The 144,179-nt window shown below is 38.4% G+C and overlaps 3 protein-coding genes and 1 long non-coding RNA gene across 4 annotated transcripts; all 4 read right to left on the bottom strand.

The window, feature by feature from the left end:
- Positions 1-423: 423 nt before the first annotated feature.
- LOC140157738 (uncharacterized) lies at positions 424-47,372 on the bottom strand. Its single transcript, XM_072180985.1, has 4 exons — positions 47,357-47,372; positions 46,794-46,946; positions 45,567-46,150; positions 424-2,026 (listed from the first exon to the last, which is right to left on the bottom strand). The coding sequence occupies exons 1-4, from the start codon at positions 47,370-47,372 to the stop codon at positions 1,523-1,525; spliced, it is 1,257 nt and encodes a 418-aa protein (XP_072037086.1). The 3' UTR covers positions 424-1,522.
- Positions 47,373-50,157: 2,785 nt separating this feature from the next.
- LOC140156322 (uncharacterized) lies at positions 50,158-66,788 on the bottom strand. Its single transcript, XR_011859523.1, has 3 exons — positions 66,663-66,788; positions 64,492-64,662; positions 50,158-50,251 (listed from the first exon to the last, which is right to left on the bottom strand). It is a non-coding gene; the product is annotated as an uncharacterized lncRNA (long non-coding RNA).
- Positions 66,789-67,036: 248 nt separating this feature from the next.
- On the bottom strand, positions 67,037-121,377 carry LOC140157737 (uncharacterized). The gene is made up of 30 exons (XM_072180984.1): positions 121,322-121,377; positions 116,754-116,913; positions 116,269-116,369; positions 114,113-114,265; positions 112,022-112,159; positions 110,984-111,120; positions 109,769-109,855; positions 108,506-108,703; positions 107,669-107,785; positions 107,321-107,464; positions 106,528-106,899; positions 105,899-106,102; positions 104,882-105,043; positions 104,504-104,633; positions 99,363-99,520; positions 98,516-98,590; positions 97,078-97,327; positions 96,225-96,402; positions 90,386-90,710; positions 88,335-88,465; positions 87,618-87,670; positions 86,471-86,626; positions 85,419-85,510; positions 82,517-82,606; positions 81,922-81,994; positions 80,577-80,690; positions 75,838-76,086; positions 74,273-74,499; positions 69,111-69,272; positions 67,037-67,312 (listed from the first exon to the last, which is right to left on the bottom strand). Exons 1-30 carry the CDS (start codon positions 121,353-121,355, stop codon positions 67,037-67,039), a joined length of 4,746 nt encoding a protein of 1,581 aa, XP_072037085.1. The 5' UTR covers positions 121,356-121,377.
- A 15,099-nt stretch (positions 121,378-136,476) lies between these two features.
- LOC140157736 (uncharacterized) lies at positions 136,477-143,230 on the bottom strand. The gene is made up of 5 exons (XM_072180983.1): positions 143,102-143,230; positions 141,337-141,675; positions 140,076-140,417; positions 137,203-138,030; positions 136,477-136,607 (listed from the first exon to the last, which is right to left on the bottom strand). The coding sequence occupies exons 1-5, from the start codon at positions 143,103-143,105 to the stop codon at positions 136,477-136,479; spliced, it is 1,644 nt and encodes a 547-aa protein (XP_072037084.1). The 5' UTR covers positions 143,106-143,230.
- Positions 143,231-144,179: the final 949 nt, after the last annotated feature.

Genomic DNA, 144,179 nt, shown 5'->3' with positions numbered 1-144,179 from the left:
CTCGAGATATGGTCTGTCAAAATGACATAAAACCAAGAAATTGGCAAGAACTTTCTTTTCATTATTTATGACAGGTCCCGTTGCCGGGTAATTTCTAATTATATATGCATGAATTATGCGAAAAAAAGTTTTCAGATACAATAGAGGCCGTCAGCCTTTCGCCATCTTGTGGGTACACATTATATGCGTGTTCATGCGTCGGACACTACGCGTAAGACGCAGCTTGCCACGCAGGTGTTTATCACGCATCGACACAGTGATTTTGCTGTTCACACATGGAGATCGAACGACCATCGCAGCGTGTATACCCACAAGATGGCGGCATATGACGTCACGCTGACGGCCTCTATTAAAACAGCTATTTGAATTTGCATAATTAGGGCCACTAATTAGAAAAGTTGATCAGGGCCCTAATTTATTATGCAAATGGAAATTTGCCAAATGCAACCATAGGTTTGTTGTATTTTATATGTACTACCCATATACCAAGTTTCAGTACCATACCTCTTTTAATTGTATCTGAAAACTTTACATTGCATAATTCATGCATATATAATTAGAAAATTACCCAAGCAACAGCACATGCCAGAAATAAAGAAAATAAAAAGAAAGCTGTTGTCAAATTCTTGGTTTCGCTCCCATTTTGACAGGCCATATTTTGGTAACCGAATGTCCGATTAAAATAAATTTTCAGTCTTGTAATCAGAAGAGCATAATTTAAATTAGAAAAAAATCTATACCCAATAGTGCTACCTTCAGTGAATAAGTTTGCAACTGGATATGGTGAAGGACTTGTTTGGACTTTCGGCAACCTGTCAAGATCAGGACTTAAACAGAGAGCTGAGAAGTACCCAGAGTGAAGCACTAGTGCTTTAGTAATATAACGTTGATAATTATCTGCACTGTGATTATTATGTCAAAGCATTGTCCAACCATACTATACTCATGACTGTAAATAATTAACACATGTGTTAAATTTTAAACTAGTGCATTGAACTCGGCCTTGGTCATAACACTATTACATTTTAATCTACCTCTAACAACACATCCATATGTCAAAAGAATGCTTATTTGGGTGTGCATATAGATTCAGTGCATATAGATTCAGTGTTACAACGTAGAGGGTTAAAGTTTTCTGGTTGTGATTTAGGGTGAGGCTCTAGAGACTAGAGTGGGAGTTAGAGTTAGGTTAAAGTCAGGTTAAGAATCGATCCTGAATTCAACAATAAGGCGATATGACAGCGGTGCTGAAAATATATTGTAATACAATGTCTCCCGAGGTACTTATCAAAAGTGCATCAAAAGTACCAAGATATCATTTTCAAAGGCAAAATATAAAATTATACATATTATTTAGGCATATCACCCATTTAAAATAGAACTTACTATATTAGTTTACTTTTTGTAGCCATCAAAATACTTTCTTGTTTAAGTTTTTCTCGTAACCTGACACCTACAAAAAGTGTTCATCCTTTCCTATCCCGTCACCAGTTGTTTCAGTTAAACGTTTAAAACTCACTCTTTAGTGAGGTATTTCCACCGTGTTGAGTTCACTTTTGAAATCCATGCCATTGACCCCTATATAGATCCCCTTTTCTCTACATGTATATCCACCATGGGTGATAGATGCTGTATAAGGTACCTCTACAATACCTTCCTCAACGACGAGATTGAACGTTAGCTCTGTGTACGGGGGTATTTCAATAGGGGCGTGCCACTCCCATTGCTTTTCTTCTGTTTTTGAAATCGTTTTGGTTTGACCTATTTCAAAGGTGTTATTTATGCCCACTTTTATATTGACTTTCCCAAACACAGGTACTCCAGCTTCGAACTTGGCTTCAGCGTTGATATTTAGCTTATTATTCCACTTGAATTCCTTCTTGTCGGTAGTTGTCTTGATTTGATTCTGCTTGATGTTGATAGTACTTTTGATGAGTGCGTTGTTCTTCCCTTCATAGGAGAAAACATTGGTTGCTTCCATTTTTTTCTTTGCAGCTTCCAAATCATACTCGATGTTAATCTTAACCTGAAAATATATATAAAAAAGGATATGAAATTATAGTATGGTGATTTATTATACACCAAACCCGTTCTTATTTAGCTCCATTACCAACTTGAGTGCAAAACACACAAGGCCCTGCCATCCGTGGGTCCATGGGGATGTAAAACCACATCGACCTGGACATCTGTTTGTTTGATTTCATTTCGATTTTACTGAACCCTTGTAAAAGTTTTCTGAATAAATTTAGACAATTATCCACCGGAACACCTTTATATAACCATAGGCTTTATATGACCCCACATTTAATGTTATTAAAACGTTTTGACCAAAACCAAAACCTTTTTATAACTTAAAATTATTGTTGTGCTTACAGGCAGATCACGAAATATCAAGAAAGCATATGTCATCAAAATTAATCTTCTTAAAGGGAGTCTCCAGCACTCATAACATTATGCCATGTTAGAAAAATAATTATCAAGCACGAATCATTGTATTGAAATGGGAACAATTTAAGAAACCATAACCAAAATTTTAACAATGACTCCTAGTTGACCTTTGACCACATTTCCCTTGTACCTCTGAGGAACCTTCACCTAAGAATCACTCTACTGAAGGTACATCAAAATACATTGGATTATGTGAACGAAGGAGCATTTTTAATAATTTTGAAAACTGACATCAAATTACCTTTGACCTGTGACCTAAAAATAACTTCCCTATAAATACCTCTTTACTTATAGACACTTTCAATGACATTTGTTGACCTTTGACCCCATCACCCAAGAATAAATCCACTGAAGTTAAAATTAAAATACACTGGATTATGTGGACAAAGGAACATTTTGAACAATTTTGGAAAATGACCTCAAATGACCTTGGACATGTGACCTTTGACCTACAACATAGCTTATACCTCTTTACTCATGGACACTTGTGTTTGACTTTGACTGTATACTTCACAACACTTCTGCAGAAGCAAAGCGCGAAGGGATGTGAGGGCGCAGGTGGTTGATTAATCGCAGCGATGTTTTGTTCTTAGGTGGCTTGTTACTTGTTCTTTGAAGCTTGAAGTTGAAGTAAGATTAACAATGTGTTCCGGTAGAGTATTCTATTCGCTGATGGTCTTGGGGATAAATGACTCTTTATGACAGTTCTTGGTTGCTTGTGGTCTATTGAAAGCCTTTGTGTTGTTTCTGCGGGTATGGCGGGCAACTGGTGTGAGAATTTTTTGCGCCGGTATGGCGACCTGACCGGTGATTACTTTCTGCATCAATGTGACGTAGCTGAAGCGTGTCCCATTGTAGATTTGTTAGCACACTACTGTATCTTTCATAATGTCTAGACAAGCAAATCTGGCCATCTTACGCTGTACCGGGCGCTGTACTCAACTCCAACTCAATGTATGAGTTCTTTTGTTGCTGGGTCCCAGACCGCACTACAATATTCGAGGTGCGAATGCACCAAGTATTTATAAGCAGTGGCTTTGAGCTCTGTGGAGCAGGGGGGTGAGTTCCTGCGGACGACACCCAGAACTTTGTTGGCTTTTGAGATGGTGTGGCTTATTTGAGTATCCCATTTCAGGTCTTTATTTATGTGAATTCCTAGATAAGAGTGTGAGTCTGTTTCTTGAAGTATGGACTGTTCTAATTTGTAATTGTGTGTAGATTTCCTCCTGGAGTGTGAGAGCGTAAGTGTAAAGCATTTATCAGCGTTGAATCTCATCTGCCAGCAAATAAACGGACCTCAGACGTGATGTTATCGGGGAGATTGTTTAGGTATGATAAAACAGAAGGGGCAGAGGACGGTGCCTTGAGGGATGCCAGATCTTACCTGCACCCACTGTGAATACTCGGCATCCACGACAACTCTCTGTCTACGTTTAGTTAGAAAATTTGAGACCCAATTATGCGTTATACCTGTGATACCAAAATTGTGAAGCTTATGAAGCAATCTCTCGTCAGGTACCGTGTGAAACGCCTTGCTAAAGTCCATGATGATCATATCAATTGATGTTTTGATATCAAGGGTTTAGCAAGGTTGTTGATCGTGAGTATTAACTGGGACTCACAAGAGTGATGCTGGCGAAATCCATGCTGTCTATTTGTAATGATTATGGTGTATGTTAAAATGCTGCATGATTCTACTGTGGAGAATAATTATGTTCAAAAACTTTACAGCATATAGGGGTCAATGACAGAGGCTGAGGCTTGGTACCCTTTTTTAAATATGGGGGAGATGTTGGCTGTGAGCCAGTCAGAAGGTAATGATCCTATAGTCAGAGATTTTTTTTAAATACATGTATGAGTAAACACCGGTGTGATTTCTGTAGCAAAAGATTTTAAATATTTTGCTGGGATCCCGTCTGGCCCCGGGGCCTTAGTTGTTTTCATCCACTTCACTCAGCAACTTGCACCTATACTTTGGCAGTTAACGAACCATTACTAACCTGCATTAGCATTGTTATTCTTGACATTTACGGCATATGGTTTACTAACATTCTTAACAGGGGAAGACGTTGCCTTTGGTGAACCAAGGGACAGAGAACCATCGTTGTTCAACGATCCCAAGCTACTAAAAGTATTTGAGCACTCAAAGCTGGAATTGCTAAACAAGTGACTCCCTGAATAGTTTGGCACACCACAAGCGTTGCAGATCCATATAATCTGACTCCCATCTAAGTTCTCATAAGTGTGGGTAGACATTACCATACAGTTAGTATGGTACCAGCATTTACAGCTGTCGCATCGTATTCCTTTCTGACCCCACTTAACGGCTAACGAACACACCTGAAATGGGAATTTAGGCTTATGGTCCAGGATTCAATTCTATGTCATGGGCATTAATCATTAGTAACAAATGCAAATACAACACAAGTTTTTCATTTGAATTGATGTAGTAAGGAGCACTCTTGACAATGCTCAAGTTACGAGGAATGTGTGCCGCTCGTAACACAGTCTGTTTAGCTAACACCATTGACACAGCACTTTCATTGAAGGAGACCCTGTGTCATGAATTAGACATTGGTAAGGCATACTGAATGTGATGAGTTGGGTAGTGACCAAACCCTGCTTTTTGATATCGGAAGTTAAAGAAGATACGAACAAGGAGAGAAGATGAACAAAGAAATCACTTGGCACCTCCGGGATTCGAACCTTAGACCCCCCCCCCCGCATGTCAAGCTCACGATCACGGACCGGTAGCTACACACGTAACGCTGCCCCGGGCAGCAATTCCGTGAGCATTTAACACTTAGTGTGATTGCGTCATCGCAGACCCTGGGATTCACGCATGCGCAATGGTTTTCATCGTGGTATTTTGTGGTAATTTCGGGTGTTAGGGTTAACATAGGCTTTAACCGGGAAAAATACATCTTATTTAACCCTAACACCAAACCCTGCTTTTTGATATCGGAAGTTAAAGAGGATACGAAAAAGGAGAGAAGAGTGGTATTTTGTGGTAATTTCGGGTGTTAGGGTTAAACGAACGTAGCAAGAATTCAGCCACTGCAACATGCCAAGGCCAGGTGCCACACCAGCGCTACTTATATACTCACAGCCAGCCGCACCGCTACCAATCTAACACGTCGCAGCAAGCAAGCGAAATAATAGACCAGTTTCTCCTACGACTTGGTCAATTGGCAACCCCATGCAAGTTTGAGACCTTAGAAGAGCAAATGATACTAACAAGACTGGTATTAGGATGCAGAGATCAAGCAGCAAGAGCAAGATTGTTCAGACAGACTAAGATAGACTTGAAGAAGATCACAGAGGCATTGCAAATCAGCGAAAGCCCTAATCGTCAACTAAAAGTAGTTGCCGGAAGTGAGGATAAGGAAATCAATTTTGCACGAAAGAAGAAAACGCAACACCAGTCAAGAAAAGGCAAGAAGAATTATTCAAGCAACACTCAACGAAAGACTGGTAGTAATGCTAGGAAGAAAGCAGAAGAACCTCACAAAAAGCTTATGCTTCTTTTGCGGCGGTCACCACGCAAGAGGACGAGATAATTGTCCAGCATACGGTAAGAAATGCAGCAACTGCAAGAGATTGCATCATTTCGCCAAAGTTTGCCTGTAGTAGGGCAGCCAAGACCCCATATGGACCGTCAGGTATACACGGCGTGGTAGAAAAAAGCCACTACCACCAGGAACACCCATGGGGGTCAACGACTGGGTGGATGTAGAATTCCAAAGTGGTGCAATTTTTGTTACATTCTAAAATGTGTAAAATATTGCCAAATGTACGGAGGGGAGTTTCTGCGCACGTGCGCCGAAAATCCGTCAGTGGATTCCCTGCGAATTAGATGTGATATGTGATAAAATATTGCCAAATGTGAGTTATGTACGTTATCCACCAGTGGATCTTCTGTGACCCCTACGCGGAACTTCCGATAGTGGATTAACTGCGCACGGCGGACGCAGGGAATCCACGGACGGATTCATTGTTTTGAGTTATTCCAATTTGGTACTTTGTTACTTAATTCACGTAATTGGATCATTTTCTGCACAATTAGCAGTATTCAAATATTTATTTTTGTAATCAGTGCAAAATATTGTATACTATAGCACACCTCTAGAAAATTATGCTAACCTAGTTTCATTTTCTGAGTTGTAACAACTCAATAAAGTAAGTGCAAATGAGTGTGACCAACATAATGATATCGAGTCAGCGTTACTCAAACTTGTACGCGTTGGCATTACTCGGAAAGTTAACGCAACGACTTACATCAACTTACTGAGTAATGCCAACGAACAATTTCTATGAGTGTACGGAGGGGAGTTTCAGCGCACATGCGCCAAAAATCCGTCAGTGGATTCTCTGCGACCGTGCGCAGAAATCCTCCACCGGCGACTATGTACGGGATGGACGTTTCTGCGCACGTGCGCCGAAAATCCGTCCGTGGATTCCCTGCGACCGTGCGCAGAAAGACTCCACCGGCACCTATATCACGGAGGTGAGTTTCAGCGCCGTCGTCAAAAATCCGTCAGTGGATTCGCTGCGACCGTGCTCAGAATTTCTCCACCGGATCTATATACGGAGGGGAGTTTCAGCGCACGTGCGCCGAAAATCCGTCAGTGGATTCCCTACGAATTAGATGTGATATTTATCTGTACACTTGTTTGTTTTTGTTAAGGTAGTTCATATTTTTCACAGTGTAAAATGTGTACAAATTCACGTAATTTGGGTAACATACAAACTATTTTACACAAAAAGACATTTACACACCTTTGACCTACTCTGAAATATTCATGTTTTATGAACATGAACGTCGATCAAGACTCTTCATCTGGCGCCCGATCGCCAGATCAACCCATATTCAGCTTCGCTAGCCGTCATCGCAGAGTTACTTATATACCGTTTTGTTTGTTGCACAGCTGTGAAAGCGAATATGGGCTGATCTGATGCCCCTGATGACATCAGTTGAATTTCCTCCTGAGGCTGTGGTACGGTTGAGGGACGCCCTGCCTTACCATCCAGGGAAACCAGTACAGTGGCGGCGGAAGCATTAACAGGAAGGGAACGAGCATATTTTGTCCCTATTTTGTGCCTGTTTTACTGGAACATCTGGAAGCCTTCAAAAAAAAAATTAAATTTCAAAAATGAAGGTGAATTTTGGTATTTGATGGACGAGTTCATGCAAAGCACACACAATTTAGAAATTTTACCCTATTTTGGCCCAAAATACAGTGTTTTAGAGTTAAAAGGAAACATGCACAGGACAATTACTTGCTTTAAATAGTCTTCTATTAGGATTCATAGGTGGGACGTCACCTATGGACAAATTTGGGAGGACATGCCCCTCCCCCGCTTCCATGGCCTATGAGTGAGGCAGTTTGTTGAGAAAGTCCTAGTGTATAAGAACTTGATAAAAGTGGCCAAGCAGTGATGAAGAGTCTTGATCGACGTTCATGCTCATAAAACATGAAGATTTCAGGCTAGGTCAAAGGTGTGTAAATGGGAATTTCCATAACCTGACCACCTTTTCTGACTACCTTTTCTGACCACCTTTTCTGACCATCTTTTTTGACAATCTTATTTGACATTATTTTGATGTTTGCTTCATTGTTATTATCTTTACACTTTGCACAATAATGTTGTACCATTCTGGATGTTAAGTGACATAAAATTGAAATTATTAAGTGAAATTTGTTTTGTTTTTCCATACTTCCATGGTTTTTCACAGGGCAGTTAACTTCTCAGTTTAGCGAGGAGACAGTTATCATTTCAGGTGCTGGGTCAATAATCAATAGAGCTATGAGTAAACACAATTACCACTTCACAAGGTCACATTCAGGCCTATGGTCAAACATGCCCTGATATATTAAGGGTGAGGCATGAATGTGAATATGGGTTTAAGGGTATACGAGGTATTGTTGGTCGAAGCAGATTTTCATTTATCTGAATCAATATATTATTGAAAAATAACACTTTGGTGTTTTGCAGAAGTTCATTATACAAATCATATACTTTGGAAAACTTGCTTAATTTATTGTTTATGAGTTATGTACGTTTTACAAAAGTGTTGTTGTTTCAGCCCTAGCTCTCTACAACATAACTCAAGAACCACAGGACCTACAAAAGTATATAGATCTGTGATATTTGAATTTTAATATTCTACACGCTCGCTATGAATAAGCCCAATCGCCATAACTTTCAGGTTTTTTGGGACACTTTCCCGGGGACACTTTGACCTCTGACATATCTGGAAAATTGCTGTAATCATTAATTTATTATTGTAATAATGTTATCATAATAAATAATAAAATAATTAATTTATACAATAATCAAATTTTTGGGTTTGTTTTTATTCTAGTAACACGTTTTAAGTTATATTTTGTACGCTCAAAACCCCAATTTTTCTGTATTTTCCCGATAGGTCAAAGGACAAAGTGTCCCAAAACTGCAAAATGTGTCCCACAATGCATTGCAAACTTCCAATGCCGATTGGGCTTATTGAGCAATGCAATTTTTGCTAAAGCCCACTACCATTTGCAAGGTGCTGTGAACTACTTTGTTTTCTGCTGCTTCGACCAACAATACAGGGTGTATCAAAATTAAGTATACAGTTTGAAATGTGCCGCTAGATTAAAAAGCATGAGGTCGTTGGTCAAAATTCTCTAGTTGATAACTTAATCAGCATCTTGTCCTCCTATAGCTGAAAAATCACTGGTGTGTGACCAATAGTAAGGATTTGGCGGCTACTTTTGTGAACCGAGTACAAAAAGCAGTTGCGCGAAGTCAATTAAAACAAAACAACATACAAATCACAAAAAAAGTCTCACGACTTTCTTTACTGTTTACAGTTATTGACAGTTTTAGTCTTAGTCTTCCACATGCCCACAATTCTTCTCTATGCAGATTTCGGCTTTTCTCAACATGGCATTCACACCACGTCTAATGAGAGGTCTGTCCTGCCTGAGAATATCAACTTGTGCAATTATGCGTCCCTAAAGTTCATCAAGGTCTGCAGGAAAACATTTAATGCAAACTCTGCTTCATCGCCAATGGAGAAATCTTCCAGGAAGCGTAGAGGACGGACAAGAAGCCACTGACAAAACACAATGCGACATTGGTGATCTGCTTGCTGAAGTTGATGTTTCCTTATCGTCTGATAGGGATGAAATCGCAAGTCATAAACAGTTAGTTATTCTGTTAAAGGTTGCAGAGGGTATTCCAAGTTCATTTCGACGGTAGCTAATTTGACCTCCTGCTTGGCCCGCCTGCAGAGTGTTACGGACTGCTGGGATATTAACAGCAGATCTTCCAGTTCAGGGGCGACCACAATGTTCTCTGTTCAGATTACGACTCGTTCCAATTATCTGATACTTTGCAACATTTCTGTAAATAGCGCCATGTGAAGGGGGACGTGCATTTGGGTACTGCTGACGGAATCTTCAAAGCACTTCTGCTGGACTCAGGGTGCAATGGTACACTGCAACAAAGAAGGCCCTTTGCTCTGGCGTGTGCTGTGGAGTATCCATTTTAATGTTGCTATTCTCCTTGTCAAGTAAAACCTAGCATATGTAAGGAGATAGTTGCCCAGATTTACCAAAAGTCAAGTGTTATGTAACTCACACATGCACAGAATTGGAACCCTAACAATGCGGACAAATGAACTGTACATCTGCATGTTTCTTTTGGCTGTAAAAAATAACAAGCACCGGGCATTTAAACCCAATTGACTTCGCGCAACTACTTTTTGTACTCGGCTCACAAAAGTAGCCACCAAATCCTTATTAATGTTCACACGGCAGTGATTTTTCAGCTGTAGGAGGACAAGATGTTGATTAAGTTATCAACTAGAGAATTTTAACCAAAGACTTCATACTTTTTAATCTAGCGGCATTTTTCAAACTGTATTCTTAATTTTGATACACCCTGTACATCGTATACCTTTAATTGTCCATCAGACAGACAAAGTCTGAACAGGGAAGTGCTGAGGGTAACACTAGGGAGCACTCGTTCGAATGAAGTCAGGAAAATTGGATGTGTGTGCAAAATGTTATTTTATTTGTTTTAAATAATTTCATTTACCATGAAAGTGTTGTAGTTTTTAAGTTTCAAGTTTTTATTTGGAAATTGCTTTTTACATCAGTGGCACTTTCGATCCGATGGTGCATCCAAGACATTAAATATACAAACAAAACTGTATTAAACAAAACAAAATCAAAGGATACTCGACAAGCAAAAGGTACAAATAAATAATCTAAAGTGAGAAAGAAATAACAACCATGTACCCTTAAAATGTTGTTTATCTATTAACAAGTCCCAGAGAAAAGCTTGCTAATTATCACCCAGCATGACTGTCTATGATTATGGTGTAAAACACTAGGATCCAAAACATTCTCATCTATTAGTGCACAGTTCTTTAACTCCAATACATTTGTACATTCATTGAATGACCTTTGAAAATTGGGGGTACAAAAACCTCATACTCTGCAACTTGAGGTCAAATTTTGCACTATGATTGTTTAGTTAATGTTATTGGACTGTGGCATTGGGATAAGGCCAATCAAATATCACAGGGCTCACTGTAAAAGCTGGTCAGAAAAGGTAGTCAGAAAAGGTGGTCAGGTTATGGAAACACCCTGTGTAAATGCCATTTTGTGTAAAATAGCTTGTAAGTTACCAAAATTACGTGCAATTTTAAACATTTTACACTGTGAAAAATATGCACTTACCTTAACAAACAAATAGTTATTTAGCCCCGTATTTGTAAACATTGCATAGTATTGTCATTTTTCTGAAAATTTTGAAAATTTACATAAATCAGGCAACATCTTGCACATTTCTGAGTGTACAGTTAAATATTACATTTAATTTAAAATAGTATAATATTGTCATTTTTCTGACAAATTTACAATTTACGCACATTTGGCAATATTTTACACATTTTAGAATGTAACAAAAATTGCACCACTTTGGAATTCTACATCCACCCAGTCGTTGACCCCCATGGGTGTACCTATCACCTGGTGGTAGTGTTTTTTTCTACCACGCCGTGTATACCCGCACCTTATCTAGTGCCCTTTTTCAATTTAGCTGCCCTACTACTGCAAAAGAAAGTTAGACAAATTGAGTAAGTACGGAAAGAAGGTGATCAGGGTACAACAAGTTTGTCAGATGAAGACTGCTTCATGATCCGTGAAGTTAAGCAAGTAGGAAAGGTAAATAGCACAGGCAGAAAACCAAGACGGTGGTTGGTCCGTAACACTGCAATTGGATGGAGAAGACACCAGTTGTAGATTGGATTGCGGAACAGATTGCAACACTATAAGCTACGATACCTGCTGTCAAATCCTACAACTAGATGGAGAGCCAAAGTTGAAGACATCAAATTCGCAGCTTGTCTTCTATGATGGATCATGCATAATCCCGATAGGAAAGCGCACATTTAGTTGTAAATACAAGGAGCATCAGCTAAAGTTAGACTTTGAAATAGTTGAAGCGCACCAGCAGCCACTACTATCAGCAGATACCTGTGATTTGTTGGGACTAATAAAGTTTATTGTATCTATACAATAAACTAATTTACCCCCTGTGAAATAGACTAACCCTGGTCCAAGCTTGTGCTTGGACAAATCAATATGATTGATTTATTGATTGGTTGCATAGTAATGGCTTTATGCAAGAGCCAATGGGTTTAGTGACTATTGTTTGAAGTAGCCAATGGGAAGTGGTCAATAGCCTTGTGATACTGCCCAGTTGGTCAGGGATTAGGCACATTTGCTATCTGTCATGGAAAGGAGTAGGTTTGGTCTCCAATGCGAAGAAAATTTTTCTAACACAGAATTATTTCCATGGAAGGGAAAACTTATTCTTTTCAAGGAAATAGTATTTGCTTTTATAATGATATAATCAGAGGTGGTTAGAAATAGCTATAAATTATTCCGAACGAAGGAAGCATAATCGCAAAATATGTCAGCAACTAGTATCTAGAAACACTGATGATAGGAATACGGCAGCCATCATGGGAACACAAAATATTTAGCACCTTGATGGATTTTTGAAATTTAGGGGTGCAGAATTTTGAACCGATCGGGAAGGCAAGACATCGCTCATCCAGCAAAATCTGCAGCAATCAAGGCTGTTAATTACGAATGCTGAATCTTTCAGCAGAAATGGAATTATATGGAGGTGTAAATGAAACCCCAGTCGAGCATCCATGCAGCAGCTAGCAGCGAGTCACAGCAATGAGTGGGATCGATTTGTTGATCACTGTCGGATGATGGCGAAATCTGCGTGTTGGGATCAAGTATTGCAATTTGGGAAGGCCAGCTGGGCAAACACCGGTTACAACTGTGATTATGTACATGGATACTTGCTTGGACATGGACGTCAAAACGGGGTGAGCAAATTTTAAGTAAAGTTAAAATTAATTATAAACATGGACTCTATCGAGTTCTGAAACTCCACTACTTGAGAAGTTTCTGGAGTAAATAGGCTCTACTCTTGATCAATTTCAAATTCATGAGTGATTAATTTAGTTGCGGTCATGTGATCATAACATCTTTTTACTTTGTGTACGAGAGATAAAAATTATCATGAATGGAAAAAATAAATAAATAAATAAAAATCAACAAATAAATAAAATAAAATTGGAAGATAAGTATCCTGTATAATTCGGACGGTTTAGGTAGGGAAATTGGTTGGGTAAACGAACTGGCTAGGGAGGGGCCTTGGAAAACATGGGCGTGGCAAAAATAAAAAAGGTGCAGGTGCCATCGCTGTTGCGATAATTGTTTTGTCAGAATTCAGGAATAATTAATTAGTTGCTCATGTGATCCACTGGATCAAAAAATTGAATGAGATCTCAAATAAAATAATGGACAAATTATTGGGGGCATGAATAAGTCATGGTGTGTGTCAGGTAGGGAGAATTGGTCAGACAATCAACCCGGGATGGGCTCATGTGAGTCGGATAACGTACAAATAAATATTGGGCAAATTATTTGTGCCATGAATAATTCATACTGTCAGGTAGAAAGAATATATCAGACAATGAAGTACTTGACTAGGTAAGAAGTGAGGGCACCCAGACCATATATAGTAAATAAAAATTTTATATTGGTTTGGTAATCAAACATTTTGGCTAGGTGAGGTTTGTGCCTTCAATAAAAGGGGTGCCTTGGAGCCAGGGTTTTGGAGAACTGGGCAAGGAAAAATTTAAAAGGGGTGCCACTGCCACATTACCAGATTAGTTAATACACCGGTATTTAAAATCTATGGTGAATGTATAGGTAATTATATGCATTTATAAGATTGACAGGGTGCATGTGATCATATAAATATCCTTTTTTTTTTTTTTTTATATTTTTCCTTTGTTGAATGAATTCAAAATAAATTTGCAGAGCGATCACCCAACAGGGCAAAAAGAGGTCAGAGGTAGAGGGTCGGTGGTTCATGAAATTTGGGGGTGACCACGGAAACTGGACAAAAAGCGTCATGGTAAATCCGGGTTCATCAGGGTTCAAACTGGTAGGGCCTATAGATTTTGTAGGTTCATGAAATTTGGTTAGGGTTAGTTTTGGATTATTCGGGGTCAGATCGCCATAGGTTGTCGCAGGATCATGAAATAGATTATATTGGTAATCCAACTGTTGGATTTCAGTTGTGCAATACTGGATAACAATTGCAGGGTATTTCATTTTATGACTTTTGAAGCTTGTGGTGCGTCACTCCTCCCTAATGATTATGTTCAGTCAGGGTGAAGCATGATGAGCCTAATTTCTTTTCTCAGCATTCATGGTTCATAAGTTCAAGGTCATAATGTAGGTTAGAAGGTACAGATTGTTGGAAAATATGGGATTGCAATTTGAGGTAATTGGAGAGCAAATAAGATATAAGGCTCAAGGAGTTTGCATGGAACTTGGGGAAATAGAGGAGCAGTCAAAGTCATAATTTCTTGGGTCAGGCTTATCAGGGTCACCTGAAGACATTGTATAAAGGTCAGATGGTCATGCAACTCGATAAAAGGGGTTCCAGCAGATTCAGGCAATAGATAATAGTATCAGGTGTTTACGGAGCTTGGTAAAAAGAGGCACGTAGCATAGGAGGTTAAAAATGTTCAAGATGTTGGCTTTACTCATGGTCATCCGGGTCCAGTACGTAAGACAGGGAAATGGGGAAAGCGACAGGATTTGGGTAGTAACATCAAGTGAAGTAGTCATTTGGGGGATCAATGGGAGGTCATTCAGTGTTGGTATTCATGAGGCTTGGAGAATGATCCCATTGAAACTTAACAATTCACCGGGAATTCACAAGATTTCGGGAAGTTGGAAGCATATCAGCATTTCATCAGGAAATTCCTGTCCCTCTCGTTAGTAGGATAAGGAATTTTGTGTAGCAACAGCTGAAATGAAATAGGAATTTTGCATAGCGGTAAGGTTGACCGGCAAGTTGCTTCCCAGTTTCTGTTTTCTTTTTCTGATTTATTTCAGGTTGAATCAACATATTGATGCTCGTGAGTTAATAATGGAGGCTATGTGACATGGATGATATAAAGAATGATATAATACGTTCTGGACATTATTTGGACCATTTATACCACATCTAATGATATATCCGAAGCAAGATTCTGGCAGGACAAGACGAAGTGGGACGGGTACACTTTCAGTGTACAATGCGGACATTATGTATTTTAAGGGCACGTCTATTGCACAAACACGTTCATCTCTATTCGAGGAGAATAATTATTAAATTACAAGTTGACACTTGTTGCAACTTTTTATGCATGTTTCTCCTGAAAAAGAGAAATTGTGTGGGTGAAGTGCGTACGTGTTCGTCCCCCGTTTGAAGCGAAATTAATTTTCAAGGTAGCCGGCTGACGACGTAAGTAAATGAAGCGGACACTATATCATGCTCTCATTTAATACTTGTGTAACACAATCACAATCACTTTGACAAGTTTGACATTAGCAACATGGTTGCTGCAACAATGAGTTGTACTAATATTTACCATAACAATGCTGCATAATAATATGCAGACTATTTTGTTCTCATTTCGGAAACAAAGCCTCACACAGTATTGTTACTATGCGTTTGCTTTGTAATATTTCATCCAACTGAAACTATAATAACTATAGCATTGCAATATTGCACAGGGAAATCAGGTACACGAGTTTGTGGACTTAACACGATTTATATGCTAGGTTTTGTCTGTGAACAACAGTATACATTATGTGCATTGAGAATGTTTATAGTCCCTTTTGGCAAAGCAGGCACAGTCATTTCATGACGTCAACCTCTTTCTAGGTCAAATCTGTCTCGTTCGAATGAACTCATCACTTAAGTTGGGTTTTTTGCAGAATATAAATTTTAAGTCTTATTTTCATTCTCAAAATATTAGCTTGCCAATGATATGATGTTGTCTGAGCAATATATATGACCATTGAATGCCATTAATTATATCGTTACAATGGCCGATAATCTCATTCTCTGGGAACAAATGATAGATAATATATAGATACTGGTACATGCAAAATGCATTGGCTTGGCAGCCAAAGCAAAGTTGCCATATTGTGTGTAATTATTGAGTTAGGCACGCGCAGGTAGCCTAACTTCGCTAGTATGTTCATGTCATTTCTATCGTTTATTATATGACTATTATACATTGAGTGCTCTCTGAGCTTCTACGCCCTTACAACGATCACTGTTATGGAGTCAATTTACTTTACTTCATTTCCTGGGCAGTAGTACTGGGCATAGATACTGGTATGCAAAATGGGTTGGCTTGGCACGAAGTTGGCAGCCAAAGCAAAGTTGCCATATTGGTTTTTAATTATTGAGTTAGGCACTGCAAGTAGCAATCTCGCTAGTATGTTCTTGCCGTTTCTATCGTTTATTATATACATTGAGCACGCCCGTACAACGATCACTGTGTTATGGAGTTAATTTACTTCACTGCACTTCCTGGGCAGTAGTAGTACTGGGCACATTTGGAAATATTTGCCCAGCTAATTAATTAGTGAATAAAAATATATCCATTTGAGTGCCTTCTGCGAATTGACGAAAACAGCATTTGCTTGTTATGTCATCAGGAGTGGATCGCACTGGCTCAGGTCGGGGCGTCAGTGGAAGCTTAGGATAAGCTGTTGCGCAAGCCTTTAAGTCACCAGCATGTTTCAATGTTCAAGGGTGGGAAATTGCATGGGTGTTGTTTCATAATAGGAGGAATTCAATCACCAGGGTGCCATGGGGTAGTAAGCCAGGGTCATCCTCGTTCTCAATTTTCTCCCAAAAATACTATTAAATAGAGGAGTTTTCGAGTTTTAAGTAGCCGCTGCTACCAAGATTGTTTTCTTAGGCCCAAGGCCTTAATAAGTAAGCCTATGTACAAGTATAGTACATGTTGTACATAGGGGGAGGATAAACTCGGGCACAAACAAAAATAGGCACAGGTTTGGCTATTATTCGGCAATATATATACTGTGTGCAGCTTGTACCTCTTCCTTATACACAAAAGGTGTCTTGTTTAAAGGTGTCTTGTAAAATTTGAGATACATTAAATCTCAAATATCCTTGTGTTTGTCAATGACATCAAGGGTGCACATTTTCAAGTGATTTCTGTAAGGGTTTTTACCGGTGTTAATAAGCCTGGGGAATTAAGCTGTCAAAAGGGATAGCTAGGGTTCATAAATCACAATTGAAAAAAAAAAAAAAAAAAAAAAAAAAAAAGGGGGGGGGGTTGGGCAAATTTCTGTGCCATAAATTTGTTTGGTGGTAAAAAGGACAGGGCCACAAATTTTATCTTGAATCCAATTATATGAAAATAATTGGATCACCATAAATAATTGCATAAGTGTTTACAAATAGTAATAATTAAGTAACTAATAAATTTGAGAAATAGTGCATGAGAAGTTGAACGAAATATGTCAAATATCAGATTACTTTCCTGAATGTTTCCGGCTTCAGGAAAGTAGGATTAATGTATATGCACTTTTCTAAGGAATTTATATTAAAGGATTGACTCAATAAATGTATGTAAACTTCTCTTGAGAAATTTTCTCTTGAAAAGTTAAGCCAAGTTTGATGTATTGGAACGGTACCCTTTAGGTCCGTATTTTATTGGATGTTAAATCCAAGTCTGGTTTACAAATAAATGGAGATACTCCTGACGGATATGCCAGCAAAAACTTTTTGAGTAAAATGTGCCTTATTTCATTTGGGGGTAATAAAGTTTATTGTATCTATACAATAAACAAATTTACCCCCTGTGAAATAGACTAACCCTGGTCCAAGCTTGTGCTTGGACAAATCAATATGATTGATTTATTGATTGGTTGCATAGTAATGGCTTTATGCAAGAGCCAATGGGTTTAGTGACTATTGTTTGAAGTAGCCAATGGGAAGTGGTCAATAGCCTTGTGATACTGCCCAGTTGGTCAGGGATTAGGCACATTTGCTATCTGTCATGGAAAGGAGTAGGTTTGGTCTCCAATGCTGAAGAAAATTTTCCCACCACCACACCCAAAAATTAGGTCATATCCCAGTATTCAATACCTTTGTGGACAGTTACTTAGGAGCAGTAGTTGGCTAGGAAGGCTTCCATATCGGACGGGATATAGAGGTACATAGACCTAAGGGGTATTGCAGTCTGCATTTTAATGGTAGCTACTGGGCATGGGCAAATTACCAGGAAGAGGGCGGTAGCTGACCAAGGGAGAGGATTCAAGAAGTGCACATTTTAACTTCTCTTGGAGAGGTTAGGCGATTTGGGTATACAGATCTAGGCGTTCAGGAAATCCCTTTAAAAAGGGCTCTGTCGCTAGCCGGTCAATACATTGCTGTTAACTTCTTTTTAAGAAGTAGAGCCACACTCGCCGAGTGTGGAAAGGGCTCGAGAATACCCTGGAGGGCCCTGTATCTTACAAGAAATTAATTTGGGTTAACTTCTGTGCAAGAAGAAGAGTTGGGCCACACTTGTGTGTGTGTGCAAAAGGGCCAAGGAAATTCCTGGAGGGCCCGTATCTTCGAGGAATTAATTTGGGTTAACTTCTGCAAAAAAGAGAAGTTGGGCTACACTTGCATGTGGGCAAAAGGGCCAAGGAAATTCCGGAGGGCCCCGTATCTTCGAGGAATTTGTGTTAACTTCTTTTGCGACACAAGAAGTGGGGCCACACTTATGCGTGTGTGCAAAAGGGCTCGGGGTAATACCCTGGAGGGCCCCATATTCATTCATTAATTCATTTTCATTCATTCATTTCTTTCATGCATTTATGTATTGTACAAGGAATTAACTCATATTCAACTCATTCATTTTCATTCATTCATTCATTTCTTCATTGCATTCATTTATGTAACTTTCAAGGAATTAATTTTGGTTAACTTCTCTATGATAAGAGAAGATTGGGCCACACTTGTGTGTGCAAAAGGGCCCGGGAAATTCCTGGAGGGCCCGTATCTTATACTAAGGAATTAAGTTGGGTTAACTTCTCTGTGAGAAGTTGGGCCACACTTTGTTCCGGAGAGGCTCCGTACTTTACGGATAAGTAATGTAGGCATGGGCTCGGGAATTTCCCGGGAGGGTCCCGTATCTTACGGGTGAGCGGACACTGTGTGTAGATGGGAACAGACTCTGTATTTATGGGGAAAGTAAGACTATCCAGTTCAAAAATTGTGGCGGTAAAAAAGGGACAGGGCCACAAATTTTATCTTGAATCCAATTATATGAAAATAATTGGATCACCATAGGTAATTGCATAAGTGTTTACAAATAGTAATAATTAGTAACTAATAAATTTGAGAAATAGTGCATGAGAAGTTGAGCGAAATATGTCAAATATCAGATTACTTTCCTGAATGTTTCCGGCTTCAGGAAAGTAGGATTAATGTATATGCACTTTTCTAAGGAATTTATATTAAAGGATTGACTCAATAAATGTATGTAAACTTCTCTTGAGAAATTTTCTCTTGAAAAGTTAAGCCAAGTTTGATGTATTGGAACGGTACCCTTTGGGTCCGTATTTTATTGGATGTTAAATCCAAGTCTGGTTTACAAATAAATGGAGATACTCCTGACGGATATGCCAGCAAAAACTTTTGAGTAAAATGTGCCTTATTTCATTTGGGGGTAATTACAATGAATGTAGACAACATTAAAAGCAATGAAATGACAGTAGAAAACGTAGTAGAAAACTACAAAGAAAGATGTGCTTGAGGGCCTAGGAGTAATACCACATAGCTATAGACAAGACAGTACCGCCTACAAAGAATGAACCAGGGAAAGTAGTTGTCGCAATTAAGCCAGAACTCAAGTCCGAACTACAAGATCTTGAAGAAAGACAGATCATAGCTAAAGTGACTGAACCGACAGACTGGATCAGCAATATGGTCATTGCCAGGAAGCCGGTAAAATCGCGGATATGCCTAGATCCGAACAAAACACTTAAACGCCCTCACTAAATAATGCCTACAGTTGAGGATGTATTACCCAAGTTAGCGAAAGCAAGAGTCTTCAGTTTCGTGGACGCCAAGGTGGCTAGCTGGCAAGTCAATTTAGACAAAAAGAGTAGTCTACTAACCACATTTGGAACGCCCTTCGGAAGATATCGGTGGATGCGTATGCCATTTGGAATTACAACAGCCCCCGAGGAATTTCAGCGCAGACAGCACGAGATAGCTGAAGATCTTCCTGGATTGCTGATGCTTACCTGATATACGGAAGTGGAAGCACAGACCAAGAGGCAGAACAAGATCATGACAGAAATCTCATCAAGTTCTTGGAAAGAGCCAGAAAGGTCAACCTGAATACCAACTGAAATAAACTAAGACTCCGCATGAAATCGGTGTCCTATATGGGACATTTGATCACTGCTGAAGGCTTGAAGCCTAGTCCAGAGAAGATACAAGTAATCCTGGATTTGCCACGTCCATAACAAGCTATCAGTACAAAGGCTGATTGGAAGTGTAACATATATCTCCAAATTTCTGCCAAGATTGTCACAGATAGCAGAGCCTTTGTGAAGATTGACAGACAAAGATGCACATTGGGAATGGCTAGATCATCATGAGAAAGCACTAGAAGAAATCAAGCAGCTTCTTACACAAGCTCCGGTACTGAAGTACTACAATGCTAATGAGGAAGTCACTATACATCAGAAGGTGGCCTTGGCGCAGCACTGCTTTAGCAGGGCCAGCCTGTGGCTTTCGCATCCCGAACATTAAGAGCAGCGGAATGCAATTACGCACAGATTGAGAAAGAGTGCTTAGCCATTTTGTTCGCATGTGAGAGATTTGATCAGTACCTGCATGGCAGAGATCTCATAACTGTCCATTCTGATCACAAACCACTTGTCCCAATCTTTAGAAAGCCTATGCACAAAGCACCTAAGCGACTGCAAAGAATGTTGCTGAGACTGCAGCGATACGCCGTACAAGTAGAGTACCTGCGAGGACCTGAAATGCACATAGCTGACTGGCTGAGTCGAGCGTGCCCAACAACAGAGTCTCAGGAGAAGATTCCAGAGTACCAGATTTTCAAGATACGGCAAGAGCAGCACCTGTATGAAGAAATTGAAGCAATCAACTAGATGGAGTACCTGAGAGTTTCTGACGCTACCAGTTTACAGATGCAGAAAGAAACACAGACAGACACAACGCTGCAGACATTGAATACTGTTGTGCTCCAAGGATGGCTAGAAGATAGAAACAATGTGCCGGCAAATGCCAGAGAACACTACAGCTGCAAAGAAGATATATCACATTGCAAATTACTATACAGAGGGATGCAAGTCATAGTCCCCAAAGCAGCCAAATATGCTGAGAAAGCTACACACCAGCCACTTAGGAATTGAAGCAACACTGCGAAGAGCCAGAGATATTCTGGCAAGGAATGGCAGGACAAATCAAAGACATGATAGCCAAATGCAGTGCTTGTAACACCTACCAAGATATACAGAAATCAGAACCAATGATGTCATATGAGATACCCTGTAGACCATGGTGTCTTATATCACAGGACCTTTTCTCATACAGAGGAGCAGAGTATCTGATTACCATAGACCACTTTAGCGACTTTTCGGAACTCGACCGTGTAGAAGAATCCAGATCAGAAGTAATCATAGAAGCAAGCAAAGTACATGTAGTGCGACATGGGGTCCCGGACAAGGTAATTACTGAGAACGGCCCACAGTTTGTGTCACAAGAATATGAGGATTTCGCACGGGCATGGGAATTCGACCATATCACATCGCACAGCGTCATCATCCCTATATCTTCGTGTCAGAAATTGCCATGATAGTAGTGCGAATCCACTTGTTCTTGTATTAGAGTCACGCGGTAGCATGACCAGCAAGTTTAAAAAAACCGACTGATAAAGAAGAATAAACAGATGCACCGCGATACTATATTTACACGGAACAAACGCTATTGTTCAATGATATATTTCGCTGGTACAAAATATATCTCAAACCATGCTAAATCTTATTTACTGTCCAAAGTGTCATATTTTAATAACTCATTATTTCAAAAAGTTACACCAATCTTACAGTCAATCCGATTGTTTGATAATAAACAAACATTCTTGCTTTATTTCACGCGGTATTTCATAGCCAAAATTAGTGGCAAATCATAGCTAATCATACTGATATCCACAATCTTTCGACACTGCTAGAGCCAAAAATGGCTGTCACTGTCGCACTGCTTTTTCAGATTCACTTTCAAATATACCCTAGCATTTTCCTGGATACCCTACATACAAATTCTGGATCCCATTCGCCAACAAATCAAGTTTTTCACAATTTTATTCTTTCCGGACCACAGCATACATTCATATTAATAAATACTCCACTTTCACACCTCGTTATATCGGGACGTCACTGTGGCGAAGCGGTTAAGGCCATGGACTTCTAATCCATTTATGAATTTTTGCTCAAGTTCGAAACTTCCCACCACTTTTTAAAAAAAATGTTTTATTACCAATTTATTGTCATAAATCAAGAATAACACCATTTCGAACATCCATTGCTATTGTGATATTATATTTTTTTCATCAAACAAACATGTTTGATTTTTTATTCACATTTAGGCCTAGGCCTAGGGCCTACTTTCACCATCCAGATGCTGCCACCATGCCTGACTATCATGACATTTTCGTCATTTAAAACACATTTATCAGTGTCTCTGTTCACAGCTCAGACTGAAATTATATTTGGAATAAATATTATAAATTGTCACAAATTAAAATCACAAACCGCGAAAGATCGCCAACAACTGCCGCTGAATATTGATATTTAGAACCACAAACCGCGAAAGAATCACACACCACGGAATATGGATATCCAACAAGCTTAAACAATAAATTAAGCTCCCGATAGAGGGCAGGGCTTGCAGGGAAATTAAAATCACAAACCGCGAAAGATCGCCGACAACCGCCGCAATAGGATATCCAACTAGATTGCCCTACAGGGCTACAAAGAACCACAAACCGCGAAATTTGGATATCCAAAGGCGATTGCCCCACAGGGCTTCAAAGAACCACAAACCACGAAATATGGATATCCAACAAGCTTAAACTATAAATTAGCTCCCGATAGAGGGCAGGGCTTGATGAGGGAAATTAAAACCACAAACCACGAAAGATCGTCGATAACCACCGCTTAATAGGGATATCCAACTAGATTGCCCCGCAGGGCCACAAAGAACCACAAACCGCGAAATTTGGATATCCAACTAGATTGCCTGCAGGCCTATCGATTATAAAGAACCACAAACCGCGAAATATGGATATCCAACAAATTAACACCACAAACCGCGTAAGATCAACAACAACTGCCGCTCAATATTGATATACAACTAGATTGCCCCGCAGGGCTATAAAGAACCACAAACCGCGAAATTTGGATCTGCAACTAGATTGCCCCACAGAGCTATAAAGAACCACAAATCACGAAATATGGATATCCAACAAGCTTAAACTATAAATTAGCTCCCGATAGATGGCAAGGCTTGATGAAAACCACAAACCACGAAAGATCGCAGACAACCGCCGCATAATAGGCAAATCCAACTAGGTTGGTCCGAAGGGCTACAAAGAACCACAAACCGCGAAATTGGAATAGCCAAGTAGATTGCCCCGCAGGGCTACAAAGAACCACACACATTAAAACACGATTATCTTGCCTAGTCGGGCATTTAGGCGCTTATGCGCATTTACCAGTTCCGACTTGAAGTAGGCCTAAATCGGACTTACTCTCTGTGTCTCTCTGGCATTGTCAACATTGGGTGTGCGTTGTTCATATTTACATTTTCTTTACATATTTACGTTGCCTTGAATAATTAAAGTATATTAAAATGTATATTGATCATTGTGTACGCCTCTATTTTTCGTTTTATGGAGCACTTCGTAACCTGATGACTTTCAAAGCTTGGAGCTGCTTGGCTACATTCATAAAAAGAAAGAAATCTACCAAAAAAAACGTTGACAACGTAAAGAAATCAGCAAGTTTAAAAAAACCCACCTCGGCTCACTTTTTGAAACTTGGTCCCATTTTGAACACCAACAGCAAATCAGTGTTTTTATTTTATTTCAACAGAATACAGCGTTTCCAACAAGATTACAAGCCTACTTGTTATTCGTTTAATTCAATAATTAATCATGATTATTATAAAACAAAACACAATAGGATATTGGCTTACCATGCAAGAACAAGATAATAACCTTTCAGGTCGTTCCAGAAAGCTTACAAATTAATATCGCATCTGCACATTAAAGATACATAACACTTCTGGAAATGTTTTAGATGTATAAAATATGATAAAGTTTAAATCAGTACCTTTTACAAATGGGACCAAGTTTCAAAAAGTGAGCCGAGGTGGGTTTTTTAAACTGGCTGATTTCTTTACGTTGTCAACGTTTTTTGGTAGATAAGATACCACAGCGTTTCCATTCATTAGCTGAAATGACACGTTTTTTCTCCAGTCTTTGTTTTCACGACGCAGCGTGGAATTTCAATACGCACAGTAACGCTTATCGTATTCTTTCAACACATATATTTAACTGCAAGTCTTGCAAATTTTTTGTTCCAAAAGCAAAAAAAAAAGGTATCTATTAAAGGGTTTGAGAATATAATCGCATCAAAAGAATCTACACCACCATATTGCACAACATGTAGTCTATTTTAGGAATAAAATCAATTCATCTAATATGCAACGAAGGAACGTGGTCTCTTTGTCCCTGAGTTTACTATTATATAGAGACCATTGAAAGATTCGACCTTCAACAATATTATGACAATATATTTAGGTTGTTTATTTTGAAAGAAAACTCATAGCTGGATCGCTGAACTATTAGGGATTGGCATGATTCGTTTTTAGCCAATGATTGGTTTTAAACCAATCGCTCACCGAGCGAGGAGTACAAGTATAAGCTAATTTTGTAATAAAGGCGACTCTCAGCAGCAGGCGGGCAGTTTATAAAAACACGTGCTTTGATGCCTATAGAAAATAATTCTTTACCAGGCGAAGACAATGTCCATCGTCGCCCTATCGCAGCAGAGCGAATGGATAGGCAGAATCTGCAGTTAAGATAGCGAAGTAAATAATAAAGAAAACACAAACAACTGGACAAGATCTATACCTTGCAATGTTGGACTGGCGCAACACCCACGGCGACAGCGAAACGCATAGCAGTCCAGTGCAAAAGCTCATGTCGCGAAGGACAAATACCTTACTTCCAACACCACAAGGGTTACTCTACCCACAGGTTGTAAAAGGAGTTCCGACAGAGATCAGACACAGAAAGCAACAAGCGAATCCATTATGACAAAGGAACGCAGCTGCTCCCAGAACTAGAAATAGGGCAACAAGTCAGAAGGCAACCAAACAAGCACCACAGTGAATGGAGTTTGGCAAAATGCATAGCAAAAGTTGGACCGAGATACTACCTCGCAGAAAACGAAGAAGGGCAAAGGTATCATAGAAACAGAACATTTCTGCGCAGCAAGCGCAAGAGCAAGATAGTCAACCAGTTATTCCATAAGATTTGTCACCACCACCACCTGCAGTTAAAGTCAACACAACACCAGCAGAGAAATGCACAAAGAAAATGCAAGAATCACCTGTTGCAAATAGACCAATACCACCAACTGCAGAAGAGGGTCCAGATAAAACACCATCAGCAATTGTTAGCAGACCCAGAACAGACAACAAAGCACCAACTCCAACCAAGTTTCCAGAAAAAAACCAGCATCACCAAGAAAATCAACCAGAACCAGAAGAGACAGTAAACCACCTATAAGATACAAGGATTAAGAAAGAAGAAACTGAGAACTTGACACGGACAATTGATTTTTGACCACAAGTTGTTTCATGCTAGTTGAGAATTTAGAGCTTTTATAGTTCATTGTTAAGCATACAAATCAAGGAAGTTTTCCAAACTGCCTAGTTATGTTCTTGCTCAAAAGTTAAAGTTTTGGACAATTTCATGATTTGAATGTTTTCAGCGCATTAACTTGCAGTTCGCTGTTAAGAAACCAAAACAAACCAAAAGTTCCAAAGTTAATGTTTGGCTTAAGAAAATGGCAACATTTATTGTTGTAATTACATCACAACATATATTCCGGGTGAATGTGAATATTGCACCTATACACACACAAAGTACATCACACAGATGGTCAGTCTGACTCCCAAGTATTAATCTTGGATTGTGAGAATTTTGGTGTAGTTTCAATTTTGGCTGAAATTTTTAGTTTTCTTAAAAGATTTGAACTTTTAACAAAATTGCACAAAAGCAAATGTTATCTTGTTTGTTAATATAAAACGGCCAGCGATTGAATTGATATTGGACAATAATCATCAGAAAAGACTTATCAGAGCATTACTAATTTGTAGAGTTTTTAAAGCGCAAAATTCATGTTTCAAACGTTATTCTGATTTGCTCCCGGAATTTGGTATGCTGAGAAAAAGCACTCATGAAAGATGTAGGCCTATATCATATAATGATCACATTTTGTGAAAAAGCTTCACCACAACCATTAACAAACACTCTCCCCTCATCACTATCCCTATTCATATAAGACCGAAAAAAAATGCTGTTATCATGGAGCGCGAGATTTAAATGTTAACCAACAAACCGTCACATGCGCGAGATTTAAATATTAACCAAAGGCAAAATTGTGCGGTGAGTAAAGGTTAAAAAAATATAGAGGCACTGGGCAGGGGTGAAAACCGTCCATATCATTACATCTGTATGGGGAGCATCGACTAATCGTGGTAGGCGTTGTCCATATTCAAGATGTTATGAGCTACCCTTTATCTCACCCTTTCTGCTTAATTACACACACTTCCAACTACAATAGGAGATCTCGGATTCACCATCTCTAATTATTCCACACAATAATTGCCATTTCAAACTCTAATGCCCCTGTCAGACTTTCCAAAATTAGTGGCAAATCATAGCTAATCATACTGATATCCACAATCTTTCGACACTGCTAGAGCCAAAAATGGCTGTCACTGTCGCACTGCTTTTTCAGATTCACTTTCAAATATACCCTAGCATTTTCCTGGATACCCTACATACAAATTCTGGATCCCATTCGCCAACAAATCAAGTTTTTCACAATTTTATTCTTTCCGGACCACAGCATACATTCATATTAATAAATACTCCACTTTCACACCTCGTTATATCGGGACGTCACTGTGGCGAAGCGGTTAAGGCCATGGACTTCTAATCCATTTATGAATTTTTGCTCAAGTTCGAAACTTCCCACCACTTTTAAAAAAAATGTTTTATTACCAATTTATTGTCATAAATCAAGAATAACACCATTTCGAACATCCATTGCTATTGTGATATTATATTTTTTTCATCAAACAAACATGTTTGATTTTTTATTCACATTTAGGCCTAGGCCCTACTTTCACCATCCAGATGCTGCCACCATGCCTGACTATCATGACATTTTCGTCATTTAAAACACATTTATCAGTGTCTCTGTTCACAGCTCAGACTGAAATTATATTTGGAATAAATATTATAAATTGTCACAAATTAAAATCACAAACCGCGAAAGATCGCCAACAACTGCCGCTGAATATTGATATTTAGAACCACAAACCGCGAAAGAATCACACACCACGGAATATGGATATCCAACAAGCTTAAACAATAAATTAAGCTCCCGATAGAGGGCAGGGCTTGAAGGAAATTAAAATCACAAACCATGAAAGATCGCCGACAACCGCCGCTAATAGGGATATCCAACTAGATTGCCCACAGGGCTACAAAGAACCACAAACCGCGAAATTTGGATATCCAAGGCGATTGCCCCACAGGGCTTCAAAGAACCACAAACCACGAAATATGGATATCCAACAAGCTTAAACTATAAATTAGCTCCCGATAGAGGGCAGGGCTTGATGAGGGAAATTAAAACCACAAACCACGAAAGATCGCCGATAACCACCGCTTAATAGGGATATCCAACTAGATTGCCCCGCAGGGCCACAAAGAACCACAAACCGCGAAATTTGGATATCCAACTAGATTGCCTGCAGGCCTATCGATTATAAAGAACCACAAACCGCGAAATATGGATATCCAACAAATTAACACCACAAACCGCGTAAGATCAACAACAACTGCCGCTCAATATTGATATACAACTAGATTGCCCCGCAGGGCTATAAAGAACCACAAACCGCGAAATTTGGATCTGCAACTAGATTGCCCCACAGAGCTATAAAGAACCACAAATCACGAAATATGGATATCCAACAAGCTTAAACTATAAATTAGCTCCCGATAGATGGCAAGGCTTGATGAAAACCACAAACCACGAAAGATCGCAGACAACCGCCGCTTAATAGGAATATCCAACTAGATTGCCCCGAAGGGCTACAAAGAACCACAAACCGCGAAATTGGAATAGCTAAGTAGATTGCCCAAGAGGGCTACAAAGAACCACACACATTAAAACACGATTATCTTGCCTAGTCGGGCATTTAGACGCTTATGCGCATTTACCAGTTCCGACTTGAAGTAGGCCTAAATCGGACTTACTCTCTGTGTCTCTCTGGCATTGTCAACATTGGGTGTGCGTTGTTCATATTTACATTTTCTTTACATATTTACGTTGCCTTGAATAATTAAAGTATATTAAAATGTATATTGATCATTGTGTACGCCTCTATTTTTCGTTTTATGGAGCACTTCGTAACCTGATGACTTTCCAAGCTTGGAGCTGCTTGGCTACATTCATAAAAAGAAAAGAAATCTACCAAAAAACGTTGACAACGTAAAGAAATCAGCAAGTTTAAAAAACCCACCTCGGCTCACTTTTTGAAACTTGGTCCCATTTTGAACACCAACAGCAAATCAGTGTTTTTATTTTATTTCAACAGAATACAGCGTTTCCAACAAGATTACAAGCCTACTTGTTATTCGTTTAATTCAATAATTAATCATGATTATTATAAAACAAAACACAATAGGATATTGGCTTACCATGCAAGAACAAGATAATAACCTTTCAGGTCGTTCCAGAAAGCTTACAAATTAATATCGCATCTGCACATTAAAGATACATAACACTTCTGGAAATGTTTTAGATGTATATAAATATGATAAAGTTTAAATCAGTACCTTTTACAAATGGGACCAAGTTTCAAAAAGTGAGCCGAGGTGGGTTTTTTTAATCTTGCTGCTTTCTTTACGTTGTCAACGTTTTTTGGTAGATAAGATACCACAGCGTTTCCATTCATTAGCTGAAATGACACGTTTTTTCTCCAGTCTTTGTTTTCACGACGCAGCGTGGAATTTCAATACGCACAGTAACGCTTATCGTATTCTTTCAACACATATATTTAACTGCAAGTCTTGCAAATTTTTTGTTCCATTAAGGTATCTATTAAAGGGTTTGAGAATATAATCGCATCAAAAGAATCTACACCACCATATTGCACAACATGTAGTCTATTTTAGGAATAAAATCAATTCATCTAATATGCAACGAAGGAACGTGGTCTCTTTGTCCCTGAGTTTACTATTATATAGAGACCATTGAAAGATTCGACCTTCAACAATATTATGACAATATATTTAGGTTGTTTATTTTGAAAGAAAACTCATAGCTGGATCGCTGAACTATTAGGGATTGGCATGATTCGCTTTTAGCCAATGATTGGTTTTAAACCAATCGCTCACCGAGCGAGGAGTACAAGTATAAGCTAATTTTGTAATAAAGGCGACTCTCAGCAGCAGGCGGGCAGTTTATAAAAACACGTGCTTTGATGCCTATAGAAAATAATTCTTTACCAGGCGAAGACAATGTCCATCGTCGCCCTATCGCAGCAGAGCGAATGGATAGGCAGAATCTGCAGTTAAGATAGCGAAGTAAATAATAAAGAAAACACAAACAACTGGACAAGATCTATACCTTGCAATGTTGGACTGGCGCAACACCCACGGCGACAGCGAAAAACGCATAGCAGTCCAGTGCAAAAGCTCATGTCGCGAAGGACAAATACCTTACTTCCAACACCACAAGGGTTACTCTACCCACAGGTTGTAAAAGGAGTTCCGACAGAGATCAGACACAGAAAGCAACAAGCGAATCCATTATGACAAAGGAACGCAGCTGCTCCCAGAACTAGAAATAGGGCAACAAGTCAGAAGGCAACCAAACAAGCACCACAGTGAATGGAGTTTGGCAAAATGCATAGCAAAAGTTGGACCGAGATACTACCTCGTAGAAAACGAAGAAGGGCAAAGGTATCATAGAAACAGAACATTTCTGCGCGCAACGCAAGAGCAAGATAGTCAACCAGTTATTCCGCAAGATTTGTCACCACCACCACCTGCAGTTAAAGTCAACACAACACCAGCAGAGAAATGCACAAAGAAAATGCAAGAATCACCTGTTGCAAATAGACTAATACCACCAACTGCAGAAGAGGGTCCAGATAAAACACCATCAGCAATTGTTAGCAGACCCAGAACAGACAACAAAGCACCAACTCCAACCAAGTTTCCAGAAAAAAACCAGCATCACCAAGAAAATCAACCAGAACCAGAAGAGACAGTAAACCACCTACATGTATAAGATACAAGGATTAAGAAAGAAGAAACTGAGAACTTGACACGGACAATTGATTTTTGACCACAAGTTGTTTCATGCTAGTTGAGAATTTAGAGCTTTTATAGTTCATTGTTAAGCATACAAATCAAGGAAGTTTTCCAAACTGCCTAGTTATGTTCTTGCTCAAAAGTTAAAGTTTTGGACAATTTCATGATTTGAATGTTTTCAGCGCATTAACTTGCAGTTCGCTGTTAAGAAACCAAAACAAACCAAAAGTTCCAAAGTTAATGTTTGGCTTAAGAAAATGGCAACATTTATTGTTGTAATTACATCACAACATATATTCCGGTGAATGTGAATATTGCACCTATACACACACAAAGTACATCACACAGATGGTCAGTCTGACTCCCAAGTATTAATCTTGGATTGTGAGAATTTTGGTGTAGTTTCAATTTTTGGCTGAAATTTTTTAGTTTTCTTAAAAGATTTGAACTTTTAACAAAATTGCACAAAAGCAAATGTTATCTTGTTTGTTAATATAAAACGGCCAGCGATTGAATTGATATTGGACAATAATCATCAGAAAAGACTTATCAGAGCATTACTAATTTGTAGAGTTTTTAAAGCGCAAAATTCATGTTTCAAACGTTATTCTGATTTGCTCCCGAATTTGGTATGCTGAGAAAAAAGCACTCATGAAAGATGTAGGCCTATATCATATAATGATCACATTTTGTGAAAAAGCTTCACCACAACCATTAACAAACACTCTCCCCTCATCACTATCCCTATTCATATAAGACCGAAAAAAAATGCTGTTATCATGGAGCGCGAGATTTAAATGTTAACCAACAAACCGTCACATGCGCGAGATTTAAATATTAACCAAAGGCAAAATTGTGCGGTGAGTAAAGGTTAAAAAAATATAGAGGCACTGGGCAGGGGTGAAAACCGTCTATATCATTACATCTGTATGGGGAGCATCGACTAATCGTGGTAGGCGTTGTCCATATTCAAGATGTTATGAGCTACCCTTTATCTCACCCTTTCTGCTTAATTACACACACTTCCAACTACAATAGGAGATCTCGGATTCACCATCTCTAATTATTCCACACAATAATTGCCATTTCAAACTCTAATGCCCCTGTCAGACTTTCCTGTCGCTTGCCGCTGCGGCAAGTAGCATGACGTATCAACCAATGACAGGTAAGCGTGTCTGCAATGCGTGTGCGTCACGCCGCTCAGCGGCAAGCGGCATGATAGTATAAAACCAGCATTAAACTTCCATCACGTCTTTACTTAACCCATGAAGACAAATCATTCAATAGATGTGGACTGATTTGTCTTCATGGGTTAAGAAAAAAGATGTGGTTGAACTTGGGACTTCCGATTGCAATTGGAAGTGTTTGTATTGACTGTATATGACCTTGTTGTATTTGTGTGAGTTTACTGCAAGGAGGTTTATGAACAGTATAGAGGTTATCCACTTTACTCATGTGTGACTTCTAACAAAAGGCGCTGGTTACCGTAGTATTCCTCATTCAAACCAATTCAATGCACGACCTTGGACTTATCTGCATGACTTTGGCGGCTATTTGACACATGCAGGTACTTCTTTTGAAAGTTCTAAACAAGGTATAGCAGTCGCTAATAGGATGTTTAGCTTATAGAACACGGATAACCTCTATTGGAAAGAAGGGTGAGAGAAAGAGTAGCACTACTTTTCGCTCTGTTGCTTTAATATGCTATCCAGAGAGGTTGATCGGGTTCGTCTTTGGTTGCGCGGCGCTTGCTAAGTCTGCGAGGGCCACAACTGCGGCTAGAGAAAGGGTAGCTTAAAGGGCATATCTATTGCAAAAATAAGTTTAACTCCATTCAAAGAGAATAATTATTACATTACAAGTTGACACTTGTTGCAATTTTCTGATTTGTATTTCTCCCGAAAAAAGACAAAACGTGTTGGTAAAATGCTGGCGTTCGAAGCGAAATTGATTTCCAATGCAGCAGACTGATGACGTACAATACATGAAGAGTAGTCTCCTCCGATCCAGTTTGGTTACGCGTAACCAAACTGGCTGTGTAGGACACTATAATGTTCACGAACAGTACATAACACATGAGCCCTCGGAGAGCTCTTTTGATGTTCATTCATGTATATAATGCGCGACCTTCATCATGAGAAATTGGGAATGGACAGCAAAAGGTCATTGAAATTGTTTATTTGCATAATAAATACAATATTGATATGTCGCGCTCAAATTCTAAGCTCGTATGGTAACATTGATCTAAAATATTTTTTTATTTTTTAGTCCAAATATTTCTCATCAAGTTGTAATATCACAATTTACTATAAATATATAATAAAGAAGCGGCCTGATTTTATCCATATGTGTAAAAACCATTAAATTCTGTGCATTGAGAGTGTTGACAGTACATTCTCTCAAAGCTGGCAATATTCATTTCATGACATCACTGTAGTTTTTATGTCAAATCTGTCTCGTTTGAAGGAACTCACCGCTTGCAGTTGGTTTTTGCGGAATATCAATTTTAAACGACTTATTTTCTTAAAAAAAAGGAGTCATTTTCATTATCCTCATAATATTAGCTTGCCAATGATATGATGTTGTCCGAGCAATATATATGCCCTTTAATTTAAAATGAAAATGTAATATCTTTACTTTAATTTTCATTGGGTTAAATTTTATACTTCCCTTATTGTTTTTGATAATATGGTTATAATAATAATAATAATAATAATAATAATAATAATAATAATAATAATAATAATAATAATAACTAGAGCGGTTCTCGGCTTTCGCGGTTCTCCTTACCCTTATAGGCCTATCCCACTCTAATACCCTACCACCATACCCACCCAGAGATGCCACTGAGTAGGCCTACTTGCAAAACAAACTGAAAATCGTGAGGGTCTACGGTATCTTCCTTCAAAATACAGAGTATCCCAGAATTATATACACCGGGAAAGTTAAAATTTTTAGGTATAAAGAGCATTTCTATTGGTGGTATTGTTCTAAATTCTCAAATTTACATATATTTAGCTGTCTTAGGAATGTTATATTTTAGAAATTTGACGTTTAATATAAGTTACAGGATATTGCGTAAAAATGTTGAATTCCAAGTTTTGATGAAACTACCTATTTTGAATTAACGGGAAACAAGTTTATTTAACTAATTAGATGAAAAAAATAAATTCTTTTTTAGGCCTATGATATATAAAATAAATAATTTTTAATATGTTATTGACTGCTAGCTTTATATATTATAATTATAAACCCTCGGTGGTCTTGAAGCAATGTCATTGCATGGTTTTGAAGTTATCTTGGGCCTATAATTTTAACAGCCCTCCTTCTGGTCCTAGCAGTCAATATTCGTTATTCCCGGAAAAACTTGATAAGAGTTAAAATACTTGTAGTATAAAGTTTTCTTTTTTTCTTTGTCAATACAAAGTTTCTGTGTGGCCTTTTTTTTGTTACTAAATTTCATTTTATTTTACAAATTCGGCTGTAGGCCTACAAAAGAAAACATCGAATATTAAAATAATTGTTCTTATGCACATGTATACGCAGATGTAAATACAAAATCAAAGGTGAGAAACCATACTACTTTGTTTCTTAATAAATGTACATCAGGCAACTATGATAGCCAATAAATGTACATCAGGCAACTATGATAGCCAAAAGGCCTCAAATCGAGCAAAGAAAGGTACTACTTTTTTATGTATATTTCAAAGGGATGCTTAATTAGTGGTGTGCGCCCTTAAGGTCACATTATCATGGTCATGTATTTCTTTATTTTTGTTTCAAGTGTATTATCATGATACACATTTGTTCATATTCTTCATTATTGCACTTTCACTTGAGTACGGTATAACTTTATTTACAAATGTATCATATTCATTTCACGTTATATGATTTTTTCATTGTTTTACCTAATTTTAAGTAATTCTTTATTGGGGTGCATGCTCTTATATAGGCCTATTTTGTTTGTTTGTTTGTTTGTTTTCATCATCAATTATCTCATCATTCATGATAGATGCATGGTTGTGTTAAATATTGCTTTATTTTTTGTTCTAAGTGTATAATTATTCAGACACATTTTCAAATTTTATACAGGCCTAATATGACTTATCATTCTTGACAAGATAGCACATGCTGTATAGATGTGAGTTATGTACGTGATCCACCAGTGGAGCTCCTGCGCCCCTCCGCAGAACTTCCGGTAGTGGATGTTCTGCGCTCGGGGGCGCAGAGAATCCACTGTCGGAGTTGCTGCGCTCGGAAGCAAAAGAATAGATTTTCTTATTATAATACTGGTGGATCATTTCTGCGCTCGAGCGCAGAGAATCCTCTGTCGGAGTTGATGCGCCCGCGGGCGCAGTCCCTTATATGTAACGGTGGATCATTGCTGCGCTCGGGCGCAGAACTTCCACTGTCGGAGTTGCTGCGCTCGGAAGCAAAATAATAGATTTTCTTATTATAATACTGGTGGATCATTTCTGCGCCGAGCGAGAGAATCCACTGTCGGAGTTGATGCGCCGGCGCAGTCCCTTATATGTAACGGTGGATCATTGCTGCGCTGGCGCAGAACATCCACTGTCGGAGTTGCTGCGCCGGAAGCAAAATAATAGATTTTCTTATTATAATACTGGTGGATCATTTCTCGCGCCGTGCATTATTTATTAATATAGGCCTAATAAGAAAATGTATTATATTGCTTCCGGCGCAGTTACTCCAACAGTGGATGTTCTGCGCCTCGAGCGCAGCAATGATCCACCGTTACATATGGGACTGCGCCCGGCGATCAACTCCGACAGTGGATGTTCTGCGCCCGAGCGCAGAAATGATCCACCGTTATTATAATAAGAAAATGTATTATTTTGCTTCCGAGCGCAGTTACTCCAACAGTGATGTTCTGCGCCAGCGCAGCAATGATCCACCGTTATTATAATAAGAAAATCTATTATTTTGCTTCCGGGCGCAGTTACTCCAACAGTGGATGTTCTGCGCCCGAGCGCAGCAATGATCCACCGTTACATATAAGGGACTGCGCCTGTGCGCATACACTGCGCACCCTCTACTTACCTCCCACGACCTGATCTATGCACAAAACGAAGTTTGGGACCACAAGAAACCCCTGTACCACAGAAAAGGTTTTGGCACCCCGAAGAACGGGGATGACAACGCCCAGGTGTTGGTGTCGCCCAACACTAACGAGATATCGCCTCACCAATTCGCTTTCTTTACGACCAACAAGGACGTGTTTGAAAAGGCTCCAATTTCTGTTGAGAAATTTCGTAAGCAGCGTGAGGCTCATCCCGAGTAACGGTTACGCTAAGTATCAGTAATCACTTCGGTGATATTTTCTGTAACTTTAGCAAGATTTTTTTTCCATTTGTGATGTTTTTCTTGCTAGTTTCTCGTAGTCTCTGTGGCCGAAGTGAGACCGCCCAAGTAAAATATTCATAGGTTTTCACTCGGCTCCCCCCTGGTAATTCCACTGGGAGGGCGCCGGGATTTTTTCTTGGCGATCTCCCCTTCTGTCCCGCTACTTTGGCTTTCGTAATCGGTGTTTTGATTCATTTTTCCCTCGCACATGTGGTAAGCTTAAAATTCGCGGTTTTTTCGCTTAATAGTGCGGGGGCCTATGTCAAAACTGTTCCCATGCGCACCTCTCAATAGTAGGGGATCTCGTGTTCACTTTTTTGGATCCCGTGCGCTTTTTCATGTTTTGGGTTCTCTGGCGGTAGAGGAGGGGTTCTCCCCTTGGGGAGTCTGTGGCCCCTTACAGGTTGACACTCTTGCTTATCCCCCTCCTCTTACGCCGGGGTCCCTCCTCCGAGACGAGAGGGAGTTTACATGTTTTCTTACCCTTTCTCCATTACAGGTAGTTATCAAAATGTCTAAAGAGAGTACTCCCTCCAAGGCGTTGGGGACCAGAAGCAAACCTCGGCAGTGTGTTGCGTGCAAGGCATTCCTTGGGAAAGACGATGCGCATGAGGCATGCCTGCTTTGTAGGTCGTGCTCACCGGACCAACCGTGCACCATTGACCGTGACTGGTCCAAGGAGGCCTGGGCTAGGTCCCTGGCCCATAAGGGGAAACTACAGAAGTCTCACCAACGTAAGGTGGAGGGGCTTAGGGACAGGAACCGCAAACGCCGTTCTTCTTCGCAGGAGTCGCCTGGCTCTGAAGAAAGTGTCCCTAGCCCCGCCAGCCAGGGAGTTTGTCCTCCGTCCCCTGGGTCCTCTAGCTCCAGGAGACCAGGTATGAGAGAGTCAATCTCTCTATCTGTCCCTCGGTCGGGCAGCCCCCAAGCCTTTTTGGCTCCGCCCGCCCTTATGCTAGGAGGCTAGTACCCTCACGGCGGCTCCCCGAGCGCTTCGGGCGTCCGGGTCGAGTGCCGTGGTGGGTATGCGGCCCCGCATCCTCTGAGCAATGGGCTGGCTCGCGCCCGAGCGGCCACTCTCGACGGCACCAGTTGCGGTCGGGTTGAGTGCCCCGGCGAGGCGCTGCTCAGGCGTCCTCCCCTGTGCGGTCGACCTCAATGGTTCCACGGCTCGACCGTCGGAAGGCCTCCCGTCCGTCCAGGACGGTAGAGCGACCCCCGGAGGCAGCCATGGTACACCGGTCAACCACTCGATCCCTTACGCCGCCCCTGGCCAGAGCGTGTTTCGGATCCCTCCTCTGCCCTAGCTGCTCCCTCGATGGTTGAGCATCCGAGATCCCAGAGCAGTCAATGCTCGGCATCTCAGGCTGAGGCACTGTCAACGCTCATCTCATCACTTTCGGAGCCGTCGGCGTTAGACCGCATGAACCAACTCATTGGTTTGTTAGGCAAAGATCCCGGTCAGGTGCCCTCGGCGTAACCCGACCAGTGGGTCCAGGTTTGCCTTCAACAGGTCCGGATCCGCAGTCCGATGCGATTAGCATAGAGGCTAGCTATGATGAGCTTTCAGATGGCTCTCAGAGTCAGACGGAGGTAGAGTCTTTTTCGGATTTTTCGACTTCCCCAGGGCTGACAGAGGGGCTCTGATATCCCTGTTGGGGTTCATCGCGACACCGTCAGTCATTCAGCGCCCGTCTCGGTCTCCCTCGGAGCTTCCCAACAACCCTCTTCGGTCGGTATACCCTTGCAGAGCCAAGCACTTTGGCCAGACACGTTCACCGTGGGCCGACCAACAGGGTCGACCCTACTCTCTCTCGCTTGGTCCCAGGCCCCTCGTCGCTTCCTCCGCCAGTGAGTATGACCCAGTCCTTCCTTCCGTCAGGCTCACAGGCTCAGATTCCACACCTTCCCCGAGCTTAGCTGGCTCGACGTTCGCTGCAGAAACTCAAGGTTTCTCCTTACATTCGACCGCAGAGCGGTCGGGCCGCCTCGGTCCAGAGCGTGGCCCCAATCAGGAGCGATCTCGGTGGGGAGGGGTTCCTCACCCCGACCCGGCTCCACCTGGATGGTACCAGTGGAGTTATGATCAGTGTCGAGGCTGGGGGGACCCTTATTCATTCCCAGCACCGACTCAAGGCTCCGAGGAGCACCAGTTGTGGGAGAGGCTCCTTACTCCTAAGGTCTCGGCTCCCTTTTTCGCTTCCGCCCTATCGGACGCTAAGATGCGACTGGAGTTCGAGACGCCTCCGCAACTGGCTTCCGACTTAGGATATGCGGCAAAGCCAGCTAAGCCCCCCAAGTCAATGCCCTTCATCCCCTTATCACGTGACATCAAGGCACTCACCACGGCCGTACAGGATACGGGTGAGGTAGACCGCCTCCCGTGGCTGGCACGGGCGTTCCCCCACGTTACAGAGGATGTGGCGTTCTTAGAAACCCCCCTCTGTCCGGAGGCGGCCTATCGCCAGATGGAGCGGGATAAGGGGACCAAGTGTCGCCTGAGAGCTCCCTCCCTCAGGAGTTGAGGGAGCCCCCAGGCAGGCTGGACCAAAGGCGCCCCACAAGGTGCCTCCCTGGGATAAAGCCCGGGATGAGGAGCTACGGTCCCTGGAGTCTCTCGCCAGAGACGGGCTCCGCATTTCCAATGTCCAACAGCTCGTCAGCGCTCATCTAGCACGGAGCTTGCTGGACAAGGAAAGGTCCTTGTCTCCTGTGGCGACACTGAGGGCGGTACATGTGCTGGCTGACCTCAATCATCTCTCAGCGGAGCATTTCGCTCGGATTTCAACTCGGTCTGTCCTGGCGCGCCGAGCCTTGGTCGCCCAGGCGCCAACTTCTCGGACAAAAGAGAGTTGAGGTCTGCTCCGTTTGGTACTGATCTATTCGGCGGGGCCTTTCCCAGGCTGGTCGAAGATGAACGTACCAGACGGAAGGCGGCTAAGGAGGCCAGCCACCCATGCCCCCTCTGGCCCCGTGCGAGGTGCAAGAGGCGGCAGGCGGAATCACAACCGCAATCGCAGTCGCAAGGGAGGGCGAGGCAAGAGTGACGGTGCCGGTCGTGACGACCCGTCCGCCTATGGCGGACGCGGTCGGGACGCCGGTTCTGACTCCTTCCGGGACCCGACCGCCCGCCTCCCAGTGGGTGGTCGCCTCCTGGCATTTGCCAGGGCTTGGCGGGGTGACCTCAGACCGATGGGTCCTAGAGACAGTGTCTCTAGGCTACCAGATCGAGTTCACCTCCCGCCTCCTCGGTTCCGGGGTTCGAGTCACCCCGTCACCGCTGGATCCCTTACAGAGGGAGGCCTTGGTGGGGAGATCGGCTCTCCTAACAAAGAGCCATCACACCTCTCCCCAGGGCCTTCCAGTACAGGCCATTACTCCACGTTCTTCCTTACCACAAAGAAATCCGGGAGTGGCGCCCAATCCTCAACTTGAAGCCCCTGAATGCCTACATCAAGGCCCCACGCTTCCGGATGGAGACGCTGCGGGCGGTGTTATCTGTCCTTCAGCCAGGCTGGTGGGGAGTCACCCTAGATCTGAAAGATGCATACCTCCACGTACTCAATCTGCGAGTCAGACCAGAAATGGCTTCGCTTCGTGTTCGACGGTACCGCCTTTCAGTTCCGGGTCCTCCCATTTGGCCTCTCCACGGCCCCCCGGACATTTACTCGACTGGTCAAGTCGGTGGCAGAGTTTCTCCGGAGGAAGGGGATCACGATCTTCGTCTACCTAGCCGACTGGTTGTTGGTAGCCCCCTCTCCGAAGTGTCTGCGCCAGGATGTTCAGGGGGTGTGCAGGCTGGTCGAGTCCCTGGGGTTTATCATAAACCACCAGAAGTCTTTTCTCTCCCCATCTCAGTCGCCTCAGTTCCTAGGGGCGACTATAGACTTCGCCAGGGGCCGGGTTTCTCCTATAGACTCGAGGATCGCCGACGCCCGGCCCTGCGCTCTGCAGATCAGGCAGGCAGCATCGGTCCAGGCTCGGTCGTGGCTTCGCCTTTCTAGGGCTGATGGCCAGCCTCATAGATCTGGTTCCGGGCTGCCGGGTACGAACGTGGAAGATACAGTTGTACTTCCTCGGACGGTATCGAGCGTGGCGCCCTTCTTTGAGCCTCAGGATTCCGGGTCCTCGGCATCTCCTCCCCTGCCTCTCCTGGTGGATAGGTCAGCCGAGTGTTCAGGCGCCCATTCCCGAAACCCCGTCCTTCCCACGCCCTTACCACGGATGCATCCAAGTCAGGGTGGGGAGCCCACTTTGAGGGCGTCAGGCTCTCCGGGCGTTGGTCGAGGACTCAAGCTCGGAGACACATCAATCTCCTCGAGCTGTGGGCCATTTTCCTCGCCCTCCGCCAGTTGGGTCTCCACGGATTCACGGCCTGTTCATCCTGGTCAGATGCGACAGCATGACAGTTGTGTCCTACATCAACAGGGAGGGGGGCACCAGAAGTCCCAGCCTTTGCAAGGAGACGGTGTCCCTCCTCCTGTGGTGTCTACGGAGGGATATTTCCCTCGGTGCGGAGCATCTGGCCGGGGTAGACAACACCCTGGCCGATTCACTGTCCCGAGGAGGGCTTCAGTCATCCACGCGCCTGGCCCAGAGGGGAGCGTCAGTAGAGTGGCATCTTCATCCAGCAGTCTGCCGTTCCATCTTCCAGAGGTTAGATCGCCCGCATGTCGACCTGTTCGCGCCTCATCGGAACCACCAACTTCCGACCTCCGTCTCCTGGGGCCAAGACCCCCAGGCGATAGGCAGAGACGCCATGCGGGAGAGCTGGGAGGCGATTCGGCCACGCCTTCCCTCCCATTGCTCTGATCCCTCGGGTGCTGGAGAAGGTAGCCCGCTCTCCAGGCTGTATTCTCCTTCTAGTCGCTCCTCTCTGGCCCAAGCAGTGGTGGTTCCCCCGCCTCCTGGACCTCCTAGTGGGGGAGCCAGTCAGCCTTCCTCGCCGTGGGGATCTTCTGTCCGTTCACACGCCAGCAGGTTCAGATGGGAGTGATCAACAACCTCCATCTGACTGTTTGGCGTATTTCCGCCAGTCCTACCAGGCGGCGGGACTTTCTGAGTCGGCTGCACGCTGCAAAGGCAAGGCGACAGTCGACTCGACAGACTTACGATTCGCGACTTCGCCGGTTCTACAGGTGGTGTGCTGGTCGAGAAATCGACCCCCATTTTGCCCCTGTAGGCGAAGTCGCGGACTTCCTTACAGAAGTTTTCCACGGCGGCTGTATGCCTCGGACCGCCCAAGCGTACAGGACGGCCATAGCAGCGGTCCATCATGGCTTTGGGGAGGCATGACTGTCTCCTCTAGTCCAGCCCTCTCCGCCCTCACTAAGGGCATGTTCTCGGAGAGCCCCCCAGTCCCTTCCCTGGTTCCGGAGTGGGACCTCCCGCTGGTGTTGCGATATCTAGCAAATCCTTCGAGCCCATGGAGGACCTCTCGCTGCAGGACCTGACACTAAAGACAGTGTTCTTAGTGGCAGTGGCCTGCGGTCGGCGCTGTTCTGATATTCATGCTCTGTCGATCGACGAGCACCATCTACGCTTTACCAACCGGGGTGTCTCCATCCTGCCTAGGACCGGTTTCTTGGCCAAGAACCAGACCATGTCATTTACTCCTTCCCCGGTGTTCCTCCCTGATCTGGTCCTGGTCGCAGGACAGGCGGAGAAACCGTCATGTCCCGTTAGGGCCCTTAGATCGCACTTCAAAGCGTGCCGAGAAGATCAGGGGGACATCAGGCAGCTTTTCATCGGATCGAGGACGTTAGGTGAGTCTTGGGTTGGGTGGTTTTTTGTTGTGGTTGAGCGGAGTTTGCACTGTGTGCCCTCCTTACCTCTCACGACTTTCTTCCGCCTCCTTGCTCTCAGTGGTATTCTGTGCATAGATCAGGTCGTGGGAGGTAAGTAGAGGGTGCGCAGTGTATTCCCCTCTCAGAAGTGAGAGGGACATACACAAGCGCATGATACTTACCTCCCACGTCCTGAGCCCTTCCCGCGTTTTATGCGTTCCACCCCTCAAGAAAGTCATACGTTCTCACACGTGAGGGTCGCAAGAAACGTGTGTTGGTGAGGGCGATATCTCGTTAGTGTTGGGCGACACCAACACCTGGGCGTTGTCATCCCCGTTCTTCCGGGGTGCCAAAACCTTTTCTGTGGTACAGGGGTTTCTTGTGGTCCCAAACTTCGTTTTGTGCATAGATCAGGTCGTGGGAGGTAAGTATCGTGCGCTTGTGTATGTCCCTCTCACTTCTGAGAGGGGAATCAACTCCGACAGTGGATGTTCTGCGCCCCCGAGCGCAAAACATCCACTACCGGAAGTTTTGCGGAGGGGCGCAGGAGCTCCACTGGTGGATGACGTACATACATGTGTATAGGCTGTATATTTAGATATCATCTGCTGTATGCTGTTTATTTATTTGGGCCTAAATTATTTCTTTACTTCAAGATGGTCAATCCTCAACTTGAAGCCCCTGAATGCCTACATCAAGGCCCCACGTTTCCGGATGGAGACGCTGCGGGCGGTGTTATCTGTCCTTCAGCCAGGCTGGTGGGGAGTCACCCTAGATCTGAAAGATGCATACCTCCACGTACCAATCTGCGAGTCAGACCAGAAATGGCTTCGCTTCGTGTTCGACGGTACCGCCTTTCAGTTCCGGGTCCTCCCATTTGGCCTCTCCACGGCCCCCTGGACATTTACTCGACTGGTCAAGTCGGTGGCAGAGTTTCTCCGGAGGAAGGGGATCACGATCTTCGTCTACCTAGCCGACTGGTTGTTGGTAGCCCCCTCTCCGAAGTGTCTGCGCCAGGATGTTCAGGGGGTGTGCAGGCTGGTCGAGTCCCTGGGGTTTATCATAAACCACCAGAAGTCTTTTCTCTCCCCATCTCAGTCGCCTCAGTTCCTAGGGGCGACTATAGACTTCGCCAGGGGCCGGGTTTCTCCTATAGACTCGAGGATCGCCGACGTTCGGCTCTGCGCTCTGCAGATCAGGCAGGCAGCATCGGTCCAGGCTCGGTCGTGGCTTCGCCTTCTAGGGCTGATGGCCAGCCTCATAGATCTGGTTCCAGGCTGCCGGCTACGCACGAGGAAGATACAGTTGTACTTCCTCTAGTCCAGCCCTCTCCGCCCTCATTAAGGGCATGTTCTCGGAGAGGCCCCCAGTCCGTTCCCTGGTTCCGGAGTGGGACCTCCCGTTGGTGTTATGACGATATCTGGCCGAATCCTTCGAGCCCATGGAGGACCTCTCGCTGCAGGACCTGACACTAAAGGCAGTGTTCTTAGTGGCAGTGGCCTGCGGTCGGCGCTGTTCTGATATTCATGCTCTGTCGATCGACGAGCACCATCTACGCTTTACCAACCGGGGTGTCTCCATCCTGCCTAGGACCGGTTTCTTGGCCAAGAACCAGACCATGTCATTTACTCCTTCCCGGTGTTCCTCCCCTGATCTGGTCCTGGTCGCAGGACAGGCGGAGAAACCGTCATGTCCCGTTAGGGCCCTTAGATCGCACTTAAAAGCGTGCCGAGAAGATCAGGGGGACATCAGGCAGCTTTTCATCGGATCGAGGACGTTAGGTGAGTCTTGGGTTGGGTGGTTTTTTGTTGTGGTTGAGCGGAGTTTGCACTGTGTGCCCTCCTTACCTCTCACGACTTTCTTCCACCTCCTTGCTCTCAGTGGTATTCTGTGCATAGATCAGGTCGTGGGAGGTAAGTAGAGGTGCGCAGTGTATTCCCTCTCAGAAGTGAGAGGGACATACACAAGCGCATGATACTTACCTCCCACGACCTGAGCCCTTCCAGCGTTTTATCGTTCCACCCTCAAGAAAGTCATACGTTCTCACACGTGAGGGTCGCAAGAAACGTGTGTTGGTGAGGGCGATATCTCGTTAGTGTTGGGCGACACCAACACCTGGGCGTTATCATCCCGTTCTTCCGGGGTGCCAAAACCTTTTCTGTGGTACAGGGGTTTCTTGTGGTCCCAAACTTCGTTTTGTGCATAGATCAGGTCGTGGGAGGTAAGTATCGTGCGCTTGTGTATGTCCCTCTCACTTCTGAGAGGGAATCAACTCCGACAGTGGATGTTCTGCCTTGAGCGCCAAAACATCCACTACCGAAGTTTTATGGAGGGGCGCAGGAGCTCCACTGGTGGATGACGTACATACATGTGTATAGGCTGTATATTTAGATATCATCTGCTGTATGCTGTTTATTTATTTGGGCCTAAATTATTTCTTTACTTTTGTTTTAAGTGAACATGTATATCATGATAGCGCATTCTATGTTTTTATATCAACCGTGTTGTCTTTTTAAAGACAGTTCTTGTTTCACCGCTGATCGCTTAACACAATGTCAACATATTTGCTTTGTTATGTAACTATAGTTTGGTTCGCTCAGGTCAGTATAGGGTTGCCAATTAAACCCGCGATTTAATAGACCAATATAGGTCGACTTTGAAGATTTTCTACGCGACAATATCCTGTCCTATAATCACCAATAATATAATTATTGATGGCTAAGAAAAAAGGGCTACTTTCCGATATTGGCTAAAGCGAATTCTGGTAGTTTCTTATCCCATAGGAACCAATGGTAAATAATAAAAAAATATTGGGCGACTTTTCACTTATTTAACCAACCATTTGGGCTGGAATTTTTGGCAACCCTGGCATGTGATGCTCACATACCAATTTCCGGTTACACGATGTTTTGTCATGTAAAACCAGTTTATTAATTGCAAATTTTAAACACTAAATAAAAGTACAAAATGCGAAGCCTGGTACTATTTAATATTATTGCAATGTAAAACCAGAAAAATTAGACCTTGACACACGCAATTTTCCTTAAAGTAAATTTATTATTATAGAATATAAATATCAATGTTAAATAATCTCTCCCAATAAACAACCCAATAGCCTAAACCCCTTTGAATAATTGGTTGTTAAAGCCGCGTTTTCCCAACCCAATAACGATGCGTAAATAGCAAATCGTTCATGAACTGATCTTGCTATAGGCTAAAGCGCGGCATGCAGGTAATGCACCAACTAGAGAGAGATATCGGCAACTATAGAACAATAGTCCAAGGTGCCAAAGTGTTGCTTGAATATGCTTCTATAGGTGTATTTGGTCTATAATAATGTACGTTGTGCTCATTAAAAGCCAGTTTGCCGAACCTCGAAATTCTCATTAATTAGATACCCGTTCAAGTTCAAAATAAACTGGTGTCTAGCTTTAATGACAGTTAACACACCAGGAAAATTTCAGATCATGAATCTACCGAATTACACGTGCAGCTTGCGAACAACATGGTACCTAGCCGTATCCCTTTGTATTGCGCTTTGGGCTTATACAATAATAATAATAAACACATCTTTTTTAAAGCGCTCTATGCGGCAGCCTCAGAGCACTGAACAGCACACCAAAATTCTCAAAATACAGTTTAACACAATATACTTTGATAACAGATGGTGCATGATATCAAGTAAAGTTGACAGTCCATGATTATATACCATTCAAGAGGAGAATTAGCATTATGACATGAGAACTGATTGAAGAAATATAGAGAAATCATCATTAAACACAGCTTGGGGAAAGGGCCACATTACACAATTGAGTTACTGTTGTTGTTGTTGTTGTTGTTCTTACCTGTTTCAAGGCAGTTGAAACCATGTGGAAGACTTGCTTTTCTCCACGGGCTACATCTTTCATATATACCAGTGATCCTTCTTCCAGCTCCTTACAGTGGAGGTAGTGTAGTTTCTTAGTCACGTTGACCATCCACTTGTTTGTCTCCTGGTTGTAGATGAATTTTTGACCATAATCCTCTGCATCCTCATCTGCCATGCATAGATTCTCGTTCTTTTTGGTACCTTTCTCAGGTTTCTTGAATGTCAACACCTTCTTCGGATCCTTCTCCCACCTCAGGCGACCAGCATCAAACAGGAATCTTTGCTCCTTACTGTTAGTCTGCTTTCCCAGAACACATTCCTTTCCATCATGATTGACCGTGACGGCCATGCCCTTGTGTGTTATCATTATCCATGTGCCTTTTGAATCGAGTTCAATGTCCTCACATTTTGCATCTTTGATGGAGTAGCCATATATTATACGTTCATCATCTGTATTTCTGATGTTAACTAGACAATCACAACCCTGTTGACTCTTGGTGATCTCATCGCTGTAACGGTCAGGTATTCTGATGCGAGATGCCACGTTGTTTGTTTGGACAGCTGCATGGGAGAAAAGAATGGCATCATATATGACATCATATATGAAACAAACACATAGCATACATAAACATAGTAAAAAGGAGATAAACATATATTGCATATCACAGAAAAAGTGATTCAATCACATGGTCGCCATATTTAGTGATGATGCCATTGGTTGTTCAATATTGTAGGACACCTCTGCTTTTCTTTTAAACTTAAGGCACATAAGGCAGGGCCTATTGATATGATCTGCTATCTTACGCAATATATTTACACAAAAGAAATTGTTACTGAAAACAAGCCAAGTTTGATATAAAATATGATTGGGCCATTGGACAAGATATGAGTTTTAAAATATTTGACGAGACGTTTATAGCAGTCGAATCCAATATTTTAAACCTCATAGCGAGACCAATAGGACTGTTATATATCAAAAATGTGAAAAATATCACATTTTAATAATTTGTCATAAAATTTGTATTATATCGTGAATTTCAAAAATAAAAATTATTTGATATCTGAAAGACATTCTTCGTATTCAGAATGCAATTTGATATGTCTGATGTGCTCTAATGTCCCACAAAAATACTGTCGAAACGCTCATTCCAGATCCCTTAACCTGTACTTTCATATTTTCATGCTACTCATATACCAAGCTTACCATCATCTGGGGGACTTTCAACGGCAGTGTTCTGATCCCCTGAGATGTTTGCAGAAGTTGACGGTCTGTCAGTGACATCATTGTTTGCGGTATCTTCTGTAGCAGCTGTCGTAGATATATTGGATGAATCTTGAGGTGCTGAAGCACTTGCCACTGAAAATGTAATATTTATTTCATTTATTATAGGTTAGACCAAACAGCTACTCTATCCAAATCCCTAAGCATGGGACATTTTTCTGTTTGTTTTCTGTTTGTCGATACTGCTATAAGCACTATGCAAGATTTTTATTTAAAAAAAAGTTCCTGATTGTGCTTAAAAAAGTGCTTAATTTAATATGAATTTGTGGGATGCTAAGGAAACACATGATGGTTAGAGGGGAGCATGACCTAGTGGTTCCAAGTTTGCACTCAAATATTGAGGCAGATAAAACTGACACACAAGAGAAATGGCATGGGTTCTATAAAGGAGAAGGCTTCAAGTAAGAGGTGTTTATGCCCCATGTGCATGAAGGCTTTCTATCCATTTTAAGCTGAAATATCACGGTAAAGTGAAACTTCCCCACTGGTTATTTTGGCCATTTAACATGGAGTTCTATGGGGACTTAAATTCATAATATGACTTTATGTTGAAATTGATCTGTTGACCTAAAATCAGGTTTTAAAAACATTAATCAATTTCATATCATAAGATCGTACATTATGGCTTTAATTATCCTTTGACATTATTGAGTGTTAAGACTTCAGGCACACTGCATGTATTTTAATGTGTATGTGTGTAAATTTTCTCATTCTGATTAATTTCATCATTTCTTCCGAAGGTGACTGATTTTAGTGCCCGGGTGCTAATACTATATGCATGCTGGTCTTAAGGTTATAATAGGGATGACCAATGAACCATCAACTTGATTAGAACACTCCCATAGACATGCAGGGAGCTCAACTGTGCACTGCTTGCACAGACATTTCTAAATTGAGCTCATTCTTTTATTTTTCATAATTTTTCTGTAAAAATTGGAGATGTTAATGCCAATTATGTTTTGTAACTATCCTGCAAAATACAGCATCATAACTTATTTGGTTTTTCTGTAAGTGTGAGTCAAAATTGGTCCATCGCCACAGTGCGCTTAATTGCCAGTGGCCCAGTGCAGCACTGCTCAGAATGGCACAAAATATTCAGATGAATAAGATCAGGTGAACACCTTGACCTACTGAGCTGTAATTTGGCAGAGTTGTTGTTATTACCTCTATCATACCCTCTGTAAAAAGGAAAAAAACCGGACAAGTAGATCTCGAGTTAAAAATTAAATCACCAGCTTCCCTTTGGAATTTCCAAACACCTTTCGAATCATGTTAAATAGACACCTTTCTGAACATAAATGTGAAGTTTCATGCTCATTTGTTGTATTATTCACCTGATCTCAACCCTAAACATTTTCTTATATTTATACCATCTGCACTGACTTGCTGCTATACACGCACAGGAGCTGTACTTTTAAAATACGCGCCTAATCAATAATGAGTCTTTCACTCCATTGTTAAAGTACTGTGCTCCCTGTAGCATATGGACTGACCAGGCCCGGTGTGATGGTTTTGTAGCACATGACAGTATTCATTCAAGCCTATCAAGGTCAGTTATTAGCCACTTGCTGAATGGCTGGGCATTATCAGCTATCAAAGAGATACCTTATGCTGCTGCCAATCACAATAGAGGTTAAACATTTTGTTAAAACCCCAGAAGTGATATCAGGACAAAGCTGTGCATGTTGGTACTTGATTGTTTGGATTCCTATGTTGAAAATCCCTTGTAGTACATTAGTATTTTTCTTATGTGTAGTGTATATTGTTGTGGAAAAAAAGTTCACCTGGACTTTTGATTTTGTGCCACTTTGGCCATTATGGATGATTTTTGGCAAATGTTTTCTAAAAGCATGATTTCAGTGCCTCGGTTTGAAGAAATACTTCATGCTATTGACTAGTAAAGTGCCATTTCATAAGAAACCCCTTTGATACTTTCACAATATGCTTGTTTCATGTTTGCATATATATTAAAAATAAAGAAATATAAAAAGGTAAATATATGCTTATACCAATTTTGCTCACATTGCTATATTTAGACTTTGTCAATTTATTTTGTTCCAATGACCGGTCAGAATGGGAAACTTTGAAAATTCATAATTCAAAAAGTTTTTGACCGATTTTGACCATTTAACCACCAAAATACTTCTGTTGATGAGTTCTTTCCAGAAAACAATCTTTTGTAGCAAAAGGGCAACATGAAATTATGATGGTCATCCCTAGTTATAAAAAGGAGCATACATACCACTACATGTGTAAAGATTGCATCCACCATCCAAATTTGTATTTATTTTTAATCAGGTTGGTCAGTGTTAAAAGGGCAAGTAATTTACACAACAATTTATCGTATGTATAGCAAATTATACAATAATTATTAATCCTGTGTCATGATATAGACAATTTTTTAGTTGAAATCGGAGCATGCTGAAAATTTGACACCGAAAAGTTTGAGTTACATTACAGCTTGATCAGAGCATTTTGATTTTTGTAACAATAAAATACTAGGGCGCATAACCTATGATGTCATTAACAACTCCGAATTTTTGGGCATCCCTTATCTAATTGTTCTATACAACCCATGGAAGGTTCATGCTTTTAAAAATTCCTTGTTTTATCCAGAAGTGCAAGATGGCGACAATTAATACGCATTGCAAGTATTTAGACTTTCAAGAAATGGCGTCCCATCCCCATTATACAAACCCTGATGACTGTTTTACTAACATCCAAAGTAGAATCCCTTTGAGGTTTTGAGAAAAAAAAAACTCCCTTTTTTTCGAAAAAATAGTCCAGTTTGCCTCAATCTAGCCAAAATGTTTGAAATTTTCCAAACAATTTGGGAAAATTGGTAAAAACTAAGACATTTCGGGTTAAATTTGGCCGAACATTTTGACTTTTGGTTAATGGGTCCAGATTTCTTGAAAAATTGGTATATTGATTGGTCCACTTACAAATTCTCAGCGGCACACCCCTACAAAAACCAAACTTGAGCACCCCCCGGCCACAATATGTTGCCACACAATTTATTTTGTGGTTTAAGCACAGAGGTTAGTCTCGGAAGAGTCTGGAGTTTATATTGATGATTCAGTGGTACACTGATGTATGTCCAGTATAATTTATAGCCACATTCATTTTGGGGTCAGTGGCATCAAGACTTATGTAAACATATTAACCTGTATTATCACATTTTCATGCTACTCATAAATCAAGCTTACAATCATCTGAGGGACTTTCAAAAGCAGTGTTTGAAGCAGCGCTTTGGTTTTGATCCCCTGAGTTGTTTGCAGAAGTTGACGGTCTGTCAGTGTCATCATTGTTTGCGGTATCTTCTTCAGCAGCTGTCGTAGATGTATTGGGTGAATCTTGGGGTGCTGAAGCACTTGCCACTGAAAATGTAATATTTATTTCATTTAGAATAGGTTAGAACAAATAGATCAAAGAATGTTTGCACAGCTACTTTGTCCAAATCCCTAAGCATGGTACATTTTTCTGTTTGTTTTCTGTTTGTCGATACTGCTATAAGCACTATGCAGGATTTTTGTTTAATCCTGATTGTGCTTAAAAAAGTGAATTTGTGGGATAGTAGTATATCAGGTCACCATACATTAGTATTCAGGAGTAATTCGTCAGGAGTAAACCTCATGACGTCATAGTAAAGATTAGGTATTTAAGTATGTGTCATCTTGGATGACCTATTTTTAGCTCAGTGACGTCAGATGGGATTTCCCGGTATATTACGTAATATTTGTGTATTTTGTATCGTAAACGGTACTTTACGGGTAGCAGGTCTTAAATGTAAGTTATAGTATTATATCCCCAACACACGTGACAAAAGAATGAAGAAAAGGAAACAACGATATCAGTATTACGCATGGTGTTTTATTATATACAACTTAAATCCCGCAGAAGCAGTTTATTTGTATAGTACAAGAGCATCATTTTATTACATAGTGTAAAACATACATTACATACATTACTAGTATAAGGTACGACATAATTATATAAACTGTGAAACAGGTGTAAACTTTTTTTTTTTTTTTTTTTAGTTCTTTGGTATAAGTTTGTTTTTTTTTTTTTTTTTTGCAACGGCATGATAAAGAGAAATCGATCCTCAAAGTATTCTTTTTAAATGTACTTAGTATTTAGTTTTATTAACTTTTTCCGAACATCATATTTCCAATATGGATCAGGTTGGTATTAATTAATAATTGTCATTGCCCAAAAGAAACAACTCTCTAATCAATATAACACTTTCTAAATACATTGTATGAAGTTTAAATATCTAAATATGTTGTCGAAATACCGTCTTCTGCCACTTTTCGTTTTGGGTAGAAGTAAGAAAATGCGCTTCTCTCTTGTTTGTATGTGAGGACTTGATTGTTCACTACCCGAAAGCCTCTGTTGACAGCAGATTCGGCACTTTTCTGCACTAGCACACGTTTGTATTTCTCATAGGTAATGTCATTATACCCGCATGCGAAGCATGGACGGGTATATTCCCATTCTGTGGTTTCATTATACCTGCATGCAATAGCATGCAGGGTATCTTCCCATCCTGTGGTTTCTTCTCCTTCATCAAACACATCATTCTGTCAAGGCTAGCGCTAAAACTACAAAGGCCCTGGGGCCCATATGTGGTACACTTATAGGCCCTACCTCGTAGAAGTGCCTTTTGCCCATCTTGGCCCCAGGGGTAAAAGGTCACGGGCCCCAGGGGCGCAAATGTGAAAATATAAAGCACGCCATTTCTCATCAAATGAAGCAGCCTCAGGACCCTGAGTTGGTACACTGATAGCCCTAGGGGTACTCTATATATACAAATATACAAGAGCCCCATATGTTATATATTATGGGCCCCAGGGGCCCATATGTTAAAATATGGTGCAACAAATTGACAAGCCTAGCTCTATAAGTATAAGATGACTAGGGCTCATATATGGGCCCTAAGATGTAGATGTGCCTTTTGCCCATTTTGGCCCCATATGTACAAGGCTAGGGGCCCCAGGGGCCTAAATGTTAAAACAAAGGGCCGGCCGTTTCTCAGCAAATAAAGTAGCTACAGGGTTCAGATTTGGTACACAGATAGGTCTTTAGTATTATATTGTCATATGTATATATAACCCCATATGTCACATAATATGGGCCCCAGGGCCCCAAAAGCTAAAACATAGGGCGGTCGTTACTCAGTAAATAAAGCAGCTACAGTGCCCAGCTTGAGTTTTCTGATAGTACTTGAGAATTATACTTCAACATATGTACATGAGCCCCATAAGTCAAATATTACCCCAGGGCCCCAAATGTTAAAACAAAGGGTCGGCCGTTTCTCATCAAATAAAGTAGCTACAGGGTTCAGATTTGGTACACAGATAGGTCTTTAGTATTATATTGTCATATGTATATATAACCCCATATGTCACATAATATGGGCCCCAGGGCCCCAAAAGCTAAAACATAGGGCCGGTCGTTACTCAGTAAATAAAGCAGCTACAGTGCCAAGCTTGAGTTTTCTGATAGTACTTGAGAATTATACTTCAACATATGTACATGAGCCCCATAAGTCAAATATTATGGGCCCCAGGGCCCCAAATGTTAAAACAAAGGGCCGGCCGTTTCTCATCAAATAAAGCAGCTTCAGGGCTCAGAGTTTGTACACAGATTGCACCTGAGAATTATATAGTTATATGTGCATATGAGCCCCATATGTCACATAATATGGGCCCAGGGCCCCAAACGCTAAAACATAGGGCCGGCCGTTACTCAGTAAATAAAGCAGCTACACTGTCCAGCTTGAGTCTACTGATAGCACTTGAGAATTATACTTCAACATAATTATGTACATGGGCCTCATAAGTCAAATATTATGGGCCCCAGGGCCCCAAATGTTAAAACAAAGGGCGGGCCGTTTCTCATCAAAGAAATCAGCTTCCGGGCTCAGAATTTGTACACAGATAGCACCTGAGAATTATATTTTTACTAACACCCACACACCCATCCACCCTACACACGTAGGACTAAACAGACAGATCATACGTATTATCATTATTGGAAATACCAGCGTGAAGCGTTAAGCCTGTTCCAGTTAAATTACATACCCATTGGCTGTTCCATTTAATTTACATACTCCTCTGAAATGTCCCCCAAAAGGCTGTTCCGTTTAATTTACATACTCCCTCTGAAATGGCTGTTCCATTTAATTTACATACTCCCTCTGGAATAGTTTCCCCTTAATCATATTGCATAGCCTCACTGTGAGTAAGAGAGACTGACAACAGCAACTTATGGAGAGTAAGAGAGACGACTCCCCTGGGAGGGGACTTTATACAATTTCTTTATTTTCACAGTGCAACCTACATCCAATTAAAGCCTGTGACTTGGACTTTCACTTTTTACACATTTTCTGCCCAATTAGACGACTTTTTACAATTTCTTTATTTTAAGTCCTCAGAAATAAGGACTATAAGTTTGGCTACACCGATAACATGCGGGTATAGCCGTATTTGTGTACAAATATATAGCCTTCTAGTCTTCTTCTTCTCCTCCTCCTCCTCCTTCTTTTCCTATCAAACACATCATTCTGTCAAGGCTAGCGCTAAAACTACAAAGGCCCCAGGGCCCATATGTGGTACACTTATTGGCCCTACCCCGTAGAAGTGCCTTTTGCCCATCTTGGCCCCAGAGGTCAAAGGTCACGGGCCCCAGGGGCCCAAATGTAAAAATACAAAGCATGCTGTTTCTCGTCAAATGAAACAGCCTCAGAGCCCTGAGTTGGTACACTGATAGCCCCAGGGGTATTCTATATACACAAGTTTACATGAGCCCCATATGTCATATATTATGGGCCCCAGGGCCCCAAATGTTAAAATAAGAGGCAACAGATTGACAAGGCTAGCTGTAAAACTATAAGGGCACTAGGGCTCATATGTGGTACATGTATGAGCCCTAAGTTGTAAATGTGCCTTTTGCCCATTTTGGCCCCTGATGTTCAAGGCTAGGGGCCCCAGAGGCCCAAATGTTAAAATAAAGGGCCGGCCATTTCTTAGCAAATAAAATGACTACAGGGTTCAGATTTGGTACACTAATAGGTCTTCAGCATTATACTGTTATATGTATATATATGAGCCCCATGTATCACATAATATGGGCCCCAGGGCCCCAAACGCTAAAAACATAGGGCGGCCCGTTACTCAGTGAATAAAGCAGCTACAATGCCCAGCTTGAGTCTACTGATAGCACTTGAGAATTATATTTCAACATATGTACATGAGACCCATACGTCAAATATTATGGGCCCCAGGGCCTCAAATGTTAAAACAAAGGGCCTGCCGTTTCTCATCAAAGAAAGCAACTTCCGGGATCAGAATTTGTACACAGATAGCACCTGAGAATTATATTGTTACTAACACCCACACACCCATCCATCCCACACACGTAGGACTAAACAGACAGATCGTATTATTTTGGAAATACCAGCGTGAAGCGTTAAGGCTGTTCAGTTAAATTACATACCCATTGGCTGTTCCATTTAATTTACATACTCCCTCTGAAATGGCCACAAAAAGGCTGTTCCGTTTAATTTACATACTCCCTCTGAAATGGCTGTTCCATGTAATTTACATGCTCCCTCTGGAATAGTTTCCCCATTCATATTGCATAATCTCACTGTAAGTAAGAGAGACTGACAACAGCAACCTATGGAGAGTAAGAGAGACGACTCCCTTGGGAGGGGACTTTTTACAATTTCTTTATTTTAAGTGCTACGACAGTGCAACCTACATTCAATTAAAGCTTGTGACTTGGACTTTCACTGTTTACACATTTTCTGCCCAATTGGGCGACTTTTTACAATTTCTTTATTTTAAGTCCACAGCAAATAAGGACTGTAAGTTTGGGTACACCGATAACATGCGGGTATAGCCGTATTTGTGTACAAATATATAGCCTTCTAGTTATTCTTCTTATTGGCTCCTTTGCAACTAAATTTGTCATTTGAACCAAAACCGTACCAGGTTTTACTACATAATGCTACAATACCCTCTCCTTCCCATTCTAACTTGAAGAGACCGGGTGTTCGTTTATCATAACGACGGTGCTCTTCTGTGTAAGTCTGAGGAAGCCAGTTATGTTTTTCTTCCTCGAACCTTTGTCGAAGTTCAGGTTTGACTAGACTTTCAATACTTGTCCCAGATAATGCAAAGTATGCTGAATCTGTGTCCATTTGTACATATTCAAAGTCTGATCTATGCATGAACACATCCAGAAAATCAAAGTAGAATTGTAACATTCTTAGTTTCGCGTTTTGGTAAACGAAAAAACCTATCTGTACTGGTAGATCGTGCTTTATTTTAGATTTAGCCATTTCTACTTCATAGCATTCATCTGTGATAGAGTTGAGGTCACGGAATAGGAAATCATTGACAAGTGTATTTGCTTTGGAAAAATCTGTTATTTTGCAATTCGTGTGCTTGTATTTGTTTGTGATCGTTTTCCCGTAGGAGGAGTTGCCCATTAATTTCATTGTGTCAGCAATGACGGACTTGAGGGGTCACTGTCTCCATCTCTGCGAGCATCAGAGACAGCATCGGCAAATTGAGCAAAACACGCTACCGGTGTATATTCGACCACTTGGTATACACGTGTTATTTCTAGACCGTGTTCCAGGTACCACTTCAGAAGGGGCGTAGCCATCAACACTTTCTTGCCAAACATGCTTCCGATCAAGCTTCTCCTTGGTGTGTTCATAATGTCATGGCTTTCTCCGTAAGTTTTCATGTGGTGGCCGATATCATCCCTAGAAATATCTATGTTTTTGAAGATGGGTGTCATTTCTTCAAAGTATTTCTTTAAATGGTCTGGGACATGGAGGTCACACTCGACACACCCAAACAATATACCAGATTTGATTGAATCGATGATTTCATTCATTGTAAGTTGGAATTTGTGGTCTAAGGGGTGTTTGCGATGTCTTAGGAATTGCTTCAAGTCAGCATTTGTTCTTTTCAACTCATAAAATTTGCACTCCCACATTTCTACAAATTTGTATCCCAAGTTTTCTACATACTCCCTCTTTTCCAATGTTTTCTTGTACCTAGCCTTCATCTCCTCTTGTTCATGGTGTGGATTCATCTGACATTCATGACCGTGGTACCTACAACCCTGGAACTCAAAGACCTGTTTGGTTTCCGAGCACCAACCATCGACTGGTAACATTCGAGGGCCTAGTCTTTTTTCGGAATTGTTGCCTTCGTGTCTTATCTTTACACCACGCGTGTGTGCCTCCCAATCTAGCCAATCTTGTGCAATGGCCGAGAAAGGTTTTCTTTCTTTTTTGAACCCGTTTTCTTCCTTCCTTCGCGTTGGGTAACCAGTGGGCATTTCTTGTATTAAGGCCCAGAGATACAATGCATTAGCGTCATAACCATGTATCTTTTCGCAGAGTTTACCACCTTTGTATCCGTGTTTTACCAGCTTCATGGTGTCGCGTGAACACGATAGAAGGCCCTCCCACCAGGTTGTTTCTGTAGGTTTCATACAGATCACTGTCATGATTGCCAAAAAGAGCAAAATTTGCATCGGGACTAATATTGAAAAGATATTTCAAAGTCAAACCAGGCACGGATATACCGTCTTTGAATAGATCAACTCCTTTGTCCTTATATGTTTGTGCCATTTTTTCAATGGCTTCTACAAATGGTTTTACATCTAGATTGTTGTACCACACTAAATAATCCCGCATGGTTTTCATACCCTCCCGTTTCCAAACATCTTGACAAAAGGCGTAATCTGCCTCTGTAAGGGTGGAACCTTTGAGCGTGCTATCAAAAGCCTCTCTAGGTGGAAGAGAAGTTTGGTCCAGGTTATTCAAATGAATCCACTCATAAGGGAATATCCCCTTGTACATAGAGCAGTCATAAGCACGGATGAATTGGTCGTATGAAAAACCAGGAGCGAGGAAATTGGTAACGTCCAAAAAGCCCAGATGTGCGGTGTTGATTGACATATAGTTGTTGCTTCTTTTGACTAGATATTTGATTGGTTCATTCTCTGTCAGGAAGGGTAGCAAGTATTTCTTGATTAAGTTGACATCGTATTTGCCACTGTTGAATCCAAACACGGGTAGTTGTTTCAAATGACTAAGTAGTTTTGATAGGAGATATTCTAAATAAGTGTCTGTTTTTTACTATCCTCCATCTCCTTGATTTTCTGAATCTTTTCGGTGAGATCTGAAATAACCCCGTGGAAACATTCCCTCATCAAACTGTCACTACGCTTACTTATTTCAATCAGGTATTGAACCATATCGCTCACTATTTCTTTCGGATCCCCATTGCTTACAAAGCAAACAGGTTCCTGATACCCGGTACATTGCTACACACGCTTACACTGAGTGGGATATGATCGTGTGTCCAAGACAGTTTGTCCCCACCAGATTCAACAGTTGTCTTCTCCATATAGGACTCAAAGTCAAAGACTGCAAAGTGTGGAAAGTAGTCCCATTCCCGCGGTATGTCGATGCCCTCCTCTCGAAGTTCGTCAAACACAGACGGTGAATTTACATAGATGCCTCTTGGAAATACGTCAGTTGTACCTGCATGAAAAGAAAGTGAAAAAAAAAAATAATTAAAAAATTTAAGTGACATAATAAGCACGCTTGATGAAAAAACAAAAAAAACAACAACAACAACAACAACAACAACAACAACAACAACAACAACAACAACAACAACAACAACAACAACAACAACAACAACAACAACAACAACAACAACAACAGAGGGTTGTATTTTATGTATTTTATAAACGTCGGAAGGTTCAGGATTATTAAGTAGAGGTTGATTCTAAGATGGTTATTATTTTAAAGTTTACAAGATAATGATATGCTTCCAGTTTTCAACAAAAGGACTTATATAATTATACAAAATGCGTTACACATTTAGAAATTGTCATTAGCTTGACCTGAATATAATTATTATATATTGTAAACATTCTTACCTTTACATTCGCACGTCGCTTCATGGCGTGTAGCTGCCTACTGGTCTTCCACATCTTGTGACACGTGCGGCATGAGTAGGAATGAGTGTATCTCTCAGGTTGGTAATGTAACTAAAGTGATTGTCGTGAGGTTGATGTACATGTTGGTTTCGTGTTTTCCCAAACTTCTACGGACAAGTCGTGCCCCAACAGTCGTTTCTGCAACTTCTTGCTCTATTTCTTCTTGGCAATGATTTTCAAAATCGTCTTCCAGCTCTACAAGTTCATAAACAACTATGTTAAGTTGAAACAAGTCTTCAAGTTCATGCAGCTGGTCAAGTTTAACACCCGGAAAATCGTTCACATTCTGATTTGTATACTCCTTCAACATTGCCTTGGTTTTCTTTTCCAACATACACTGGTGACTCCCCTTATGTAATGCGATACACCTAAACAGGCATAGATTGTCTTTATAAGGTTTGTTACTCGCTGGATTGGTTGTGAGGGACACGATAGCTCGATTCTGTGAGATATACTCTGGTAGATCAGCACACGCACCGATTGGATGGTCGCGAATCTTATACACAAACAATGTCAAACTGCATACGGCTTCCACTATCCATTTTGAATTTGGGCGCTGTAAGCGTGCATATTCAAGAGCATCGATTTCTTCTAAAGCCTTGTAAAATGTTTCAAATGAAGAACGGTCCTTGACTAGAAATGGTGACTCAAAAATCTTCGTATTCCCAGATGAATAGTAGTATCTACGCTCATTGGTTTCACTGATTACGAGAATAAAACCGAATGCTGCATTGATCTTAAATGCATTAGTCTGCATCGCAAATACTCCTTCGGCACAGTTTGCTAAGTTCACTCTTTCCAATGTTGGAAGAAAGCAATTGTACTTGGAAAGTATCTTGCCTTTCTTGACGGACGGTCTGATCTGTCTCCAATTCGTGCGGTACACTTTAAGCAGTTCAGGATTGTCTCTCAGTTCGTTCACTATATCAAGAGGAACATCATTTTCGAGGGATATTGCAAACTTCTTGCATGGGGATGTTTTTTCAACATCGTGATCCTGGCGTTTTCTTTTTCCAGCCTGAGAAGAATCATGCGCATTTTCTCGATCATGTCCAGTATTTTCCTGATCCGAGTGGGTAGTAGATATTTCTGGTTGTACGCGACATGTACCCTGATGCTGACGCATGTTATCCATACGGGAAAACATTTTACCACAAATATCACATACTGCAAGTACTCGTTCATTCTTCCAATGCTTTGTGCGTTGATGCCTTTGGAGATTGTACAGACGTTTGAAATCCCAATCCACATGAATCACATTTATAGGTTTTGTCCACAGGCTTATCCATGATAATATCAGCTGTTATACACAATAGTGAACGCTGATAGAGAATATCTGTTGAGATGTTACTTTACTTGAAGTTGGAGAAGAAATGAGAACATGTTTGAGTCCCTCCGACTTTATAAGGTATTAGATATTTTGAAAACAAGACAGAACTGAATCTAAAAATAGACTATCGGTCATAGGGAATCTCCATTAACAACACAGGTCAGTTAGGCCTGCCCAGACATGTCCACCAAGTTGTTTACATGAAAGAACTTTACAAAAGATCAGTATCAATAGCTTATTGATTACTAGCAAATAGTTGGAGAGGATAATTCAAATACCAATATTGATCGTTTCAACACTTTATTGGTTTGATGATAAAGTTTCTTTCCAGTCCTCTATATGTGGCCTCTGATATGTGGCCATGTTGTAATTCTGCATTTGTAAATTTGGGTTAATAGCAAAAACATTGTCTAAAATGATGTCTACACAGTCCTCATATTTCCTTCTATATAGCCATGCTGAAAAATTTATTACAACTTATATTTATTATTAAATATTATGTCCACTTCCTCTCTGAGTGTTTATCTTTACCATTATACATGGTTCATTACACTTGACCAAAACAAACATCTGAGGAGGCTGTGACGTCATACCTGACAAGTTATGACATGTAGACCTAGTGAATAACATTTAGAGAAGTCCGTTACGTCATACCTGACAAGTTATGGCATGTAGGCCTAGTGAACATTAAAATTGGGACTGGAGGGTGATTTCTTTTACCATTCACAACACCAGCAGAGTAAAAAATCTGAGGTGATTTATTTCAAAGTAAAGTTTGAGTTACTAGTATCTTAAAATATAACCTCTGGGGTGTACACCTGGGTAAAATTGCGGCAATGGGGGAGGGGGAGGCTTCTGACTCATCAGACAGTAGAGTCCTTAATGTTTAGGGATGTGCAGGAATGTGCAGGAATGTGCAGAAATGTGCAAGAAAGTGCAGAAATGTGCAGGAAATGTGCAAGAAAGTGCAAGTATATCCAGAAAAAATGTATAGACAATGTCCAAGAATGTGCTAAAATGTGCAAGAATGTGCAGAAATGTGCAAGAATGTGCAGAAAATGTGCAGGAAATGTGCAAGACTGTGCAAAAAAATGTGCAAGAATGTGCAAGAATGTGCAGAAAATGTGCAAGAATGTGCAGAAATGTGCAAGAATGTGCAGAAAATGTGCAAGAATGTGCAGAAATGTGCAAAAAAAGTGCAGAAATGTGCAGGAATGTGTAAGGAAGTGCAAGTATGCGCAGAAAATGTGCAAGAATGTGCAGAAATGTGCAAAAATGTGCAAGAATGTGCAGTAAATGTGTAATGTGTAAGATTTGTGTAACCTAATTTTCAAGGATTACAAACACAACTATATTAATAGATGTTTCTACCCATTTTCGTCATTTAGTGAAAAGATCTCAAACTGTTAACATGAATTCGCTCTCTATCATCAAACCTCACGCTTGCCACATAAGGAAAATATGCACACTGAAGAACAATCAACGGATAATGAAGAAAGCACTGACATGGAGCATAGTACAAGCTCTGAATATGATGAACCACTTCATAAAAAGAGCAGATGTATTTCCCCTAATGACTCGGGTGAAAGTTCAGAAGAGGATGATTCACAATCAGAATCTGAAGATAATGAGTCAGCGGACGACGACGATGAGGAAGTGGAATCAAGCTCTGACTTGGAAGATAATACAGCCTATCAAGACTGGCTAGCAGAAGCTAAAGAAACAACTGGAGATTTGTGGAATATGAAGTATGGCAAATACACAAGCGAAGGGCTGAGTGAAGATCAAGCTACCGAAAAGGCCAACATGAAAACACAGTGGGCTGTCAAACGGAACTTCTTTGCCAGGTTCAAAGACTTTCTGTCAATTTTTTTGCATTTGAAAGACGACGAGTCGTACCAAGACATTATGTGGGACATAGAGGAGAAAATGGAGAAAGGCATGGACATGAATAAAGCAATCAATCGAATAATGGTTAAACATGAAGCTAAATTTAACGCGCTGTTTCAAGCAGATGAGGAGGAAGATGATGAAGAATCATCCGAAGAAAATGACTAGTAAATAAACGGAATGTTCTTTGCAGTATTAATGAACTGTTAAATAATACTGAATTTTGGATAAATCAATCTAGAAACCCCGTAAGTCTTGCTGTGACTAGTATCACATGCTTAACACAATCTCATACTGGTTTCACAGTTTATATAATTATGTCGTACCTTATACTAGTAATGTATGTAATGTATGTTTTACACTATGTAATAAAATGATGCTCTTGTACTATACAAATAAACTGCTTCTGCGGGATTTTAAGTTGTATATAATAAAACACCATGCGTAATACTGATATCGTTGTTTCCTTTTCTTCATTCTTTTGTCACGTGTGTTGGGGATATAATACTATAACTTACATTTAAGACCTGCTACCCGTAAAGTACCGTTTACGATACAAAATACACAAATATTACGTAATATACCGGGAAATCCCATCTGACGTCACTGAGCTAAAAATAGGTCATCCAAGATGACACATACTTAAATACCTAATCTTTACTATGACGTCATGAGGTTTACTCCTGACGAATTACTCCTGAATACTAATGTATGGTGACCTGATATACTACTTGGGATGCTGAGAAAACACATGATGGTTAGAGGGGAGAATGACTAGCGGTGCCAAGTTTGCACTCAAATATTGAGACAGATAAAACTGACGTATGACACACAAGAGAAATGGCCTGGGTTCTATAAAGGAGAAGGCTTCAAGTAAGAGGTGTTTATGCCCCATGTGCATGAAGGCTTTCTATCCATTTTAAGCTGAAATACCACGGTAAAGTGAAACTTCCCCACTGGCTATTTTTGTCATTTAACATGGACTTCTATGGGGACTTAAAGTCATAATATGACTTAATGTCGAAATTGCTCTGTCGACCTAAAATCAGGTTTTAAAAATATTAACCAATTTCATATTATAAGATCGTACATTATGGCTTTAATTACCCTTTGATATTATTGAGTGTTAAGACTTCAGGCACACTGCATGTATTTTAATGTGTATGTGTGTAAATTTTCTCATTCTGACTTTAATTTCATTTCTTCCGAAGGTGACTGATTTAAGTGCCCGGGGTGCTAATACTCTATACATGTTGGTTTTAAGGTCTAAAAAGGGAGCACACATACCACCTGCATGTAGAGATTGCATTGATTTTTAATCAGGTTGTCGGGTATAAAAAGGTCAAGTAATTGACACAAAAATGTATCGTGTGTATGGCAAATTATACAATTATATATTAATCTTGTGTCATGATATAGACAATTTTTAGTTGAAATTGGAGCATGCTGAAAATTCGACACCGGTAGAAAGGTTTGAGTTACATTACAGCTTGATCAGTGCAATTTGATTTTTGTACCCCTAAACACGAGTTTTTGGGCACCCCCTTTAAACTCGGTCTATACACCCCAAAGAATCTTCATGCTTAATTCCTTGATTTTATCTAGAAGTGCAAGATGGCGACAATTAATACGCATTGCAAGTATTCCGACTTTCAAGAAATGGTGTCGTATTATACAAATATTTGGGAACCCTGATGACTGTTTCAATAACATGTAGAAACCCTTATGAGGTTTTGAGGGAAAAATTGAAATGTGAGTGAAGTTCAATGAATTAAAGGAGGACATTCTTTAACTCAAAGGCTGACAAAAACATTGTTCACTTCATTCATTTGGAGTGGCTTTCTTTTCACTGATCTTTATCGTCAATAAAACCTGTTTCTCTATTTTCCTTTCCAAATATGCCAGCATGCTTTTTAGCTAGGCTGGCCTTCTGTTGAGCCTGGTCCCATCAGAATCCAAGCATGGTGGAGGGACATAAAAAGGAGGGTCAGTTTAAAACAGATACAGCAAAAGAAGAAAATAGAGGTAACTAAGTTAATGAGTGACCTATACAAGGTGTCCCAGAATGATTTATACCGTGTTTGAAAAAAATATCAAAAACATTTAGTCAACAGTGTATCCAATTTTAATAAGTTCAATACAATAGCAGACATATCTTCTACTTATTCTGTGACTTTCATATAAATAGCTTGATTCGTTTTGGCGTGACAGTGATATTACTGAAAATGGATGAAAACGGTGTCTAATTTACAGTGCAAAGGCATCATAACACATGGATCCTTTATCACCATCGTCCTGCCGTACTTAGCAATATATTGGAGAAATCCTACATCAAATTTGGCACAGATATAGAGCTTACAGCGCTGAATAATTTTTGATATGAGATTAAGTGAAACATTTCAATATGACTTCAGATATTTAGGTTGAAAACATAGTTTTTATGCGATTTTGACCCCAATTTTTATCCAAAAATGTCATTATTACAGAGGATATAACTTCCTCAAGGATCCTTCGCAGCAAATTTTAATCTTCTCCGTTACGTAGCTGTGGGTTTGCTAATACACTGTGGCCATAAATACATGCTGTGAGACGAAGGACGAACATACTTTTATGACAAATCTATCTCTGCCGGCATTTCAAATGTTGAAACTCACACACCGCAATGATTGATTATTTAACCTGGGGTGATCAATCAATGCACCGGCACTCTTCTCCCTTGGTTCCCAGATGATTATCAAGTTGAGCCTATCATCGCCCAGCAATTTATTATAATTCATTCTATCATTCATTTATAATTTGAAAATGATTTTCCATGGTGAATGAGCATATGAGTGTTTAGGTAAGGGAAACTAAAAAACATTAATTTGAAGATAACTTGACACATAGCTATATCACCATGATATGTTATTCTCTATGTCACTCTGCTAACTTTGTAAAGTTCATTAGCTGGTAGATAGAAGAGAGGATCAATTTGATATTGTAGTGTAGGCAAATAAAAACAATTAACATACATACATGGCACTAATTGTATGAGAATTGGTCATTCTGGATTTCTAGAAATCATTTGTTTGCAGCTAAAAATTCTACATCTGCAACAGCAATACAGCATGATGGATACTGATAAATGTGTTGCCACATAATTTATTTTGAGGTTTAAGCACAGAGGTTAGATTTGGAAGAGTCTGAACTTCATATTGATGATACAGTGGCACAGAGATGTATGTCCTGTACATAGCCACATTCATTTTGGGGTCAGTGGCATAAAGACTATGTAAAGGAATTATTATACTTTGTATTACCATGTGTTATCACATTTTCATGCTACTCATTTTCATGCTACTCATATACCAAGCTTACCATTATCTGAGGGACTTTCAGTGGCAGTGTTTGGAGCAGCACTTTGGTTTTGATCCCCAGAGTTGTTTGCAGAAGTTGATGGGCTGTCAGTGACATCATAGTTTGCGGTATCTTCTGTAGCAGATGCCGTAGATGTATTGGATGAATCTTGAGGTGCTGCAGCATTTGCCACTGAAAATGTAATATTCATTACATTTATAATAGGTTAGACCAAATAGATCAAAGAATGCCTGCACTGCTACTTTGTCCAAAGCATGGGACATTTTTCTGTTTGTTTTCTCTTTGTCGATACTGCTATAAGCACTATGTAGGATTTTTGTTTAATTAAAAAAAATGGCTCCTGATTGTTCTTAAGAAAATGAATTTGTGGGATGCTGAGAAAACATATGATGGTTGGAGGGGAGCATGACCTAGTGGTTCCAAGTTTGCACTCAAATATATATTGAGACAAATAAAACCGACACACAAGAGAAATGGTCTGGGTTATTGGATATCCCAAGGCTTCATGTAAGAGGTGTTTATATTTCTACCCCATGTGCATGAAGGCTTTCTATCCATTTTAAGCTGAAATACCATGGTAACGTGAAACTTCCCCACTGGCTATTTTGGCCATTTAACATGGACTTCTATGGGGACTTAAAGTCATAATATGACTTAATGTCGAAATTGATCTGTTGACCTAAAATCAGGTTTTAAAAACATTAACCAATTTCATATTATAAGATCGTACATTATGGCTTTAATTACCCTTTGACATTATTGAGTGTTAAATTATACAATTATTAATCCTGTGCCATGATATAGACAATTTTTTAGCTGAAATCAGAGCATGCTGAAAATTTGACACCGGTAGAAAAGTTTGAGTTACATTACAGCTTGATCAGTGCAATTTGATTTTTGTACCCCTAAAAACGAGTTTTTGGGCACCCTTATAAAATTGCTCTATACACCCCAAAGCATCTATGGCACGATTTAGGATGACACAAAACTATATGGTGATCCGAGGCTACCATAGCCAATCACCATACCGTAAACGTTCGCCTAATGGCGCTATGGGCTCCCTTGACATAACTGAAATTTTAGACACAAACTAGAAGTGCCCTCCCATGAAATTTCCACCAGCAAATAGGGGCACATGCCCTTAATTCTTGTTGGGATTTTTAGAGGAGGAAGCTCTCTATTTGTACATGAAATTTATCCCAAGGGAAAGGAGCCCAGGTGCGCCATTAGGCGAACGTTTACGGTACCAAGTTTGAAGTTGTTCAGTAGTTGCATTTCAGTTGCAGAGTGGTTTATTGGAATTTCAGTCAAAATATGCAAATAAGCTTATTAATATCCACAAAGCCTCCATACCCTAAGTTTGAAGTTGATCGGTTCTTGCGTTGAAGCTGTACCATGGATTAATAAGTTTCCTTCCGCACGCCCACCCACCCGCCCGGCCATCTATATAATTAAACACAAACAGAGCAGCCCAATACAATAGTGTTGTTGGGGCCACAAAATTAAACTTGTAGTGAAAATCATTACCTAAGATATCCATTATTAATAGCTTCAATACCTATAAAGATATTGACTGACAATATGGTTGTAAGTTATATTCAATTATCATAATTATTATCCATCCATGTCATGTGCACATTATTATGTATTTATTCACTACACTCACCAGTTTCACTTGAGTAAGAGATGTGTTGAGGCATTAACACATTCATACAAACTGTATTATCGCATACATATTTACGCTACTCATAAATCAGAGGATGATTAAAGTACTTCCCATCATGCACTGTAAAAGTGTTATCACTAGAGTTTCAAATGCCACTTTACTTTTCAAATTCCATTGAATTCTGTACAAAAGATCTTGTTTTAAAATAATGTCATTATTACTTGGTCGATTTTAGAACAAAAATGATGCGTGTATAAAGGATAATTCACACCTTCTGTAGATGACATTAAATGTAAAATTGACCAGCATATTGACAGTGTTTTTATTGTAAATATAATTGTCCAAATTCAAATTTAACCATGTACTTATATTCAGTAGCAGAGGAATGGTGTCATGTTTACTCACAATGCTAATAGTTAACCCAGTGGGGTGTTGGGTAGTACTTAAATCATCCTCTGGGTAGTACTTATACTTAAATCATCCTCTGCTCATAAATCAAGCTTACCATCATCAGAAGGACTTTCAGTGGCAATGTTTGAAGCAGCACTTTGGTTTTGATCCCCTGAGTTGTTTGAAGAACTTGCAGCTGGTCTGTTGCTGTCATCACCTGGGAGGGAGCTGTTTGCGGCATCTTGTGTAGATGTAATGGATGAATCTTTAGGTGCTATCACTCCCACTAAAAATATAAATTTATATTTCATTATAATAAGTCATTGTTTTTAATAAAGTATAATAAAGTATTGTTTTTATTGTCAATGAATATAACATATCTAGTTAGTCAGAAGTAAGAATTTTCAGCATAATACTTTTCATATAAGCATAAATAATGAATAAAAACTTTACATTGTTTCACAGATAAATTATTTTGCATGAATGTTATCACCTACCGGTTCCAGTAATATAAGCATTGCTGGCATCTGTGCTTGTTACCGTAGTACCTGTAGCCCCACTTGTTGCTTGGTCTTGTCTGATGTCGTCATCTTGATCAGATGATGAAGTATGTTCAATATACACTTCAAGATCATGATCATTGCTTTCCTTCTTGAATTTGAGAGTTGCCATGATGCTATCCACATTTTCATTGTCTTTTTTTATCAAATAAAACTTGCAACTTGCAGTTCCCAGACCCGTATTGATCGCCTCTCTGGTTATGTACTGAAAAGAGTAATCAAAACAACATTTCATGCTGCAAACATACTTAAATTCATGGACTAAGAGATACAGACAACTCCAAACAGTCGAAGTCTCAGACTGTAAAGTGTGTTGAGGCTTGTGGATCAACGTCTAGCCGTTGTGCTTGTGCGTAGCGCACTATAAATCACTGCGCTTTTTTTTCAGCATCACCCGATAATGAGGGTCGATCGTTCCATGAAATGCGACAGACAAAACTGCTTCGCACTTCACGCATATTTTTAAATAACGCTAGCGTGATTGTTAGACAAGGCACAATCGACCGATCGGCCCTCATGAATATGCGAGAATTCACAGCATACAATGCACAGGGACTCTGGCTGTTGGAAAATAGTCTGTATAAGTTTTAATCTTAAATTACACAATAGTACAATAATATGCTATAATATGCTATAATTGCTTTCACCCATGATTTGGAAACTACCCCTTCAATATTGTTGCCCTTCTCAATTTTGCATGGTTAAGACCATACCTTATAAATATGTATATGAGTAAATATGTAAAGTTTAGAAGGTTGAGTTAAGTACCACATGGATAGAGGCATGCAGACTTGAATGAATGTTGATGCATTACGTATCTTTATGGATGATTGTGTCCCATGGATAAGCTTTAAATTAAAATAGTTGTACTATATTTGGCATGTATCATCTTCATTGTATAATCATTGTTTATTCTTTGCTTTTTGCGCCTAGTTGTATGGCGCCTTAGTGCAACTTCTTTTTGGTTTTTGGCACTCTATATAATCAGTGATTGATTGATTGATGTGTGATGAACATACACAGTGTGTGTAATTCGGGTGTATACGGTATAGGTTCTTGGCGGGCCTTTTCACACAATCAATCTAAAGCCATCCTAATTCAAAGTTAGCCACACATATTGCACCCATAATCATCAATAAACACCCAACATAACCCTCATGCATCCACCTGCCCTGGATTAGAAAAAGGGGAGAGATGAGGGGGATAGAGAGAAACAGACTGAGTGAGAAGAGAGAGTGAAAACAAAGTACAAGGATGGACTACCTAATGGATTTAATATCATTATATTTTTTTTTTATGACAAGGCATGTCTACAATCAAGGAAATATATATATAGTTGGCACACTTTGAAAATATGTTGGAACTCTTCATTGCCGCTCTGAGAGTTCAGTGAAACAAGTATAACAATGTTTGATGAGATGTTCAAACCTACCCCTTTCCCCTTCCCTCCCCATTCCCCCTCAACCAATGTTTGGGAGACTAGAGAACCCAGTGGGAAAAGTGCTTTCATCAACATTGAACTGGGGGAGAGGGGTGGCGATTTACATTTAGTATGCCAGAGTGTACCAACATTAATTTCCTTCATTGTAGGTATTAACAGAATGAAACTATCATCTTGTAGGTTCACGCTAAAAGCTGAAGCTGGCCCGATATGCGCAGGGAGAGCATTCTGAAGTAAACCTGCCCATTTTTTTTTCTTCTCATATTTGCCGCGGCTCTGGTGAAGCCTAAAACCAAGCAGGCCAAATGGTAGACTATGGCATTGATAAATAACTCAAAAATGTACAAATGTTTATCACAAGTAAAGTATTCAATAAATGGCCATAAAAAAAGGTTTATATAATTAGTGACAGTAAAAGTTAAGTATATTTATGTTATCGCATGCTGACATAATTATAAAAAATAGTGAGGGCTCTCTTATTAAACAATTCCGATTTTGGGATCTTTTTAGTACCAGTTTATTGATCGCAAAACCCCGATTAAAAAATCAACTATGAACTTACCTGAGGGCTGTTTAGAATGCTCCACACACGTGCATTATTTTTGTCTGTGACATCTTCAAGTTGAATTTTGATCAGCTGCTGCTGCCTACGAACAACGTATGCCTTCACAATAGTATCATAACAAAGTTTGTAGCGAAGTTTTCTCATCGTGTCTTGAACAGTCTGCAACAAGAATTAAGAATTTGTTGCGTTAGTGCAAGAAAGCCATATGAGCCATTGTGTAATGATGTCAAGATGGTTCATACAACTTTCTTGCACTAACCAAGAACAAACAATATTTAATAATTGAAAATGCATCATCAGCTGTCGGATGTAAAGTAGTTAGTCATAAGCTGTCTCTAATAACAACTGTCCTGAGCAGTGGCGTAGCATCATACAGGTACAAATCGATTGCAAAATTTAGTAAATCCCATAGGAAAATGGTCAAAAAACGGCTTGTGCCCCCCAATTAGACCCGGTGGTCCCCCCATCATGGTCGGTGCCCCCACCCCAATATGATGACCCACGCTATACCACTGGTCCTGAGCTGCATTTCTAATCTCAGATGTGGAAGAAAGCTAGGTCGGGTTATATTATTTGTTTATTCAATTACAGATATATGCTGGAGGCCCTTACCAAACATGAATGCCTATTTGGCATTCTGTAGCTATTCGCCAAGCCCTCGAGTGCTAAGGATAGCGGTACTAGGTGGTCAATAGCACTCAGCAGCTAATGAATGCCTATAGAGCTGGTTCACAGGCATTCCGAATGCCTCACAAGAATGCTACCGAATGCCTATTTACTCATTAAGCCCTCATTAAAGCTCAATACTATTAGCTTAGGCATTCCTAAGCATTTGTAACTTAGGCATTCCTAAGTGGTTCTAGGATTAGGCGGTTTGCTATAGGCACTCAGTGGCATTCGGATAAGTTATAGGATAATTGGATAAATTAGGCATTCGGTTAAAAAATTTGTAAAGTAATAAGCATTCCACTGAAAAATGTCTAAGTATTAGGCATTCGGTTTAAAAATTTCTAAGTAATAGGCATTCCATTCAATTAGGCATTCTGCCTTGACTAGCATTCCTTAGTGGTTGACCCAAGGGTCAAACAGGTGCATGATGGGAATATATTTCTAACTGCCATTTTAAACTGGTGTGAATGCAGAGATTATGGAAACTTTATCCTTTCATGTTTCCAGCTTTATTATAGGCCTTATTTGTCCACTTTTTACATTTGGGATGTTACATGACAATGCATATTATGTGGACAACATCATACATGTATGTGATCCATGTAGTTATCTTTGTGTGCAATAATATGCCACAATATGGATGGTGTATGTATAGGTAAGCTTAAATATGACTAGATGTAATGTAGGCAGTTTCTTGAAATATGAAATGGTCTAGTGCTAGGAAGGAGGAGCTAGTTAGTATATTGGGACATTATTATTGATAATAATAATAATAGTGTACATTTATACCACGCACAAATACACTAAAAAGCACTCATATGGCGCAAGAAGAGCTCAAGCAGAGCAATGAAACCTCAATGAAACCAAACAACAACGACAAATTATATCATTATGTAGCTATAATTATTTTGTATACATTATTTATGAAACACACTGATCCCAGTGGGCGCACCAAACGTTGAAATCACGTTGAAATTTCGATGGTGACTGGTTGAAATCAGGTTGAAATCAGGTTGTATTTGCAAATGAACTTCATAGTTAGGGGAAAAAGTTCACTTTGGTGACCACTCTCTGGCTATTAAGGTTTGACGATTGATTCGACTTCTATGGACCATTTAGAAAAAAATAGCCACCATGTCCCTCGCGAAAAATCCCGGCATTTTTCGCTAGAGGCCAAAATCCAAAATGGCCGCCACCACCATTTTGAAAATTTAAGTTTTGAACCAGAGCACCTATAATCATGCACAAAGACACTTTTTCGGGTATGTCGAGTACAAGGATTCCGATTCTGACATTAGTTTGACATTACGGCATCATTTTCACCCAGAAATCCAAGATGGTGGCCGGCACCATCATGAAAAATTTAGTTTTGAACAAGAGGACCTTAAATCGTGTACAAAGACCTCGCGAAAATCCACGGCAATTTTTCGCTAGAGGCCAAAATCCAAAATGGCCGCCACCACCATTTTGAAAATTTAAGTTTTGAACCAGAGCACCTATAATCATGCACAAAGACACTTTTTCGGGTATGTCGAATACAAGGATTCCGATTCTGACATTAGTTTGACATTACGGCATCATTTTCACCCAGAAATCCAAGATGGTGGCCGGCACCATCATGAAAAATTTAGTTTTGAACAAGAGGACCTTAAATCGTGTACAAAGACACTTTTTTAGATAAGTCGACCACAAGGATTTCAAATTTGACATTACTTTGACATTACGAACTCATATTTACCAGAAATCAAAGATGGTGGCCGCCGACGCCATCTTGAAAAAAATAAGTTTTGAACCAAATTACCTAAAATCGTGTACAAAGACACTTTTTCCGGTAAGTCGACCCCAAGAAATCCGAATCTGACATTAATTTGACATTAAAAGCGCCTAATTTGGGGTTTGGACTGCTTTATCGGCGGTCTACGTCCCTTATCTGGGGTTACGGCGCATTATCTGGGGTTTATATGCCTTATCTGGGTTTAGACTGCGATATGCTAAGGTTAAGGCATCTTAGCCACAGGTAAGGAACGTAAACCCAGGATAAGGCCGTCTAAACCACATGTAAGGCGCCTTATCCCTAGATAAGGGATGTAAACCCAAGATAAGGCAGTTTAAACCCCATATAAGGGACATGAACCCCAGATAAGGCGGAAATGACACACTTATGCTTCTGCTCTCATTCAAAAATCACATTTACGCTCTACCAAATGGGGGCCATCTTGGATTTCTGGTCAAAAATTATTTTGTAACGTCAAATTAATGTCAGATTCGGATTTCTTGGGGTCGATTTACCGGAAAAAGTGTCTTTGTACACGATTTTAGGTAATTTGGTTCAAAACTTATTTTTTTCAAGATGGCGCCGGCGGCCCCCATCTTGGATTTCTGGTAAATATGAGTTCGTAATGTCAAAGTAATGTCAAATTTGAAATCCTTGTGGTCGACTTATCTAAAAAAGTGTCTTTGTACACGATTTAAGGTCCTCTTGTTCAAAACTAAATTTTTCATGATGGTGCCGCCACCATCTTGGATTTCTGGGTGAAAATGATGCCGTAATGTCAAACTAATGTCAGAATCGAATCCTTGTATTCATATACCCAAAAAGTGTCTTTGTGCATGATTATAGGTGCTCTGGTTCAAAACTTAAATTTTCAAAATGGTGGTGGCGGCCATTTTGGATTTTGGCCTCTAGCGAAAAATGCCGGGATTTTCGCGAGGGACATGGTGGCTATTTTTTTTCTAAATGGTCCACAGAAGTCGAATCAATCGTCAAACCTTACTAGCCAGAGAGTGGTCACCAAAGTGAACTTTTTCCCCTAACTATCAACCTGATTTCAACCTCCTTAATTTTTGCATTGAAAGTTGGTTGAAATCAGAGTGAAATTTCAATGTTGTATCAATTAACGTTGAAATTTCGACATGATATCAACTAACCGTTAGGTTGAAATCAGGTTAGGTTGAAACTTCGACGTTGTTTCAATGTTGAAACATCAAAATCCTAACCTGTGCCCACTGGGACATGTTACTCAATTTATCAGTTATGAATTTGATGCAATTTAGCTCTTGCTGATGCACATGGCTATATACTTGCTGATATATTCAAGTTCAATTTGTGCATATTCTTAATCCTTACTCTCCTAGAATTCCTATAGCAACCCCTATAAGATAGGGGTTTAAGTGCTATTTTTTGAAAAAAATATGGGAAATCATATGGAAAAGTATTATCATGAGCCTCATTTGATCTGAAAAAGCATTAGGAAATTGTCTTTTTCACTTTTGACTTCATTTATTATGAAGGAATAGTTTGGACCTCCACAGTTGTTGATAAGAATTGGACAATTATATCGCTCAACCAGAAGAACTTGGAGTCACATCTCCGCCGACAAAGACAGAGGACAGACACTGTACTGAACTAAAATGCCTCTGCGCCTGTCACAATGGATAAAAAATGGAGTATATTCTGGGCTTACCGTGTGCGATTTTCTGCAGTGCATTCTATTACTATTCCTCACTCTCGATGAATTGCTTAGCCAACATAGCTATATAATTATAGAATTGTTCGAGTGCCTCACCTGTAGGTGGTTGGAATACCTACATGTATAAGTGGTTGCATGAATACCTATAGGTGGTTGGAATGCCTATAGGCGGTTGGAATGCTTCCTAGGCGATTGGAAATTTCTTTGGCGGTTGGAGTGCTTCATAGGCGGTTGGAATGCCACTAAGTGGTTCGAGGGCCTAGCTCATTTACATATTTCGCCTCTGAGGAGGGCTTAAGAACCACTTACGAACCACTTATAGCGGTTGAGGGCTAATTAAGTGGTTTGAGTGCTAACCTGTAGGCGGTTGGAATGCTTCTGAGGCGGTTGGTATGCTTCCAAGTGGTTGGAATGCTTCCTAGGCGGTTGGAATGCTTCCCAAGCGGTTCGAATGCTTCCTAGGTGGTTTAAATGCTAGGCGGTTTGAATGCCTCCTTAGTGGTTCGAATGCCTCCTTAGTGGTTTGAGTGCTTAGCTCATTTACATATTTCGCCTCTGAGGAGGGCTTATGAACCGCTTATGAACCACTATAAGCGGTTGAGGGCTAGCAAACAGGCGGTTGAGTGCTAACAACCGCCTATTAACCCAATGTTACAGTATTGGAGGCATTCACCATTTAGGCATTCATTACTGGTTCTTTACCATTCAATGGAATGCCTAGTGAGTGCTAGGGAATGCTAGTTTTTTAGGTAAGGGGGTACAGAACTGTCTTTCCTGACCCCTTGTACCGTGTTGAGGATCATAAAGTATAAAATGTTCATCTGTAATGATGCTGTTTATACTTGCACCCAAGTTCATTTTCATGTACCGTACTTGATCCTACCCATGCACACAAACAGTGTGTTTTTCCACTTGATGAAGGGAGCCTACTATGAGCGTGGGGGCACCTTTAATCTAGGCCTTTAAAAGAGCATATTATTGATTTACGTATTAATCCTATCGAGGCAATAAAACCATTACCTTTACATCACAGCTCTTCAATGCATATACTGTCAATCCAATCTTTCTTGATCTTTGTAAGTCGGCAGGAATAAACGGCAGGATTTGCAATTGTACTTTTCCACGTCCCAAGAACGAACGTAAGCTGAAATGTTCACAACGAATCTGTACAACAGCCTTTGTTAAGTGTGTGCTTTGGTTGCTCTCAGTCTGTGCACCATAGTAGAGCTCCCATTTCTCATTACCTTCTGTAAATGATGTGGTATATATAAATATATATTAGTAGGTTCCAAGTAGAGTTTTTGGGGCCAAACAAACTGTATATATATTTTCATATAATACACATCAAAGTTATCTTTTTATTTATTTATAACATTCGGCGAAATGCCAGGCAAACCCAATATTGACAAACAATAAATTGAAGGGATGCCTATATGTGAATAACACCAAAATCAAACATAGAGAATAAATAAATAACATAAGAAGGTACCAAAACATGCCAAACAGACAAAAGAAACAAAAGGATTTAGCAGGGAAAATACACAAAGATACTGGCTAAATGAGGTGGGATTGGACAGCCAATTTGAACGCCTGAAGGGAAGTGGACTTAACGATGGCTTCCGGTAAGTAATTCCAAAGCAAAGGAGCGTATGGATAGAATGATCTCTTAAAAAGAGTCAGGCGGCAAAAACAGGGATCAACAGAACAGGAATTTAGGTGACGCAGGTTAGGACGGAGATGGGGTTTGAAAGGGTTTGGAGATGAACACAGAAGATTTTATACAGATAACAAAGAATGGCAACGTCACGGCGCTTAGAGAGGGTTGTAAATCAGACTCCTGGATAAGCTCATCATGGGATAACTTCCATTGCTGAAGAAGAACATGGCAGGCAAACCTCTGCGTGGACTCAAACCGATTTGTCAGTGTCTTGTTGAGAGGGTGCCAGGTTGTACAGCCGTATTCGAGGATGGGACGAACCAAATCAAGGTTTAAAGTGCGGCGAGTGTTGATAGGAGCCGAGTGGAAGGACCTGTGGATGAAGCCCAAGTAACTGATAGACAAGTCATTTAGTTCAGGGGAGCTGGTAATCCTACCACAACACAATACAAGGATGATCCACCTAAATGGGTAAACTCATTGCCGATATTGATGAGTGGTCATCTTGAGTCAATTGGTGTAGATAATTACCAGGATTAAATTGATTCTTGCAGGGTTATCTGACCTTGTTCAGAGTACTGACCAGAAGCATTGGTCACATACTATATTAGTAGTCCACACAGATGTCAATAGTCCACAAAAGTAGTAGAAAATCATCAAATTGGCTGGATTATAGATGATAAGAAGTCTCCAAATAGTTCCCAATATTGTCTAGATGACAATACAGATGTTTAGCAGGCAAATGAATGGGAAAAATGTCCAAATCACCACCAAAAATGAGGGAGTTGTAGGAGGGTGTCTAGCAGACACCCTCACCATGCCAGTAATCTCTGCCAGAGGTTATCACCAAAAACATTCCATTGAATTTCCCCCCTGACACTTTGAGCTGACACTTACCACCACAAACAGGTCAATATACCTAACCTACCTGTTGTCTTTGTCCAAACTTCAAGGTCACGCAGTGCTAAATCCACTGCAGCATGTTTCACATTCAATGTCACAGGTCTCAAGAACCGAAGCCTATCAGGTTCTAATCGCACTATAGGCCCAATGATGAACTTGTCGTCGCCGAGTGGTGGATGGTCTGTTTCTGGTGAGACAGTTGATAATGTAATACTTTTTGCCTTGCCTAAGGCTCCAGATGGAATCTCCAACCATGCAATGCCATCAGCAAGTTCTAGGGTGCCCCCATCAGGTCCAATAGTTTTTGAAATTTGTGCCAAAGTTTCAAAATCTAAAAAAACAAAAGAAAATATACATGGTTGTGGTTTGTTTCTATAACTTGTTCTTAACTGGACACAGTTTATCTTTGTTATAAATATTAGATCTATTTATAGACATTGAACTTAAATGTTATAGTGATACTGTGATCTCTTTGAAAAGATTGTGGAATTTATGTACAGGTACTTGGTACTAATCATGCAGGCCTTTGCAGTTAAGATTAAACCGTTGCATAGACTAAGTTGAGTGTATATAACAAGTTTTCTTTCCTACCTCAACTGCATTAGTGAGTGTGTATCCCTGAATTAATTTATTACACAGCCGTGACGTTAGTCACGGCTGTGTCTTTTTTCTTACAGGTTCTTAGTCTAGCCGAGCGGCGGCTAGACTCTTGAATCCCAGTAGTTTCTTTCTTCTTGCACAGCCGCTATCGGCGCTGTGCATTGTTTTTACCGCGTTCTTCTTTCTTCTTCTTTCTGTCAACATCATAATCAGCCATCGTAGCCACATGCTTTCAGGCATGATGACCATACTTGGTCAGTAGAACTGCTTGGTGGTGCCACAGATGTCACATGATCAACTTCCGGTCAAATGTCATCCACTTCCGGTCAATGGCCAAAACTTGGATTTTCACTAAAAATGCTACTCCTCCCACATATTACATAGCACCGTGGCGCCACTTACACACATGCATCACCTAAAGCCAGTGTCTAAAAGTCCTTCACAGAATTGGGATCAAAGGTCATTAAGGGGTCACTTCCTGTTTTTAGCTAAATAACTTTAAGAATTTTTATCTCGACAACTAAACATAGTAGAATTTTTTAATTAAAATTGGAACAATGCATTTTGTCAGTGTACATAAGGTTTTTTTTCATTGAGGTCAAAGGTCATTAAGGGGGCCAAAAGGTCAATCATAAATTTAAAAAAAATCAAAATCCATGTATAAGTTCCGATTAAGCTGAAATTCACCAGGAATATTCCTTATGACATCCTAAGCACTATGTAATATTTTTGGGGTCAAAGGTAATTAAGGGATCACTTCCGGTTCTCACAGATTCGGAGTCATAACTCATTTGTCACTGCTGGCTGTGCATCCTCATGATCGCAGGCTAACGCAATCAGATCTCGTTCTTCTTCTTTCTGTCAACATTTGATATAATTTGCTATAGCTCCTTCATTATTTGACCGATTATGACCAAACTTGCGCACAAGCTCAACTACCCCAGCCTTTACATATGACATGACCCATTTGGGGTCAAACGTCACGCATGAGTAATTTTGGCTAAAAATGTGATTTTTACCAAAATGCTTCTTCTCCTACAGATTACATGGTAGAGTATCGAGATTTGGACATTTACCTTGGCTATAGCCGGGGCCTATGGGGTCCTCACAGATTTGGGGTCAAAGGTCATTAAGGGGGTATTTCCGACACATAACAAAATACCTTCAAAATGCTTCTTTTCCTACAGATTCTATGGTACAGAGATGCGACTGACACATATGCATTGACATTAGTTGGTGTCTATGGGGTCCTCACAGATTTTGAGTTCAAGGTCAAACAGGGGACAAAATGGTTGATTACTGAAAATCACTTTAAAATTCAATATTTTCTGCATATTACGTGCTGTGATCATCAGAATAATGCCAAAAGGGCTCTAGCATTATGTTCATATACGATTGTAATCAGATTTGGCTTAAACATGGAGGAGGGGTCTGTTTTGGGGTCAAAAGGGGTAAAATTCTAAAGTTTGTCCAATTTAAATGAAAATTAGTATATGTGATCTTGATATGATTCAAAATATATTGGAGGTCATTTCAAGGTCACCAGAGGTCAACGAAAGGTCAAAGGGTCAAATTCTAATATTTGTCCAATTTAGATGAAAATTAGTATATGTGATCTTGATATGATTCAAAATATATTGGAGGTCATTTCAAGGTCACCAGAGGTCAACTAAAGGTCAAAAGGGGTCAAATTACAAAGTTTATTCAATTTGAATGAAAATTAGTATATGTTATGTGGATATGATGCAAAATGTGGTGAAGGTCATTTCAAGGTCATCAGATGTCATTTCAAGGTCACGGCTAGACTTCGCAGCCTTACTAAGGATGCAATATATCTAGTTCTTCTTCTTCTGTCAACGTTTAACATAATTTGCTCTAGCTCCTTTATTATTTGACCGATTATGACCAAACTTGGGCACAAGCTCCACTACCCCAGCCTTTACATTTGACATGACCCATTTGGGGTCAAACGTCATGCATGAGTAATTTTGGGTAAAATGTGAATTTTACCAAAATGCTTCTTCTCCTACAGATTACATGGTACAGTAATGAGATTTATACATTGACCTTGGCTATAGCCGGGGCCTATGGGGTCCTCACAGATTTGGGGTCAAAGGTCATTAAGGTGGTATTTCCAGCACATAACCAAATACCTTCAAAATGCTTCTTTTCCTACAGATTCTATGGTACAGAGATGCGACTGACACATATGCATTGACATTAGTTGGTGTCTATGGGGTCCTCACAGATTTTGAGTTCAAGGTCAAACAGGGGACAAAAATGGTTGATTACTGAAAATCACTTTAAAATTCAATATTTTCTGCATATTACGTGCTGTGATCATCAGAATAATGCCAAAAGGGCTCTAGCATTATGTTCATGTACGATTGTAATCAGATTTGGCTTAAACATGGAGGAGGGGTCTGTTTTGGGGTCAAAAGGGGTAAAATTCTAAAGTTTGTCCAATTTCAATGAAAATTAGTATATGTGATCTTGATATGATTCAAAATATATTGGAGGTCATTTAAAGGTCACCAGAGGTCAACGAAAGGTCAAAAGGGGTCAAATTCTAATATTTGTCCAATTTAGATGAAAATTAGTATATGTGATCTTGATATGATTCAAAATATATTGGAGGTCATTTCAAGGTCACCAGAGGTCAACTAAATGTCAAAAGGGGTCAAATTACAAAGTTTATTCAATTTGAATGAAAATTAGTATATGTTATGTGGATATGATGCAAAATGTGGTGAAGGTCATTTCAAGGTCATCAGATGTCATTTCAAGGTCACGGCTAGACTTCGCAGCCTTACTAAGGATGCAATATATCTAGTTTCTTCTTCTTCTTCTGCCGACCATTACATTTGCTCTAGCACTCACATGCGTACACCGATTTTGACCTAACTTGGTCACAACCATCATTGACCATGCCCCTACATATCATATGAAACTCGTGGGGTCAAAGGTCACGCAGGGGTCATAGGGGTCAAAAACGTGATTTCAATTCAAAATGCTTCTTCTCTCACAGATTACGTAGGACAGTGACACCACTTGCACAGATGCATTGTTATTATCTTGTGTCTATGGGGTCCTCACGGAGTTTGGGTCATGGGTTCGTAAGGGGGCCGTTCCGGGATAGAGTGTAATTCTTGTAGAATGCTGTTTCTCCCACAAATTAAGTAGGACAGTAACACCACTTGCACACATGCATTGTTATTACCCAGTGTCTATGGGGTCCTCACAGATTTGGGGTCAAAGGTCATTAAGGGGTCACTTCCGGTATAAAACGAAAAACCTTCAAATGTTTTTATTTGCTAAGAAAAACATAGGACAGTAACGGTATGTTCACACATGAATTGTGGGTACCCAATTCATATGTGGTATTTTTTATTTGGGGTCAAATGTCATTAAGGGGTCACTTCCGGTATAAAACGAAAAACCGTCAAAATTTTTTATTTGCTAAGAAAAACATAGGACAGTAACGGTATGTTCACACATGAGTTGTGGGTACCCAATTCATATGTGGTATTTTTCTATTTGGGGTCAAATGTCATTAAGGGGTCACTTCCGGTCTGAGACGAAAAACCTTCAAAATGCCCCTTCTGCCACAAGTAACATAGCAAAATGGTGCCACATGCACCCATGCATTGACATTAGCCAATGTCTATGGCTGTTTTCATATATTTTGGGGTCAAAGGTCATTAGGGGTAACAACACGGCTGTGTTCGTGGGTTAGACCACAGCTTAGTCTAGTTATAATTGTGATTTAATAAAACAAAAATGACTTAGAAACTTAGACTATATGTTGACATTTAAAATTTGAATGTATAATGTACATGCCTGATAAATGTACGACCAGGCAGGATGCCTTTGCATGTAGAGGAGTGCTTGGATTGCCTCAAGGCACAATTTAAACTTTAAGATTGATTGATTTTAAGAGAGATATTTCTGAACCAAGCACAGTGCAAGAAAAATACTTCCTTGACTGTTTAAATCAAGTCATATCAAATTGTGCAGAACAAATATACCCGTGCATTACGAGTCCAAAAATGTAATGAAACATAATAACACCCTCAGCTCATACATAATCTAAAGATGAACAATTCCAAACTGTCCCAATCTAATATCATCAGGTCTACACAAAATGTTCTCATCTTTATTCACCTTCTTCCATGTTGTCAGTTGCATCTGATGGAGTAGCATCTACAATTACTTTTTCACTTCTTGTAGTATCCTTAGAAGTCTTTAAATGACTACTTGGTACATCCTCTTGAGTTCCTGCAGAACCAAATTAAAAATATTTGACTAACATGTATTTATATATGTGACATGATCTGATCCATGGGGGTCAAAGGAGGCATTTAAAAAAATTGAGTTACTGTAATTATTACATTATACAATAGGCTATCATTTACTAAAAACACCAAAGGTCTAGTTTACTTGGTTCTAAAGTTATGAAGATTTTTGATGTCTATTTTCTTATGTATTTTATTGTTTTTTGCTCCATATTTTGACCTTTATCTCAGTTTCAAATTTGCCGCCTTTTGGCCCCCATGGACCAGATCGTGTCACATATTAACAAGGCAGTTCTCAAACCATGAGTTTTGCGACCACCTGCTTTCGCAATTACTTTTGGTAACAGAAGTAAAACAATTAATAGGGATGGCAGACCCTATTGAAGACATGGGACGTGAACACCACGCATAGTAAATATTCATTAGAGACATTTTTAGCCTATTTTACAGGTTGACCTCAGTGTGCCTTGAACACCACCATTACATTAAAGTTCCCATAGTGCAGCTTGGCCCAAGTTTGGAATTTCTGGCAAAAAATGTAAATAAGCTCATTAAATTCATAAATATGCAAATAACATGATACAAAAACTATAGAGCACATGAGGTCACTATACTCTATCACCTTAGATTAATGGATTTTCAGGCAAATTATGCAAATAAGGTCATTAATATTCATAAATATGCCAAGCAGCATGACATAGAACTATAAAGCACATCCCGGTTCATGAAACTTGGTCATAAACTTACAACAGTTGTATGTCCTTCGCAATGGTCATATCAAGCGATGCACATATTAAAATAAGATTACTAGTTTATTCTATTCATGCATGATATATGATAATGATTGTCATAGGTTTATGACAGTTTCGCGAACCAGGCCCTGACCACCATGCCCTAGTATCAAGTATGAAGTTGGGTAGTTATTGTCTTGCTGCAGAGAGAGTATTGTGGGGCAATAATGAACCTGGCAAACCGTATATTTACCATCATATTTCGTTGTTTCTTTTTTTTTGTATTTGGCAAAAGTTATATTTAAAAAAAGTAAACCAACCGACTAACCCTCACTTCTGAGCTTAAGGGCAATACATTTTAGGTCAAAACAATTATGATGCAAATGCAGCTAAAATTAATTACAAAATATAGTTAAAACAAAACCAATTACAAAATTGTATTGGGCATTAATGACATCATGTTTACCTTAATTTTAAACAAACCTTTTTCATCACTACTTAATCCACTATCAGCTGCAGAAGAATGGACTTGTTGTAATCCGTGTTTATCTGCCTCCTAAAAGTAAACAAAAATATATAGGTGTACATGCACGAGAATATATCGTTTTTTCGGCAGAGTGACGAATCACAAATTTTGAGCAAATTGAGTTACAGCGATAATTAAGAACAGCATTAACAATAGATTTTTATTTTTTCACCAATTATTGTTGGCTTAATTTCACTACAAGATGTCTTCTTCAATTTTGGACCAAACAAATGAGGTAAAACAGAAAATTGCTACTTCATTCCAGCACCTATATTATAGTCCACTGTGTGTATCAATGTATTGGCGAATAAAACCAATATGCCGATTTTATTATAAAAACTCATAATTTTACTGTAACTAAAGTATTTAAGGCTTAGTCTTTAAGTCTCAGTATTTAAGTACATGTACATCATTGGGGATGACAATCATGCAAATAGTAGAAATTCAAAAAAAAAAAAAAAAAAAAAAAAAATGAGGCGTTGCAGTGATGAGCAAATTGCATATTATGGGTTTAATGTATACTTTCGAGCCAAATTTAATGGTGAAACTTACTCCCTGACGTAGATTTCCCCGTAAATCACTACTAATTCCACTATCAGCTGCAGAAGAGTTACCATGTTGTACTCTGGGTTTATCTGCCTCCTAAAATAAAACCAAATATAACAAGGTATTTCTTCAAAATAGAGTTTAAATAGTCTATTTTTTTTCATTTGAGCATAATCTGGCAGTTGATGTTGTTGCAAACTGTGCGCGCAGTAATAAAACAATAATTTGTTTTAATTTTTTTTATGAGTTGCCGTTAATATATGATTTCTGTTGGTGTGGTTGTAGTGGTAATGATGATGACAATAATAATGATGTTGATGATAAAGACGATGATGATGATGATGGATAACACTGATGATGTAAGATGAGAGACTTTAAATAGTTTAAATAGTCTATTTTTTCATTTGAGCATAATCTGGCAGTTGATGTTAATGTTGTTTTGGTAATGAGACAGCAACAGATAATTAGTCTAGTGATGGCTCCAACATTGATTGGGGAGGATGGGGTTACAAACAATATGGAACATTAATGTTTGCCACTCATGTAACTTGTTATGTTTAAATAAAGCGCACGTAGTCAACTATACACCCTGCTCACTTTTCATGTATGTTTTTGCTTAACACATTATGTTATGAGCTAAAAAATACATATCTCCAAAGACACAGTTCAGTGACCTCGAGGCCTCCATTCAACAAGAAAGTTAACCTGAAGTTGTGGAGTATGATGTGTTTATATACACAATACGTTCAGAGGTCAATTTATGAGTGCACAAACATTATAAGGTCAACCAACTATGTCTTTATAATGCGAACAGCATGTAATATATTTTCTTCAAGGCCAAACTAGGTCATGAACCCGACTTTTACAATAAAGAGATACAATGTATACGGCTAACTCCACAGAAATGGTACATTTTCATAAATTTTAAAAGTTCATTCAATGCTTCCAAGTTATTGTTTCCTGGAAAGTAGACTAACAAAGCTTTCAGAAACCACTTTTGTTTTTTGCCTTGCACAATTTAATATATTTTTATGACAATTTGAAGTAGTGGGAACTGGAACAGGTTTGTGTATCCCTAATTTTGCAGGAAATTGCTGTTCTTATGAGTATTGCTGATCCCAGTGTACATGCACAAAAGATATGTATTAGTGGTTTAATATTAGCTTTGATATCTCTACTGCAATTCCAGAACAAAATTTAAACCCATCAGTAACATTATAAATGTATACTACGGCCTTATGGGTATTGAAATGTCCCGTCTGTCACAGAAAAACATCAAAAAGTTGTTTATTTTCCATATTTTAATATATTTTTTGTTCAAAACTTAATTCCTATCTCATATCAAGTAGGCCTCATATAAAAAACAAAGTAAAATTGTTCACTGACATTTAGTATAGAAGATATTCCATCTCAAAATGTGTCTGTCTGTCACATTTTAGCATTCTTACCATGTACAATCAAATGGGGGGAAATTTTCAAGTCAGAAATGTTTGGGTTTTTACTTCAGATTCATATTCTGCACTAAATTTTGGCAAATAAAAAATGATTTAATGCTCATTTTGACAATTAAAATCCATCTGGCAGTCAAACCATTGTAAACACTAAAATTTGATCATTTTTATGGGTACTGGCTGTTTGAGGTTGACTCCCTTCGCATGAGAGGCCTCAAATGATGTTTAAGGTAATATTTTATCATGATTAGATGTTGTTTGTAATTTCTGTGTGAAAATAAATCCCACAAAGTATATTTGAGCAACTCACCATTGCTCTAAAGATCACTGTAAAAAATGTTCAAAAATGGTCCCGTCTGTCACGTCCCGTCTGTCACGACTTTGGCGAGCCCAGGTATAAAAATGTCAGCTTTGTATTTTTTGAGTATGTTTACTGAGAGTTTATGTACCAATGTTTAATTTTGACAGCATTTTTCAATAAATCTCACTTGAGAACAGATAGAGTTTTGCAAGAATGTACTTTTTTTTTTTTTAAATGGGTGCTTTTTCCGTCCGTCTGTCACGCTGTATTTCAATTTGCAACCATACAGCCATTGAATCACTTGGTTTCATCTTGTGTGTTTTAAATTAAATTATAACATGTTCTCTTTGACTTGGAGTATAACAATTTGGGATATGTCTTGTAGATTTTGTTGTTGAGGCATTTGAAAAAAAAGAGCCTATCTAAATGTCCCGTCTGTCACGCTGGAGTTAGCCATACATAATCTGCAAGAAGACAGGTCACATTTTTCCATGTAAAAAATAGAATTATATGCTAGGCATGTTAGTTCCTCTTTGTACTTTGTGTAATAATTATCATCATCATCATCATCACCATCATCATCTGTCATCGTCATCGTTGTGGTCATCATCATCATTACCTGATTTCTAGCCACACCACAACACAAACAAAAACATATCAGATCAATCTATTTGCTGCAAGTCCTCAGAGAAAATTAACATACAAATATATAAAATCATGTTTCTAATTGTAATTACAAACACAACTGCTAAATTGAGCTGAAATGAAAGAAAATAGTCTATTTTGAAAATAAATATTGTTAAATGTAGGAGTGCATGCATGAGAACATATCATTATGAATTTGGCTGAGTGCTGAATCGCTTATTTTAAGCAAATTGAGTTTATGATTATGTTTCAGGTGATTTAATTTCCATCCAAAATTAATAAATAGTAAGCCTTACTCCCTGACGTAAATTTATTACTGATCTAAAAATGTGTCAAATACACTTGGTATTATCAGTTGCTAAGAACTTTATCAAAAGCAAACCCTAGTGTCGAACTATTGACTGAATCTTTAAAACTGATGACTAAATCTATTTACAAACAAATTCATGAAACGTGTCCGCCCTAGTATTAACAATAAAAGTTTGATAAGCAGAAATGATATACAACTCACAGCATCAATCCTCTCTCTGATAGCTTGATCTGCTTGTTTTAGCCCCGTTTCATAACGTGACATGTATAACTCACTGAAGCTTTGTTGTATGTCTGTGAAAAATAAATATTGGGTAACAAGATTATTATAATGCGGAGGTGTGGGAAATTACTAGTAAGTTAAAGGCCTATTCAGTGATTTGCTCATCCGGATGATCCTAAAAATCAGCTTTTGGCACTGTTCTTAGTGTATAACATAGCCTGCTAGTGGTTAAGCTGAAAGCTGTGTATTAAAGACAAAATAAGATATTTTGCATGAATCTGTAATTTCTCTACTTAATGTTTTGAATGGAGCTTCAACTTTGTCAATATTGCTGTTTTAAAAAATTCGTTTCAAAAATACCTAATGACAATTTTAATGACTTATCCTTCACTTAAATTTAAAGACAAGATTTTTTACACATTTGCTGGGATCACTGAATAAGCCTATAATTGACAAAAGTAGTATAAATATATCACAGGCAAGATGAAGTCTATTGTATGCTACAAGTTTTGCTCAATATGTTAAAAGTTTTTGAAGAAACTTTCTCACTGCCCCCCCAAAAAAAAAAAAAAAAAGAAGTTTGCTTGCCCTCCACCGACCAACTCAAATTTGGCCAAATTTAGGGTTGGCCCTTTTAAAAGAATTGGTTTTTAGTTTTTAGTTTATAATTTCAATGGTTTTTTATTACTTTTTCTGTGCCTAAATTTCATTTCAAAGCAAAATTTGGCCAACAAAACATCATCAAGTTCCATCAATCAACCCAAACAAAAATTTACCACCCATTTAAATGTGAGTAGTAAAAGAACAATACTAATAAAGAAATGTTGCAATAACAACAACCATGCTCATATAGTGCTTTACACCAAAGTCCCTAAGCGCTTTCCAAAAATGTACATATATAAAGAAAAAAAAATCACAGTACACTAGTATATGCAATTTGTATGCAATATCAGTAGGAGTGTCAATATGAATGAGAAAATATTTATAAACCATGAAGAATATTACTCTTTGAATGTGTTGTTGCTATTTACCTAGTGAAGTGGGTCGAGATTCTGGATCTTGATGCCAGCATCTTTTCATCATTGTCACAACTTCAGGTGGTGTGCCAGGTTTTATCAGGGATATGGCTGCCACATTTGGTCTCTTCCCACTGATGACTAATTCTCGTATCTTGTCTCGTTTTACAGCTTTAAAAACAAAACACATTCAACAATTAACGCTGCTGTAAGGCAATGGACTATAAGGTGAAAGGCAAGGTAAAGGTCGTACCAAAGCAATGCCCAAAGGCCAAAGGGCACATCCCTTTTTCCTGGGCATTTAGGCCAGGCTCCCCTGATTGACATGTTGTGTGGAGAGTTAACCCCTCTTCCCACACAAGTGTGTTTTACCTTCCCAAAACTATGAATGCCAGGGTGGAGAGAGTGCCTTGTCACAATGGCACTGTTGGCTTTCGAACCCACAACCTTCTGATCCTTGTCAGCCAGTGTCCTTAACATATTGTTGAGTGGATAAGGCGCCCGACTCGATTATAATCCATAGGTTGCGAGTTCGAGCCCTGCTCGTGCCAACGTGTTGTGTCCTTGGGCAAGGCACTTTATCCTCATTGCCTACTGGGGGATGGGGTTGGGTTGGATTGGATGTTTGTATAGTTGTTTGATTCAATGTTGCAATATTGGCGCTGATTAAGCTGCTGCCTGCAAATTGCATTGTCTGTTTAGGTGTGTTTAATGTACAATTCTAGCAATATGACCTGCAGGTCACCATTAGAGTTTGAAATAAAACCTTCCTTCTTTCCTTTTAACTCTTTCATAAAGCACACTGAATATCTAATACATGTATGTAAAACAACTTAACCCTAACTGAACAGAAGGATTTTTTGCTATCGGAAGGGAAAGAAGAAACGAAAAAGGAGAGAAGATAAACAAAGTCATTTGGTACCCCGGGATTCGGACCTTGGACCCCTTGCCCGGCCAGCGATTCCCTGGGTATATATGACTTAGGCTAATTGCATCATCACATCACGTGCAAAGCATGCATGAGCAGTGGTTTTAATAGAGAGATTTAGTGAGACCTGGTTCAGTTAGGGTTAACATGTGAAGCAGATATAATATGGTGAAATTCTTTCACATCATGCAATTAATGTTGTATTGCAATGTTGTTATTGTTTGATATACTCACTTGCAGGCCATGGACTTTGGCCAGTGACAAATTCGTACATAGAAATCCCAAACCTGCAAGGAAGCATTCAATATAAAATTTTAACAATACAAATATTGGTTCATTTTACAACTGCAACAATACAAATTCAAATTACCAACTCTTTCTTAATATTCCTATTTGATTTTAAAAATACAACAAGATTATTTTAAAAGCAACATAGACTTGGAAGATCTTTCATTAAATTTCAAAAATATATCTGGTTTTCCTGCAGTTTTACTTCGCCACGGCCGGATTTACCATTGGGCCAGATGGGTCCGGGCCCAGGGCCCCCAAATTGCCATTTGCATCTTTCTTTTAAGCCCAAGAAACATCATATTTTGGGCCTAAATAGGGTAAAATTGCACAATTTTGCATGGTTCGCGTGCACTGGCCCTTTATATATAGCAAAATTCAGCTCATTTTGGGCTGAAATAGTCTAAAGTGTTTTTTTTTTCGCGAGCTTCAAACGCAAATGTCCTAATGAAATCTTAACAAAATATGCTCATCTCCCTCTAATGCTTCCTCCTCCACGCACTGTCAATCGATCTTAATTATATTATCAATACATAAACCAACACTTGGCCACTTCAGTTCACATAAAATGCCTTCCACACGGTGAGTTTGGGGGCCTCCAAATTTTGCCCTGGCCCAGGGCGCCCAAAAAGATAAATCCGCCCTGCACTTCAGAAACCTTACCCGTATATGTCTCTTGAAGGTCTCAAATCTTCACCTATTCCAGCCAACACCTCTGGTGCCATATGAGAAGAGGTGCCCACTTTTGGCTTGGTTATTGATGTTCCACTTGAAGATAATCCAAGATCACCAATCTAGTAAATAAATCAATGTTTGACACTATCAATATTAATTGAACCTTCTGATGAATTTATATTCAGCAGGGCAATGAAAACTGCAAGTTGCTAATTTTATGGTGACTGGCAATGGTACATTTAAAACAATTTATCCTAAAAGGCTAGAAAGGAGGAAAAACTGGTGTTTAATGCTTAAAAGTTATGCAGGGGCTGTGCAATAATTATGTGTACCCCATATCAAAATTGGAAATAGCGTAAGATTAAACCAAAGTATAAAGTACTTCAGATAAGATGTCTTCCAGTCTATCCTTGGTGTACACTATTTGATGCATAAGATATATGGACAAAGTAGACAGATGCAGACTTGAATAGGTGTAGGCTTAATGTAACAACCATGGTGAAGATAAGAAGTATCCCAACAATGACGGATAAAAATGGTATGGTCAAGTATACAAATATTGACTGCTATGAGGGGCATGGTCAAAATTATAGGCCCAAGGTGATCTCAAAACCATGACTATGCCCCGAGGTGTAGCCGAGGGGCATAGTCATGGTTTTGAGATCACCGCGGCCCTATAATTTTAACCATGACTTGAATAAAGCAGTCAATATTTGTTTTATATACCGCATTAATATAGATTTTTGTCATCTGATTGGTTAAAAGGCCTATATTATTGTTCTTCTAGGCCATGGTAAAATTTACCAAGAAAGTTTTTTGTTATGAACCAATCGCATCACCGCAACTGGCAGGCAGTACGTCAGTGCCATGTGCGTAACATGAACACGCCATCGCACGTATAGAGTTTGATCGGGACGCACACTGATGAAGTGACTATTCCCGGGGAATAGTCTTTTTAAAAGACTATTGACCGGGGAATAGTTCAGTTTCTACATAAAGGAGGGCATAGCTAATTCAATGACTGCACTTTTAACCAATCAGATGACAGGAATCTATATATGAGGTATATAATTGTCAATATACCACACCTTCACCTCAAAGCATACACAAGCGACTTCACTATCTCTAGGCAACCAGGACGTCTTAGAACAAATAGTTGGAAAGATCAAGTACATCACAGCATTATGCCACTACAGGATGTTGAACATCAGGCACAAGGCAGGAGATGACTTATAGGAGAGCGCAGGTATACATGCCACCCTGTGCATTTATTGTAAATTTAAAACCTAAAAAAGCGAGCAGGAATTTTGCACATTTGAACATTTTCCTATAGATTCTCACACATCTTTATTTTAGGAGGGTGTCAATGCCAAAACTTGTTTGCTTCCCCACCTTTCTGACCTGCAAAAAATGCTTGCCCCTGGCCTTGCAGCTTGTCAAAAATCTTTGGCCCAATGTCAGATTTTGGGGAACCCAAATGCAAAACCTTAATACATTAATAATGTGATGCAAGCACAGGGTGTAGGAAATGTTCCATATTTGAATGTTTTCCTACAATTTTTCTATACCGATATAGAGTATGCTAGCAATATCAAAACAGTGCCACCCCCCCCCCCATTGCTTATTCCTCCCACCTGTTTTTGACCTGCCAAAAGACGCTTGCCCTGCTCCTATAATTTACCTCCATAATTATTTCACCACCTCTAACAATAAACCATTTTATTTATTACAGAAGACAATGAAAAAAGGTTGTACATAACCACATGCTCTATATATACAAGGTGTCCCAAAAGTCTTGATTCCATTTTGAACTCTTTCACAAGGATTGGCCGAGGGGAAATCAAATTACATATTTGTAAAGAATAAAGTCATGCAATTATTTAGATACCAAACATAATACGTTGTCCTTCCCTATTACAACATACATGAAAAAACAAATGCAACATATCAATACCAGTATGAAAAAATGTGTTGAAGATGGTATCAAGACTTTTGGGACACCCTGTACATTTCACTGAATATGAAAATTGAACAATTACCTTGACAGTGAAGCCATGATCAACAAACATGTTTGATAGTTTGACATCGCAGTGAACTATAGGGGGCACTAGCCTGTGAAGATGGTGGATTCCACTAGCAATATCACAGAGCATACGAACACGTCTTGGCCAGCAATCACAGTCCAAATATTTAAGAAATGACTTCAAGCTGCCATACTTGAAGTAATCCATGACTATCCCTTGAACTCTGCCTCGATCTGAAGGTTCATCAATGAGACCAACAAGGCGAACTATGTACGGAGAGAATATAGCTTGTCGCATCTTGACTATCTCTTTCAGAAGTGGGTGGCTATCGCATTTTTTCCTAGGGAATAATCAAAATTTCATATCATTGTGATCATTGCACATTTACGAATATAGCTAACAGTAAACAGATATACGAATAATATCAAGGAAGTTTTGTAACATTTTGCTACATTTAATTAAATTTTCACACAAATATACAGCTTGTAGAATAACAAGAGCACCACTGGTGCTGTAGCTCATTTGTTATGGGTTATGGTCAGGAATACCATGCATAGCTATGTATAGCCATGCATAGCTATATAGCCATGCATAGCTATGTATAGCCATGCATAGCTATGTATAGCTATGTATAGCCATGCATAGCTATGTATAGCCATGCATAGCTATGTATAGCCATGCATAGCTATGTATAGCCATGCATAGCTATGTATAGCCATGCATAGCTATGTATAGCCATGCAAAGTTATGTATAGCCATGCATAGCTATGTATAGCCATGCATAGTTATGTATAGCCATGCATAGTTATGTATAGCCATGCATAGTTATGTATAGCCATGCATAGCTATGTATAGCCATGCATAGCTATGTATAGCCATGGATAGCTATGTATGGCCATGTATAGCCATATGTAACCATGTCATAGCCATGTATAGCTATGTATACAGGGCTGCCAACTTTGAAAAACACATTTCAGTATTCTCAAACCTCAAAATCACCATAGTACTGTGATCAAGCACAAATCAGCATTTTGAAAATATACTTACGGTTCTCAAGATATTTATTTATTCAAGGCATTTATTTATTTGTACCTTTTGCTTGTCGAGTATCCTTTGATTTTATTTTGTTTAATACAGTTTTGTTTGTATATTTAATGTCTTGGATGCACCATCAGATAGATGAGTACCACTGATGTAAAAGCAATTTCCAAATAAAAACTTGAAAGTTAAAAACTACAACACTTTCATGGTAAATACCATGCATAGCTATGTATAGCCATGCATAGTTAATATGTATAGCCATGCATAGCTATGTATAGCCATGCATAGCTATGTATAGCCTTTCATAGCTAAGTAAAGCCATGCATAGCTATGTATAGCCATGCATAGCTATGTATAGTCATGCATAGCTATGTATAGCCATGCATAGCTATGTATGGCCATGTATAGCCATGCATAGCTATGTATAGCCATATGTAACCATGTCATAGCCATGTATAGCCATGTATAGCTATGTATAGCCATGTATAGCCATGTATAGCTATGTATACAGGGCTGCCAACTTTGAAAAACACATTTCAGATGATTCTCAAACCTCAAAATCACCATAGTGCTGTGATCAAGCACAAATCAGCATTTTGAAAATATACTTACGGTTCTCAAGATATTTATTTATTCAAGGCATTTATTTATTTGTACCTTTTGCTTGTCGAGTATCCTTTGATTTTATTTTGTTTAATACAGTTTTGTTTGTATATTGAATGTCTTGGATGCACCATCAGATAGATGAGTGCCACTGATGTAAAAGCAATTTCCAAATAAAAACTTAAAATTTAAAAACTACAACACTTTCATGGTAAATAAAATGATTTAAAACAAATAAAATAAAATTTTGCACACACATCTAATTTTCCCGACTTCATATTTCAAACGAGGGCTCCCTTCAATCTTCAGAACAGGGAAAGGCCACTAGCCTAGTGTTTACCCCCAGCACTTCCCTGTTCAGACTTTCTGTTTGTCTGTTTTGTAATGTCAGAGAGGGGTTGTCATGGTCCCATATATACTAGGCACTGAAAAAGTGCTAGTCAAAAGGACATTTAACCTTGAGTAAATGTTTACATAACTGATTGGGTTTAGTGACTGGTCAGGATGTTTGATAGGTGTAAATGAGTGAGATGTTTGTTCATAGTCAGGGTTGCCAACCAACAATTTGGTAGTCCAATTAGTTCTGAATATGCACTAATTGGGAGAATTTGAGACACTATTTGCTCATGGCTCGTGCACAGAAGTTAGGGCCTATGGACAGCACAAGCTCAATTGGTGCTTTATCTATTGACTTGCCGAATGTAAGGCAAAGCAACACTGAAAAGCAAACATTGTAGCCGCACTGAAGCAGTAAAGTTCAACATCTCTTTTACAAAATCGCCAGATCAAGGAGTTTGTACAGTGTTTGTAATATGAAAAGCACCACAAACAGTCTGCATAGGAGACTATTCCATGAAATTTGGTAAAAATTTTCGTAACAAAATGCTCCAAAAATGACACTTTCCATCCGAATTTTCCTTGCTAAATAAGTAACAATCATGAACAATCATGCAAAGATCGCCGCCTCAAATTACCACATCCATTGCTCAAACGATGTAGCAAGAGAAAGAAAAAAACATACAGAAATCTGGACCATGCCTATAGTGCATTGCGTTATGCAATGAGCTAAAAATTACCCCCCAAAAACCACACACACACCCCCTCCCCCACAAAACACCAACAACTGAATAATTTTACAAAGAAAGGAAAATCAATGTTAAAAATAGCTAAAAATGTCTGTGTATAAAAACAGTATAATAGTGTGAAAGCTGAAAATCATGTTGTGTAAATAAATGATCACAACAACCATCCAAGACTTACTTATTTCCAATTTAATGTACTTTTTAACATGTTTTTTATATTAATTATGTAACTTATGTGTAGTCCATACAGGACCAACGCAATATGTAGCACTATTATCAACGCCGTCAGGCGTTGGTCCTTATAGATTGGTGCTCTACCCCCAGCAGCGCAATCGAATTACCATAAGCAGTGACCAGAACCAACCCAGTTAATGACAACGTAATAACTCCAAATATGGTTGGTAACCCGCCCATTATTTAACCGCATCTGTTATGTAACTGGGACGAGTACGCTAGTCATCTCAATCGATTGATTATGAGATTGCATGGATCAAAACACTTCACACTTTTGAAGTAGCTGGGTTTCACCAGTGTAGGCCTAAATCGTGATATCATATTGATTTATTTTGTAAAATCAGTGTTGTTATTTTAGTCTGGCTCTATTTTGGAAATGTGCTTATTTAAGCATCAAGCGGCAAGTTCACAGTAAAAGTTGGCAACCAAATTGTTTTGTTTAATTCGGGTATGCTGAATTCAAAACTTTGGTCTACCAAGCTATATATATATTGGAACTCCGTGACCCTCCAAAAAGACCCTCAAACACCCTACATGCTCATGTCATATGGGGGGGGGGGCAAAAATGCTCCAAATTCACTAAAAACGTGTCAAATTATTTGTCTGGGTCTAAGGAACACAAAAGTGCAACATTATTGCGCACGTAGGACATATTGAGTTTTGAGGTTCGACAGGTCCAAGGTCAATTTGCACGCTAGGGGTGAAAAATTAAAAGTTGCTCCGATTTTCAAAAATGGATGCAAACTGTTCTTCAAGTTCAAGGGATTCTTTGATTAATCACTCAATCGTTGGTTCATTCAACCAACGATCCGTCCCAATAAGTATTCAACAAACAATCAAGAAAACAAGAAAAATCATTATTGAATTGATTGATTAATCAATTAATTGATATGGTCATCCAATCAATCAATATAATAATATAATATAATAGAATCACAATAACTTATTAGATTGATATATCGATAATAGTCAGTCAATTATTGAACTACTCATCAAGTATCAATCAATAATCATTCGCTCGATCAATCGATCAATTATTAACAAATTACATTGTAGTCTCGCAATTAATGTACCGTATCTTGGTGTTAAAATATCAATCAATTAAGTAATCGAGTAGTCAAGCAACCACTCAATTTATAATCAGTCTCTCAATTGTCTCTTCATGGTCTTACACTAGGATCCACAACATGCTCATCTATAATTAATAAGGGCACAATTCTTTAACCCCAATGCATTTGTATAGTCATTGAATGACCTTTGAAAATTTGGATACAAAACTCATACTCTGAAACTTGAGGTCAAATTTGCACTATTGAGTATTTAATTGAGGTTATTGAACTATGTCATTAGGATGAGGCCATTGTGGTCCATAGTGTTAGATCTGGCAATCTCAATCAGTCAGCCAAATAGTTATTGACCGCTCATAACTTCATCAATCTCAAATTAATCAGTCTCTCAATCAACCAATCTACCAATCATTCATTCTATAATTCAATTACAAATTGCATTCCTTTATAATTCATATGCATGATAATCATTCATTAGTGACTGATTAAGCATCAATAATCATTAATACTCTGGTTCTGATATGATTAGTCTTTGATCTAAAAATCTCTAAACAAAAAAGTAAGCAAGCAAAAATGAAAGAAATCATAATTTCACGATATAAGCTATAGAAGCCTGATCAATGGCAATATATAAATCAATCAACGAAAATAAAATAAATAAATGAATAATTAATGAACACACATTAATAATAAAACATAAATGATGATACATGAAATAAATGTAATTATAGGCCCGTATTAAATAATGAAAGAAAGAAAGAGAGAAGGAAAGAAAGAAAGAACTTGCTGAACTTCTTTTTTTTTCAAGAAAAGGAATTAAAGTAAATAAATGAGTGAAACCCAAAGTTTTTATGAAGCGTGTGTCCTCCAATTCTATATTTTTCTTAAACATGTTAAACGAATAGGTCAACTATCCCAATTAATAGGGGTTGCGCATATGACGTATCATACCGTAAATATGGCGGTATACTCAAATCCATTCAACAAAAGCATGATTGCAATCTACCGAGACAGTTCGTCTCACACACATAACAAATGCACTACGATCAAATAGGTTTATGACAACATTTGATTGAATGGACTGCACTGCAATCAATAATTTCAAGCACAACCTCTATACAAAAATAGTAAGGAATCGAGGTTAACCAGGACAATATTAAATGTAGTGATGACAAAAGGAATTGATTGTGTGCAACCTACAGGTCAGTGAACTGAGGGTAAGAAGAAAACCGAGTATTATAACAGGATTAACACATGCAACTGAAGAGGGTTAATAATCAATTTTGTTACGCAATACTGGTGTCAATTCCAAGCTGGAAGCTAGTGTTCTGGTAGCAGGTAGTTACCACACCTACTGACAGCTATTGATGATATTTAGTCAATCGGATTGGCTGAATATCGTTAGTCGCTGTCTGTAGGCATGGTTAATCAGTTTGAGATTTCCCTCGACTTTCCAGGTCAGGATATGTCTAATCTAGAAGGACCCACGCCTGACGGCGTGGACTATCGTACTAAATGGAGCGTGGTCCTCCTTGAAGGACTACTTATGTGTTACTGTGCCTTAATAGCATTTCCGGCACTAGTAGCACTATTATAAGTCAGTGATGAAAGTCAACTTTTGACAAAAAGCCGGAATAAGTCTGAAAAACAGGGCGAAAATTACCAGAATTGCAGTAAAATGGGCTGAAAATATAAGAAATTGTGTAAATGTGGACTACAAAAAAGCCTGAAAACTTACATCCCTGATAAAAACACTATATTGAAGTACCATACATCGCACTAGCAGTGGAATATGCTGGTGCTTACATGCTGGAAATTTAAGCCAACCACCCACCACCCTTCACTATCACTATTCTTAGCACATACTCTGTGTCTAATATCTTAACTGCCACCTGCTCTCCCTGTCTGTGTGCCAGCCAAACATTGCCAAATCCTCCTTTTCCAAGGTCTTTTATCAAGTCCAAGTCATTAAATGCGATTGTGGGGATATCATCTGGTAGACAATCTGTGTGTTAAAACAACATAATACAAATTACACTAATCTATATAAAATTATAAGCAATAATTGATATCGATTGAGCTCCTTTGCTAGGACAAATAAAGAATTTTCAAGAAAATCAGGGTAGTTTTGGCAGGGCCAAACTTAATTTCTACCCTTTTGCACATACAAAATATACTTTGTCAGTATGAATCCTTATGGCTACAAGGTGTGGGTTCAACAAGTTTGAGAAATTTTGATCTTGATCTTATTTGCAAAGTTCAAGGACCTTTTTCCACCAAATAGGGGTGCCATTGAAGTGGTTTCATAGCCCACAGAATGTTCAGCTCGTACAGTACAACATGTATTATGGGGTATTACTCTTCCAAATATGGCAAATTTAACATTATTTACACAATTGTAGTACATTAGTGAACCCAAATCTCTTCAAACTAATGCCCCCAGGTGTTTAGTTGGAATAACTCTAACTGTGACATAATCTGACCCAATCAGGCCAAAGGAAGCAAGCTTGTCTCGTATAAATTCCATTGTTGCACGTTACAAGATTTATATCAACTTTCCCACTATTGTGGTTTATTTTGTTTACTATATCTGCTTGTTGGACATATAGTGTCACAATTGAAAAGTTCTTCAATTTGACCTATATTTTTTAGACAACATTATAGCCACTTAATTACTTACCTTGTTTTGTGGTCTCTTCTCTTGGAAACCACAAGCTACAGAATTCTGTCTTTACCAACTTCTGTGTCTCATTGCATCGGATCTTTGCCTTCATGAGACAGTCTTTCAGTGGAAGCAGATGGTAACATCTGGAGACTTCTGATGGAGCACGCGTGTCATTACAGGGGCAAGCTATGGAAAACTCATACGTGATCCGACGAATCCAAGTGGTGGTCAGCTCATTGAGAGCATTAGCAAGAAATGCTTTCACCTGAAGATACAATACTATTTGTATGAGTTTACAAATGCAGTTGATATGAAGGCTTAATATCTCAAACCTGAACTTTGAGATAAATATTGAAAGATGCAAACAGTTACAAGCACCTGCACATCAAGAAACATTTCTAGGGTGTTTTAAAACCCTAGAAATATTTTGTGACAGAAATAAAAATTTAAAAATTCATGATTCTGTAACAGCCATAATGCTCAATTGAAAATGAGTGCCCTTGAAAATCTTTGACCATTCGGTCATACCAAGGTATATATTGTAATATATTGTAATAAACATAGTTCCCAGAAACGCAAAAAAGTGATCTAATGCACAGATGAATAATACCTCTATACGCTGGCGAAGTTATGTAATAATCGGATTAACTACCATAGCAATAGGTGAAAACAATTTTTGAATATACCGCGCTGCACTGATATCGTTCACGCGGTACCTCTGCATTGAACCATATCATGCTGATCACTTGCACCTGTAAGATTAGTATCTTTGAAAAGACCAGTATTGTTTTCAATATATGATTGCAGACATACACAGGTGATGAGTGTAACCTGCTTGTAGTGAAGCGCGATATGTTCAAAATTGTTTTCACCTATTGCTATGGTAATTAATCCGATAAATTACGTAACTTCGCCAGCGTATAGAGGTTTTTCAATTATCTAATCACTCATTTTATATCTCCAGCTCCATAACCTTGGAGGGATTATCTCTTACAGGAGTACCATATTTGCTAGAAAAATCAACATGATATCTTCTTCCATGGCACGATGGGCCTATAATCATAGATTAAAGTGGCAAGTTTTCCGTAATAATCACGGAATTGGGGTAAAAAACAGAATTTCGGTTATTTCCACCAGTTTTTTGAATGTATATTCAGCAAAAGGCCCAAACAAACACCATCTTTTATTGATATTTTATTCTATTCCTTTATTTACTTAAGTTTAGGGCCGTATTATTCCCTGTCCAGTAAATTGTCAGCTTGAAATATCAAAACGAAGACCAAATTCTGCCAATTCTAATACCTCATAAAAGTTTTTATTTGTATGTAATTTGATGTTTTTATAATGTTTAAATGTTTCTAGTGTGCAATTGTCTAGTGTGAAATGGAGGTATATGACATGGCGAACAAGCTCTATTTTCATCTTGCTTTGGCCACAACTCACTGCTACTTACAGATGAACATGCCTTGGCATCTGGTGGAGCATCACTGCTGTTGTCCCAAAGCTCACGAATCTTGCCCACAGTGACCTGAATTATAAATATGATATAACATGAAAGCAATCACATTTTAATAAAGCCAAGAGAAATACGACGTACGATTTAAGATATGTAGGGAATATGATCAAGCAGGTTGTCAACAATAGCCAATGTGCTTTGCATGGCAGTAATGAGTGTGTGTGTGCATCATGTTTGTTTTAAAGATCTGTGCCTGAACAGTGAAATGGCTATTTGTCGTTACGTCATACGAGCATATCAATTACAGACTGGTCCAGGAGATCAGTATCTGTGGTATTAAATATTGCAATCACCTTAGGCCAAAAAAAAGTTTGTCTCAAAGCTCAGATCACGAGTAGTTTGAAAACAAATGCGAAATGCGATTTTTTTGTTTGTTTTTTGGACTTGGTATTTTTATGGTATTTTGAGAAAAAATGTGATTTTTGCTGAATTTTTTCGGAAAAATTGGGGGTTTTTTTGGGTTTTTTTGGAAATAAAAAAAATTTCTGCATTTCTTTTTTTTCAAATCGCACGATTTTACAAATGCGTGCACAAGCTTTTGAGACAAACCTTTTTTTTGGCCTTATCTATAGAAACACTGGTTCAATTCTGATATACCCTGCACACCCTGTGTTTTAGGTTTAAGGGTTAGGATTAGGTTTAGGATTAGAGTTAGGGTTATAATTAGGATTAAGGTGGATTAGGGTTATAATTAGGGTGGGCTAGGATTAGGGTTATGGTGCTGGGTATTCCAGAATTAATCCAAAACACCAATAAGCATGTATGTTGGTGTAATAATACTCACTTTGACACATATTGGGTTTGTAGTTTGCATTCTAAGCTGGAAATGATGTACTTCATCAAGACAGAAGTTGCCATTGCGGTAGTGCAGTGTTGGCTTCTCTCCGCTTTCTTGTTGGGACCAACGGGCAGCATGCACCAATAGACGATTAAAGAGTCCATCTATTGTTCAATAATATAATAATAATAATATGAAAACAATTATAATAATAATATAGCACCTAATGCAAATGCCGCTAGGCAGTTTACCCCTCTATATGACTGAACTATCTAAAAGACAAAAAAAGAAATAGTGAGCAACGTGACAACATCAATAATGAAGATACGGTCTAAAAGGTTTGTCTTGAGAGTGGACAATTTGCAGCCAGATGTTGTTTTCAGGATTCAACAGTCATAAGAAAAGTCTTCAAACACATTTGTGTCAAGAACAGAAAACTGCCACCCTCTCTCCACTGTGCAATGTTGAGAAATGCCAATATATTCAGAAGTTTTCCAAAGTGTTCCAACCCTCAGGGGCGGGGGCACTCACATGCAAAGGTGGTACGGGTATATATGTGGTGGTCAAGGGTAGGGTTGTAAAATTCCCGGGAATTTTCGAAGTGGAAAATTTCCACCAGCAATTTTGGGAATTAACAATTTTCGGGAATATTGGGAATTTTCAGGAATTTCCGGGAATTTTCATTCAAATCTAAAAATCAAAGTTTAAACAGGGGAATCACTGTGTAGATTAGGGTATTGGAGTAATTTATAAGAGCATACAATCATAATAAAGAACTTCAAGAATGATCAATAACCATTTTTATCAAAGAAAACAACAAGCATGACCAGATCTTACTGCATTATGTTTTTGTTCTGTAAAACATCTTACACTAGCTAGTACAATCAGTTTTTGAACAATAACCACAAACTCTGAAGGGATAATCATGATCTTAAATCTTATTACATAAAAGACTTGAACTATTGTTTTAGTAATAGAATACTTTAGCACTATCAACATTTTTGTTACCAGCTACCAGCTAATTGATCTTGAATATTACCGTATTCGTTCGAGTATAGTCCCACCCGTTTTTAGGTGAAAATTTTTCACAATTGGGGGGTGGGATTATATCTGGTTCCATACTGCGTATTGCTGTCTGGTTAGCAGGTACGAATAATTCCGCGTGAATTGAGACATCGGAGCAGGACTAGCCTACATCCCGTATCCTGCTATCACTCAAACAAACAAATCTCTTCACGAATTCACTCACCTTGCGATCCTACATCATCAGTTGAAACAAACATGTTTCCAAAAACAACTTTGTCATTCCTCAAAACTACAAGTAACTTCATTAATAAAAAATTGAAATCCTACTATTACCCGTTTGAAAATTTTGTTCGATTTATGTCAACCAAAAGAACGCACGAGTTGAGTTCAGTTGACCAAAATGGTATCTCCTGCCTCCTGGTCACCTCAGATATGACGTCAGTATCACAATCGGTGGATCGGATTGGTTGAAATCAACGTCACGTTTTTGACCTTACAAGGGTCAGAGATATGCATATTCATGTATGAAAACAGCGTTGCGGATATAGTATCATCACCGGGACCGGGATTTCTACAAATTCGTCCAAAGGTAACCAAAGGGTTGGGGATCGCATTTTTAACTATCACTAAATGTTTCGGAATCGAGGTCGGCTAAAAAGTAGACCGTTTCAGGTACTGTAATTGGCGTAGATGTCACATTTTGAACAGTGAGCGATAAGTGACCAATTTCACGTTCAGCACAAGTGTTTATCCTTACTCAGGGTAGGGGTGGGATTATACTTGAATTTCAAAAATTTATTTTTTTAAATTTTTTAATTTGAATGCATTTTGAAATCATTAATAGAGTATGACATGAATATAAATTATCAATTTTCATATTAAAAATACAAAACATCTTGAAATATTTTTTTTAGGTCAACCATGAATGATCCTAGCATCTAGGTCTAGGTCCCAGGGACACTCCAAAACCGAAAATTTTTTTTTTTTTTTTTTTTTTACAATTTCTGGAATGTTTCCAAAAATGGGGGGGGGGACTATACTCGAACGTGGGACTATACTCGGACGAATACGCTAAATTTAAACTCTCATTCAGTGCTACATGTAGCTCATAAGATGTGAACTACAAAGATCTTGCATAAGATAATGCACGGGAGTTAACATCGTCTGTTCAGTACCAAAATACACATGTACCACGATAAAGGCCTATATAAACTCCTCAACGAAAGTTTGGAAAGTTTTTTCAAGCATCTGTATCTCCAATTATTTGTGACATATTCATATCGTGTTGCATATCATTGGATAGCTACAATACTCCCCTTTACCATGACACCCCATTTGAAACAATGACATTTTTCACGGCTGAGTACATGCCTTGTGATTGTAGTGGGGTCTCAAAATGAATTTGCCAAATTGAGCATTATTCTGTGCAGCAAGCTGCAATCCCATAACTTCACAATCTGGGACCTAATGCAATCCTCCAAGATGACACCGCTCGCCCACATAGCCACGCTAGTCAACGACTACCTACAGAATATGGGAGTAGAGTCAAAATGGCCTGCCATCAGGCCAGACCGGGACCAGACCTCAACCCGATTGAACACTTGTGGGACCAGCTTGATCGCGCTGTGCGTGCCAAAGAAGCCCATAGGCAACCACATTGAATGACCTGCACATTTAATCCTTGTGGAAGAATGGAATTCCATCCCACAGTAACGTGTAACCAGGTCGGTGAGCAGCACGAGGAAAGGTGCCTGACTATTGTGGCTGCCTGTGGTTTTTCCACCCGCTATTGAGGTTAGTGGCTAGCTTTGTTTGAGCACAGAAAAATGGTCAATTTGGCAAATTCATTTTGAGACCCCACTACATTCACAAGGCGTGTACTCAGCCGTGAAAAATGTTGTTGTTTCAAATTGGGTGTCATTGTAAAGGGGAGTATTGTAGCTATCCACTGATATGCAACACGATATGAATATGTCACAAATAATTGGAGATACAGATGCTTGAAAAAACTTTCCAAACTTTCGTTGAGGAGTTTACATACGCATTTTTTTGCGTTTGGTTGGACTTTTGAAAATTAAAATACAAATAATCACCAATTATTTTTCATAATCACCAATTATGTTTCATGCCAAAACACAAAAATTTTACAGCATTCATATTCAACAGGGTTGGTGCGATTTAAATCAAATGATTTTTTTTAATCACCAATTTAAATCTTAAATCTTTCATATTTTACCATTTTTGATGTAAGTTACGGTAATTTCTTTCTTAAATTGACTGTTTTACTCCATTCCTAATGCTTCTTCAACTTTTGGATGCAATTAAATACCTCTATGATGTCAGCTCTATTGCTACAAATTCCAAATTCATCATCTTCAAGGTGCAGAATTCAACAGGTTTATTCCCATGATTTTACCAAATTTTTTCTTTGAAATTTTCATACGGTATGTTAAAACATGTTTTGATTTTTTGTAAATACCTGATAGGATCATTCCACTGAACTCTTTTGGCTTTATCATTGGGTATAGCAGTTCTTGGAATTAAAAAAGATTTAAAAAATCGATGTAAAAAAAAATCTGATTTAAATCAAATAAATCGATTTTTTTTATATTAAAAAATCGCCAACCCTGATGATTCAAGAAGTATAGTATCACTTGTGCTGTTAAATTATTTAACAAATGATTTCTGAAAATGATAAGATTGTCCATTTTCATAGCAATTTAAAGTTCGATTGAGGAAGTCAATTATATGACATGGCAAGTTACATCGTCAATCAAAATGACTACCATATTCTAAAGGCAAAATAAATAGGAATGTTTGTCTCAGTGACTCGAAGCTATTGAAAAATCCCAACTGCGTACATTTTTGGTTAAGAAATAGCAATTGGCTATTATAATGGTAATTGGGAATTCCCAAAATATGCAACATTTAAGGATGAAAATATGCAAGATGCTGGACTTAGAAAATCCCACGTGAAAAAATCTTTGTAATTTTTTTAATACTGAAAATCTGTGGTAAAAGAACATAAACAAGGCCTATTCTTCATTGGTAGCACTTATCTGATTGTAAACATCATACCGTATTTCGTCGAATAGTCGCCCCCCCCTCAAATAAACGCCCCCCACCACTTTTTTTTCGACCAAGATGTTTCAAAAATTCCGATATTTCCATGCTATCTTGTGTAGTAAGCTTACCAAGTTGCTCACATGGTCGCGAGTAGCAGCAATAAATGGCAAAAATCTGCATCAGAAAACGGAAGTGAACCAAAAGTCAGTGTCAAAAGGTCATAGTTCGTCATTTTAGCGTGACTTTTAAGCTTACCTAATGATTTTAACGGAAATTTTCGTGCTAAAAATGACCTCTAATAAACGCCCCCCTTGGGAAAATGTAACGCCCCCGGGGGCGTTTATTCGACAAAATACGGTATATATAATGTTGTGAAAAGATCAAATTTGCTTTCAATTTGCTTTCTGAATGATTAGATATTAAAATACAAGTTAAAAACATAATAAAAGCCAATAATTGAAAATTCCCAAAATTCCCAATATTCCCGGGCCCTTCAAAATTCCCGGAAACTTTCCAAAATTCCCGGAAACTTTCCACCCCTTTACAACCCTAGTCAAGGGTCCATTTTTCAGGCTGCAAACTCCTACCAAAATTAAAGTTGAGTACCCACATCTACTCCACTCCATTGTTTGATGGGGAAAGAAGGGTAAATCATTGTTGTACATGTAGCTCCTCAATCTGCTGTAAGAGGATCTGACATATAGCATCTTTGATAGATATAGATTGGGTTTGGTCATCCAGGTAGGTAGAGATATATTAAAATAATCTTCCAGAAATAGACGTAATTATATTGCCAGTATCTGAGTTTAGATCCTGGATCCCACTTGATGGGGTGTAGTCCGTACAAATGACCACACGGGGTCAATTTGAATAATTTGTCAAAATTTCCAGGGAATTTGGCAACAATTAACTATACTAACTATTTGCAAACAGCAACTTTCTTGGAAAAGTAGTATAGCAATGCATGGGTCCACTTTTTGTTTTATTCTCGGAGGCACCTACTTGTATCTACCCAAACCAAACCTAAGTCCCCACCAATGATAAATCAAATTTACCAGGCAAGAATCCTTTGAAGTCTATGTAGAATGTACAGATGTCCTTTTCGTTTCTTGATTGCTCTGGTTGCATCATGTCAGAGCACGGTTGCAAACAAGCTGGAACATAGTAGGCACAAGCAGCTTCTCCCTGACAAACAAACAAACAAAATTAGGAAGTTATGTGGTTGTGATTTGATAACAATGTGTCGCAACAACAAAATATCAAGAAGAAGAACAAACCCTGGGTAAAGCTAATTATATGAGCGGAAAATCAAATAACTGAAAATGGGAGCTGAGAATTAAAAATGCATACAAAAATTTCAAATTGTACATTGGCCTTTAGAAGTCCAATAACAAAAATGGGACAGTTAATAACATTTAAATTACTTGACTGACCTCCTTAGCAGCTATTTGTGGACATAGTAGATCAAACATCTCCATGATAGCTATGAGAGCTTTCTTCTGAGGCAACAGATCATCCCACATGCAATTAATAAGAGAATCTGCTAAGACGCCTTCTTTTTCCAAGATTCGCCACTCTTTCCTCAGTGTGGCCCGCTGGAAGAAACATTAAAATACACCTAAATGATCAAGATTAGACGGCATTCAAAATTTGTATAAAAAAAAAGGTACCTTATGTTATACTTTGCATCTCATTATTTATTGCAAAATGAAATGCTGAAGTATTTTGAGACAACCTGTAACATATCAAAAGCAGTCAAAATGAATTTTACCTTTTCCCAACAAAATAATAAAAAAACAAAAAAGTCAGGAGAGAAGGGCGATTTATTGCAAGTGCGACCAGTTCAAAAGTGAACCTTTTGTGATTTAAGGGCTGATTTTCAATGTTTTTACATTTTTTCATTCGGATTGGCATTTTGGGGAAGTGCATCACACCTACCCTTCACCCCTGGCGATGGCCATGCAACATCATCCATGGCATTTCTAGCATGGTGATTTACAAGTCTGACTTAAAGTGTCACATTAATGTGAACCAGTTTAACATCAAAGGCCTTGAGCGACAGGGCGCTTAGACCACTAAAAACACCGGTGTTCCTACGTCATAATATTATCTTATTCAGCCTTTATTGACAGTAGGCATCTACCTCTATTGAAATAGATGCATTGGTACTTCAAACTTAACAATGAATTCAAGTTACAGATCAACTCACATAATCGCTTACATTGTTTCTGAACAATAGACTAACAGAAACTGTAAAGATAAAAAGACCCATGGGATTGCCTTGTGAACAACTATACCCAAATGAGGCATCATTATTTGCAGAACATAAAATTTGGGTTTCATTTTGCTATTTCAAGTTGAAAATTGGAGGCACATTTATTGAGTTGTCTTTCAAAAATGGAGCTGTTACTTTTTGTGATGTGTTTATAAGTACTTCATAGCTTTCATACCCGTTTTTGATATGGCAAAACTGTGATGATTCTCTTGAAGATATCAATAAGCCACTGTGGGTCTAAGATAACCGTTTCTTGTAGGTCGCTGTTGGTATTATCATCTCCTCCAAAGTAGATAATGGTACCAAGATCATGGTAAAAATCCAGCATTGTGAAGAGGCTGTCTGCTTGAATGCCATGTTTGTTGCCCATACTTTGAACCTGTTATATATAAAAACATTGTGTACTTGGAATTTACTTTTTGTAAGTGTTAATTGTGGGAACATTAATGACAGATGGATGCAAATGTGAGCTACCAAAAAACAGGGGACAATTTACCAGACATGATTTGAAATTACTTGGTACTCTAGGTCGGTAAACATGAGCAAGATTTGATCTTTCCCTAGAGAAGTCCTTTTGAGAGGGCTGAGCTTTCGGAACTCTAGCGAGTGCCATCTTCAGAGCAACTAAATAAACATAATGATGCGCCTTATATACACTAGGGGGGAACTGTCAATGGGACATGTCAAAGAGATTGACATAAAATGTCAAGAGGAGGGATGTCAAAAGGAAGTGACAAGAAGTGTCAATATATCAATTTAGGAGAACTTCCTGTGTGGCAAAACAAACAAGCTTATCAAGTTAACTTGGTCAGAGGTCCTTTTGAATAATCTATTCCATTCAGGAGGAATGTCCACTCCTTTGTCCCTATTGAAATTGTCTGGAGTGGAATGGATATGCCAAGCTTCCATGAACTTCCTTTCAGACCACTTGGTGTTCATGTCCAAAATCTTGGTATTGTCCCAGTCAATGTCGTGTTGGTTTTGCCACACATGCTCAGCAACAGCTGATTTTTGTGTGTTGCCAGAGTTGGTGTCTCTTTGGTGTTCACTGGTTCTCTTCTTCAAAGGTTTGCCAGTTTCACCAATGTAAACTTGGTCACAAGATCCACAAGGAATAGAGTAGATAGCTCCTGGCTGGAGATCCTTGGGAATTGGGTCCTTGGGGTGTACAAGTTGCTGTTTAAGAGTATTGGTCGTTTTGAAGTAAACGCGAAGGTTTTTCTTTCGAAAAACTTTGCGTATAGCTTCAGAGGTCCCAGCTACGTATGGCAAGATGACAGTAGCATTAGGCCTAGGTTCGTCAGTCGTGTCAGTCCTGGCAGGTCAGGATGTGAAGTCATGAACAAACTTAGAAGGGTACTTGTTGAGCTTCAGACAGACATGTTTTGGAGTTACAGCTTATACATTGTTTTATGGATTTTTTTTCTTTCTGAAGAGTTACAGCTTATACATTGTTTTATGGGTTTATTTTTCTATCTGAAGAGGGCAAATGTCACAAGATGTACAAAACTGATTTTAGAGCATAGCACAAATGCTCTTTGAAAGGGTAAACTTTATTCAACCCCAAATAACACATCATAGCCCCTAGTTAATTTACTTCTTTCAGTTCCATGAAGTGTTTGCCTTCCTTGATAGCCTCTGCTACAGACTTCTCAAATTTGAGCCACTTAAGTGGAATCTTCTCTCCCATGTAGGTTTCTTGGCCAGCAACAGATACTACGTGCTTCCTAAGTGAGGACAGCTGAAACAAACCAGAATTGCAATATGATAAAGCAAAATAAAAATAAAACAGATTATATACTGTAGTTAATAAGAATATACAAATTATGTGGTGCATGATAAATAATTATATGTCACAACTAAATTTCATGCTCAGCTAGAGTGTTGTGCCTAAAATCAGCAGTAACTGATGTCTCTTTAAATCAAAGAAAACACCGCTGCTTACCTCTGCATCTACCTGGCTATCTGAGCTGTTCTCTACAGCATAAGGCTGGCTGACTACATGTTCCTCATATGGCTTATCAGCTATCATGTCATAGATGCTCTTGAACTTTTCAGATATCTATTATGGAAATAGGGGAAAATGTCGAAAGTTATGTACTTAAATTGTTAATCTTTGGCATAGTTTAGTGGTCACCATTTTAATGCGATTTATTAAAACAATAATGTGCGATTTCAATAGAGAATAGATTCTTTTTTCAAAATGTTAGTTTTCATTGATCTAGTCCCCTTTTAATTTTGAGCCAACAGATAAAGTCAAATAAAAAAATTGTTATTTCATTCCATTTCCTATTATTATCATCAATGCGTGTATTAGCTTGCCCATCATAATTTAGCTTTGTGCAGCTCAGCAGCTGGGATGTATAACTTGAACTTCATTTCCATTATCTCAAAACAGACAAATACTTATTAAATACTTTACTACAAATAAGTATGAGTTTTGACTAGAATAGACAATTGTGAACTTCTACCTGAAATACTCACTCCAGTTGTGGAAGATATAGGTAAAGGGAATATGGGAAAGCATGAGTTTCAAAATGATAAACCTGATCAATTACATATGAAAAACATACTTCCCCTACGGAAGATATTTCCGAAATCTTCTACATTAGCAGAAATGGATTTCAACTGGAATAGCCCATTAGACATTTGACAGTGTTTATACACACATACAACCTCCCTCCCCCCTCCCATCCACACACTAATCGTTCTGCCATAAGACTTCCTTTTGGATGATCTATAATAATAAAATAAATTGTTATTAAATAGATACTATATTTACCAATCTTTTTCTTTCTTTTGGATCAGTGCTGATATCAGAGCTATCTCGGTGAGTTCCCACTATAAATATGGCTGGTGATAGCTGATCAGGTTTCTTCTCATCACAGGGTTGCTGGTTGGTTGTAGCATATGCGTAAATAGACTGCATCCAGAAATCCAAGAATCCTAGACCTGTTAACTCATGGAATCTGGACTCATTCTGAAAAAAAAATATCTCTTGCATTAAACAGGAAAATATTTTATTAAGGAATTGACAATAATCTGTCTTATGGTAACATACTAAATTCATAGGTGTTTCTGACAGTCATTAAAAAAGATCTTGATTAGAGACTTCAAATTGGCATAACCACGGTGGGAGGGGGGGCACACCAGAACTGATGGGGGCACAAGCTCTTTTTCTGCCATTTTCCGACGGGATTTTCTAAATTTTTTAATCTATTGGTAGCATGCACACCTGTGCCCCTATGACGCTATGCCACTACTTACAATCTAAGTATGGATAGGTTTGCACCGTGTATGGCTACAACCAGCCTAGTTAATGCGATCTGATTATTCACCAGTGCAGCAAAATTACAGCTCTTTGAATCCTCTGGAAAAATCTGCTATTTAAATCCGCGCTAATGTAGCAATTAGGAATTCAGCTAATATTAATAATTGAAATAAAAAAATTGGCATTCTAAATATACTATGGATGTATAGATTTCCTTACTGTACATGTTGATGATATTCCTTTACATGATGCAACCCCCTTTTCTTTTGAGCCTATTACAGTAGGTGAAATGGTGGACAGTCTTAAGAAATTTGATTGATCTAAATCTCCTGGTCCTGATGGCATATACTCCCTGTCTTTTTGAAGGTTTGTTGTGATGTGTTAGTTCCAGTGTTGTGTAGTCCATATCTATCAGTGTTCTGAAAGCCCAGAGATGATGTAAGAAGTTACCGCCCAGGTTCTTTGACAAGCATTATTGGGTAAGGTTTAGTTTGTTAAACTTTTTCATTTTTTTTTGTAAATTAAAAGAAAAAAAAAAAAAGTTTAAATTACCGTCCGAGCAACTCGTTAATAGGCACACATGCTTATTAACAACAAATTTTTACAATATTTGTGATCCTAAATGTGTGTTTCAAATATGGGATTAAAAAAATTATAGAGCTCAGTTAATATTGTTAAGTAACTGGAAGGCAATGATACTACTGCTGCTGAAGACAATGTGTCAATGAAACTGATGGCAACACTGATGTATGCTATTAAGTTTGCTTTACTTACCTGGTCAATCTGAACATTGACAGGTTGATTGAGGTCATGACGAAGATCAAATACCACAATGTAGATGGCTCTGTGGCTTAAGAAAACCTAAACCAAGACAAAAAAAAGTCAAAGTATCATACCAATGGCAAACAATACAAATTATAAAGAGTGCATGCATCCATCTGGTGAATCTTATATAAAGTCATTAAAGGGCATATATATATATTGCTTGAATAACATCATATCATTCATTTGGAAAACTAATATTATGAGGACAATGAAAATGACTGCTTTTTTGAGAAAATAAATTGTTTAAAATTGATATTCCGCAAAAAAAAACTATAAAGGAGTGAGTTTCTTCAAACGAGACAGATTTGTCCTTGAAACTACAGTGTTGTCATGATGTGAAAATAATAGGCTCATCAGCCATCCCACCAGTTGGACAAAACAGGTGTCATAATGTTAGTTTCAATGCAAGATTCCATTTATATTTATTACAATTTGCAATACATTTTCATGTCCAAATACACCTAAAAAAGGTGATTCTCACATCCAAAAACCACCGATATGGCATTGCTTACATGTACATCTTGAGTAAGATTCCCATTTAAAGCCATATTGTAACATTTCTATTTAAAAAAAATCAGTATTTCTTTTGCATAAAATGTTAACTTTTACTGTCAGATATGTCCCCTCACCGAACAAGTGAGGTAAAGCAAACAAAATTGGAATTTACTACTAGCGCCAATGCATGTTATTCCTGCATTCGTAATACAGTACGACCCTTTGATGTGTGTGTATAACCGACCCGCACAATGTGTACGTATTGTGATATACATCACATAAAGGCCTACGTGTTCGACTGATATTTCCATCGTAATAAAAAAAAACGAGACGTTTTATTCAAAATCTCGGAGTTTGTCAAAACTACGGCACCTAAAGTCTTGATTTTTGCAGGATATCTTTGTTTATTAAAATAAATTACAATCGTGTGAAAACCAGAATTTCAAAAAAAATATTGAGGGCATCCTCCTCAGCAAATGTCACAATATGGCTTTAATGGCAACATTGCCAACCAACCAATAATGTACTAACATAAGATTAAAAGTAAAATAATAACAGCCAGATCAGTTTCTGGATGTTCTATATGGATACATATTTTTAAATAAGCGGCCACCTAAAATGACTTGCGTTTAAGCATCCAGTGATGGAACGAATAGTGCTTATTTTTACCTGATGTGTAGTATAATACACATCGTGACCAGCGAAGTCCCATATCTGGAATTCTGGGAGCTCCTTGTGGTCTATGGAATCGTCTTGGTTCATTTCTAATCCCTGTTCAACTTTCTTTCTTATAGTTTCTGGAACAACTGCATGGTGGGTGTCATATTAAAGGAAAAAAACAACAGAAAACAAAGTTGTCAAGTTAGCTTAATGATAAGGTGTATAAAGCCCCCCCCCCCCGCAAGTTTGTTCTCACATATTTAAATAATTCAGTGAGATAGCAAGCAAAAGTTAGTTTTATACCAGTGCAATGCACCTAACAACTTTATGCTTCCCCACCACAGTACAAGAATTCTGGTGCTGCCATTGAAAATAACAAATGATTGTTGTTTGTTGTTTGTTATAGTTTGGCAGTAGATAGATGCAAAAGCCAAATATATAAATAGATTAGGTGTAGATACGAAAGAGGCAGGAAAATATACAAAAAAATGAAAACAATATATAGAAGATTATTGATTACTGATTTTGAATCAGACAGGTTAATTTTAAAAACTTTCGAAAGAGTTGAGCGTGCCTCCCGGATGGAAATAGGAAGGGAATTCCAGATGCATAGACCAGCTAAAGAGAATTTATGCATTATATCACCAACTGTTTTTGTGGTTTTAGGAACAGATTTAGTACTATCCATGTAATTGTACGATTAAACACATACAGAAAACAAGACGTTGAAACTTATATGGTACGTATGGTACGTTGAATATATGTCATATTTGAATATGAAGATCAAAGATGGAGGCGGTACAGGATGGACAGTGAAGTTTTTTCAGCTTATATAGGCAGAAATTATTTGGCTTTTGTCCCAACTCTCACTCACATAAATTCACCAGTCACGCATTATGAAACATGTGCATGTGCATGTGTCATGAGTCTTATTATTTCCACCTTACATATGCCGAACAATCTTTTAGGAGGAGGGTAACGGTAATGAATGCTAACATTGTAAAATGATGATGATGATGTTGATGATGATATTTGTAATAAACATACCTTGCTTTTCAGTTCCAGCACTTAATGATGCAGCCTCAACATTCTTGTCATCTTCTGGCTCTTCTCCCGAGTCATTTCCTGGTTCATATGTTGGTTTTTCACTTTGTTGCAATATGTTTTCCACACGTTTGGTCAAAACTATTTTTTTTGGAGAAAAACAACAACTAGTAAGTGTTCATCCTAGAACATGACATGGTATGTCATTATCAACTCTGACCCCAAGATAATGCAGCAAGCTAGGAACTTTTGATGTTACCTCATGCTCATGCATGAGAGTTAAATTGTGCAAGATATAGTCATTTAGTTGCAAACCCGAAATTACCCCTAAATGACCGTTGACCCCATCTTGGAGTTTAACCGTTGTACAAGAGCTTATTGTCAATGCATGTGTGCAAATACTAACTTTGTGCTATGTCATGTGTTGGGGAAAAGAAGTATTTTAAAGGTATTTGGTAAATGACCGGAAATAACCCCTAAATGACCATTGACCCAAAATTGCTATGAAATTTGTGCAGAGAATAGCATTTTAAGCTGATATTACATTTTTGACCCTAGTGACCTAGCATGACCTTTGACCCAGATCTAGTCATGTATCATGTGTCATTATCGACAGTGATGCTTGAGACAAAGTTTGGTCAAAACTCGCCAAAGCAAATAGTAGTCATCAAAATGTGGGTTGCCTGAAGCACCAGCAGTGTTTCAAGACCTTGCAGTGTATTCACGGCCAGGTAATAACAACATTAATTATTTTGCATTTAATTATTATTTTGTGGCATATTCCATTAACAGTGCATGAAACAGTGGCTTAAGTAGGTATCCATTGCTTTACAGACAGAATCATTAATGAATAATAATTGATGCAACTGGCCTTATAACATTTCCCATTCATCCCTTGGATTAAGAATGGGTAACCTGATTTATATAACCATATCCCCTCACTTTTCACCATCCAAATTTAGAAATTGGCATTCAACTCAGTGCCGCCGAGAGCCATTGCGGGCCCGGGGACAATGTGAACGCACGGGACCCTTTGAAAAAGTCTGTGTGTGTGGTGGGGGCAACAGTGGCATAAATTTCTTTGTAATATGGGGGAGGGAGATTGGTGTAAAATCCTTGAACATATGTTGCAGCGGAGCGAAAGTAGCATGTTTAGCTGCCAATAATCAAATATGAACATTGAAGTAGACAAATGCGTGCGAAGTACGCACAAATTTGCAATATGAACGGCATTTTGCTCCCAGATTAAGTTTCTCTTAACTTCCACGCGAAGTGCAAAAAATTTGCCAATTTGAAACAAAACTCTGTGCGAAGCGCGGAAAAATTGCCAAAAGTGAAGGGCTCATTGCGCGCGAAAATTTGCAATTTGTGTTCCCACGATTAAGCTGCACTCCCCTGATTTCTCGAAGATTTCATTATATCGAGGATGATCATTTTGGCAAAAGCAAAGAGTAAATTCAAGTGATATATTTATTAAAGTGTGTTCTTCAAAGGCTATCTTGTTTTTTTTTTTAAATAAAATCTCTTTTCTTTGTTTTTTTATGGGCCCGTTACTTTTGTTTGCTTTTTATGGGCCGTAAAAGAGCAAAGAAACAGACCTTATAATGGATCCGTAAAGGCAAAGAAAAGAGACTGTAGTGGGCCCGTAAAAAAAGAAAAGATACCATAGGCCCGTAAAGGAGAGAAAAGAGACCTTAGTGAGTATGTAAAAGAGCTTAATAAGCAAAGAAAAGATACCTTAATGGACCCATAAAAAGAAAAATAAGAGACCTCGGAGGGCCCGTAAAAAGCAAAGAAGAGATACCTTAGGCCTAGGAAAAGAGACCTTTGTCGGCCCGTATAGTAAAGCAAAGAAAATATGCCTGAATTGCAAGGTATCTTTTCTGAACCTTTCACGGGCCCCTGAGGTCAGTTTTCTTTGCTTTCACTGCCCCATAATAAAGTATCTTTTCTTCACTTTTTACGGGCCCCCTAGGACCCCGGGGTAACGCCCCCGGTTACCCCCCACCTCCCCCCTTGTCGGCAGCACTGATTCAACTTAATATACCTTTGTTGCAATTATTATGTTTTCAAGAAAATTTTGTTCATGCATACCAGCCCCTGATGTTTTTGTTTGGTCGTCATCACCAAATTCTGTGCCGGCTCTCTCTTCACTATCAAGTCTGTCCTCCTTTATTTCTGTAAGCTTCTGTACCATCAATGCAGACACTGCATCCTCGAGTTGGTTTTCCACATGTTTGGCAAAATCTATAAATGAACCAGATAATAACCCCGGATAATAACAATTATGAAATACCAATTTCAGTTCAAAAGAACTGTTCAGAGACACTTTGACAACATATCGTCGGTCGCAACACATAGTGGCGTATAGCCATTTTCCAAATTTTCCGTTTCACATAGTGGCGTATAGGTTTAGAGCTAGCTAATATCCTATAATAGTTACTCCTTGTTAACTATTAAAGATGAAGTTTAATAGTTTGAACCTTAAACTTTAATTTTAAATGGAATCGAGCCACTGAGAGATAACAGTGGAAGAGTATCGACTCCCTTACTATAGTAGCATATCCTTAAAAAACGTTTTGCTCGGAGACGTAATTTGTCCTTCACGTACGCCACTATGTGTTGTGACCGACGATATGATACAAACGTAATATTTCTCAGAAAGCTTTCAATTACACAAAGCACATTTGGTGCAGTCAATGACAACATTGGAAGTTGCAATCAGGGGAGACTTTGTGATATGAGCAGTATACAGGGGTGACTAGAAAACAAAGTAAAAATGCTTTAAAGTTGACCTAAATCTGGTATATCCTTCATTATGAAGGAACATTATATGCAAATATAATATCTGACCCCTAACCCTATATATTTGCATATTGTGTTCCTTCATAATGAAGGACTAACTCACATGTTTCTTCATAATGAAGGACTAACCCTAAGTCTCACAAGAGGGTAACTATCATAAAGCGTACTTGATGTCATTAATTTTTTGGGGTTGGTCATTTTTTTGGCCACACAGGGGCCAAAAATTAAAAATGGTGCAATTTTAACGCAAGTTGCCTCAAATTGCTCATGTAAAAACAAGTCAAATAGGGAATTGTTTGCACTGTCTAAAATGCTTTGTTATTGACAATTGGCCAATGATGGTCAATCCCCATTACAGCCTATTGACCACAACCTATGTTGTGATGTTTCCTAGGTAAAGAAACATCCTACATGGTTACAACTATTCCTATTTTGGCTTGTTTTTACATGACAAGCAATTTGAGAGCAATTTTGTTGAAATCAGAGCATTTTTTAATTTTTGGCCCCTGGGTGACCAATAAAACTAACCACCCGAAGATGTCGCAGGTAGGTCAAAATATACTTTTTCTGAATCCTTGCAATGAGAGGAATAATTTGCGGTGCATGTTAACCATATTTGAGCAACTTGAAATTTTAGTGGAGTGCCGGAAATTATTTTTTGTTAACATTTTGAATTTCTTATACATGTAGGACCCTAAAAGGAAGCTAAAAATCAGTTTGGTAGAGTCCTGAGGTGGTCATCATTAAATTCCAGTATATACCGGACTATGTAGCTGGGATGAAAAGCCGATGATCAATTGAAAATTTTGAACCTTCATCTTGAAGATATGTTTTTTTCCCAAAACACCAAAAAACTTGTGTTTTTTTTGGAAAAAATGTATATCTTCAATATGAAAGGTCAAAATTTTGAATTGATCGTCAGCCTTTCATCCCAGCTACATACACATAAGTATATGTCATTAGATTTATAAAGTTTACTTCGAGGACTGTTAAATATGTGTGACACAATCTGATCCATGGGGGCCAAAGGAGGAATTTTTTAAACTTGAGTTCCTGTAATTATTACATTATACATACAATAGGCTATCATTTACTGAAAACACCAAAGGTCTTTTTTTAATACCTATTTTCTTATGTATTTTATTGTTTTTTACTCCATATTTTTTTATCAGTTTCAAATTTGCCGCCTTTGGCCCCCACGGACCAGATCGTGTCACATATCAAAAATTTAAAAACATCAAATTTTAATAATTTGTCATTAAATTTATATTGGGAATTTCAAAAAATCTAAATTATTTGATATCAGAAAGACAGAAGGACATTCCTTGTATTCAAAATGCAATTTGATATGTCTGGTGTACTCTCAGCTCCCACAAAAAATACTGTGCAAACGTTAATATCCGATTCCTTAATGTCAATAGCAAGAAGAATGAAAAAACACATACCTGTACTGGCTGTCTTGTGTACTCTCCATGGACCATCTTTTGGGACTTCTACAAATGTTCTAGTATCGACACCATCAGTGATTTCTTCAGATTCATTAAAACTGAAATATGACCAAAATTTGACCAGATATTAAAGGACTTTCCAGATTTTTGGTAACACTAGGAAAGCAGAGACATGTTATCTACGCAAATTTGACACATGCATTGTGTGTTGTCAATTTTGACTAATCTTAAATGAATGCATATATAAGGACAATTTTGTTTATGAATTTTAAAACATCAATACAGGAAGAATAAGGGTCTACAGAACATTGAAATCTTTAACTAGCCTGCTTTTTCAGATTACACACTCCTTGCAGCAAGTCTTTTTGCAACGTGCATACCACACATCACATGCATAGGTCAGCACCATTATTTTGTACACTGCAATTTTAAGAAAGTGTTGATTCATTTAATTACACAAAATGACACACCCTACTTTGTACCTTTGTCCAGTGAGGCTTTTAATGAGACTTGTCTTTCCGACTCTTTCTTGACCGACCAGCATTAGTCGAGTTCTGTACACATGTTTGCTTCCCTCTTGTAATGCTTTTTGGTAAGCTTTGAGAGCTTTTGGGCCACGAGCCAAGATCTCAGCAGGTGTGTCTGTAAAAATATAATACACTATATGTTTAACACTCACAATCTACTGCATGAATGTTAAGCAATGGTTTTTCTTAACCATTTTTCAAAATATTATAAAATGTTTATATGAATTTAAATGTCAAGTTATTAATTTGAAAAAAGGTTTTATAACTTGTTTTCTTTTTGTGTTGTCAAAATGTTACTGTAAAATTTGTGCAAATGTTTAAAAATCTTATGTCAACACTTAAATAGCATGATGTTAGAATGTTTTGTGGTTTAAAAATGTAAGCGTTCTATAATATTTATATAACCTGACATTGAAAAACTTTTGTCAGGCTAGTCATGCTTTGGCACTGAAAAGTTTTGGCAACACTGATTACATTATTCAGCCTCATGGTGTGAAGACATAGCTTAATTCTGTTTATTTAGTATTAATTCTGTTTATTTGGTATAAGCTCTTGTCTTGCTTGGTGGTGGTTGGTGGTGGGCTGGGTGGTTTGCTGGTTATTTACTAGAGTGAGGCATGACCAACCTACCTCCCAAAGCTCATTTTCCTGTTTTTTTACATCCACTAGGTTAGCTAAAATGGAAGAAGCAATCAAAGCCCTTGATCTCTCATCCCCCAGGATATCCTGTCAGAGCTCTCTGAAGTATGATACATCTGCCTGAAAAGCAGATGTTCAAATCGGTACATGCTGTTTGAGACCCACTACATTCACAAGACAATTGTACTCAGCCATGAAAAAGGTTGTATCAAATGAGGTGTCCATTGACAATGTCACAAATAATCTGAGATACAGATGATTAAAAAAATTTCCAAACTTTAGTTAAGTTGAGGAGTTTATTTCTTTTTCAATGAAATGTTAGCTTTTACTGTCAGATATGTCCACTTTTAATTTTTAGCCGAACAACTGAGGTAAAGCAGTGAAAATTGAAATTTACTACCAGCGCTGATGTCGCCAGTGCATATCACTCCATCCTTTGTGCTACGGCACAGTCCTTTGATGTGTGTTTGACTGTCCTGTACGCCATGTACATACTGTGTTATGAGCATCATGTACGGGTTTGACTAATATTTCCATCGCAATAATTAAACAACGGTTCCTGCGCTTTATTCAAAATCTCTGATTTTGACAAAACTAAAGTCTTGATTTTTGCCATCATTCCTATCCCCAAGAAAGGAGATCTCTCTCTCTCTCTCTCAAAGACGGATCTGCCTCTCCAGCATATGAGCAAATATATATAATCGTATGTTATTGAATAGATGTATGTCCTCATGTAATCCCCCTTCTTCATTGGAATCAAATTGGTTTCACAGAAAAACTTTCTACCATCGCACAGCTTCTAGCATTGAGGAGAATAATCGAGGGAATGAGGGAAAGGAATCTCACACTAGCAATGGTTTTCATAGACTTCATTTGACTTGGCTCATCATGAACACATTTGATATCCTGTTTGCATACGGTATTCTCTGGGGTATTCTCAAAATCATTTAAGGGCTGGGGTATGAACGTTTGGACAGTATTTATTGTGGGACATTAGAGCACATCAGACATATCGAATTGCATTCTGAATACGAAGAATGTCATTCTGATATCAAATAATTTTGATTTTTTGAAATTCGCAATTTAATACACATTTTATGGCAAATCATTAAAATTGATATTTTTGATATTTAACAGTACTTGAAGTAAACTTTATAAATCTGATGATTTATACTTAAAGTGTATGTAGGTGGGATGAAAAGCCGACGATCAATTGAAAATTTTGACTTTTCAGTATTGAAGATATGGATTTTTTCCCAAAACACCAAAAAAAATTATGTCTTTTTGGGAAAAAATCCATATCTTCAATATGAAAGGTCAAAATTTTCAATTGACCGTCGGCTTTTCCTCCCTGCTACATACACTGTAAGAATATGTCATTAGATTTATACAATTTACTTTCGAGGACTGTTATATATCAAAATTTGAAAAATATCAAATTTTTATAATTTGTCATAAAATTTAGATTATATTGTAATTTTCAAAAATGAAAATTATTTGATATCAGAAAGACATGCTTCATATTCAGAATGCAATTCGATAGGTCTGAGGTGCTCTCATGTCCCACAAAAAATAATGTCGAAACGCAATAAACGCTCATTTTAGATCCCTTAAGGTACTATAAAGGTTATTTATGACAACTCTTATGACAGCTATTATCATCTCTCCAGATGAAAAACAAACCTGACCTTTCAAGATATAAAGCAGGAGTCCTTCATCAAGGTGACACTTTGGCACCATTCCTCTTCATTAGAGTTCTGGACTATGTTATGCACCATGCATTGGAGAACATACATGATGGGACAGGGATTCTTATTGAGCCTAGAAAAAGCAGACACTATCCAGCGACCAGCCTCAATGATCTTGATTTTGCTGATGACATCGCTCTCCTTGCTATATGTACATCGATCAGCAAAGCCGAATCACTGTTGCAGAGTGTAGAACCAGCATCCAATGCAGTGGGCCTGAACCTCAATGAAGGAAAAACAAAGACACTCCTCCTTGACTTGTCCAACACATCAAATGTAAAGACCATCAATAGAGTGGCACTGGAAAATGTCTAATTCAAATACCTGGGGTATACATTCCAGATTCATTTCATGACTTCAGATGCAAGAAAGCCTAAGCATGGACTGCTTGCGATAGATCTGTAAGTCTGACCTCATAAGATCAGACTTTTTAAGGCCTGTGTTGAAAGCAATTAATCTGTTGTATGTGTCAGAAACTTGGACCTTTATTAATAGAATGGAGGCCTGACTCAATGGAAGATACACATAAAGTCATGCACATATTTTTCTTGGGGGGCTTTAGGGCGCTAGCCTCTGAAATCCTTTAGTTTTTTTTTTTTGCTCTTCACTTTTTTTCAAACCACCGAAAAAGAATTGGGTCAACCTTTTCGGGCTGTTGAGGAAGGGGCGGCAAAATTGAATTTTCGTCAGCCCCCCGTCCCCGCGGGGTAGGAGCGGCCACGGTACGCCACTGTAACTGTTGTGTCGGGTTTTAAATGTCAGCTGGCGAGACCACATTCCAAACAAAGCGTTGTATGGCAACATTCAGCCGTGTAATCATTAATCAGATAACATAGGCTCATGTTTTGCTGGTTTAATACTGCATAGCACAATTGACCAGCCTGTCTCCTGTCCGATTGATTTTCTAGACCCAGGACTCCTGATGGGAAACCAAATATTAAAAAAAAACTGGGAATGCCAAAAGTGCAATTATGCGCGCATCTGGATTGGATATTGGCCTAGTCAGGGGTGGGCTGGGGTTCAGAGTACCTCCCTACAGACATTTTAACGGACATATTGGGGCCGAAAAAATAAACAGATTATTATACTCAGTACTTGTTTTTATACCATTTATAAATCTTGCAATTGAACATTGAACTAGCCAAATGATCCTATTATATGTAGGCTATTCCAAAGGCTTGCTCAAATGAGGATAATTTGCAAACCAGCAACTCGCATAGTACATTGAGTGGAAGTGGTTTTCAGTCCCTTCATACACAGTCCCTGGTTAAAGAAAGGATGTGTTTTCAACATTTCTAAACAAAATGGGGAAAAAAGAATCCAAAATTTAATAAATCTAACCTTGTTATTATTATTACAACACTTATGGTGCTCTATGATGTTTTACCTCAATTTTCAACAGACAATTCCTTAAAATTGGTATAAATTTGAGTCTCTTTCGTCAAACATGGTTTAAATTCTGCATAAGTTTTCCGAGACCCAGCCGGACCTAAACAAAACTCAAGACCCACACCTTGATTTCGGATATTTTATTTGTTAAGTATTATCATTTTATAATGGAAGTTTCGTAGTCGGAGAAAGAACTGCCACGCATGCCATATGGAATGAATGGTAGTTTTATAATTTGAAGCAAAAGTTCATCTGACATGTGGGAAGAAAACAAAGTTACAAGGAGACCTTTACATCATTCTTTAAGAATGTAATACACTTTAGTTTTGATTTATATAGTTGGGGCTCTCGCACCGAAGTCATTAAGAAGAATCGTATATTTATAAATGTGGAAGATTTTGTAAACTTTCAACAAAAAAAACTTATATATTGTATTATGTTGTATATTGTTTTGAAATAAATGGAAAAAATATTTTACGAAATGTAAAAATGTAAAGAGGCATGTGTAGCCTTATTTGCTTTACACATACGGATCACTTATAACGCCACACATCATTGCGTTTGGTCACAACATAAACCAAAATATCGAATGATGTACAATTTTCTTGAAACAGGATGTACATTGTATCTTGCTCATTCTTTGCATATATTTACTACTTTAAGAAAACAAGAATAAAGCAATACAATGATTATTCTTTTATTTGTTTGGTTTTGTTTGTTTTCTACAAGGCAAAGGTATCTTCTTACCGATGTCTACATCTGTTTTGTCATCATGCAGCATTCGTGGTACAGGGAAACCATGTGTAGATGGGCAATTCCACGGTAACTCGCGCTACACTTTATGGCGTCCTTTTACATACTTTGTGCTCCAGCTTTTAAATTGATTTGATTGGAATCTGTATTTTTTGTATTTTAATACCCAACATTCAAGGCTAGATCCTCATAGTATTGCTAATTCAGGATATCAACTTTTGTATGTATGGGACAGCTGTAAAATCGGTAACTCGTGCTACTACGAGCAGAGGACATGCTTAAAAATCACTCATTTTTATTTTGATGGTGTGCTAAAACAAAAACACTAAAGCCTTATTGATTATATGATAAGTAATTGCTATAATAAGGTTTGTTTTGGTATACCTTAAAAGTTGTGCCCCTCATAGTTTTACATTGACTGGCAAAAACATGGTAACTCGTACTCGGTAACTCGTGCTACAGTTTGTCCGCCATATATAAAATGGTATTGTTCATCTAAATGTCAATTTTTTTTTGTTAACAATTCCTCAACAACTGATGTAATGATCAAATAACTCAATCTATGTACAAATAACCCCCCAAATAACCCATCTATGTACAAATAACACTATTCAGTGTATGTACTGGCAGCATACAATGTACCACACACATTACATACAAACATCCCAGCCTTACATACGCCTTGCTTGATCCTGTTTGGTTATTTTATTCTAGGGCTTAAATTTAAACAGTTAAATTGAACAGTCAACAATTGATAAAACTTTTACTTCCATGTTATTTGACTCTAAATTCCCTCACAAAACTTTTAATGTTCATGGTTATTTGCTCTGTAAGTTTTTTAAAAATTGCTTTCTGAGTTATAGAATGTTTGGTCATCTTTTGGTTGAGACCATTTCCTGTTTTCAATCACTTCACTAAGCTGGAAAATGAGCCTCATTACACTCAACAACAAACCAATTTCCAATACAAATCTCAGAACTATACAAATCTCAGTATCCACAATGTCACTGTGGCTGTTAATCTCAGGATTTCCAGTATCTATTTTGTTTGTTTTATTTCTTCTTTTGCCTGGGTTACTCATTCAGTGGATGTTTTAAGGTATCCTCTGTTCTTCCATGAGGCCCATATTAATTGAGTGGTTCTTAGGCTAGATCCTAGGGGGTGGAGGGCTAAAAATTTTGGTTGCATCATTTTGACCAGGTATTGATAGTGGGATATATGCTAAATAGCATGTTTTTTTAGAGAGACTGTACAATGTAAAGTTTAAAAAAAAGGACTTTATTGGTGTGTGCAAAAATTTGGTATAAATAAATTTACACTATTTTGGCACATGATCGGGGTGGAAACTGGCTCCTTGAATCTTATCTCTATCTTTGCCTTCCATATTTTTACTTTAATTTTCCTGCGACAGGAGGTCACTTTTCTCTTTAATTTTTGGCCTCCACACGTGTGGTTGCCTTCTTGTTTGTTTGTTTCTTTCTTTGTTTGGCTGTCCGGCGGAAGCAAATTCATTAATCCACTGTACAGCTCCAACACAATAACTACAAACTTGGTACCGGTATGGTGATAGAATAATGGTGGCTTGATGTGCTGTGTAGTTTTGTGTTATGTTATTTGCATATTTATGAATATCAATGAGCTTATTTACAAATTTTGCCTACATTTTCATTAATAAACACAATAACCAATCAACTTCAAACTTGGTTTGGTTGGATATGGTGGCCTGATGTGCTGTATAATTTTGTAGCATGTTATTTGCATATTTATGAATATTAATGAGCTTATTTGCATATTGCATATTATTTTTTATTTACAAACCTTTGTTATTTACACACTTTTGTGTGTGTGTGTGTATGGGCACCTTAATTACGAACTGCATAATTCTAGTTTGTCATGGGGCAGGCTGCCCCCTTCCCTCCCCCCCCCCCCCACACTGGCTACACTGCTGCTAGAAAGCTGAACATACCAATATCATGGCCACATATAAATGCATATTCATGTAGTTGGGAGATCCTCTATTGCTGCCAAGTGGTAGATTTTGCATTACCTTTGCTGGTACAGGGGAAGTGGGCTATGGTAACTCGTGCTACATCGGTAACTCGTGCTACTGGTAACTCGTGCTACAGTTTTTAATGGGTCATTATTATGTGATGGATAGTGTTTTGTATATTAATTTCTTATTTTTACTTAAGGCACTACTAGTAGAAGGAAAATAATAAGTGGCATCAATTAAATTGCCAACATTTTGTAAATATATAAAAAAATGCATCTTTCGGTAACTCGTTCTAAACGATACGGAGTCCAACGAAAACGAAACGAAAGAAATAAAATAGTTACCAATACCATGGTCACATATAAATGCATATTCATGTAGTTGGGAGATCCTCTATTGCTGCCAAGTGGTAGATTTTGCATTACCTTTGCTGGTACAGGGGGGGGAAGTGGGCTATGGTAACTCGTGCTACATCGGTAACTCGTGCTACTGGTAACTCGTGCTACAGTTTTTAATGGGTCATTATTATGTGATGGATAGTGTTTTGTATATTAATTTCTTATTTTTACTCAAGGCACTACTAGTAGAAGGAAAATAATAAGTGGCATCAATTACATTGCCAACATTTTGAAAATACATAAAAAATGCATCTTTTCGGTAACTCGTATACGCCATATTTAGTGCTATGAAAACGCAATGAAAGAAAAAAATTAGTGGGGGATTATTTAAAATGTGTTGGATGTTTCTTGAAGACCATATTTCAGAGATATAAAATGTATCAAATTTAAAAGAAAAGTGCCCATGTTTAATAAAATAGGCCCACTTGGAAAATATCTAAGTTGAACAGGAGTTTTTCACTTAAAATACACTCTCCAAAGAAACTTAAAAAACAACCCAAAATGTTAGAAAAATGCCGAAAAAAGTTTATAACTTGAACCTTACATCTGTTTGGAATAATATAAAAGTTAAAAGAAATATATATTGGCAATTTCATTTTTTTGAGTCATGTCCACTTTTGCTTGGAATTGCCCAGATTCAAATCTGACGTTTTTGAGAGGAATCCCTACTTGTGTGCTTAATCTTTGCCTGAAGTCCTCGACATCATGCCCATGAAGATATTTCTGATCTCCAGTTATTTCTAATTCTGTTAAGAATATACCGCTAGCTATTTGTCAATTGAAAGACAAAACAGGGAGTTAGTGGATTTTACATAAAGAAGAACATGGTTGAGAAAACAATAGGAAGGAATAGGAAGGCCCATGAAGATATCCAGAAGAGAATTGAGAGAAAATAAATTCAAAAGTTGCAACTGGTCAACTTGTTTTTGTCCCGTAGGGAAGTTATATCTACGTCTAGTATATATAATTTATATACACAATTTATCCTTCACATACACTGTGTGTTGACAAGATAGTATAGCCCATTAGCAACAGTTATGAGACTAGGACATTATTTCCGGCCATCTCTTCCCTCGCCTGTATGCCTTCATCTACATGTAATCTTGTTTGACATGACCAGATTATTTAGTCCATTTTTTAATGAACTTAAGGGCTGGGGTATGAACGTTTGGACAGTATTTATTGTGGGACATTAGAGCACATCAGACATATCGAATTGCATTCTGAATACGAAGAATATCATTCTGATATCAAATAATTTTGAGTTTTTGAAATTAGCAATTTAATACACATTTTATGGCAAATCATTAAAATTGATATTTTTGATATTTAACAGTACTTGAAGTAAACTTTATAAATCTGATGATTTATACTTAAAGTGTATGTAGGTGGGATGAAAAGTCGACGATCAATTGAAAATTTTGACCTTTCGTATTGAAGATATTGATTTTTTTTCCAAAAAACCAAAAAAAATTAGGTCTTGTTGGAAAAAAAATCCATATCTTCAATATGAAATGTCAAAATTTTCAATTGACTGTCGGCTTTTCCTCCATGCTACATACACTTTAAGAATATATCATTAGATTTATATAATTTACTTCGAGGACTGTTATATATCGAAAATTTGAAAAATATCAAATTTTTATAATTTGTCATAAAATTTGTATTATATTGTGATTTTCAAAAAATGAAAATTATTTGATATCAGAAAGACATGCTTCATATTCAGAATGCAATTCGATAGGTCTGAGGTGCTCTCATGTCCCACAAAAAATACTGTCAAAACGCAATAAACGCTCATTTTAGATCCCTTAATGTAGAAGCTAATAGAGTGTAAGAATTTTGTCTAGTTGGTTTGTACTAGGAATCACATAGGAAAATAGGCATTACTGAATGGTTAGCATATTGTTCATGCAGAGCACATGACAAGCCCCTAAACATCTGAGGGAAAGGGGGTTGATTTATACAGTCACAAAACGTAGTCCCTAACCCCGAACAACATTATATTATTATTATAATATCCTTTGTAAACTGTGGGCACCCATGCAGACTGAGGGTTAATGCTGGTGTAATAATCTTTTGTCAAAAATATTGACATGTTTGTAAAAGTATCATAGTGAATCTATATAATTTGCAAGGCATGGTATTTATGACCTATGGTTTATCATATATGCTTAACTGCCTTTAATAAGGAGATGATGTGTAACAAAAGGCACATTGATCCAGGTGATGTCTGCACTAAGTAATGGGTTCAGCCAAGGAAGAATATAATGAAAGACAGAGATAAAAAAAGACTAGTTTGCGTCTGACGTCATCTGTCAATCAAACTCGGGCACGGTTTGTTTACAAGTGTCGTGATGATATGAGTTCCCTGAACACGGTGGTAAAACCGGGCGCCTTATTGTCAATTTTGCATCTTCAAACACACAAACCATCTCAAAAGTTAGGTCTTTATAGTAGGAAACTTTCTTTTGCGAAGGCACCATGTCAACAATGCCTAGAAAAGTTGCTTTTTGCTTTGTAAAAGTATGTATTTTTTCGCCATTTTCTGCTATTCCTTTTCTCCGATCGACCTTCCTTTTACGGGCTATAAACCAATCAAGGATCGTAGGAAATTTGATTGACAGTGACGTCAGACGCAAACTAGTCTTTTTATCTTTGTCTTCAATTATAGCATATGCGATGAAATTCAGACTAATGAAATTGTACTTTGTTACTTTAATTGGTTTATTTATAACTAAGTTAATATAAGTTAGATTTTATTCAATAACAAATTCTACTTGTTATGATTGCTTACCAGATTTCCCAACCCTAGCTAGTGTGAGAGGATCCATCTTGTTGTTTCTCATTTGTTCTGCAAGATCATCAACATACTGCTTCCAATCATCACTACCAACTACTGATAATATTAATTGAAGGAACAGCAAATTGTATGGTCCAAGCAATCTATGTTCTTCAAGACACTCTAAAAGGCCTTTTGCATCTTGAATTTGTTCCAGATGAGCTTTGGATATATCAAATCCCATATGCATGCCAGGGTCTGTATTTCAGGAGAAATCAAATGTTATGCAAAATGTGATATAAAAAAGGATATGAAATATTCTTGATGTTTATTAGTAATATTATTTTATCATGTTTATCATGCATGATAGAATAACAAAATCAAAATACATTGTATCTTGGTGCACATGTAGATTATTCATCCAATAGTTGAAACACTATTTTCTAAATTAAGATGAAACATAGCAAAGTGAGTTGTAAATTTTAGTTCCAGTTTAGATTAATTTGAAAAAAATCTAAATATGTGACGTGTCATGTCAAAAGGAGACACTTTTGGGCAGGTTATCAATTTTCAGATTTTTACATATCTTAAATTAAGAGATATTTTGCTCCACAACGCCGTTTTCCCCAATGAAATCGGACATTCCAAAGCGAAGATATTGAGTTTGTAAGTTATGGTATTACAAAATTGGAAATTGAGATATCGGCCTTTAAAAATATTGTTGATAATGTTGAGAGTAGGAATTACCTTGAAAAATGTCTCAAAAATACAAGATGCCAGTTATATTCCGGTCTGAAACTATCAGACAATATTTTTAATATTAAGGTTGGTCTGAACCCTGGAATTATGAAAACTTTCGGGCCTCATAACTGCTAAATTATTAGTCTAAAGAATATAAAAGTATACATTTTTAGAATGGAAATGACTTGATGAATTCATCTGTGAGGCCCAATTTGGGCCAAAATGCTCATTTTGGAGAAAATCCTAAAAACGTTTTTTTGGCCCAAATTTTTTAGTACAACGTAACAAAAAAATTGTTTGGCCAAAAAATTTTTTATTGATTTTAAAAACTAGATAAAAATATCTAGGGAGGGTTTTTCATTTTTTTCAATTTTGACCAACTTCACCAAAAATATTTGAAATTTTGACCAACTTCACCAAAAATATTTGAAATTTGGGCGAAAATCAGGCTTTTTTATGATTTTTTGAAAGTTTTGCATTTTTGACCATTTTTGGTGCAAATTTCTCAAAGTTGGTCAAAATTCAAAAAATAAAAAACGCCTCCCTAGATATTTTTATCTAGTTTTTAAAATTAATAAAAAATTTTTTGGCCAAACAATTTTTTTTGTTACGCTGCACTAAAAATTTGGGCCAAAAACCCGCTTTTTTGGGATTTTCTCCAAAATGAGAATTTTGGCCCAAATTGGACCTCACAGATGAATTCAGCAAGTCATTTCCAGTCTAAAATGTATACTTTTATATTCTTTAGACTAATAATTTAGCAGTTATGAAGCCCGAAAGTTTCCATAATTCCAGGGTTAAGACCACCCTTAAGGAAACTGGAATGAGCGTTTTGAGCGTTTGACAGCATTTTTGTGGGACATGAGAGCACATCAGACCTATCGAATTGCATTCTGAATACGAAGAATGTCTTTCTGATATCAAATAATTTTCATTTTATGAAATTCACGATATAATACAAATTTTATGACAAATTATTAAAATTTGATATTTGTCAAATTTTGGAGATATAACAGTCCTCGAAGTAAATTTTATAAATTTAATGATATAGTCTTAAAGTGTATGTAGCTGGGAGGAAAAGCTGACGATCAATTGAAAATTTTGACCTTTCATATTGAAGATACAGATTTTTTTCTTAAAAAGACCTTTTTTTTGTGTGTGTTTTGGGAAAAAAAATCCATATCTTCATTACGAAAGGTCAAAATTTTAAATTGATCGTCGGGTTTTCATCCCACCTACATACACTTTAGGTAGAAATCATCAGATTTATAAAGTTTACTTGAGTACTGTTAAATATCAAAATATTAATTTTAATGATTTGCCATAAAATGTGTATTACATTGCAATTTCAAAAATCAAAATTATTTGATATCAGAAGGCCATTCTTCGTATTCACAATGCAATTTGATATGTCTGATGTGCTCTAATGTCCCACAATAAATACTGTCCAAACGTTCATACCCCTTCCCTTAATAACATCACAAATTCGCAACAAACCCAAATTGTAACAAGAGCACCACTGGTGCTGTAGCTCATTTGTTATGGGTTATGGTCAGGAATACCATGCATAGCTATGTATAGCCATGCATAGCTATGTATAGCCATGCATAGTTATGTATAACCATGCATAGCTATGTATAGCCATGCATAGTTATGTATAGCCATGCATAGCTATGTATAGCCATGCATAGCTATGTATAGCCATGCATAGCTATGTATAGCTATGTATAGCCATGGATAGCTATGTATGGCCATGTATAGCCATATATATGTAACCATGTCATAGCCATATATATGTAACCATGTCATAGCCATGTATAGCCATGTATAGCTATGTATACAGGGCTGCCAACTTTGAAAAACACATTTCAGTATTCTCAAACCTCAAAATCACCATAGTGCTGTGATCAAGCACAAATCAGCATTTTGAAAATATACTTACGGTTCTCAAAATATTGATTTATTCAAGGCATTTATTTATTTGTACCTATTGCTTGTCGAGTATCCTTTGATTTTATTTTTTTAATACAGTTTTGTTTGTATATTTAATGTCTTGGATGCACCATCGGATAGATGAGTGCCACCGATGTAAAAGCAATTGCCAAATAAAAACTTGAAACTTAAAAACTACAACACTTTCATGGTAAATGAAATGATTTAAAACAAATAAAATAAAATTTTGCACACACATCTAATTTTCCTGACTTTATATTTCAAACGAGTGCTCCCTTCAATCTTCAGAACAGGGAAAGGCCACTAGCACTTCCCTGTTCAGACTTTCTGTTTGTCTGTTTTATAATGTCAGAGAGGGGTTGTCATGGTCCCATATACTGATATACTAGGCACTGAATAAAAATTCCTTTAAAAAAGGAATGGGGCACCCAATGTGAGGTTAGCCGTGATGTGGTGAATTTCATGGTGTTTAGATTTGGTATTATTATCTCTTGCAAACCCGGCGACACCTCATTATAGAAATCAGACCTGTTGATAGGTTGTAAGAGGGATAGCCTTTTCCAGGCACAAATTGTGCCATATATAAAGAAAGTTTTGCTACTTTGCAACACAATAAAATCTTAAATGCAAAATGAGATCCTGTAGGTGGCTCCCGAGGGGGCTTAAAAAACTAAATGCAAAATGAGGTTTTTAAAAGATATTGTTTTCCAGAGTCAAGACGCAGGTATCATTATTAAGCCTCATATCACTTATTTATTGTCGAATAAGTGCAGAGTAGGTTAGATATGAATATTAAATGTTAGACCAAAGTAGCTCAAAGCACATGTACTATGTACACCTGATCCGTGAACTTGTCTTTTTTAAAGACAAATTCTTGTTTAAAGGTAGTTCTTGTTTCTGTTGAAAAGACAATATTGATGTCTAAGATCTTAATTATATCATTCATAGCATTTAAATTCAGGATATATAAATATTATCTTTAGGACTTCTATGGACAATGGATCTATTCCCTAATCCAGCATGACTGCAAATGTACATCATTGGAATTAACACCTGATAACGACTATTGACTATTAATATTATAAAACTTCGAACAGTGGTGCATGGGTGATGATTTCATTGCCGTCTTGTTGTTGGTAAGGAGAAAATTTGGCCCAGCATTAATTCAAAAGAAAATATCATATTTTCATCAAAATGTACCAAACTTTAATGTGTTTGGTATCAATCTGGACTAAAATTGAATCATTCACCAATTTTTTTTTTATTACTGTACATTGCATCCACAAATAAAAAACATATACCGGTACAGCATATTTCATATCTGCCTAAATTCTTCTGGTAGAATAAACAACCTTATCTCTGTTTCTGATAGCCATCATATCTTGAAGGTCATCACAAAAATAATGCACACACTCTGGACCACAATGGCCTCATCCCAAGACCCAATGCCATAGTTCAATAACCTCAATTAAACAATCAGAGAGCAAAATTTGACCTCAAGTTATGGAGTATGAGTTTGTGTACCCAAATTTCCAAAGGTCATTCAATGAATGTGCAACTGTATTGGGGTTAAAGAAATGTGCCCTGATAGATGAGCATGTTGTGGATCCTAGTGATAGGCAGCGGTGATGATTTCTTGTTGGTAAGAAGCCCAGCATTATTTCAAAAGAAAATATCACATTTTCATCAAAATTTTCATCAAAAATGTACCAACTTTTAATGTGTTTGGTATCAATCTGGACTGGAATTGAATCATTTGCCAGATTCCGTTGATTACAGCAAAATTCATCCACAAATAAAAATCATATTATTGGGTCACCATATTGTAAGTTTGGCAACTGTAGTTTGAGAATAACCACTATATGGATTTTATGGTAATTAACAAACAAAGGCCATCGGTTTAATTGAATGAGTGAGATGTTTGTTCATAGTGAGGGTTGCCAACCAACAATTTGGTAGCCCAATTAGTTCTGATTTGGGAGAATTTGAGACACTACTTGCTCATGGCTCGTGCACAGAAGTAAGGGCCTATAGACAGCACAAGCCCAATTGGTGCTTTTTTTTAATCTAGATTGACTTGCGAATGTAAGGCAAAGCAACACTGAAAAGCAAACAATCAGCGTGTTTATACTGAGCGTACGGCTTTTTGACCCTCTATTTTCCGGGCACAAAATACCGATCATAATCCGGCCACCGTTACCCAGCTTGTTTCTACTGAGACCAGAAAGCCGTGTCTCGCATACGATGCACGGCATTTTTTCCTGTAAACCGAAGTACGGAAAACAGATTTGACGGTTAATTATATCCGAAATTTAAATGTCTCACGGATGGCAGCTCATGGCATATGACCTACAATCACAATTTAGTATTTTCAGTAAAATCCAAATTGCATTAATTTACCAGTGGATCTAGTAATTGGCTATTATGATAATTAATTTACAGCTCATATATAACCAACTCATTAATTATAAAGATATAACCAACTCAGGGGGCCTATAAAGAAGTAGGCCTAGACTAAGTAAAGTCATATCCATTTTACTTCATCAAGTTCATGCGAGTCACACATGTGTCCAGTGTATATAATATAGGAAAGAAGGAACCTACTACATCATAGGCCTAAGCTAGACTATACAAGTAGAATATAAATCGCGTTATTTTTGCAACACGCATGACCTCGACCCGGCAACCGATGACACGGCTCGTTTCTACTGCGCAGATTACACGCTTTGACCGGCATGATCCACCTCAAGAGGTGGATCACGAAAGCGAGCACATGACCCGGCATGACACGGCAACCGATTACCCCAAGTCGTTTCTACTGGGCTCGTTACCCGCACGGCACGGCACGGCACGGCACGGCATGGCCCGGAATTTTACCCTCAGTAGAAACACGCAGATTGTAGCCGCACTGAAGCAGTAAAGTTCAACATCTCTTTTATAAAATCGCCAGATCAAGGAGTTTGTACAGTGTTTGTAATATGAAAAGCACCACAAACAGTCTGCATAGGTGACTATTCCATGAAATTTGGTAAAATTTTTTGTAACAAAATGCTCCAAAAATGACACTTTCCGTCCGAATTTTCCTAGCTAAATAAGTAACAATCATGAACAATCATGCAAAGATCGCTGCCACAAATGACCAGATCCATTGCTCAAACAATGTAGCAAGAGAAAGAAAAAAACATACAGAAATCCGGATCATGCCTAGAGTTCATTGCATTACGCAATGAGCTAAAAAAAATGACCCCCGGGCAGATTTTTGCCTATTTCTCCATTTACGATCCTGCCCAAAAGTGTCTCCTTTTGACATGACACGTCACATATATTAGAAATCATATATTTATATTAACTTAGTGCAATCATGTAGTAAGGCTGTGCCTAACGCAAAAGTATAAGTCAACTTAAAAGTATAATCAAAACAATTACCTCTTCGAAGTAAAGCTTTAATTTCCTCAACTTTATAGGGAGGAATCTTTTTGCTAAGCACACTCTTCATTTTGTTGTATGGAATGTTCCCTACGGCATCCAAACCTTCGTTGAATTTTCTGGTAGTGGCAGTACTTGTGCCTGTAAAAACATGGAAATGATTCTAAATAACATGAAACATTTGCTAAGGTGATATAAAGTGAGCAATAATTATGGTGAAAATATAGGGGGGCAATCATAATTTAGTCTTAGAGGGGGCCAATCACTTTTGACAGATCTACAGAGGGGTAAGTGCTTTTTGGCACAGACTTTTGGGGCATATTTTTGATATTACGCCCCCCCCCCCAAAAAAGCTGCAAAATCAGTATAAAGTGCTACACATCTGCACTGATAAAACATTAACATTGCATTTTGCCCATATAGCATCGTATTGTATTGTGAACGTTTATGGTCCATTATTGGCTACGTTGACGTTTAAGGTTTTACCGTCGTAACTAAACCTATGGACGAAATTTTTTTAAATTGACATATTTTGTACATTAATATGTGTAGATAATAAATCAGGAAAAAAAAAACAGGGGTGCGGACCTCACTTTTGAGCTACAGCCGTTTTAAAAGAGGTGTACATTTCCAAAAATATCTGTACACTTCAATGGCAAAATCAGCAATTTGTCCAAAATATACCACCTTTTGCGTTGTATAAAAAAATTGTCGAGACAAAATTTTTAAAATTTTATATATGTTATGAATAAAAATTCCTTTAAAAGGAATAGGGCGGGCAAATGAAAAATTGTCAAGAGAAATGAAAGAATGAGTAAGTCAAGTTCACAATTAAAAACAGGGAAAATATGACACAACATCGATTTCCAATGGGGGAATAACACAAAGCGTATAAACAAAGTTAAAAAAGTTTTTAACTTTATACGTTTATGCGTTTGTTATTCCCCATTGGAGGTTGTGTCATATTTTCCTTGATTTTAATCTTATCTATTGCTTATCCTTTGTTCTCTGCTGGTCAGTTGGAACAGATTTTCCCTGTTTTTATATTAATCCTTCACATCATAACAGAAGACGTTTTATGTTAAAGGGGCATTTCGTGATCCACAGCCTCATCCCCCCACTTTTCCCAAAAAAAGTTGAGATTTTTACACCACTGCATACCTGTTATTTCTTTTAATTTACACTGTTATTTCTTTTAATACAAACACATTACTGCCTATGACGACTTTATCGTATTACTTACATATCAAAATCAAGTAATAATTACAAAACTCGCCGTAAACTATCACCTCTGTGGGTGTTTTGGATATAACCGGCACGAATATTTTCTCAACACTGCGGCATGTGAGAAAGTAGGTCAATAGTCAGAGAATACAGGGAGGGTGCGGCGTGAAAAAGCTCTGTAAAATCGCGCAAAAAAAAATGGGGGTACCGGACCTTGTTTTCGTGTAAATTGAGCAAAATAGGTCAAAAATGCATTTTTTCTGCAACACCATGCGTATAGTTAATTGCGTAGATGGATATTTTGGTGCGTACCAACACGCTGGTATACACACGCGATCTGATGCCGGATCAGCGTTCGTTTACGCATATGGCCACAAAAAAGGAATTGTCTGTTTACACAGGAATGTTTTCACCGTAAAAAAAAGTTACCTAAGATACTTCTTAGGCTAAGAAGTGTCCATATTAAATAGGAACAATTATAATGATGTCGACTATAAAAGACTTAATGAAGCCTTAAAATTCTTAGCCTAATTCTAATTTGGTGTATTTTGTAAGAAAGACTCCCATTCTGCAAAGACATTGGGCCAAAGAGTTATCAAGTTACACAAAGTGAAGAATTTTCAGCTTTATGTTCAAATGACTCGAATGACCAAAAAGAGGATTATTTTATTAAACATGTTAAAGCGAAGCGTTTGACACCATGGGCGGAAGTGTTTAACTATAATAGGCCTCAATTGTTATAGGCATAGGCCTACTTAGCATGCTTAGTGCCGTTTACCGATAGGAAAACTTTTTTGGTCACAAAAACTATAGGCCTACGGAATTATCTCGAGGTGGATTCATATCATCAATGGTTGCAGTTCAATTAAAGCAAAGTTAAACACTGGGTTTCATATTGCTGTAGAAAAACGTTTGGCCAATTATGATACCATTTTTGTAAATGTATGACCCTTATTTTAACTGAATAGTTTTGATGGTGTTGTCTATATCGCATGTATAATGAATTTCAGTGCATGTAGTAGGTCTTTATCCAATAACACAAAATGCTTTAAACATTTAAATGTTGGATTATAAACTTTTAAAACATTTTTAGAATAACAATCAAAAACATTGAATAGCCTACTTGTAGCAAAACATATTCTAATTTGGAACAATGTTGCCAAAATAATATAATTATGTCTACAATAACATTTTCACAACATGTTTTTAATTTTGTTGTAGTGTGTTTCATTATGAAACGTTCTACAAACGTATAACCTTTAATAGGCCTATAATAATATAGTGCTTACACATCATTTAGGCCAAAATATTATTAAAACGAATTAACCAATTTAACCAACACTCGTTTAGGCCCAACGTTAAAAAAAAATCTGATTCTGTGTGTGTAGGCCTACTTCATACCATCTATTGGACCCTACTGTCGTAGGCCTACTTTGGGGAGGGGGTCCAGGTCCGTTATCAGTGGAAGCACGCTGCCATTTGGTTTGTACATGTTGTATTTAATATATCTCATAAAATAAACACTTTATCAAAAAAATCTGGCGAGAGAATTTAGATATATGAAACCATATCACATTCCCTCTTGGCTAGCAATAATTATTTGTAGAAAAAATTAGGGAATTTTCAAAAAATAAAGAAAAACATAAGAATTGTTTAAATTTTCATGAAACATTAAAAATCAGTGGAGTAAAGACTTATCTTAAATTGGTTATATATTTGAAATGGATACATAATTCTGATTTGAAATAGTGGCTTTATTTTCCTGCATGGGCCTATTATCCGATGTTCCTACCTTAATATTGTGGGAAGTTTCGCATGCTATACACACACAATTTGTTCAGCAGAATTCACGGGATCAGATTTAGCTGGGTGTAACTTTGCCAGGGGAAGACTTAGCGCATTGATAAATTGTAGGGTATGAGCTTCCGGCATATGTGTTGATTTATTGTAGTGTGTATACATGCATTCCCGGGCTCCAAATATATATACAAATACCAGGACAAGATTAACAAAAAGCTGTAATGTGTATCTTCCTTTGGCCTGGTTTTAGGCTACAATAATTGGCCTCATTAACATTGCATCTGTACAGGTAGGTTATTTTAATAGCAGATTAGCGGGACGATTTGAACATTTTGCCCTCCCGACCCCTCCCCCCCCACCTAGCTGGTCCGTCTATAGCCTGCTTATGTGATGTCACAAATGTGTCAACGAATGATTTTTGAAATTTTCAGAAACCCAAAGGGGACTACCCCTTTGATCCCCACTCCGATGCCCACTGCGACAAAAGTAACGATACCGTCAACGTGCAGTGACTTTTTCCGCCTAAAAGAGGCCCGTCTCAGTTTGCACATGATATTCGGAATTAGTGCTCAAAAATCTTGCAAGATACGGAAAGGAATTAATTGCCGTATTCAGATTATAAATTTATGTTTGGAACACTTTAGACTTTTTTGGGGGAGGGGGGGTCAACCTTTTACATCTAAATGTTGGGTTATATAAAGTAAGGTCATGAAAATGTTTTGAAATAATTTCAAGACTTAGCGCATTGATAAATTGTAGGGTATGAGCCTCCGCCATGTGTGTTGATGGATTGTAGACATGCATCCCCAGGCTCCAAATAATTATACAAATATCAGGACAAAATCAATCTGCAGGCTTTTGGAGGTCTAGCTCCTGCTTCAGGTTCCTGACCAACAATTCTTCTCCTGATCCATATAGATTCTTTGACATGTCTTGGGTTGGCATCACACTCCTTGGAGAGAACTTTAGCATTGTTGGTTGAGGAATCAACGTCATGAACAGAGACAAGTGGGCCCACTACCTAAGTCACGTATATGATCCTCTCCTGCCTGTAAATACACCCTCTACATTTGGGATACGGAAGGATCATCCATCATCATTCTGATGATGCCTATCGACCATGATAGGTAAACCGTCAAAGGTGGGTAAAATATTGGTTTTGTTCTGGTACCCATATTAAAATGATACAATTTGCCACATGTTAGAAACATACTGCTTATAATTAACAAGCTTTTACCTAATGATGATTATGATGCAGGTTTATCCATATTGGTAGGATCGTCTATTACAAAAAGACTTTCCACAATATCTGCTTTTTTAATGCTTGCCTTTGTTTAATGTTTTAAAATTTCTCTCCTTTTTGCAATTCTTCCTTTCATTCTCTTCCATATGTAAATACTGCAATTGACTTTTCAGCAATGATAATACTTCCATAGTCCACACCAGCATGCTCAATTGCAGCACTTGTTAGACCTAGTTAGCGGTAGAGACTTTCTAGTTCATCTTGGGTATCAAGGTGTTTGCAATTATTTCAAAATCTAGCTCAAAAGCTACTTACCTAAAAATGAGGAGGAGGAGGAGGATCCAGAATTACCTGCCTTGGTAGGACTATCATCGTCATCTTCTTCATGGTCATCATCACCATCGTCATCATCTGTTTTCCTAAATCGTAGGAACTTCTTCGCATACTTTCTTTGAGCATTCAAAGAATGGTTTAGTTCAACTTGAAGATATGGGCCATAGTGTCGACAAAATTTGCCAACTTGATTGGGTCGGGTGGTCACAATTACATACGCTTCAGCCAACCATTTGCTACACAATACCTTTCTAATATCTTTACACTGGTCAAAATGTCTGGAAGCCTCATCGTATCCATCAAATAAAATGGCCACGGAACTAGCATTGGAATGGAGAAATTCTTCAAGACTCTGTCTTGAAATCTTAGGTAGTAGCTGATCTTGAATGACTCCTATCAAATCTGTGTCGGGATCAATCTCACATACTGTGATAACAAACACTAAGTCAAACTTTGACATAGGTGAGTCTGATTTGTTACATGCCCAATCATATGCTAGTTTAGATATCATGGTTGATTTCCCAGCCCCTGGATCTCCTCTTACTAGGATGCGTTTCACCAATTCTTTATTTTTACTTCTTCCTATATTTCTTTCAATACATACAAGGTCACTGTACAAGTCCAGTTTTTTACGTATGACCCCAGAAGGTTTATCTTCTTCGATGATTTCCAGGTCGACAAAGATGTCTTCAATGTTGGCAAACTCTTCTGGCATCCAAGGTAGCAGTGGTAGCTTACCCCTAGTTTCACGGTATTCTTCTATTAATTGTCGTCTTACCATTTCTAAATTAAATTTAGGACTTCCTGCACCTGGAATAAAATAATTTATAAGAAAGAAATATACTAAATAAAGTATATTTAAAGCCATTTGTTTCAACCTACATTATTTTTTTAAATATTTAAATGGACGCAATAACGTGGTATGATAATAAATACATGGAAAAGAATAGCGTATACAGTAAGCAGACCCGTAGCTCTGATTTTTTCTGTGGGGGGGGGGCAGAATTTCCAAAATATGAGTCTTTTCACCTCCAATATGGCCAAAAATACTTACAAGCAAAAAGTGGACTTAACTCCCATCAAAAAAGAATTTGCTGGGGCTCTTTTGAACAGTTGAACATCATGAAAAAGTAGTTTCTTCTGTTAATTATCTTCCTTTTGTGGGTACATTTGAATTATGTTATGTTACTGTATAGAAGCAGCCATTGACCCTGTAATCGCGTATCCAGGAACTACCAGCCGCGTAGGCGCACTTGAATGCGCCCTATACGTGTTATTGATTGTCTCATTAATTAGGAAATCATGTTATTGATAGAGCATATCCAGTAAGATAAGACATTTTACATGAATCTGACAGTATATAAATTCATGAATTAGCTATATGTATTTGAATGGGGCTTCAACTTTGTTAATACTGCTGTTTTCTTTAATTTTTGCCAAATCTTTCATTTCAAAAATACCAAATGACAATTTGAATGACTTATCCTTCACTTCAATGGGTCTTTAAGGCCAAGTAAAAAAATAACATGTATATCGTCCGGACATTTTCAAAAATTGGTGAGGGAGGTCCTTATTATTTGTTATTGTGTTATTTTTTTACCATTCATTTCTGTGTAAAATTGTAATTGCAAATGTTTGTCAACACATCATAAAATTGGGGAGGGCCCCTAATATTTTTGTTATTTCCCCAAAGCCCTACCCCTAGCTTGAAGAAAGTGCTTGCAATGTGTTTCTAGATGATAACCAAGATCTTCTAAACATGTCATTTCATCACAACAATTTTGGAAGCAAATAGGAAAAATAACAAAAATATTTGAAAATCTCCAAAAATCGGTGAGGGCGGGGACGATATACACGTTACTTATTTTACTTGGCCTAATATTGTGGGAAGATTTGTACGCTATACACACACAATTTGTTCAGCACGATTCGTAGGATCAGATTTAGCTGGGTGTAACTTTGCAAGGGGAAGACTTAGCGCATTGATAAATTGTAGGGTATGAGCCTCCACCATGTGTGTTGATGGATTGTAGACATGCATCCCCAGGCTCCAAATAATTATACAAATATCAGGACAAAATCAACCTGCAGGCTTGGAGGTCTAGCTCCTGCTTCAGGTTCCTGACCAACAATTCTTCTCCTGATCCATATAGATTCTTTGACATGTCTTTGGTTGGCATCACACTCCTTGCAGAGAACTTCAGCATTCTTGGTTGAGGGACCAACGTCATGAACAGAGACGAGGGGGCCCACTACCTAACTGGCTGTAAATACACCCTCTACAGTTGGGATACGTCCAAGGATCATCCATCATCATTCTGATGATGCCTATCGACCATGATAGGGAAACCATCAATAGTGGATAAAATATTTGGTTTTGTTCTAATGAAATTTTCCTTACTATTGACTTTACACATGTTTGCATAAGATAAACAATGCCCCATAAATGAACAGAAAGTGTTGAATTTACCACTGCACTGGTACCCATATTGAAATGACACAATTTGCCATGTTAGACACACACTGCTTATTATTAATAAATTCTTACCTAATGATGATGATGCGGGTTTATCAATCTTGGTAGGATCGTCCATCACAGGCGTCATAAAAAGTCTTTCTAGAGTAACAGCTTCTGTTTTTATAATAATTTCTCTCCTTTTTGCAATTCTTCCTTTCATTCTCTTCCATATGTAAATACTGCAATTGCCTTTTCAGCAATGATAATACTTCCATAGTCCACACCAGCATGCTCAATTGCAGCTCTCATTACACCTAGTTAGCGGTAGACTTTCTAGTTCATCTTGGGTATCAAGGTGTTTGCAATTATTTCAAAATCTAGCTCAAAAGCTACTTACCTAATAATGATGATGAGGATGAGGATCCAGGTTTACCTGGCTCGGTAGGATTGTCCATGTCAGGTGTCATGAAATAGCTCTCCAGAGTATCAGCCTTATGAGCATGATTGCCTCTTCTTAGTGCTTTGATAATAGCTCCCCGTTTTGCAAGTTTTCCATTTCTTTGCCTCCATTTCACTAATACTGCCATTACCTGTTCAGCAGTGTTAATACTTGCTGAATCCACCATGGCATGCTCAATCTCAGCTCTTATTAGACCTAGTTGGCGGTAGAGACTTCCTAGTTCATTTGGAGTCAAACTCTTTGCTACCTTAAAAAAATCTAGGTCAGAAGCTACTTCATCTGTATGAAATAACAAAAGTATGAAATAATGATAAAGTAAAATCAATTGTTTATGGCTAAGGCATAACCGAGGGCATACACAATGATCATATTTCATCCAAAATTATTCAACATGCTGTTAATGTCACAACCTTCTGCCCCAAAATGCTATTTGCTATTTTTTGATAACAAAAAAACCAATGATGCATTATCGAGATTCATATCTTTTGGGTTTCATCTATAGTCAGTACATGTGGGTATTGATAATAAAAAATGCAATGGGGGAGGGGGCAAGAAAAATATTTTTGGGCACCACATCTTTTAGAAACATTAGAAGCAATTTAATCAACACGGCGAGACCAATTAAGTCATGTAACGTATACTGTCAAATATAAGACCAGGGTATTTCAAATGATCAACTTTCTCATGTCTTCTCCATTATATATCAAAGAAATATTATTTTATTTATTAAGATTGTGGGGTGTACCAAAGATCATCCGTGGCATTGCAATGGGGGGGGGCACCTTCTGCACCCCTCCAAGCGATGAAAGTCAAAACATCCGCGTGCAGTTCAGCACACAATCGTTTGAAAGATGAATTAAGACCGGTATTCAACTTCAATATAACCAAAATTAATTAGTTATAGGCTCTAGCCGCAGGCTACCACAGTTCTGAATAATATAGTCATGAGTCTTTCTACAGTAACAGCTTCTTTTATAATAATTTCTCTCCTTGTTGCAATTCTTCGATCCTTTCATTCTCTTCCATATGTAAATACTGCAATTGACTTTTCAGCAATGATAATACTTCCATAGTCCACACCAGCATGCTCAATTGCAGCACTCATTAGATCTAGTTGGCGGTAGACTTTCTAGTTCATCTTGGGTATCAAGGTGTTTGCATTGAGATTATTTCAAAATCTAGCTCAAAAGCTACTTACCTAATAATGAGGAGGATGAGGATCCAGGTTTATATGCCTCGGTAGGATTGTCCATGTCAGGTGTCATGAAATAGCTTTCTAGAGCATCGGCCTTATGAACATGATTGCCACTTCTTAGTGCTTCAATAATAAATCTCCTTGTAGAAGTTCTTCCTTTCATCATCTTCCATTTTGTCAATACTGCAATTGCCTTCTCAACAGTGATAATACTTCCAGAGTCCACCTCGGCATGCACAATAGCAGCTTTCGTTAGACCTAGTTGGCGGTAGAGACTTTCCAGTTCATCTGGAGTCAAGGTGTTTGCTATTTCCTCAAAATCTAACTCAGAAGCTACTTCATCTGTATGAAATAATGATAAAGTAAAATCAATTGTTTATGCCAAAGGCAGAACTGAGGGCATACACAATAATCATATTTCATCCAAAATTATTCAACATGCTGCACAAATGTCACAGCTTTTTGCCCCAAAATGCTATGTTTGCTATTTTTTGATAACAATGATGCATTATCATGATTCATATCTTTTGGGCTTCATCTACATTGTACAGCCAGTCATGTGGGTATAGGTGATATAGTAAAATTTCAAATTGGGGGGGAAGAAAAATATTTCAGGGGTACCACATCTTTTAGAAACATTAGAAGCAATTTAATCAACATGATGAGACCAAGTCATGTTACTGTCAAAAATATATTCAAATGATCAACTTTCTTATGCCTTCCCCATTATATATCAAAGAAATATTATTTAATTTATTAAGATAATTTGTGGGGTGTACCAAAGATCATCAACCTGAACATGGACCAGGGATATCACATCCTGCCCCTCAGTTATGACAACATCAAGTCATGTGACCCTAGAATCAGAACCACAAACGAAGGCTTCGAAGGCTTGTGGATGCTACCACAGCTCTGAATAATATAGTCGTGAGACGTAAGTTAAAACTTTCTTATACTAAGCATCAACTTAGTTTTGTTTAGATTAAGAGTAAGTTTGTTTTCTCTAAACCACTTTACATGTAGTTATACTACAAAGGTTGTAATTAAGGGTAGACGAGGTATTGTTGGTCGAAGCAACCTAAAAATCTATTTTCATTATCTAGATCAATATTATTGAAAATTAACACCTTGATGTTTTGCAAAAGTTCATTCTACAAATCGTATACTTTGCAACCTTGCTTAATTTATTGTTGTTAATGAGTGATGTACGTTTTACAAAAGTATTGTTGTTTCAGCCCTCTTTACAACGTAACTCAAGAACCGCAGTACCTATAAAAGTATATCTGTGATATTTTAATTCTTCTACACGCTCGCTATGAATTGAGCATGCAGTTTTTGCCAAAGCTCACTACCATTCGTAAGATGCTGTGAACTACCAAATCACAACAGTTTAAAATAATTAATAACCTTAATTCAGACTATTTTGAAGACTTGAAAGATATGGCGAATTAACGAGCACAGAACTAGAGGTATCATCAGCATTCATAACTGTTTTATAACACTATCAGGAAGATCATTTAATATGAATAACAAAGGGCATAATATAGATCCTCAAGGAATTCTGATATTAATACATGTAGGCCTTAAATCTGATTTGGAACAACAAATTTGTACCTACATGTACATTAATTCTGTGTGTGTGTATGTGTGGATGGAATATACAATCGCAATGGCTACTAAAGCCAGGGGGTAATAATGATACAATTTGACACATGCTAGACACATACACTCCTTATATCCACTGCTTATTATTTCAGCAAAATCTTACCCATTCTTAAAGCTAAATCAGTTGGTGAACCAGCTTCTGACGATGGAGAGGATCCTACTTCAGGTTTATCCACAGTGATCAAACCACGCAGTCTTGCTTAATGTTTTTATTTATTTCATATCATATCTCGGTTTAAGCTACATCATCTGTATGAAATAATACATCATCTGTATGAAATAATGATAAATAATGATAAAGTAAGAAAAAAATAGATGCATTAATTTTTTGACCATAGAAAAATTAAATAGGGTTTATAAATTTGAATTGAGGGCATGATCAATTGAATACCTGAGTGGGAGAAGGGCCCAACTCCATCAAAACTGTTTATGAAATATTAAGAAAAAACTTAATAGTTGGAAAAGTATTATAGATAGAATGTTTTCATCTTCAGGGGACCTTTAGTACATGAAAATAGAGTATATACATTCGAAATCATATGATGTTTCCATGGCAACAGTACAGGTCTTAATATGAGCTGGAGTTGGGCCCTTCTTCCACTGATATATTGCAAGTGCCAGTTCCGCAAGCAGATGTGTTATAAATAGCTACAGAAATTTGGAAACTATCCATTAATTGCACAAGTAGAAGCATGTAATACAATAGTTTATTGTAGTGAAAAGCAGATTTCATGGATGAACAAAATTCCTCTTTAACCCAATATTTGTGGAAGAAGGGCCCAACTCCATGGAGTTGAAACCTTTCTTCAACCTGAAAACCATGATTAAGTGTACTTGGAAGGCTATTTAGAGAGTGGATTTTGACTCATCTTTCACACACAAGGAAGAACAGTCTGCTGGCAATAAGATGCTGGGTCTAACTCATTTTTGTAAAAAATTGGAATTGGGCCCCTTAGGTATTCAATTGTTTATGCCCAAGGCAGAGCAAAGTTGATTCTTTTATTAAGAGCCCAGTCATAATACTAGAACATTTGACAATATTTAGTATTCTTCTAAAACCCCATTACCTGCAACCGAGGAAAAAATTGTTGGCACACTTTGACAATATGTTGGAACTCTTCATTGCCGCTCTGCAAGTTCAGTGAAATTAATGTTTGATGAGCCATACAAACCTTCCCCTT

Source organism: Amphiura filiformis, chromosome 7 (assembly GCF_039555335.1).
Source record: "Amphiura filiformis chromosome 7, Afil_fr2py, whole genome shotgun sequence".
Taxonomy (NCBI): Eukaryota; Metazoa; Echinodermata; class Ophiuroidea; order Amphilepidida; family Amphiuridae; genus Amphiura; species Amphiura filiformis.
Note: the sequence above shows the minus strand (reverse complement) of the source record. Positions and strands in the feature narration are given on the sequence as shown.

Coding starts and splice junctions, on each gene's coding strand:
- LOC140157738 (XM_072180985.1), bottom strand. Junction 46,151..46,793: donor TGAAAGTCCCCCAGATGATG/GTAAGCTTGGTA, acceptor TCTCCCATGCAG/CTGTCCAAACAAACAACGTG. Junction 2,027..45,566: donor TTTCAACTGCCTTGAAACAG/GTAAGAACAACA, acceptor ATATATTTTCAG/GTTAAGATTAACATCGAGTA.
- LOC140157737 (XM_072180984.1), bottom strand. CDS start 121,355: ATGCTGCATGATGACAAAACAGATGTAGACATCG. Junction 114,266..116,268: donor ACACAAGACAGCCAGTACAG/GTATGTGTTTTT, acceptor GTTCATTTATAG/ATTTTGCCAAACATGTGGAA. Junction 88,466..90,385: donor ATCATGGCTTCACTGTCAAG/GTAATTGTTCAA, acceptor TTTATTTACTAG/ATTGGTGATCTTGGATTATC.
- LOC140157736 (XM_072180983.1), bottom strand. Junction 138,031..140,075: donor ATCCTCATCATCATTATTAG/GTAAGTAGCTTT, acceptor ATTTTATTCCAG/GTGCAGGAAGTCCTAAATTT. Junction 136,608..137,202: donor CTCCTCCTCCTCATTTTTAG/GTAAGTAGCTTT, acceptor ACAATGCTAAAG/TTCTCTCCAAGGAGTGTGAT.